The 144,179-nt window shown below is 42.0% G+C and overlaps 2 protein-coding genes across 3 annotated transcripts; one reads left to right on the top strand and one right to left on the bottom strand.

Moving 5' to 3' along the window:
- Nucleotides 1-44,250: 44,250 nt before the first annotated feature.
- On the bottom strand, nt 44,251-121,249 carry FBXO15 (F-box protein 15). 2 transcript variants are annotated; one of them, XM_008013782.3, is made up of 10 exons: nt 121,055-121,198; nt 113,619-113,729; nt 109,214-109,318; nt 103,902-104,144; nt 102,893-103,102; nt 99,377-99,503; nt 97,850-97,932; nt 96,723-96,865; nt 53,943-54,067; nt 44,251-44,614 (listed from the first exon to the last, which is right to left on the bottom strand). In XM_008013782.3, exons 1-10 carry the CDS (start codon nt 121,168-121,170, stop codon nt 44,345-44,347), a joined length of 1,533 nt encoding a protein of 510 aa, XP_008011973.2. In that variant the 5' UTR covers nt 121,171-121,198; the 3' UTR covers nt 44,251-44,344. The 2 variants fall into 2 exon arrangements, with proteins under 2 accessions (XP_008011973.2, XP_008011975.2); XM_008013784.3 differs by lacking the exon at nt 102,893-103,102 and having other exon boundaries at nt 121,055-121,249.
- Nucleotides 121,250-121,895: 646 nt separating this feature from the next.
- Nucleotides 121,896-131,581, top strand: TIMM21 (translocase of inner mitochondrial membrane 21). The gene is made up of 6 exons (XM_008013785.3): nt 121,896-122,486; nt 128,255-128,317; nt 128,416-128,513; nt 130,735-130,808; nt 130,892-130,997; nt 131,097-131,581. Exons 1-6 carry the CDS (start codon nt 122,186-122,188, stop codon nt 131,199-131,201), a joined length of 747 nt encoding a protein of 248 aa, XP_008011976.2. The 5' UTR covers nt 121,896-122,185; the 3' UTR covers nt 131,202-131,581.
- Nucleotides 131,582-144,179: the final 12,598 nt, after the last annotated feature.

Raw genomic sequence — 144,179 nt, 5'->3', positions numbered from 1 at the left:
GAAGGATATCTATGAAAAAACCAACAGCTAGTATCATACTTATTGCTGAAAGACATATTGCTTTGGCTCCTAAGTTTTAGAACAAGATCAGAAACTTCTATTGAACACTGAACTGAATGGTTTTAGTCAATGCAGTAAGATAAGTATAAAAAGAAAGAGAAGAAGGAGAAAGAAAGAGATGTGGAAGAAGAAGGAAGAGAGGAGAAGGAAAGGAAGAAGAGGAGGAGTGAAGAGGAAAAAGCCAAAGAAATGGTTAGGAAAAATAGGGTCATCCAATTTGGAAATAAAGAAGTAAAACTATCTATGATCTTGGACATAGAAAATCCCAAGGAAATTCTCTATTTCTCTCTCTCTCTCTTTCTCTCTCTTTCTCACACACACACACACACACACACACACACAATCAGAATAAATGAGTTTATCAAAGTCATGAAACCCAAAATCACTATACAAAAATAAATTACACTTATATATTTTTGTACTATAACTTTTTATAAAAATATAAAATGACAAAATTAGTGCATGATGAAACAGAATAGGTGTGTTTGAAAGTTTATTAAAGCTCGCCCATGGATCAAGGAATGTAGGGGTAATGGCTATAATTACTGCTTCAAATTTTCTTAGGTTTTTTGCCACTATCATTGTGCTTTCATTATTTTGGGCTTGTGTGATGTTAATCCCCCCCCCCCCAATAACCTATAAATTATCAATATAATCCCAACCAACATTCCAGAAGAAAATTTTTGAAGAATTTCTCAAACTCATATTAAAATACATAAAGAATAATAAAGGTCTGCAAATAGCTAAGTACACTTTTTAAAAGAAGAGTAAGCAGAGAGGACTCTCCCTATGTGATATTAAGACATACTACAGATTAGGGTAACAAAAGTAGTATTGTACTAGCACAGAGACAGAGACATATCCCCATGGGATAAAAGAGAGAGCTCACAGATTTGCCTGTAATTTTACAAGGAAAATAGAAAACAAACAGGTAATTAATGATAGGAAAACTTCACCTACTCTGCAAGGAGAAAAACAGGTGGATTTCTATTTTCCACCACATAAAAATTAAAGACCTATATGTAAAGTGTAAAACTAAAAAGCTAATAGAAGTAAATGCACTGGAATAACTTTATGATCTAGGTGGGGAGGAGAAAAACTTCTTTAAAAGTACAAAAACACAAACCATGAGGGAAAAGCTGGCAGATGAGAGAATGTAAAATACAATTCCTATGATATATAAAGAGCACCTACAAATCAACAAGGAAAAATAAACTTAATAGGAAAATGGGCAAAGGATAGAAATATACAATTCAAAGAAAGAGAAGCCCAAATGCCTGAGAAATATATGAACTGTTCATTGGTCTCATACAAGTAATCAAAAAAATATGGAATAGTGTATCATTTTACAACCACCAAAATGGTAAAATTTTAGACAGATAATATCATACACTATATAGGTGAGAAAGTAGAAAGGTAGAAACTCTGTGCACAACTGGTGAAATGGAAACTGTTATCACAGCTCTGAAATGCAAAGTGGTACAATTTTGTTAAAGAAAGTATGTGTGTGTGTATATATATATACACACACACACACACACACACACATACACACACACACTCCAGGATCCAGTAGTCTCACTCCTACCTATAATTCCCACAAAACACACACACACACACACACACACACACACACACCCCAACTCAAACAGATTTGTAAGACTCATGTACGAGCCTATCCATCTGTTTGGGTAGCAGGATGTCAAGGTATCCCAGTGTCTGTGGTAGGTCGTTACGGCAACAGCTCCCGATGAATCGCGCCTCCCTGTATGCACACCCATCTTCACGCACTCTCAGGCTGGCCACTTGAATTGCTTTTGCCAATGAGATATTAGCAAACATGATGTAGCAGAGGCTTGAAAGTTCTTGCATACTGGGGTTTGTAAAGGAACCAAGGCTACTTGCTAGACACTGGTGACACAGAGTCCAGAAGGTAGCCAGCACTTGCCTCCAGACACGGTACTGGGACCTGAGATGATCCAACCCCTGCCAAGCAACCAGATGGCCACAGGCATATGAGAGATCCGGGGCCAGGCTGGAAGAACTGCTCAGTTCTCAAACCGTAGTCCCACAGAATCATGAGCAAGTAAAGCATCATCTTCAGGCACAAACCTTTGAGGCATTTTGTGATGCAGCAAGAAATAATTGTGCTATCATTATGGGAAATGAATAAGAAACATGTGGAAAAATATAGACTGTGGATTATGATGCTCTGGTCAAATAAAAACCCAAACTAGGTATATATTTAGCAGTATGAATAGTCTACCAAAAAAAAAGTGAACAGAAAAAAAGAGTAAGAATGAGATTCATAAATTAACACCATTTTGGTGAATTGAAAACAGAAAAATTCACCATCTACTTTACAAGGATACACATCTGTTTAAGGGTAATCAACAAGAATGGGAACCTAGGGGAGGACAGCAGGAGTCAAGACAGGTGAGGAAGAGTAGAAATTCCACAATGTGGCATAATATAACATGACACGATGTAATCTCATTTCATAATAAAACATAACAAAGACAGGACCCTTGCAGGAGCCTATGACAAGTCCATTATGACCTGAAGAATCAGGTTAATCCCACTCTCTACAACTAATCAAAAATATATTTTTAAAGGGATTCTGAACTCAGATTCCTTTGCAAGCGTCTTTAAGTCCTCACTCTACTGTAAACCATAAATAAAATTATAAGTCCCCCAACCATCTGAATGGATCCCTCCCCTTGGCCAAGCGTACTCCAAAGTTAACCTGAAAAACTAAATCAGGCCATGATGGGAATGGGAAGGCAGACACACCTCATTTGTACCCCCCTTTCCTTTTAGAATTACTGATAGAACAGACTCTTTAAGTCTGATAATAAACATTTGAAATCTATTCTCTCTGAAGCCTTCTACCTAGAGGCTTCATCTGCATGATAAAACCTTGGTCTCCACAACTCCTTATCATAACCCAGACATTCCTTTCTATTGATAACTCTTTCAACCAATTGCTAGTTGGAAAAATGTTTAAATCCACCTATGATCTGGGACCCCCTGCTTTGAGTAGTCCTCCCTTTCTGGACTGAACTAACGTACACCTTACATGCCTTGATTGACATCTCATGTCTCCCTAAAATGTATAAAATCAAGCTGTACCCCAAACACCTTGGGCCCATGTCATCAGGACCTCCTGAGGCTGTATCACAGACACATCCTTAACTTTGGCAAAATAAATTTTCTAAATTGATTGAGACCTGTCTCAGATAGTTTTGGTTTATACTACTTTCAAGAAAGCAAAGTTGAACACAGTAGATGATGAAATATGGCCATGGTTGATGCAAGACAGATGACACAGAATTAAACACGATACTCAGAGAATTAACCTTGCTTCTTCATCTAAAGATTGGCAAATGAAACCACATACATATATTTGAAGTTAAAATAAATTCAGGCATGCATGTAGCATTTCCTTATGATTCCCCATTTAACTGATTCTTTTAATTAACTATCCAAATATTGGAGTACTTCAGGTACAGGGGCTTCTTCTGCATTTACTATTGCATAGCTCAGACTTTGAGAAGTGGATTGCATTGTGAATATCTTCCTTGTGTTATGCGAAGCCAATCTGACACTGAAGAAAATGGGTGTTCCTCCTCTCATTCATCTGGAGGTGGAGAAATGAAGTTGATCTTAGATTGGTATCAAGGAGGACCTGGCCTTTCTCTCTGGAAGACGAAGATTCTTATGAAGGGGAGAGGAGAAGTGAAGAAACTGATCTTCGAGAGCAGTGAACGATGTTCTTCCAGCATGGTGGAAAAGCAAGGCTTAGGGACGAACAGCTTGATCTTCCCCCTTAAGAAGGATCACGACAGATTCCAGGTTCACTGGGAGCTTCTAATGAACGTTACATTTTCTTTTTCAGAATCACAAGGGCCTTCCTTCACTCTCACACCTTCAATAAAATCAGTGAAACACTGAAGGCTGGAACTGGCTGAGTTTGCAGGAATCAAGACAGGAGCTGTGTATATATTGGAGCTGAAGTTGTCCAATCATGACATGGTCCAGGGAGGTACTTGCAGCAGAAACCCAGAACAAAGGGTTATAGCTGGAAACCAGACCAAATGGGTGAAACACACAAACTTGCCCCAGAGGCCACAGAAATAAATACTTAGAGAAAGGCCCGTGCCCTCATCATGGAGTGCAGCGTTCCTCCCATGCCAACTGGGGCTTGAGGGAAGGCCACGGGGTAGGCGGCATGCATCAGAGCCAGCCCTCCCCTCTGCCTGCCAGCCAGCTGACCACCCTACTCTGGGAACGGTTTCTCTTCCACTTGCCCATCAGAGTTCTGCCCCTGCCTCCATCCCTGCCATCAGCCAGGGATGGCCCCTCCCAGGGTATTACCTGAAAAGGGAGAGAATTTTGCCTTGTGTCTTGCTGAGGAGTCCCAAGGTTGTGATTTCAAAGAGGCCAGCAGTTCTATCCCCCAACACTTGGGAAGGTGGAGAAAACAAGCAGGGACAGGAAAAACAGAAAAGAAAACAGCTGAAAAGGCACCCCCTGCCCCAGCTCTTCTTCCTCTGATTCATGGCTGGCAGCCTGTGGTCCACTCCTGCTGGCCTTGCCAGGGTGGGGCTGTATCCCTCTTCTTTTGATTCCTAGGACATCTAGGGTCCTGCTGGTAAACTTCCTCTTGGTTTAGTTGGTTTTTCAGACATCTTCCTGAGGAAAGGAATATCCAAAAATGCTAGAGAGAGCTTGCTAACCCTCAACAAGGCACATTCGCTTCCTGGGGCTCCTGGAACAGAATATCACACCAGGGTGGCCTAAAACAGTGGTCCCCAAGCTTTTTGGCACCAGTTTTGTGGAAGACAATTTTTCCACGGATCAGTGTTGGTGATGATGGTTTGAGGATGATTCAAGCACATTAAATTTATTGTCTACTTTATTTCTATTATTATTATATTGTAATATGTAATGAAGTAATTATACAACTCGCCATAACGTAGAATCAGTGGGAGCCTTGAGCTTCTTTTCCTGCAACTAGACAGATCCATCTGGGGGTGATGGGAGACAGTGACTGATCATCAGGCCTTAGATTCTCATAAGGAGCTTGCAACCTAGATCCCTCCCATGCGCAGTTCACAGCAGGGTTTGCACTCCTATGAGAATCTAATGCTGCTGCTAATCTGACAGGAGGCTGAGCTCAGGTGGTGACGTGAGCCATGGGGATTGGCTGTAAATATAGATGAATCTTCACTCACTCATCTGCTGTCCACCTCCCGTTGTGCAACCCAGATCCTGACAGGCCATGAACTGGTACTGGTCTGTGGCCCAGGGGTTGGGGACCCCTGGCTGAAAACAATGCAAATATATCCTCTCCCAGTTCTGGAGATCAAAAGTCCAAGATTAAGGTGTCACAGGGCTGGTTCCTTCTAAAGGTCATGAGAAAAGGACCTGATCTGGACGCCCTCCTTGGCTTGGTGATGGCCATCTTCTCCCTGTGTCTTCCCTCCAGGACTGTCTGTCTCTGTGTCCAGAATTCCCTTTTTTGTAAGAACATGATCATGATTATGTAAACTTCCATTTTATAAGAACATTTACAGGATCATGTAAACTTCCATTAAACGACTTCATCTTTACTTGATCACTTCTGCAAAGGCCCTATGTCCAAATAAGGTCACATGCACAGGTGCTGGGGATTAGGACTTTGATGTCTCCTGGCTTCGTGTCCTCACATCTCTCACTGTGCAATGACCTCCCTGTTTCTGCAGTGACCTCCCTGTGTGTTTCTGCATGTCCTCACTTGTCCTTGCAGCCTGGGTGGCCTCTTCCACTCACTCCTCTGTCATAGGCTCTGCTTGCCTTCCCTGGAAAGACATTCTCCAACCTTGCCCTCACTCCCTGAAGAGTCCCCAACCCTCAGTGAGAAAGAAGGATGTCGTCACCCCTGCTCAGACTGGGTAAGGACTCTAAAGAAGTCCCACAGTGTTCTCATCGCTGCCCCCAAAACACAAATAGCTGTCACTTTTCAAAGAAGATGAGCCGCCTACCTCTGATTCTGCTTCCCCTCCTGGCTGAGCCATCCCTCTTTTCTGGTTCCTCTTGGCCCAGCATATTGCCCAAATGGCTTGGCATCCATCCAACAAGCAAGGCATGAAATAAACCCTCATAGCTAAAATGCACACAAAATCAGAAGCAAGGTTCTGTCTCAAAACTGAAGAAGGTCTCGGGGAGAAGCAGAGGTCGCGAGCTCTCTGAAGTGGCTGTGGTTCATAGGCACATGTCCTATCTCCACACTGGCCTCGCACCCACATGAGCAGGAAGGTTGGAGCCTTGCTGAGTGTGTGCTCTGGGCCATTAAACCTGGAGGATGTGAGCCCACCAGGAAGCAGGAAGAGCCATCAAGGCAGGCAGGTGCCAGGGAACACCCAGGGCCAACAGCTGCCTGTGAAGAGGAAAGGAGATGGCAGCACAGGAGAAGAACAGAAGGGTGAGGCATATGGTCCATCACACCAAGATTTAATCTGCAGAGGTAACTGCACTACACAGACAGATCAATGCCCTTGAAGGAAGGATTCTTACTTACAGCTCCCGAGGCAAGGGGCCACAGGATGCAGCACAGGGCCATGGGTGGAAGGAAGCACCAGGGCAGTCAGGAGGCAGCAGACGTGGAGGGACAGGATGGCCCCATGCCCACACTGTGTGGGCCACAGGAAGGAGTGGGTGTGGCAGGAGAGGCAAGTGTGAGCAAGTCTAGGATTGGACAGCTTGAGTTATTCAGCGGACTCTAGGGGCAGGTGATCCTCAGTTCAGTGTTTGGCCCTGGGGTGGTTCAGGGCAGGGGAAACGCTGGCTGCGGGTGTGAGAGGCAGATCAAGGAAGTGGACGGGGTACAGGCTTTGGGTTGTTGCTTTTCACATGAAAGGCGCACTCTCAGGGCAGTCATTTGCTGTCTCCAGGAACTCACTAGCCCTGGGAAGGGCTGTCTCACCGCAACAACCAAAGCTCCCAAGATGCTGAAGCATCATAAAATACAGAAAACAAAACACAAGATGAATACAGTGGGAAATGTGTCAAATATCCTCTCAGAATGTATTCATGTGATCAACTTCGTATCAGTGAGCCAAGATCATGCCATTGTACTCCAGCCTGGGCAATAAGAGAGAGACTTTGTCTCAAAAAAAAAAAAAAAAAAATTATCATTCCTAAAAATAACAGAAAAACAGTACTGCTCTGTGTATGTAATGGACTGATATGGTTAAATCTGTGTCCCCGCCCAAATCTCATGTCGAATTGTAATCCATAGTGTTGGAATTGGGACCTGGTGGGAGGTGACTGGATCATGGGGGCGGAGTTTTCATGATGGTTTAGCATCCTCCTCCCTTGGTACTGTATTGCCATAGAGTTCTCACAAGATCTGGTGTTTAAAAGTGTGTAGCACCTCCCCTCCCCCTTCCTCCTGCTCCTGGCCGTGTGAAGTGACAGCTTCCCATTTGCCTTCCGCCATGATTCTAAGTTTCCTGAGGCCTCCCCAGAAGCTGATGCCACTATGCTTCCTGTACAGCCTGCAGAACCATGAGCCAATGAAACCTCTTTTCTATATAAATTACCCAATCTCAAATATTTCTTTATAGTAGTGTGAAAATGGACTAACACACATACCCTCTTCATGAATAACAGATTGTTCTAAGAATCTAAATGTCACCATGTTACAACCCTGCTTAAAACTCTCATGTCCCCCCTAAAGCTGAACTTCTTAGGAACACACACAGGCCCTCCCATCCTGGCCCGGTGAAGATATTCAGCTCCAACCCCTGCCACTCAAGAAGACCACACTATTTGCCTGGGATCTCTATGCAATCGCATCAAATAAAACCCTTACATTACCCCGTAGCACACACCAGGCAGTCGGCTAAGCATTCACAGGAATTACTTGATTTAATCCTTCTAACACTATGCCCATTTTACGTGAAAGGAAGTCAAGGCCCAAGAGCTCAAGTCACTTGGCTCTGTCACGTACTTAGGAAGTGGGGGAGTTGGATTTGGAGCCAGCAGGTGCCTTTCGGAGCCATGGCTTGGGCATTCTCACTCTATAACCTCTCTGGACCTTAAGCCCCTTTGTCCTCCCTCGTGTCCTTCCCTGGCCCCCTCACTGTGATCCGCAGGGCCTCACTATCCCCTCAGCTGCGCTAAACTTTAGGCAGGCTTCCTCCTGACTGTAGAGCCTGATCTCCCTTTTCCTAGAGCACTTACTTTAGAAAACTTGCCATTGTGATTCCTTTATCTGCCCCTTTGAGATGTAAAGCTTCCTCCAGCCTCTAGCCAGTTTTATAGCCCAGGATTGTCTTCCTCAAGAACCTGGGGGCCATCACTTTGAAATATAACCATCAAGAAAGATACCTCCTTGATTATGGTGATCATTTCACAGTGCACACAGATATTAAGACACCAAAAAGTACACCTTAAAGATATACAATTTGTATTTGTCACTTATACCTCAATAAAGCTGTAGGAAAAGAAAGACAGAAAGATAGTATCCTTATTCCTCAGTCTCTATGGGAAGGTAGGAACCTTGAAAACAAAGGCCACTTAGCAAGCCTAGGTTTCCTAATCCCGTGACCAGCCTCTGCCCTGACATACTTAGAGCTTTCCACCCTTCAAACCACTCCTGCTTTTCATCTCAACAGAGCTGAGTTCTAGCGCTTGCTTACTCCCTTCCCTCTCTCTCTCCCTTTGCAATAGTCTTGGGTAAAGTCTTTCTTGCCATTTTTAACAGGCCTCTGGTGAAATTTTTCTTCTACAACTTTCCTTTTCCCACCACAGAACAGTCTCTGTGATGCCTCCTCACCCCGCCAGCAGGGGGCAGCAGACCTGCTCCACGTGGCTCTCGTGGAGGCCTTCCCACAGCAAGCGGAGACCACAGCAGGCAGAGAACGCTGCATGCAGAGGCCACAGCACACAGAGACCACTGCACACAGAAGCCACAGCATGCAGAGACCACTGCACATGGGGGCCACAGCACACACAGACCACAGCTCACAGTGACCACAGCACACAGAAGCCACAGCACACACAGACCACTGCACACAGAAGCCACAGCATGCAGAGACCACAGCACACAGAAGCCACAGCACACACAGACCACTGCACACGGGGGCCACAGCACACACAGACCACTGCACGTGGAGGCCACAGCACACACAGACCACTGCACGTGGAGGCCACAGCACACACAGACCACAGCTCACAGAGACCACAGCACACAGAAGCCACAGCATGCAGAGACCACAGCAGGCGGAGCCCACTGCATGTGGAGACTACAGCATGCAAAGACCACTGCCCATAGACCGCAACACATGGACCGCCCTCAGGACCACTTGCCCCATGGGTCTGCAAGCTCTTCCCAGACCAAAGCTTTCTCCTACTCTTCCTCTTTGAATTTTTCTTCCTCTTTTCTCAGCTTTCTGGCTCATATTCAGCAGAATGTATACCACACTGTGAAAGCCAGTAAAAATGCATTGAAATGATCACATAAATGAACTGGAAAAAGAAAACAAATATTTCAATAATAACTTATTTTAAATCAGAAGGAATGCAAACTATGAGGGGAGTATGTATTTTGTATGTATTATACTAGCAGTTTCAGATTTTAGGACGAGGTTAATTTCAGCTTTCCAAGGACATGATTCAACAGGATAGGAGGAGAAACAAAGCAAAAAGAAATAATGCCAACTCTTGCAGTAAATTCCAAGTCTCTGTACCTGATTCCCAGTTCTACTCCACTTTTTCCTTTTCAGCCATGCTGCTAAATAATACGCACGACATAATTCTCTGTAATACACTGCTCAGTAGAAACACAGAGAAATGATAACTGTATTAGCTGGACATTTATTATGGGCCAGGTACTACCTGTGTTATTTAACACAGCAATCTTATGAGACATGTTCTGTCATTACACAGATGACATTTCACAAATGACAAAAGTGAGACCCAGAGAACCAAATCACACATACAAGGTGACTCGATTAATGGGCAGCAAAGCGCAGAACAGAAACAAAGCTGCTCCAGTGGATAAAGCAATGCTCTAGCCATTGTCCTCGCGGCTCCACCCTGAAGGCCAACTACAAACAAATGCAAACTGAATTTGAAAGACTAGTAGTGATTTATCTCAAAAGAGACTAACAGACTAACACTCCTCAACTTTTTAAATTATCTGGTCTCTATCACATTTTTTTCTTTATTCTCTGCTATTAAATCACCACACCAAAATCTCAAAATAAAGTTATCTTAATAATAATAATAATAAAACTTTTCTAAAAACTTGGGGGGGATGTTTATATGGAGGCTAGACAACCTTTTCAACTTAATTATGCCTTTTCTCTCAAAACATTTAAATATTTCCTTCTCTTCTCTGAAGGCATCAATGTTTCCTATTAAACTCTCTCTCCCTAAACGTTTTCCAATCTATCCATCTGACAAAGAATCTACAAGGAACTTAAACAAATTTACAGGAAAAAAAAAACCCCACTAAAAAGTGGGCAAAGGACATAAATAGACAGACACTTCTCAAAAGAAGGCATACATGCAGCCGACAAACATATGAAAAAAAAGCTCAACGTCACTGATCATTAGAGAAATGCAAATCAAAACCACAATGAGATAGCATCTAATGCCAGTCAGAATAGTGATTATTAAAAAGTCAAGAAACAACAGATGCTGGCAAGGCTACAGAGAAATAGGAACACTTTTATGTTGTTGGTGGGAATGTAAATTAGTTCAACCATTGTGGACAACAGTGTGGCGATTCCTCAAAGACCTAGAACCAGAAAAACCATTTGACCCAGCAATCCCGTTACTGGGTATATATTCAAAGGAATATAAATCATTCTATTATAAAGATAGATGCACACGTCTATTCATTGCAGCACCATCCACAATAGCAAAGACAAGGAATCAACTCAAATGCCCATCAATCATAGACTGGATAAAGAAAATGTGGCACATGTACACCATGGAATATTATGCAGTCATAAAAAGGAACAAGATCATGTCCTCTGCAGGGAAATGAATGGAGCTGGAAGCCATTATCCTCAGCAAACTATCATAGAAACAGAAAATTAAACACCAAATGTTCTCACTTATAAGTGGGAGCTGAACAATGAAAACACTTGGACAGAGGGAGGGGAACAACATACACTGGGGCCTGTGGTGGTGGTGGAGGGAGAGCATCAGGATAAACAGCTAATGCTTGCAGGGATTAATGCCTAGGTGATCGGCCGATGGGTGCAACAAATCATGGCACACGTTTACCTGTGGAACAAACCTGTACGTCCTGCACGTGTATCCAGGAACTTAAAATCACATTAAACTAAATTTTAAAAACTCTCTCTCCCTCGTCCTCTCTTGCTTATATACACACACACACACAAAGAGCTATCCTTATGACTTCTCCCTATTTTCATTTTCTTGTCTCCTAAAAAGAAACAAGAAGCAGTTTAGCAAATTAAGACAGGCAAGCCACACTAAATGCCACAGTATAAATAGCCATCATAAAATATACTTTAAGAAATGTGCTAATTACAGCGCCCATCCAACCGAGGCTGTTGTATGACTCCGTGCATAAATCCTGTATCCACCTCTACATCCCTCAAGCCTGGGGGGCAGCACAGGAGTCTCCCTTTCCTCCTGCACCCTTAAGGCACAAGCTTGTCACTTCCATATCACACAATAGAAACCATATGTGGAAGTCCAGGGCATATGATAAAAACACAGTACCATCAAGTGTCATTCTAATATAACTGAAAAAAGCAAAGTCAAAACTTTAAAGTGTGCTCGTCCAATATTCTATCACAGAAACATGCCCACGACTTCTCTGGGTGTGACGCTCTTGGCCCAACCCTGGGCCACTGGCAGCTCCCAAGAAGTCTTAGTTCTCCACTTTACATTGCTTGTCTGGCTTCATGTCCATTCAGATTTCCAAAATTCCACCTGGAATGGGAAAGCAACGAAAGGAGCACCAGTGCCTCCCACATGCAGATGCATGGCCAGCTCCCTTCCTCCCATTCGCTCTGCAACAATCCACTGCCACGGGCAGGTGCTGTTTCCTGACGATGGATGGAGAACTCAGGATCTGAACTTAAAAATGTTACCCAGATCACATTCTAGTCATTGACACAGCCACGACTGGGATCTGGATTGTTCCAACTTCCAGGTGCTCATGCTTTCCACGTCATCTCCTATTTCAACAAGTTTATCAAGCAGTTTCTCTAAGTAACTCAGATTTTTAAAGTGACTTTATTTCAATATAGCCAACAGAGGTAGCCAAAGTGCAAAGGTGGGGGTGAAGACAATTTCTTGTGGGGCCGAAAGTTCCTAAATTAGTGCCTTTCAATCAGAGCGTTACCTGGCCAGAGCCTCCTCAGACCCAGCTGCCTGTTGGCCTCTCTGTGCTCTCTCCGGCCCCAGTAGAACTCCTGCCCTCTTCCTAATGCTGCCACCTTGCAGGTCCTGGCAACCAAAACCAAAGGATGGTGGCCCGTCCCCTATTTTCTATCACTGCAAAAAAAAAGTCATCAAAATTATAAGGCCAAACATTTTATTTACAGTGTTTCATTGTATCATCTCCAAAGCACTTGCCCACTGGAGATATCATTTCATTTATTCTTTCCAGCTTCTTTAGGGCTTTCTGATTCACACCAAGCAAATAATGGTTAGAACCAAAAGGACAAGTCAGAGAATGAAATGGGGACATAGGAGATAAAGCTATAAATAAAAAGCCTCAGAACTGTCCTTCACTATCCAAGACATCAATTTGCTTTTAAATATTAAGTAGCAATTATCTCCTTGACCTACAAAAAGTAGAAGTGTTAAGGAACTTGCCAAGCATAGCAAAGAAGACAGTGTGGTATGTTCAGAAATATAAGCCATTAACAAGTCACTCACTAAGCCAAGTTGGGCTATGGTGGCAAAACATTAATGAATTTTCATTCATTTGTTCATTATGTAAATTACATTTTCATTGGGTATTTGACGTGTGCCAGGCACTGTGCTTTATCAGTGCTCTAGGGAGGAACAAGAAGCCCAAATATTTCGTCTGTTTCCACTATTCAGAACAATCTTTCATCCAGCAGTTGAATAAGAGCTATTAGGTTAGATCTTTTTGAAAATTTTCATCTAAATTTCCATCTTTTTTTCTGAAAGGTAGCATAGTCCTATTTTCAAACCCCTTTATGAGAGCCCAAAGTTGATGCCAATGTCTTTGATATTCATTCCTAACAAGAGAGCAGCAGGAAGTGCACGGAGTAGCACTCAAAACCAAGCCCAGTTGATGTATCCATCGCCTAACTGGTTGTGCAAATGATACATAACAACAAATGGTCCCAGGCGGCTTGAGGACAATTGCCTTAGTTGGTAATATGGGACGGACAGACCTATGTGTCCTTCCAAAATTCTTATGTTAAAGTCTTCACCACCAGTGTGGCTGTATTCGGAGTAAGGAAGAAACTAAAGTTAAATGAGAACATGAGGATGGAGCCCTGATCTGATGGGACTAGTGTCCCTATAAAAAGAGACTCCAGAGTTCTCTCCTTCCCCTGCCATGTGGGGACACAGCAAGAAGGGCAGGTGCCCAAATCAACTGGAACCTGATCTTGGACCTCCAGCTTCCAGAACTGTGAGAAATAAATATCTGCTGTCGAAGCCACCTGATAAATGGTATTTTGGTGTCGTTGCCTGAGAAATTAAGACAGTGGTATTTTGTCATTCTTCCCATTTAAATCTGTAAGTTACCACAGAGCTTAGATTACACAGTCGCACGTTACTGGTGACTTTCTCACAGCAGAAATTACCCATTGTTTTGCATCAGTTCTAGTGTTACACAGAGTTAATTCTCTTCCAATCAAAGACTGGGTCACTCCTAGTGTAGTCTAATGGCTGTCAATCTAGCGTATAAAGAAAACAACATCAAGGAAAGTGATGGAAACATTTGCAATCACATCACTGTCTTGTTGGCCTGATACATTAATATTTTAAAACTCTGCAGATGCTTCCTAGATCCCACTTTTATATCTCAGGTTTAACTTGCATTGACAGTATCTTTTCCTCAGGCCTTCAAGTGTAGGGGATTGGCATGGAAGGGCTGAGTGAGAGAAGAGTTGGAAGGAGGTCAGAGGTTCACAACATCTATCCACTTTTTTTTTAATATGATGTTCTTGAGAATTGCTGATTAATCGTAGTAAATGAGTTTGTAGGTGTATGTAATTTATATATTGCATATTTGGGCTTATTTAACTATATCGGTTTCTAAAAATTTAAATAAATCTTAACTTTATATGCATATATAAGTATGATCATGAAATTACTATTCAACATGTCTATATGACCTAAGGAACACTGTATAGATATCAAAATTGAGCACAGTGAGATGATGGTACATACTGATGGTTTTCCTTTCTGTGTGAAATATTTCAAGCATACCATCGTTCTTCATTGCTTTTTCACGTTTGCCATATTGGTTTTATATCACTTTTTAAAGTATTCTCAGTCCCACTAACCCTCTCTCCCTCCCCTCCCAAACATAATCTCTCACTTGAATTGATGTTTATCATCTCCATTCATATTTTTAATGATTTTACTATAAATGCATGTTTTCATTAAACATATTGAGTGTTGGTTTTGAAGGTCCTAGAGTCTTACATAAATGATATCATACTGCAATGCTCTGTTTTTTAGATTTATCAATATTCATGCATGTGGCTCTGGCACATTCACTTTGCTGTATAATATTAAAATTTTATGAATATAGCACAATTTATTTATTCATTTTCCTGTTGAGAAATATATAGGATGTTTCCCATTTCTTGCTATCACAAACAATAATTTTATAAACATTTTTCATCTCTCCTTGTGTACATGTGCACAAGTTTCCATTGGCATGGACTTGGAAATGGAATTAGTAGATTGTAGATTATGCACATTTTGAACTTTATTAGAGAATGCAAAATTATTTTACAAAACGGTTATACCAGTTTGTACTCCCATCACAGGGCATGTGAGTTTTTATGCTCCACATCCCGACTAACCCTTGGAATTGTCAGATTTTCACATTTTTGCCAATTGAAGAATGTGAAAGGGTATCTCACTTGGGTGTTAATGTGAACTTCTCTGAGGACTAGTGATGTTGATTATTTTCATGTTGGTTCATCTCCTGTGACTTGTTTGTTCATATTCTTTATCATCTTCCTAGTGAGTTTCTGGTCTGCAGCTTACTGCTTTGAAGGACTGTGGGGTTTTTTAAGTTATTCTCAACACCAATCATTTATCAGTTATATGTTTTACAAATATCTCTCATTCTGTAGTTTGTTTATGTATGGAAATTTTTGTTTTAAATATAGACAACTTGATCTGCATTCTTCCCAGGGCTTGTGTTTTTTGTGTCTTTATTTAAATCCCTCCCTACACTGGGATTAGATATTCTCCAGCATTTTCGTCTCAAATTTGAAATTTTGCTTATATCTTTACCTGGAATGTATCTCGGCATATGGTGTAAAGTAAAAGTCTAATTTTATTATTTTTCATATGGATATCCAATCTATTAAATGGTCTATCATTTCCATCTAATTGATAATGCTATTTTGCTGTAAATTGTTTGCATTATGCATGACTTTGTTTATAAAGCAACGTTTACCCTCAAGCTACGTCTTGAAAGTATGCCCCTCCACACTGTTCTTCAGAATCGTCTTCTCCATTCTTAGTCCTGTAATTTTCCATGTTTTTTAATTCACTTATTAAATAAAAAAATTCTTTAGCAATTAGATTGCAGTGATATTGTATTTGTAGATTTAGTGGGAACAGACATTGCTAGAGCCTTTCCATCTATGAAAATGGTAACTCTCCATTTATTTACATTTTTGTTTGTGGTTTTTGAGAAAGTTGTAAATTTTTTCCACATAGGTTTTTATATGTCCTTTGTTGAACTTGTTCCCAAGTATCATGGAGTTTCAGTTAGGCTTTTTGGCAATTATAAATAACATATTATTTCGTTTAACTTTCTGATTGGTGGGTTTTTAACAGAATTAAATTGATTTTCATACATAGATATTTTATCTAGAGGTTCTACTGAACTTTCTTATTTTAAAATTTGTCAATAGGTTAGTTGGGGTGTCGATGTAGAAAATCACATCATTTGCAAATAATAGCTTAGTTACCACTAATTCTTATTCATTTTTTCTCTTTCCAAACCTCCTGCACTGTCCACGACCTCCATCCAAGCCATTTATATAAAGTTCACAAACAGAAGAAACTGAAACACTTAGGAATGCATACTAAGATTATGAAAGCATGAAGAGGCTGGGCGCGGTGGCTCATTCCTGTAATCCCAGCACTTTGGGAGGCCGAGGCGGTGGATCATGAGGTCAGGTGTTTGAGACCAGCCTGACCAACATGGTGAAACCCCATCTCTACTAAAAATACAAAAATTAGCCAGGCGTGGTGGCATGAACCTGTAATCCCAGCTACTCAGGAGGTTGAGGCAGGAGAATCACTTGAACCAAGGAGGCAGAGGTTGCAGTGAGCCGAGACTGTGCCACTGCACTCCAGCCTGGGCAACAGAGTAAGACTCCATCTCAAAAAAAAAAAAAAAAGAAAAGTATGAAGAAAAGTAAGCATGTAATATCCTGAAAGTCACGATAATGTTTATCTTTATGGAAATATTTTATCTCGGTATTGGAATAAAATGTTTGACAACATATTTAGAAAGGTCACTTCCCCCAATGGAAAGAACGTGGATTTAACTATTTTCACCAAATTCTAATATTCTGTGAGAGAGTGTAGGAATGCAATGTATTAGGAAAATTATTTGCTTTTTTAGCCAGGAGTCATCAATACCTTACTTTATACTTTCCATGCTGCTTAGCTGCATCTCAGTTTTTATTTTAAATAGTACTACCGCATGGTCTCAATTGGCCTTTATCTTGTATTTTAAATTGTACAGCAAACAAGTGAAAACTGTCATCCTCATAGGTCAGATTTAACTATCAATTTCTATTTTGACTGTTCATAAGACAGATTAGCTAACTAATCATCCCTTCTTCCCTGCTCCACATTGTCTGCAGAGGTGGTAGATTGGAAGGTAAATCTACAAATGACAAAAGATGGAACATCATATCTAAGATTCATTGATTAATAAAAGGTGGCTTATCCCACTGTTTCTTAGGTGAATTCCATCCCAATTGTACAGGTCTTTCAGAGATCTCAGCTCCGGCTGAGGAATTACACTAAAGCTACATCCCCAAAACTAAGCTATTAACTTCTCTGGACACAGGCAGCTATAAAATGTCCCACGGGCAGAGATGTGGGCACAATTTCTAGTATTCATTTGTCTCTAAAAATAACTTGCCTAATTACATAAACAAAGTACTGCTTTTCTAATGGATATTAGTGGTTTAATTATTTGAGTCAAGTCAGGAGAAGATGTGTAACTGCATTCACTGCCACAAACTTGCTTGGATTCCACATTTGTTGACTGTCTACTATGTGAAGGATGACATCAGTTCATTACTGCAATTTCTCTCCCTTGGCAAACTCTAATGAAGTATGAAGCTTCATCAATTCAACGTGTTCTCTTTGTGGGCTTTATTTAGCAGGCCAACTTGGTCAGCAAGATTCTCTTCTAAATGACATCCTAAAGGTCTTTCTGAAAGTGAACCTTAAAGTTAGAAGCAGGACAGATAACATCGTCAAGTCCCTCTCCAGTGTCCAGATGGTTACAATAAACACTGTAACCTCCATGCAGTCACAATGCTTGTAACTTTCTAAAATTGAACGTTTTCAGCTGCATCCCGCCTTGCTCATCCACACATCCACCGTCTTCCTTTAGACACATGCCAGGGGAGTTGCTGAGGAGGAGGGAAAGAACTACACTGCGGCATCCAGCACCATCTGCAGCTGCTTGTTATATATACGTTGGATTTCTGATCCCAGGATAGGCATCGCTGACTTCCTCTCATGTGGAGCCATTTCTCTAAGACTCCAACATGGCAAGTGAAAAAAAAAACAGAGTCAGGAACCCATTTTTAATTCATAGAAAGTGTCTATATCCTCGCCACAAGTTGCCTGGGAACTTTCATTTGGGCTCTGAAAATTTAGGTGTTATCTTCAAGTTAAATAGACACTGATGGTTGAAAACATGGAAATTACTATTGAATCACAGACAGATCTTATTATGGATCATAATAGAGTAAATATTGTACGGAGACAGGTAATAATTTATACCTGTTATGTACTCAGTAAATATTTGTAGAATTGAATGTAATAACTTGGGGAGGGGTGTGAATAAAAGCAGTTCTTTTTACTCGCTCCTAGCTGTAGTTTCTCCTTTGTTTTTCAGTATCGAACCCTGTCCTCCACCAGACTATCTAAGGACATGCATTAGCCCCACAAGGGATTCTCCTCTCATTACGATGTGATTTGTCATTCTGTACACTGCACCAATGGGAGAGTGAGCACACAATTATCTACCTCAGGGTGAAGTCCTGATGGCCTTGATTTAAGATTCAGAACGCTTATGGAATGTTTTTGCAGAAAATTAGCCCTGTTAATGTTTCTGGAGGAAAGAGAGGAGAGAGGGAGTGTGCAGACACAATATATCTTTGTGCATTAAGAGTGTTACTGTGTGTGTGTCATTGCAAGATACTAAATCCACACTCTATCACCCTGCAAGTTTTTATACAGGGCCGAGTGCCGCTGAGTTGCATTCTACTTGTACCACATCAGAAACTGTTACTTTCATCCCTCATTGATTTCTTTGGAGAATTCCATTTTGGGTTGTGGGACATGAAGATTGTCATCATATTAAGAAATGTAGAGTTGCTTGCTCAGAGAGTAATGTCGTTGTTCAGCATGGAATGCCAGGATAAACAGCAGTAACCTTTTGGTATTGAGCACCTGGAATGTCCCCCAGGCAGACAGCATATTCCCAAGTCCAAGGCAGGATGGTTCCCGTCCTGCCGTCAGTGCTGCTCCGTCTGACCCGCTAAGAGATCAACAGACCCCTTAGCTCGGTCAGAGTGCTGCCTCTGCCCACACTGAGATCACAGTTTCAACAGTCCCTGGGTTAGGTTGTGTGAGTCTTGAAGGCAGTGAGGATCTGGGCTGTCCCCCGCGTATACAGAGCAATGCCTTTTATACCCTAGGAACTTAATGAGAGTTTTGTACGTGGATGAATGAACGCATGAATGTAGACCTCTCAGACACATTTTCTGCTGTGTAGCTCCTTCTGCTAGCTGCAGTTTCTCAGGGAGATGGACGAACATCGCCTGGTTCATTCAGGGCAGATACAAACAGGGGAAAATCTTCCCACCCTGACCAAATATCTGTCATTACCCTGGAGTCTGTCATCTAGTCAGGACTTTCAAAGGGGGATATTAATCTATTTCAATGAGCACTTTCTGAGTAAGTCTTTTTTATGAGCAAAGGAACACGTTTTGGGGACACAATGGTGAATACAACCCCCCCCCATCCTGCAGCAGGGTATAAACCCTCTTCCCCAAGCCTCTGCCCCTCCTGGTTTAGGCTCTCTCAGGGCCATTTCTCACTGGACTCCCCACCATCCCCCGACCCCCATCCTCCTGACTATGCCCCACCCCACTCCTCTCATCCTATATGTGGATGAAGAGCTATTTCCTAAAGTGAGGACATCCTCTTGACCTTTCCTCTGCTATGGTTCCAGATCCTCTGGTGACTCCTGAGCTGTGAGACACTGATGGGAGACTCCAGGGTTCTCAGCACTGGGCCTGACGGCCAGCAGCACCATCCAGGGACATGCTAAAAATTCAGATTCTGATTTCCAGGCAAGATGGCCAAATAGGAACAGCTCGGGCCTGCAGCTTCCAGTGAGACTAATGCAGAAGGTGGGTGATTTCTGCATTTCCAACTGAGGTACCCGGTTCATCTCACTGGGACTGGTTAGACAGTGGGTGCAGCCCACAGAGGGTGAGCAAAAGCAGGGTGGGACGTCACCTCACTTTGGAAGTGCAAAGGGTCAGGGAACTCCCTCCCCTAGCCAAGGGAAGCCATGAGGGACTGTGCTGTGAAGGACAGTGCTATGTAGCCCAGATACTATGCTTTTCCCACAGTCCTCACAACCCACAAACCAGGAGATGCCCTCCGGTGCCTACACCACCAGGGCCTTAGCTTTCAAGCACAAAACTAGGCGGCCATTTAGGCAGACACTGACCTGGCTGCAGGAGTTTTTTTTTCGTACCCCAGTGGCACCTGGAACACCAGCAAGACAGAACCGTTCACTCCCCTGAAAAGGGGGCTGAAGCCAGGGAACCAAGTGGCCTTGCTCAGCGGATCCCACCTCCACGGAGCCCAACAAGCTAAGATCCACTGGCTTGAAATTCTCGTTGCCAGCACAGCAGTCTGAAGTCCACCTGGGACACTCTAGCTTGGTGGGGAAAGGGGGATCTGCCATTACTGAGGACTGAGTAGGTGGTTTTCCCCTCCTAGTGTAAACAAAGCTGGCTGGAAGTTCAGACTGGGTGGAGCCCACCGCAGGGCCGTAAAGCCACTGTAGCCAGACTGTCTCTCTAGATTCCTCCTCTCTGGGCAGGGCATCTCTGAAAGAAAGGCAGCAGCCCCACCTGGGGGGAAGCACCTGGGGAAAGGGGCGGCTGTGGGCACAGCTTCAGCAGACTTAAACGTTCCTGCCTGCCAGCTCTGAAGAGAGCAGCTGATCTCCCAGCACAGCACTCGAGCTCTGCTAAAGGACAGACTGCCTCCTCAAGTGTGTCCCTGACCCCCGTGCCTCCTGACGGAGAGACACCTCCCAGCAGGGGTCGACAGACACCTTATACAGGAGAGCTCCAGGTGGCATCTGGCGGGTGCCCCCCTAGGACTAAGTTTCCAGAGGAAGGAACAGGCAGCAATCTTTCCTGTCTGTTCTGCAGCCTCTGCTGGTGATACCCAGGCAAATAGGGTCTGAAGTGGACCTCCAGCAAACTTCAGCAGACCTGCAGAAGAGGGGACTAACTGTTAGAAGGAAAACTAACAAATAGAAAGGAATAGCATCAACATCAACAAAAAGAACAACCACGCAAAAACCCCTTCCGAAGGTCACCAACATCAAAAACCAAAGGTAGATAAATCCACGAAGATAAGGGAAAAACAGTGCAAAAAAGGCTGAAAATTCCAAAAACCAGAATGTCTCTTCTTCTCCAAAGGATCATAACTCTTCAGCAAGGGAACAAAACTGGACAGAGAATGAGTCTGACAAATTGACAGAAGTAGGTTTCAGAAGGTGGGTAATAACAAACTTCTCTGAGCTAAAGGAGCATGTTCTAATCCAATGTAAGGAAGCTAAGAACCTTGATATAGGGTTATAGGAACTGCTAATTAGAATAAGCAGTTTAGAGAAGAACATAAATGACCTAATGGAGCTGAAAAACACAGCACGAGAATTTCATGAAGCATACACAAATATCAAAGCTGAAACGATCAAGCAGAAGAAAGTACATCAGAGATCGAAGATCGACTTAATGAAATAAAGCATGAAGACAAGATTACAGAAAAGGAATGAAAAGGAATAAACAAAGCCTCCAAGAAATATGGGACTATGTAAAAAGACCAAACCTATGCTTGATTGGTGTACCTGAAAGTGACAGGGAGAATGGAACGAAGTTGGAAAACACACTTCAGGATATTATCCAGGAGAACTTACCCAACCTAGCAAGACAGGCCAACATTCAAAATTCAGAAAATACACCACAAAGATACTCCCTCAAGAAGAGCAACCCAAGACACATAATCATCAGATTCATCAAAGTTGAAATGAAACAAAAAATGTTAAGAACAGCCAGAGAGAAAGGTTGGGTTACCCACAAAGGAAAGCCCATCAGATTATAAGCCAGAAGAGAGAGGGGGCCAATATTCAACATTCTTAAAGAAAAGAATTTTCAACCCAGAATTTTATATCCAGCCAAACTAAGCTTCATAAGTGAAGGAATAAAAAAATCCTTTACAGAGAAGCAAATGCTAAGGGATGATTTTGTCACTACCAGGCCTGCCTTACAACAGCTCCTGAAGGAAGCACTAAATATGGAAAGGAAAAAATGGTACCAACCATTGCAAAAACATACTAAAATGTAAAGACCCATCGACACTATGAAGAAACTACATCAACTAATGGGCAAAATAACCAGCTAGCATCATAATGACAGGATCAAATTCATACATAACGATATTAACCTTAAATGTAAATAGGCTAAATGTCCCAATTAAAAGACACAGACTGGCAAATTGGATAAAGAGTCAATATCAATCGGTGTGCTGTATTCAGGAGACCCATCTCATGTGGAAAGACACACATAGGCTCAAAATAAAGGGATGGAGGAAGATTAACCAAGCAAATGGAAAGCAAACAAAGCAGGGATTGCAATCCTGTCTCTGATAAACCAGAGTTTCAACCAGCAAAGATTAAAAAAAAAGACAAAAGGCATTACATAATGGTAAAGGGATCAATGCAACAAGAAGAGCTAACTATCCTAAATACATATGTGCCAATACAGGGGCACTCGGATTCATAAAGCAAGTTCTTAGAGACCTAAAAAGAGATTTAGACTCCCACACAATAATAGTGGGAGACTTTAACACCCAAATGTCAATATTAGACGGAATGACAAGACAGAAAATTAACAAGGATATTCAGGACTTGAACTCAGCTCTGGATAGAGCAGACCATCTACAGAACTCTCCACCACAAAAGAACAGAATATACATTCTTCTCAGCACCACATCGCACTTATTCTAAATTAGACCACATAATTGGAAGTAAAACACTCCTCAGCAAGTGCAAAAGAATGGAAATCATAACAAACAGTCTCTCAGACCACAGTGCAATCAAATTAGAACTCAGGATTAAGAAACTCACTCAAAACCATACAACTACATGGAAACTGAACAACTTGCTCCTGAATGACTACTGGGAAAATAACAAAATTAAGGTAGAAATAAATAAGTTCTTTGAAGCCAATGAAAACAAAGACACAATGTACCAGAATCTCTGGGACACAGCTAAAGCCTTAGAGGGAAATGTATAGCACTAAATGCCCACAGGAGAAAGCAGAAAACATCTAAAATCGACACCCTAACATCACAATTAAAAGAACTAGAGAAGCAAGAGCAAACAAATTCAAAAGCTAGCAGAAGACAAGAAATAACTAAGATCAGAGCAGAACTGAAGGAGACAGAGACTTGAAAAACCACTCAAAAACATCAATGAATCCAGGAGCTGGTTTTTTGAAAAGATTAACAAAATAGATAGACTGCTAGCCAGATTAATAAAGAAGAAAACAGAGAAGAATAAAATAGACACAATAAAAAATGATAAAGGGGATATCACCCCTGATCCCACAGAAATACAAACTACCATCAGAGAATACTATAAACACGTCTGTACAAATAAACTAGAAAATCTAGAAGAAATTGATAAATTCCTGGACACATACACCCTCCCAAGACTAAACCAAGAGGAAGTAGAATCCCCAAATAGACCAATAACAAGTTCTGAAATGGAGGCAGTAATTAATAGCCTACCAACCAAAAAAGCCTAGCACCAGACGGATTCACAGTCGAATTCTACCAAAGGTACAAAGAGGAGCTGGTACCTTTCCTTCTGAAACTATTCCATACAATACAAAAAGAGGGACTCCTCACTAACTCATTTTATGACACCAGCATCATTCTGATACCAAAACCTAGCAGAGACACAAGAAGGTTGGTTCAACATATGCAAATCAATAAACATAATCCATCACATAAACAGAACCAATGACAAAAACTACATGATTATCTCGATAGACGCAGAAAAGGCTTTCAATAAAATTCAACATCCCTTCATGCTAAAATCACTCAATAAACTAGGTATTGATGGAATGTATCTCAAAATAATAAAAGCTATTTATGACAAACCCACAGCCAATATCATACTGAATAGGCAAAAGCTGGAAACATTCCCTTCAAAAACCGGCAAAAGGAAAGGATGCCCTCTCTCACCACACTCCTATTCAACATAGTATTGGAAGTTCTGGCCAGGGCAATCAGACAAAAGAAAGAAATAAAGGGTATTCAAGTAGGAAGAGGGGAAGTAAAATTATCTCTGTTTGCAGGTGACATGACTGTATATTTAGAAAACCTCATTGTCCCAACCCAAAAACTCCTTAAGCTGATAAGCAACTTCAGCAAAGTCTCAGGATACAAAATCAATGTGCAAAAGACACAAACATTCCTATACACCAATAATAGAAAGCCAAATCATGAGTAAACTCCCATTCACAATTGCTACAAAGAGAATAAAATACCTAGGAATACAACTTATGAGGGATGTGAAGGACCTCTTCAAGGAGAACTACAAACCACTGCTCAAGGAAATAAGAGAGGACACAAACAAATGGAAAAACATCCCATGCTCATAGACAGGAAGAATCAATATTGTGAAAATGGCCATACTGCCCAAAGTAATTTACAGTTTCAACGCTATTCCCATCAAGCTACCATTGACTTTCTTCACAGAATTGGAAAAAACTACTTTAAAGTTCATGTGGAACCAAAAAAGAGTCCGCACTGCCAACACAATCCTAAGCAAAAAGAACAAAGCTGGAGGCATCACACTAACCAACTTCAAACTATACTACAAGGCTACAGTAACCAAAATGCATGGTACTGGTACCAAAACAGATATATAGACCAATGAACAGAACAAAGGCCTCAGAAACAACACCACACACCTACAACCATCTGATCTTTGAGAAATCTGACAAAAACAAGCAATGGGGAAAGGATTCCCTATTTAATAAATGATGCTGGGAAAACTGGCTAGCCATATGCAGAAAACAAACTGGGCCCCTTCCTTACACATTATACAAAAATTAACTCAAGATGGATTAAAGATTTAAACCTAAGACCAAAACCCATAAAAACCCTAGAAGAAAACCTAGGCAGTACCATTCACGAGATAGGCATGGGCAAAGACTTCATAAAATACCAAAAGCAATGGCAACAAAAGCCAGAATTGACAAATGGGATGTAATTAAACTAAAGAGCTTCCGCATAGCAAAAGAAACTATCATCAGAGTGAATAGGCAACCCACAGAATGGGATAAAATGTTTGCAATCTATCAATCTGACAAAGGGCTAGTATCTAGAATCTACAAAGAACTTAAATTTACAAGAAAAAAAACAAACAACCCCATCAAAAAATGGGTGAAGAATATGAAGAGACACTTTTCAAAAGCAGACATTTATGCGGCCAACAAACAAATGAAAAAAAAGCTCATCATCACTGTTCATTAGAGAAATGCAAATCAAAACCACAATGAGATACCATCTCACACCAGTTAGAATGGCAATCATTAAAAAGTCAGGATACAACAGATGCTGGAGAGGATGTGGAGAAATAGGAACGCTTTTACACTGTTCGTGGGAGCGTAAATTAGTTCAGCCATTGTGGAAGACACTGTGGTGATTCCTCAAGATCTAGAACTAGAAATATCATTTGACCCAGTCATCCCATTACTGGGTATATACCCAAAGGTTTATAAATCATTCTACTATAAAGACACGTGCACACATATGTTTATTGCAGCACTATTCACAATAGCAAAGACTTGGAACCAACTCAAATGCCCATCAGTGATAGACTGGTTAAAGATAATGTGGCACATATATACCATGGAATACTATGCAGCCAAAAAAAGGACGAGTTCATGTCCTTTGCAGGGACATGGATGAAACTGGAAACCATCATTCTCAGCAAACTAACACAGGAACAGCAAACCAAACACTGCATGTTCTCACTCATAAGTGGGAGTTGAACAATGAGAATATATGGGCACAGGGAGGTGAACATCACACACTGCAGGGCCCCATGTGTGTGATGCTGGGGGTGGGGTGCTAGGGGAGGGATAGCATTAGGAGAAACACCTAATGTAGATGATGGGAGGACGGGTGCAGCAAACCACCATTGCACATGTATACCTATGCAACAAACCTGCATGTTCTGCACATGTATCCCAGAACTTAAAGTATAATTAAAAAAACATTTTTTTTAAATAAATTCGGATTCCATGGCCCCAACCCAGATGCTCTGAACCAGAAACTCTGGGGGTGGGGCCCAGCGAGTTGCATGTTAACTGACTCCAGGGACTCGCAGGGAGCTGGACTTGGGGGACCACTGCTCTAATCCACTGTCTCTCTCCTGACAACCTCCCAAGAGCTCCCTGGGTCGAGACGCATGGTCCTGAGCAACAAGGTCAGTTCTGGAGCACAGAGCAGGCTTACTGGAGGAGTGCATCTGAGTGGGGGGGACCCACAGCAGGTGACAGCGAGAGGCCACTGGGCATAGAGAGGAAGGAAGGACGCCAGAGGCGGGGGCTCAGCAAACAATGTAGAGCGCATGGTGTCAACCGGCCTTCTCCAGAGAAACAGATCCAACAGGAGAGGGACCCGAAGGAGTTGGCTCACATGTTTGTGGGGGTAGGAAGGCTACAATCCATCGGGCAGGCTGCCGAATGGAAACTCGGGCAGGAACGGATGCTGCAGTTTTGAGGCAGAATTCCTTCTCCTCCCGGAAACCTCCATCTGTGCCCTTGAGGCCCTCAAGTGACTGGACGCAGCCCAGATTACAGAGGGGCATCTCCTTTGCTGAGTCAGCTGACTGTGAATGTGACCACATCCACACAACGCCTTCGCAGCAGCAGCACCTACATTCATGTTCGATAACTTCACTGAGTACGATGGCTTGGCTAAGTGGACACATAAAGCTACCCATCGCACACAACAAAGAGATTTCCCTTATGCAGAAGTTCTCTGGGGACCAGCATTAGATAAAACAGTTCAACCTAAGATTGTGATTTCCAGGACACCCAAGTCCTTGGATACTGACTGTCAAGACCTCCACAAAGGCAGAAGTATGATGCTTCTTCATAAGGTCTCACCCCAGGAACACCTGGCTAGAAGCTCACATGAAATCATTCCATTTGGCTACCTGCCTTAGCTTGGGCTGCAGTAGAAAAAATCCAGGGGCTGGGTGGCTTAAACAACAGACATTTATTTCTCACACTACTGAAAGCTTGCCATGCCTGACCAAGGTGCCCACTGACTGTTTCTGATGAGAACTCTCTCCCTGGCTTGCAGACAGTCACCTTTTCTCTGTATCTTGACATGGCAGAGAGAGAGAGAGCACGCGAGAGCGAGAATCTCTCTGGTGTCTCTTCATATAAGGGCACTAATCCCATCAGGGGGCTCCAGTCCCACAATCTATTCACCTCCTAAAGGCCCCATCTCCAAATCACATCATGCTGTGGATTTGAGCTCCAACATATGAACCTGGGTTGGGGAAACACAGACATTCAGTCCACAGCAACACCTGCACTAGGAATTGAAGTCAGTATTTCTTGAGCAGCTAACTAGACACTAAATTAGGCACTGGGGATATTCAGTGAATGAGGCAGAATCTCTGACTTGAAGGTCATTTGTCTAATTATTAGCTAAATCTAAGTTTGATATTTATTAATATATTTTACTTTTGATTAATATGCCTAATAGTTTAATTAATTACATGAATCTCTCCCACCCCCAAAATAGTTGAAGAATTACATTGGGGGAAATTCCCTTTCCTGAAATTCCTGGAAAAATCTGAAAAATAAAACAAGTGCTCCTGCTACAAAGTTCAATTAGAAAGCGAAACTGTCTGAAGATACGATGCGACCATGTGGCAGTTGAGCGGTGTGTGTGCTCAGCTGCAGGATGTGGCTTGGGCATGGGATCTGCTGCCTCCCTCCCCAGGCTTGAGATCAAGTTCAGGGATACAAAACACCAGCTCTGAAATATCTGCTGTCCTACTTACCGGCTCAACTGTCTGCAGAGTCCCCTAAAAAAAGGAGAGGATGCAGGGTCCGACTTTTCCCAAAAGCCACATCCTGTCTGTTTCTGAGGCAGGCAGCACAAAAGAAAAGAGGTGCCAACCCCGGGCTCTGAATTTTAAGGCACCGTAATCCTGACTTTGAGTAAAATGAGTGTCAGCCAATGTCCTTCGCTCTGGGTAACAGGAATAGCCTCTTTTTTACTTCCTGGCCTTGCTGCTGGAAGCGCAGTCCCTGGACAGACCCACAGTCAGCATCTCCTGGGAGCTTCTTGGAACTGCAGAATCTCAGCCCAGCCTAGTCCAGCCCTGCTGAATCCACAGCTGTGCTGTAACAAGCTCAGCAGGTGACTGACTCCCACGCTCACCAAAGGTAAATACTAGCAGGTGGCTAAGATAAGGCTAGGATGGGAGAGGAGCAGGATCAGGTCCTTCTCAACACCCCCCTTTCTTTTTTAATCTCTTAATCAATCAAGCCTAAAGCAATCAGCCTAGAAGTGGTGGCTGGGCTGACAGAGGACCTCAGCAGATCGGGGCATCCTGATGCTCTCATGAGGTCTTCCACTAATATTTTCCATCACCCTTCATCTTCTTCCTGGGATCAGCTGAGCTGTTGCCTTCAAACATCTCTGAAGTCTATCAAAACATGGGCATTATTAAGTTAATCTAAGGTCTTGGTGTTTCATCGGCTAACAATCCTCTAACAGCCACTTCCACAGAGTTGTGCTGTTTTGGTTTCACCGCACATTCTGCACTTAGCCTCCTAGACCCAGACAGGGGTAAGAAATGAGCTCTCCACTCATCCTGGTGTTTGCACTGCACAGAAGAGGCCTCTCAACATACAGCAGATTCCACCTAAAGCCCACCCCTAAAATCAGTGTGGTCAGCCAGAATTCTGTGTTCCCGATGAGGATGGGGGAAGAGACAGAGAAAACGAGAGAGAAAAACAGAAACGGAGAGACAGGGACTAAAACAAAGACAGAGGCAAAAAGTGGGGGGCAGAGAGACAGAGACAGAATCAGAGAGACAGGGACAGAACAAGAGAGAAATAGAATATGGAGACAAACACAAAGACAGAGGTACCAGGTAGGAAATATGACAGGCACAGATGAGGTGAAATCTCATCTGAGCAATGAAAGCAAAGCCTCAGCCCCACCAGCCACACACCCTGCTGGCCCTTGTGTCCCAGCAGACGAGGATGCACTGCTAGGATGACCGCCAGTGGCCTCGTGACCTGCGGTGACTGCCCATTACTGTGTCTGGCGTGAGTCAGTGGCACGGCCACCTCCCCACTGGCTGCATCCACAATCTGTCTGCAGTCAGTGCCTTGGTTTCTCCATCACACCAGAGCAGAAGACACTGCTGACGCTGTGACCAATGGATGGCCTGTGGCTATGACAGACAGCGCCGACTACAGTGCAGTGGCTCTGGGTGGGAGAGGAGGGGGGCCTTCCTGAGGACGTGGCTCCTCCTTGGATCTTGATCATTCATCGCTTAGCTGTTAAACACTTAAATGTCCCTCCCTCGCTGTTTTATCCTGGGCTTCCCTTTGGCTCTAAGCTTTGGGGTTGAACCAAATCACAAGGGATCATCTGGGGACCCACTTAGTCACTCTGACCAGCCCCAGGATCCTTTGCTAAGCTGCGTTCAGGAGGCTGGGGAACAGGCTGGGACCGCCGGTGCCTGCAGTGTGCCATGCAGGAACCGAGGGTTTGCAGATCAGAGTGGGTGACGAGCGCAGGCTGCGGCCCAGATGAGGGTTTCTGCCACTGACCTGTGGGCAAGGCGCGATGCGCTCTTGATCCGGAGCCCAGGGAACATTCTCCCTCTGCTTCTCCCACCACAGCTCTCCCAAGGGGCCCTTTCACAGACGTCCTCCAAGGTACAGGGAACAACGCTTTGCACTCTGAGACCAACAGCCTCAGCTGACAGGTTCTCAGTACTGCAAAGACAGTGATTTCCTTCCCTCACCTCAACATCTGGTCAGCTGGCCTCCAGATGGACATGGGAGTCAGTTACTGGTGTAGGTGCTTGGCCCCATTATTCCTCTCACACCCCATGAGGTTCTTCTGCCATGCCAACTTCACTTACAAGCAAACTGGGACACAGAAAATTGAAGAAACCCACCTGACGTCACAGGGCCAAAGAAAGGCAGAGCCTGGCTTGGCCCAGACAGTCAGTGGCAGCCTTGACCTCTAAGCCAGAGTTTGAGACAGGAAGCCTCCCAGACCGTGAATATCTCCTGGACCAGGAACGTCCCTTGCAGCCCTAACCGAGAAGATGGAGCATTTGAATTTTGCACAAAAACATGTTTCCACTCTATTTTTACAGAGGCTGCTGTGTGGCCTATATAACATGAAGGGTACATATTTGAGGTCGTCTAAAAAGGAAAAACTTGAAGGTTTGAGGTGGTTCATGTGTGAAATCAATTAAGCTGGATGTGGTCATGTATTTATTTAGAAAAAGAAATTATAGCAAACTATATAAAATATATAGTATTTTAATATTTTTTCCCAAAATTGTGTTCCTGAAATGGTGGACATGAACCTTTCTGCCTACTGTATAGAATTCAGAAATGCGTCATCGCCTCTGGCAACATACACCAAGTATTTATGGCATCTATGAAAATGTCTAACTAAAGAGTGCCAGTAGCCAGGTGTGGAGGCACACGTGTATAATCCCAACACCATGGAAGACTGAGCCAAGAGCACTGCTTGAGCTCAGGAGTTCAAAACTATCCTGGGCAACATAGGGAGACTCCCATCTCTACAAAAATAGAAAAATTAGCTGCAGGTTTTTTCTTATGCTTGTCTCCGTACCTGTCTCCCTACCTCTCAGCGACTCAGGAAGCTGAGGTGGGAAGATCACTTGAGATGAGGAGGTTGAGGCTGCAGTGAGCCGTGATCGAACCACTGCACTGTGACAGAGCAAGACTGTCTCAAAAAAGAAAAAAAAAGAGTGCCAGTAGATAATGTATAGACTATGTAAGCAGCATGCATGGATTGAAAAAATAAAGAATCACACTGGGATTACTGACAAACACTGACAAACAACAAAGTTAAACTGTTATACCCATATCAAAAATATCTATGAGTAAAAGACTTTGTAACAAGAATATTAAAATATTTGGATTATGTAGGCAAAGAAGAGGAAAACACTGGGCCTTGGGAGAAAGCAGCCTGCCCATTTCACTTTTCCCTGGGCCCTCCTCAGCTCCAGGCCACCTTGCCTGGTGTCCTTTTGGCCTCTACCCAAAGCCCGACCCCAGCTCTTTCTTTTTCTCCAGTTCTGCTCCTCCTCTGCCTACCTCTCTCCCGGCCCTGTGATTTATCTCCTACCTTCTCCTTTCCACACACTTGTTGAGCACTTGCTGTACTTTGAGATCAACTGTTATACTCAATACTTAGTTTAAAAATTGGGTCTATTGAACACTGAAAAGGAAGCTGCATTTTCCCCACATGTTCTTCCCTTTTTTCTTATGCTTATCTCCCTACCTGGATAACCTCAGTTTTACAAAACAAAAATCAACCCGTATTTCAAGATGAGGTAGGAAGCACAATTTGACTCCAGAGGTGGAGTTTGGACACCAGACCAAATTGAGGACTAGCTAAAACAAGGAAGAGGCAGATACACCTCTCCTAAGACACGCCCACCAGTGTGGATGTCAGTTTACCATTGCCATGGTAACATGCAGACGCCACTGCCCCTTTCCATGGCAACAACCTGGTGACCCAAATGTTACCACCCTTTTTCTAGAAATGTCTGCACAATCTGCCCCTTAGTTTGCATGTAATTTAAAGTGGGTATAAACACGGCTACAGAAGGGCCTTTGAGCAGCTATTCTCAGCGCACCACCTGTGGGTAGCCCTGCTCTGCAGGTGCAGTCACGAAGCTGTAACTGCCACCTTAATAAAGCTGTTTTCTTCTACCACCAGCTTACCCTTAAATTCTTTCCTAGCGGAAGCCAGGAACCCTCCTGGGTTAGGCCCCAAGTTGGGGCTCACCTGCCCTGCATCAAAGGTCCATGGTGAATTTTTCATTCCCTCCTCAGACCTCATCTCCCCCTTCTTCCCTGCACAGAGCACAGAACTGGGACATGGCACACGTCATGGTCTGCTTCTCTGGTTGTCCATGTCCTTTCCTCTTGGAATCCAAAGTAGCCAGGGTGTTGCCTTGTGCTGAAGCAGCACAAAATAAATGCCTGCTGGCTTTCCTTCTGAGGGTCCCTTGTTATTGTTAGGGAAACAACAGTTTTTTTGCCTGCGTTTTAGAATGAGTGCCATGAAGCGTGAGCAAGAGCCTGCTACTTAAGTGTAAAGTATCAGCTGTGGCTCACAGAGAATGCGTACATCTAAAATCCGGAGCTCGTGCTGAAATCTGAAACAAAGGGCTCACATTCATGTGCTACACGATCCTCTCACCATTTTCATGGGGAGATTATTTAAAATAATTGAAGGCAATCCTAAGTATTCTGTCCGAGAAGCCATATTTAACTCCTGATACAGGAACAAGTTTCAAACCCATATTCACAACTAAGGGAACGATTTTCTCACATCCACAGATGGGGACAGGGGAGATTCTGCACACAGAGGTAATATTCACTGTTGCTATTAGGGTTTTCTTAAATCATAGTGATTAAAATGCATGGTTATACTTCCTAATTTAATAACACCCTTGAGGAATAAAAGCGATGGGAATATAAACCGTGAGACTATAGTGCATTATCTGCCTCCAGAATAAAACTTTCAACATTTTCCTAATGCCAGTGTGGCAGGTTTTCCGTTTTTGCCCCTCCGTGAAACAAAGTTTTACCATCTGGGGACTGGGGACTTTTTTATACAATATCGCTTTGAGAATCTCTTTTTACAACAGTTATAGATGTACCATAATTATCTCCTTGTAAAAGAGAAGAGCAAACGCCTACGATTTCAGGTCAGGCATCACACAGGTCTATTTCAGCTGTTCATGGAGCCCTTACTAAACAGATACATCAGCATAGTCATTTTACAGGGCTGCCACAGAAGCGCATTTCTCCGGCATGGCCACTCATTCCACTTAAGCAAAACCAATAAGAGGACAAATTCGCAATTTAGCTGCAAAACAGTGGCCAACGGAATCTTATTATGGAAAGAAAGTATCTTGTTCTGGGAAAATGGGTAGATGGGGTCTATAAATCTGTAAGCAAGCAGACAGTCACTTAGTATCTTATTCCAAGACAACAGCAATTCTTGCCCTAATAGTGCAAAGATCAGTGTGCACTGCACAAACACAAGAATTGGGGCCAATATAAGACTGCTGGGATGTAGGTTACATGTAAATAAAAGATTCAATCATTTTCATTGCTGGCTCCAGAGTCTAGTTACATCAGAGTTTAATAGTGGAATTAATGTAACCATGAACTAAATTTCTCATTTTAAAATATTTTACTATAGCAACATTAATAAAATTACAAATAAACTGTACTTAGAATCTCATGACTTCGACAAATCAAATTGCATTTGTCCACTATTACTTCTAGTCTGTTATTAAAATATCTAACTTTTGCTTAAAGAACGGTGCAGTTAAGAAGTACTTGATATTTTAAATCAATATAGAATGTTTAGAATGTTTTAACCTTACTATTTTAACCCTGAGGATGTTTAGGTTCTATTTATCAATAAAATATTTTTCTCAGAATTATAGCAAGACTAAATGCTATTAAAGCAACTTGATCGTTTGATTAATTACCAAGACTGCGTAAGTGAACTGTTTTCAGTTTTTCCTTCTCATTGGGACCAATTCTCATCCATGTAAATTTCACAATATAAATTTGATTCATTGATTTTTTTGAGCCCTATCAAATTGTCTGCCCCTGGGTATTTTCTGAAATGACCATTATTTCTTCCCAGGCTAATGTTCTTATGTGAAGTTTTAACTACTCTGAGTTTTATTTTAGATGTTATTTCCACCAAGTCTAGTTTGTTAAAATAATGCACCCAACAAACATCATTGTGGCTAAAATGGCAGAGTCAAATACCCTGCTCTCTTTATATATACATCATATAATAAAACTTTCCTTTTGTTTTTCACAGAGTTGATTGTAGATGACTAAGATGTCCCTTACAACCCTGAGAAGATAGAGCACTGTCTGCTTAGATGCAACATAGATTGTTCCTCCAGCTTTTTTAGTTGATGCTTTGAGGCCCATCTCCTCTTCCCCTTTCAAAACAACTGAGGTGAGGCCAGTCAGGGTTAGACCTCTACGAACCCCCAGTGGGGGGAAATAAGACCAATGAGTCATACTTTTCTGAAAGTTACTTATGGTCAGGTGTCGCTCCGGGCTGATTCAACTTGGAGAGGAATATTCCAGCAAGAGTTATCAAAAGAGAGAGTATGTTTCCTAAGAAAAGTGAGAGTCCTATTTCTAAAAAAGTAAAAGAATGGTTCCCAACTTGAGTGCCCGTCAGAGATGACGGAACGTGGAAATACTGCCCATATTGTCTTCCTGAAACTTCCTTACTTTGCTTTCCACATTTAGGGCTTGGTATAAGTAGGTCCACTTTTCTTTCTTCCAGATGGCTATATAATTGTCCCAGCATCATTATGAAAATGTCCATTCTTCCCCCACTGCTCTGAGATGCCACCTTTGCCATAAAACAGCTGTCCTTCGGTGTGCGTCTGTTTCTGAATTCTGTGTTCTACCCCATTTGTCTGTTTACTCTTTTCTTGCACCAAAGGGCACTCTAATTTCCTGTGGCGTTACAGAAAGCCTTCCCATGTGGTAGAGCAAGCCCTGCCACCTTCCACGTCTTCAAAGTGACTTGGTTATTCTCAGTTCTTTGTGTTAGTACATACCAGTTTCACTGATTTAAGACATAGTTCTTTCAAACAGCCTTATCCCTGTTAGACAGAATGAGCTTTACTGCATGTGTTTATTTATGCTCTGCTAAATACCTACGTGATGACCTTTTCTTGTGTGTCAAATGTTCATAATCCATCATCCACCGCCCAGCACCATGGGTGCACAGGTGGAGATATGGGACAACAGGCCGTGGGCTTTAGAATCAGCCCAATCCTAGCTTTGTCCAGTACCAGATATGTACCTCTGGGTATTTAACCTCTCTGCTCAGTTCCTCATTGTAAATGCCGCTTTTCATACCAACTGCCCATAGTGTTTTGGGAGGATTTTAAAAAATAAAGGTGAAGCTTGTTGCATAATGCCTGGCACACAATAAGGTTCCAACTTTTAAAAATGAAAGCTACTATTATTATTTCATGGTGAATTTTTCACTTTCTCCTTTACCAAGATTAAGTCAGTGAGAAATCACAGGTGTTTCATCTTGCATCTCTGGGCACTTTTCTGAACCAAACACCTAAAGATTCATGTATTTCTTATAGCCATTTCACTAACTCAATCATGTGACTGTATGTCAAGCGGTAAACACACATTTTCCTGACGAGCAACTCTCGGAGTTCATTTTTATCATCGCCAGGAGGCCAGAAGGTAAAGTGAGGGGGTTGGCACAGACCAGCTGTCCAGGCTGAGGCAGGAGAAAGAGGCTGATGACCTGTGTGCCCCACCCCATGTGACTCTAAAACCTGACAAATCCCCAGTGTTTACACATTTCTCAGGGCATGCACTCATCTCTGCACGTCATTTTCAGGAACAAACTGACCCCCACTACGTCCTGCGCAGCTGCAGTGATGGGTGTGTGAGCAAGCGTCCTGCATCCCTGCCGGGGCTTGCATGTTGTGCTGGTGGCAGGGGACCTGACATGGTCTGTGGCTGCACCTTTAACCCGCTTTGCCCGCAGCCCAGCCTTTTCTGCTAAGCTCTTCCCTGGGAGCCTGGTGGACCTCCATGGCTGCAGTGGGCAAAGGAGAGCCGCCATTCAGCTACTCTCGAACATGCCTTTCATTTCCCCACAGCAGCCCTCATTTCTTTGGGTGTCCTACGCACCCCCCTCCTTTCTTGCCTTGTGTTGAATTCCCAGAGCGGTGATTAGTGAGCCTGCCTCGCAGCCCCAGGGGCTTTTGCAGCTCAAGAGGTACCTGGCAGTGACCTGGCTCATATTCCCCATAGCTCACAGGCACCTGGGGTTATTCCTTGCAGCCACAGAAGACCACAATACTCCCTAGCCTGCAGGTAAATGTCATGATATTCCACGCACCAAAGGTTCACAGGTGCCTGAAACCATCCAATGTGTTAAAGGCACAACCTCTTTCCATTACAAGCATTGGGAAAATAGTTTCCATAGATTTTCCCATGAGAACATTTTGTTTCTGAAGAAGTTATGATCATTAGACTTAGGTGGATGTTAATGAAAGTAAGAGACAACTATGAAGTTACATATAAAAGTCAACTTTCCAAAGGATGGTCAGATGTCTGACCTAATCTTGAATCAGACAAGATTTTGCATCTGGAGTTTACTTGAAATAAAAAAAACATGTCCTTTTTTTCCCACACTAGTGGTAGGTATGCTTTCTTGTAACTCAAACTTATTTTCTTTGCCAACTGCATGATTAAGAGTTTGCACCTGTTACTTTTCTTGAATTGATTCAGCTCAACGAGCCCTGCCTCGTGATTTTTTCTTTGTAGTCAAGATACCCCAGCACAATAATTCCTCTTGCTTTGCAAACAAAAAGCTTTCTCTCTGACAAAGGAGTATGATTAGTAAATGCTTTCTTTTCATGTGTCTGACAACTGCATTTCAACACACACAGTATTAAGACGGTCAGTCCCCACAAAAAGCTAATATTACTGGGTATAATCTGTGAACGTTTATGACACACAGAACTTACATGATGTTAGCATATTTAATCCCTGAGAAATATCTCCCCTTCACCCACTATTGATTCCTAAAGACATTAAGTGGAGCAGAGCAAGGCAGCACCTGAAGCTGGTGGAATAAGTGATCCTTAAGGCCCAGGTGGAGTGATTGGGGTGTGTGGTAGAGGAGGCAGGGCTTAGAAGGAGTGGCTAGAAACTGGTTATTGTATTAGTTCATTTTCACATTGCTATAAAGAATTACGCGAGACTGGCTGGGTAATTTATGAAGAAAAGAGGTGTAATTAACTCACAGTTCTGCAGGTTTAACAGGAAGCATGACTGGGAGGCCTCCCAGAATATGAAGGGGAGGCAAGAACCTTCTTCACATCGTGGTCAGAGAGAGAAAGCGAGGGGGATTAAGTGCCACACGCTTTTAAACCATCCGATCTCGTGAGAACTCACTCACTATCACGAGAACAGCATGGGGGAAACTGGCCCCATGATCCAATCACCTCCCATCAGAACCTTCCCCAGACATATGGGGATTACAATTTGAAACGAGATTTGTGTGGGGACACAAATCCAAACCATATCAGTTTTTTTTTTTTAACGCTGTATCCATTTAATGCTTGACCTGATTTTGAGGATAGAGGCTGGTCAGTTCCCTTCCTGAGCAGTTAATTAAGTCCACACCCCAACCAATTCCCTTATCAGGCTCTCATCATCAGTGTCCACTGTGTGCCAGCCTTAATGGCTCTGGGGCCAGGTACCAGACAACTAGGATATGACCACAGAATTATTCAAATTAGCCAATCCACAGGGAGGCTGCGAGACCTAGCTAGCCTCCCTCCACACCCAGCTCACCACTAATAGGCTGCCCCTGCAATGCCAGCTTGCTGTCACCCTGTCCCCAGGGGCAACCCCCAAGTGGCCCTATCTGGCAGCCTTCCCTTATTTAGAGCTGTAAGTAACCAAGAGTTCTGCCCATCATCTATCCGAATGCCAGGATGTTGTGGGCATGAAAAAGAATCTTTAATCCTATAGGTCAGTGGTTGAGTGTGACATTTCTGAGCCTGAGGGGTGCGAGGGCTGCACAAACAGGAGTGGGTGCCCTGAGGCATGAGGGGTGGGGGCTCTGGCGTAGTGCGGAGGGTCTCCTTGTGCCTGAGTCTCTCATCACCATCTGTCAGAGCCCAGGAGAGGAAGCGAGGCATCTGCAGGAGAACGGTGATGGGAGATGGGATGGGATGCCCCGAGGAGGAAAGAGATTCAGGATGATGGGAGTCAGGTGGGCATGGGAGCGCCAAGCATCCAAAGGAGAAAACAAGAATGAGCTTGTGGTACTGTGTTGAAACTGAAGATATAGGGGTGAGTTCATGCTTTTCATTATCTGCGGATATATTAAGTTGGTGCAAAAGTAACTGCGGTTTTCTCCATTAAAAGTCATGTCAAAACCGCAATTACGTTTGCACCAACCTCATAGAAAGGCTATAAGCGAACGTGTAGCGTACGTATGGGGGGGAACACTTACCATTCCTGACGCTGTTCTTGGAGAGGAACTGAGGCAGTGACACCTCCGTAGAAATGAGCATGCCTGGCACCCAGATCTTTGTTTCCAAATACTCTCCACTAGAAGGAAGGCTGATTCCAGGGCTGTGGCAGGGAAAGTACAGGACGAGTCTGAACCACCTTATTCCAGAAAGGAAGCATCCAGAGAGTGGTGGGGGACATATCAGAGAACACAGAAGTCAGCTCACCAGGCCTTCTGCCAGCCAGACCTGAGAAAATTTGAGCACAGAAATAAATAATAATGGTAACTGATTACAACCCAATGAGAAAAAAAGAAAACCATGATTCCACACTGATAGAAACAAATATGTTAAAAGTTTGCTGATGAATAGGAGAGTTACCTAGTTTCAAAGTACCTCCCACAAAATAATGATCACAAAGGTGGGAAAAGGAACTTCAGAGAAGCTGCCAGACACCACCGTCATCCAGCGGCTGCAGGGAACAGTTTGGTAAGGGGACAAATTGAAATCCTACGGTCCTGATAGGACACAGTGAGAATACAGCACCACTTCTGCAATATTTCTGGCAAAGATGCTGTATTAGTCCGTTCTCATGCTGCTCTGAAGAAATACCTGAGACTGGGTAATTTATAAAGAAAAGAGGTTTAATTGACTCACAGTTCTGCATGACTGGGGAGGTCTCCAGAAACTTACATTCACGGTGGAAGGGGAAGCAAACATGTCGTTCTTCACATGGCAGCAGCAAGGAGAGTGCAGAACGAAGTCGGGGAGAAGCCCCTTATAAAACCATCAGATCTCATGAGAACGCACTATCATGAGAACAGCTGGAGGTAACTGACCCTATGGTTCAATTACCTCCCTCCAGGCCCCTCCCACGACACGTGGGGATTATGGAAACTACAATTCATTATGAGATTTGGGTGGAGACACAGCCAAACAATATCAAATACGTAACATCAGACAAGCTCATATTGAGGGACATTCTATTACATAACTGACCTGTAACATTCAAAAGTGTCAAGGTTGTAACAGTCAGGAAGCCTGGTGAGCCACTCCAGAATGAAGGGGAGGAGAGCCACGGGCCAACCAAACACAGCACCTGATCCTGAACTGGACCTTCTGCTATGAGGTCATTGTTGGGACAACTCGGGAAACGTGAATGGGGGCGTCTAAGTATGAGATCATCAGAATCAGTTGTGTTGATTTCCCGATTTGTAGTGGCTGTGATTATGTTATTAGGAGACTATTCTTGTTTGTAGCAAATATACATTAAAGTACTGAGAGGTGATGGTGCAACCTGTTAGCAATTTACTCGCAAATGATTCAGTCATTTAAAAAAGAAAAAGAGTTATTTGAACTGCACTTGTAACAGTTCTGTAAGTTTGAGAGTGCTTCAAAAGAAAAATACTAAACATAAATATCAAACTGAACCCCTTGATTTAAAAAATATATATATTGTCTTGTCATTTAGGAACCTGGAGAAAGACATTTTTAAGTGTATCCCAAAGTAGATTTACCTGTTGTTTTCGAATTGCTAATGTTTGGAAAGCTCTGACCACCTAAATACTACTAGGGTAAACTATTTTCCCCTAAGATCCTTTGCTCCGTGTCCTGGTCCACTTCCCTTTCTCACACCCTTAATCACAGAAGGCCAACAGCACATAAATGTTACTTCTGCTCAGATTCCCACCATGACCTCCCACCTGTTATCCCTGCCTTCACGTCCTCCTGCTCCAGTCCATCCTTTCCCATCTGTGTGGAAACCACATGTCCAACCAATGACAATTCACTTTGGCCAGATGGAGGTGGAGTACTTTAGAAACAAAATTTTTGTTTATATTCTGATTTATATCTTCCTATTGTTTGAATGTATTACCTCTGTATATGAAAACAAAGCAAAACATTTAAAAACTTCCTATCATGTAAAGAATCAAGTCCAACTCTATCTGGACATGCTGTTCCCTTCTCAGCACGGCCCAAGCTGTGTCAGGTTTACCTTCCCCGGGCTGTGACCACAGCAAGCCCCTCTCCATGTCCTTTACACGGGGGACACTTGCGCAACCCTGGGCTCTTGTGAAATGGGAGAACCCTGTGAAGAAACTGGCAGCCCTAAAGAACAGGCTTCCTAATACTCATATTTGGAGGTCCCAGTACCAAACGCAGTGCAGGGCCCAATTACTCCAGTGTAGCCATCAACTGACAAGTGGGTCCCCTCGGCAGACCTCCTGCTGCGTTTCTGAGGGCTTCAGTCTTAAATAAGAGCAGACAGCAGAGGCTCCAACAGGCAAGCCTGAGAGCAAGGCAAATAGACTGACAAAGACAGCCTGAATTCCACAAAACAAAGGGCACGGGAAGATGTGAAAACCTTTATTTTTTTATGTTAACTTTTTACTTTGAAACAATTTCAGGTTTATTTAACAGTTGCAAAAATATAACAAAGCTTTCCCATATGCCCTTCATTCAGACTTGCCAAATGTTGACGTCACATTTTGGTATCAAAGTCAGGAAATGAACATTGACATGCTATAATCTACAGGCTCTCTTGACATTTCACCTGTGGTTCCATTAGTGCCATCTTCTGATCCAGAGTCCCATCTGAGATCACGTGTTGCTTTCATCTGTCCCCTCCAGTCGAGGAGACATTGCCTTTTACCACCCCGATACTTTTAAAGGGGAATGTAGACTACAAGTGCAAATATAAGTGCAGAGTTTCCTTCAACCTGTATTTGTCTGATGTTTCCCCATGTATCATCCTTGTTACACATTTTTTATAAAATGCCACAAAATGATAAGGTGTCTTTCTCATGGCATGATCAGGAGGCAACATCTGCTCACTGCTGATGTCGCTAAGCACTGGTTAAGGTGCTGTCCTAGGCTCCTTCACTGTGAACTTCCTATTTTTTCCTTTGTAACTAATTTTATTTTGTGGCAAAATCTTTGAGACTATGTCAATATCTCCTTTCTCATCATACTTTTACCCACATATTTTAGTATCTACTGAAGATTCTTGCCTAAGACTATTATTACTACTATAGTTTTGCCAAATGGTTAAGATAAAAACTTTACTGAAAACTGAAATCAATAACCTAGAGATGTGTGCAGAACTTGGCAAACTACAGCCTGAAGGCCAAATTCAGCTGCTGTTTTTATAAATAAAGTCCTTTTGGAACACAACCATGCCCATTTGTGTCCCATCTATAGCTGACTTCACACTACAATGGCACAGTTGAGGAGTTGCAGCAGACACCATATGGCCCACAAAGCCTCAATTATTATCTGGTCCTGGGCAGAAAAAGTTTGCCAACACCTGCCTTAGAGAAAATATCACATTTTTAAAACAGATACAAATGCTTTAGAAGGAATTAGAAAACAGAGTTCTTACAAAGTAAAACCCTGATGATCAAAATAAAAAATAAAATACAAAAATGATGCAATATTCCATAAAGCAGAACAAAAGACTAAAAGACAGAAGATCGGATGGAAAAGATAAGGCATTTGAGAGAATCAATCCAGAAAGAATCACAGTTCATTAACAAAACTGAAAGAAGCAAAGAAAGTACTGTCAGAGTTTTTAAAAATCCAAGACTTAAGTACACAAGTTCACAGATTAAAATGACCCATAATGAACGTAAAAACCTATTCCAAGGCACATCATCTTGAGATTTTAAGATACCAGGAGAGAAGAGTAAATCCTAGAAGCTTCCAGCGACCAGAGAAAGAGAGAAGACCACATAGAGAGGAAGAAAAGGCAAAGTGGCATGAGACACAGCAACAATGATAACACCTGTCTTCAAAGTTCCCAGTGGAAACAGTTTTCTTCCTACAGTTTGGTACCCAATTAAACTATCCATCAGACATTTTTCAGAAATTCATAGATTCAAAATGTATCTTCCGGTCATCTTTCTTAGAAAGCCGCAGGAGAATGTGTACCACTGAAAAAAAGGATATGAACCAGGAAAGAGGAAGACAGGATTCCATAAAATGGAGGACGCATGCAGGGAACCCCAGAATGACAGCTGCCCAGCAAGGCTGGAGAACAGGCAGTTCACAGCAAAGAGATGGAACTCCAGGGCTGAAGTGTCCTGGGAGAAACAAAAAGTGGAATTCATAATCTGATATGTTTAAATATATTTAGAAATACAGAGGCAAATATGAGACAGATGTAAAAGCTGAATATTAATATCTCAGACATGTGTGAGTTACGTTGGGACAGGGGTATCTGCTGGCATCTTTCGGTTGTGTGTGGCATGCACACCTGTTTTGATGAGACTCTTAAAAGTACCAAGGCTTTAGGAGCACTGCCTCCTCCGCCTCACCCTTCCCCATTGCTGCCCAGTAAACCTCCCTTCCAGGGTGAACTCAGATGTCACCTGAGATTAAGGGACTCCCAGAATCATTGGAGTCCGAATTGCTCCCTGCTTCCTTCGTGCTCCCGTAGCTGCTGGTATATCCCTATAACAATTTCCATTGATTCGACAACTCATTATTGAGTGTCGATTATGGAGCACCTGGCATGCTCCTAGGTGCTGGGGATGAAGCAGTGAACCAGAGTCGTCATTGTCCCTTCTCACAGGACTAGCAGTCTGGCGGGGAAGGCAGGCGCTCACGTCCACAGAGCTCCACTCTGCCATCCCTGGAGGCCCTGGCTTCCCTCCTGCATCCAAACATCATTAAACAGGAGGTAGAGAACAGGGCTCCTTCCCTGGTTCTACTGTGTTTCCAGTACTGTCAGGACACCTAGTCCGTCACAATTTAACCCAGGGGGCTCAGGGGGCCTCCACGCATTTTCTCGTGGTTGTATTCCAACGCAGTTCTGTAAGCGGCACTCGGCATCCCTGGCCTCTCCTGACTCCTGGTCCTCATCTGGGCTCGGTGCTCAGGCCAGTGGCTCCTCCCTCCCCTGATGCTCACTTAGCTGGGGCAGACACTCCACATTCCCTCACTGGTGACACCATGAAATAACACAGCCCAGTGCTCACAACATCTGACCGCATTTCAGACTCCTCTCTTCCCCAGGACTTCGGCCCAAGGTCGTGGAGAATAGGAGTGCAGAGGACGGTGTCAGCAGCAGAAATCCTTTTTACTGTCACGTTTTTTGGGGCAAGAACATAATATCTGTTCCCCATCTTCACTTGATTTGCTGTGTTCAGGCTCTTTTTTCTACACTCTCACACGCTCACCATCATACACACACCTCCAGAGAGAAAGCGGCCGGGTCACTAAACAGGAGAAGAAGGAAACACAGAGAGGGACCATGTGCTCATGCACACCTGAGGAGAAGGAACATGGCAGGATGTCGAAAACCACCTTGGAGGGGAACTTTCAAGTGGGGGATAAAAATATAATCAAAGCAACCAACGCAATCTAAAACAAACGTAGAACCAAATGCCCTAAAATAACATAGGCTTAGATACTTATCACCCCCATTTGAATCCTGATCATCTGTCAATTTTCTTAAAATATTTCTGCAGAGGAAGTTTCGGTAACTCATCCGTCTCCATCCCCACTCACACAGAGCTGGTCTCCCCACTGGACTTGTACCGTGCCTTGCTCTTTTAAGCTATAACTTCCTTACGATCTCGGATACATCTTTCCTTGTGAATGAGGCCACTGGTCTATTTCACTTTATTAAATACCAGTATGGCTGCTGACTGTCATGAATGTAGCACTTTCTAATTCTAGTGAATACAACGAAGTTTATATTAATATTTACGTACATTTTCTCATTTGAGTTTCTTACCAATAAAGAAAAAGAAAAACTGTTATAAGAACATACCCCTACACACACACACACACACACACACACACACACACTCAGAGTGATCACATGATCATCTGCTTAAGTAGAAGTTCTTAGATTTTAATGCAGGGTGGAAGAGAAGTAAATACCTTTTTTTCTTTTTATATGAAGTTTCACTGTTATTTTTATTTTTAAAATTTAACTGAATCTTTCAAACATTAACTTAAAAATGACCCATAAATCGTAATTTCTAATGTGAGATGAAAGACATCACACAGCACTCTGCAGATTTGCTTTATTTTAACTTTCAACACGAAGACCAAAGCCAGTCAAAAATAAACAACTAGATAACAACAATAAATTGCCACCTACTGCTAATATTCAGTCCCAAACCAACGGTTGATTTTTGCGATACTAAGGTAAAGGACCAGGTTGACAATAAGGTATTCTTCGGTCTCTCTGATCCACACCAGCTCCACGTGCACTCTTCCTTCCGCATCGACGTAGTCCACGCTGTACGTCTGTCCCAAGAAGCTAGGGCCGTCGGCGGGTGTGGCAGGCGATCTCATGCACACCGGGGAACTGAAACACCAAAAGGGTTTCCCATGTTCATCTAAAAGAGTTACGTCCATCATGGAACAACTCTGCAAAATAAACACAGATTGACAAGGATAAAAAGGTCAATCAGACCTGATTTTCACAGAAAATCATGACTCTGTAAAACTGACTAGAAGTGCTGCGTGTGGCATCAAAATCCAGAATACTATCATTGGTTTTCCATGGCCTACTTCATAACCTAGACAATACTTGGGCTTGTGTCTCATCACTTAATATTCATTCTCAAATATACACAGGAGCACTCACAGGGCTCAGTTTAGGACTTACTTAGCACTGGGAGGTCAGAGAAATGTGTCACAGATATTGTCCCTGTCTTCATGGAATTTAAAGTACAGAGGCTACAGATGTGACACAGATCACACCAACAACCAGTCAGTGCTTCCGAGCGTGAGGCGGCACCACCCTGAAAAGCAGTGTGGCTGTGTTCCCGGGTCTTCACTGCCACCACGAGGCGGTCCCCTCCCCTTTTCTGAGAAACCTCCTGCTTCTCCGAGGCTCTGAACTTCAGCTCGGCACCCCTGCTCCATGCGCGTCTCCGACATGTGCCAGCCTCCTGTCTGCCCACTCTCATTTCCAGGACTCTGGTGCCAGTCCTGCTGCCTGCCTCTCCCTCTCACTCTCTCCCAAGTCTTCCACGTCTCACTGTCATCCCAAGTGATCCCAACATCCGTGGGGACCCTGGTGGAGCCTCCAGTATCCTGGACTCTCAACTCCTGAGCTGTTCAACTCCATGACCTCCTCCTCAACTTGACCTCAGTTACTCACTCCCACAGTCACACCGCCGACACATCACTTCCCAGAAGTGGTCCACTTCCACTGTCAACGCCTCAGGCACCCTGTCTTCTAACTGCCACCTTCGTCCTCCAGCTGACTCACTGGACGATTTCCACTACAACTGTACTTCAGATTCATCCAGTGTTTTCACCCTGCAAGCCACGACCTATTAATGCATCCTGAATTACACTTAGCAGGACACAACTGTTTGTCAAAATGAAATGAAACAAAATGAAAGAGAACAGAGTCAGCATGCATTGCACAGAGTAAGCATAAATGTCATTTCATGAACGCTGTTTTCACTGCACATGAATGTGTGGTTTGTATATGCCCATAACACAGTGGATATGTAAAAAGGCCTGAAGAGCACTGCCCATGGACCGAGCCCACCCGCCGGCCAGCGCTTCCTTCTCCCGCTTCTTCCTTTCCACTTTAGATTTCACTGGCCTTTGCTGGAATAACACACTTGCCAATGCACATACCTCCCTCGTGCCCCTTGCATCACAACTGAGGTCCAGGTCCAGCAAAACCCCAGCCCTGGAGGAGCCCAGTTATTTTCTATCTGTCTGGACCTGAGCACCAAGCACAGCGGGAGGGCTGCAGACAGAGCTGCTGGGTGCCCATGCAACCGCACCATCCTCAGCATGGCCTGAGGGTCCCACCCTGGCTCTCTGGGTGGCTCCCTCTCCGCCTCATGGAACAATGTCTCATCCCCTTCCTCAGCCCTCCGCATCCTGCTAGGAGGGTGCTCTCTGCAGAGGACCTTGGCCTTCACAGAGAGGGGAGTAGGATGTTTTCCTCAACTTCCCACTGCAGATCCACAGCCCAGCTCCTCTGCACCCACCTCTCCTCGCATGTGTTTCTCATCTGCTCCTCCCAGGTGTGGCCCAGTAACCTCCTGCTGCAGCACAGCCCATCTCGCAAAGGCACGACATCCCTCTCTCAAGTGACTACTTCTGTCCTCCCATCAGCTTTCAGCCTTCAACACATTCAAGTAACTCCCATCTTAGAGAGACAGAGAGAGAGAAACAGCCTCCCTGGGCTCCATAGACGCCTGTTCTTTGCTCGCTTCCCAGACAGCCCTCTCCAAAGAGCTGTCTCCGCTGGATTTGTCCATTAATACCCATTCACTCCTCAAACCACTCTGGCCGGGTATCCTTTCTCCATCATCTGACCGAACATCTCTTGATAAGGCCGCTAAATCTAGTGACCATCTGTCAGTCTGCCTCTCAGCAGTGCTTAGTTCTTCAAGAAAACATGAAGAGTAATTCCACCTCCCCAAACGCATCCAGATCCCACAAGCCCTGTAGCTCTCTACCCACTCCCACTGCTGAGGCTTCTACAGCTTGGTCCTAGGCCCTATTTTCACCCTATGGAATCTCTCCCCATAAGTGGAACTCATCTACATCCACATCCTAAGCTATCACCAACGTGCCTGTGATTCCCAAAAGTTTATCTCCAGCCGAACTTCTTTTCCAAGTTCAAGACCTAAATATTCAAGTGCATACTCAACTTCTGGATCTTTCAAGGGATCCTCAAGTCCAGCAGGACTACATCCAAACTCAGGACCCTCCCAGCAAAGCTCTCCTGGTGCTCCTCATCCCAGGGATTGGTGAAACCATCATCAGTCATCTGGCTGTGCACGCCTGAAATGTGGGCGTCACTCTAGGGGCCTCCCTCCTAGCCCTGATGCACCAACCCTCACCCAGTCCTGTTAGTTCTTACCTCTCTTTCCAACAGCTTTACTTCTGTCCATCTCCATTGCCACTGCCCTAATCCAAGTGCTATGGTCTGAATGTTTGTGCCCCTCAAATCCTGTGTCTTAAAATCTGATCACCAATGTGACTGTTTTTAGGAGGTGGGGCCTCTGGGAGGTGATTAGGTCACGGGAGCAGAGCTCTCATGAATAGGACTGAGGTCCTTATACAAGAGGCCCACAGAGCTGTCTCGCTCCTTCCCCCAGGTGAGGACACTGCTAGAAGGTGCCTCCAGGAACTAGGAAGCGGGCCCTCACCAGACACCCATTTGCTGATACTTTGACCTTGGTGCTTTCAGCCTCCACAACGGTAAGAAATAAGTTTCTAGTGCTAAAAGCCACCCAGCTGACGGTGGTTTGTGACCTCAGGCCAGGCCGACTAAGACACCAAGTGACTGCTCTTCCTTTAAGAAGGCAGCCATGCAGCTCATCCCCCACTCATTCTCCACATTCAGAAGACACAGCTTCACAAAACATGAGTCTGAGCGTGCCACCCACAGCTTAAAACCCTGAGACAGCTTTCCATGGCTCTCAAGAAAGAACCAAATGCCTGCCGGCTACCATTGAGGCCTGGCCTGGCCTCATCTGCCCATCCCACCTCATGGCACACAATGCCACCTCTTGCCATCTGTGCTCCAGCCACACTGACCCTCCACCCTTGAACACACCATGCCCCCCGCTGACAAAGAGCCACCCAGACTCCCCTGCTGAGAGCTCCTCTCCCCCTCTTCTCTTTGTCCATCTCAGCATTCCGTTCAAATACCAGTCCCTTGGGGAAGTTTCCCTGACACTCTCATCTCAACTGACCATGTACCCAATGGGCAGAAACACCAGTGTGTTGAATGCAGAACTTGATGCAGCTGCAGTGCTGAAACCGACTCAGCCCGGCCAGTGCAGGTAGAGATGGATGCTAAGCACCACGAGGGCAGGACTTAGGCCAGCTCAGCTCAGCATCGTGTCCCCGGCCACCTGCATATGCACACAGTCACTGAAGCTCAGCCACTACATGCCGAATGAACGAATGAGTGTGATAAAATGGGAGGGAGGCGGTAAGAGTAGTGATAGAGATGCTGGTTGTTATTAAACACTAAGGTAGGACAGCAGGAGCCCTAATGCATCAGGGGCAGCAAACACCAGGAAAGAAGAAATGGAAGAGACACTGACGAGGTAAGCAGAGCAGAATCTCACATCTGAATGGGGGAGTAACAGGAACGGAGGTTTTGTCTCCTAATCATTTGCTTATCCATTACAGAAGCAGATGATGTGAGGAAGAACAAACGTGCAAATTTTAGACATGTTGAATCCACAATGTCCATGAGGAACCCAAGCCACTAAATCCACCAAGTGAACAGATATAGCTAGGTGGGGGCTTGAGTCAGGGGAGGAGGCACAGTTGGAGATACTGATAATTATTACAATAATATTATGAATGAGCTATATTTTAATTGTGGTAAAATATACATAAAATTTACCACCTTCACCACTTGTCTTCTATATTTCAGTGGCTTACATACCTTCTCATTGTTGTATAACCATCACTACTATCTCATCTCCAGAAGTCTTCATTTTGTAGAACTAAAACTCTGTCCCCATTAAACCCTAACTCCCCACTTCCCCTCCTCTAGCCTCTGGCACCCACCATTCTACTTCCCGTCTCTATGAATTTGACAACTCTAGGAACCTCATATAAATGGAGTCATACAGTATTTGTCCTTTCGTGACCGGCTTATTTCCCTTAGCATCATGTCTTCAAAGTTCTTCCATACTGTAGCATGCGTCAGAATTTCCTTCCTTCCTAAGGCCAAATAATACTTGATTGCATGGATAGACTACAGTCTGTTCATCCACTTATCTGCAAATGGATACTTGGTTTTCTTCTACCTTTTGGCTACTGTAATTAATGCCTCTATCAATGAGGGTAGATGGTGTGAGCCATGTTTTTAACGTGTTGTATGTTCTAGAAAAATAGTAGTTTACATTCACTATTTTATTTAATTCTAAGGAAGCTAAGAAGTAACATCAAGGATAAAATCTTCTAACGTTTATCTTTTCAGGATGGCTCATTACATGCCATGACTTCTGCCCCATATTCGTGTTTTATTAATTGTAATATAAGTGCTACTCTTAGATATCAGCAAAAACTGAGCAACTATATACCACTACTTTCACAAGTTATAACTAATCAGATGTGGCCAAAAATGCTGACGATTCAGATCTCAGTATGATCAGGTCAAAGGGTCTCGACTCAATAAATGTATATCTTAGAGAAATTGAAGGAAAAAAAGACATTCCAAACATTGAAAAAATGAGATGGTTTAATAAGTGACTGGCATGAAGTGGCCGCTATCTGCGCAGGAGACCCAAGTGAAGCACCAGCCAGCCTGAAACATCCTAATCCCTGATGGGAGAGTGCATGTCAGAGCCTAAGGCCCCTCACATCAGATAAGCTACACAGTGAGACCACCCAGGAACCCCTCAGACACCTGACCTTGCTCCCTGATGCCTTTCCCGGGAGATCAGCTGCAGTGGTCCTGGAACAGCAGTGCCTAGCCCCACACAGCCTGTTCCACAGCACCCACTGCTTCCTGCATGACGGGGACCACCACACACAGAGCCTGGGCTGCGAGGAGAACACCAGAGTGGGGAGCAGGTGGGGAAGAAGAAAAAACAGTCCCTATGCTGCAGCCTCACTGAGGCTGAGAACGGGGGAGTCAAAGCCAATACTGAGGGCCAGCAGATGGCTCTGTCCTTGGCAGGCAGCGGGAGCCCTCCTGGAATGGGCATTACCACTGTGGCCGTTTTAGAGAGAAGGCTCTGAGGCCTAAGCACCTCTGAGATAACACAGCAGGTGGGACGGCACGGTGCATCCATCTTCTACACCCCACCACCCTGCACGACCTTAGCCACTGGGCTAGCAGTCACTTGACTGTGTTACTTACAACCTCACCAAACCCACCAGCATAGAGATGGTGGCTAGATCCCATGGGAGGAAGGAGGTGGAGCCCCGGGTCCCATCACCTGCAAGAAGGTTGAGGAGGAGAAACGCTGGCAGAAGTCAGGAAGGAGCGGCCAATGGGGCACAAGGGCTCCTTGGTGAGGAGGCAGCTCACAGCCCTAAGCTGTCAGTGGGTGTCTCAGTCTTTCTGCTCTCCCAATCCCTCTGCTGCCAGATCAAGAGCTGGGAGCCGATTCTCTTCTGAAGCCCTCCTAGTTCTCAAAGTCCAGCGTTCTCCAATTCCCTCCTAACCTAAAACATGGCCTAGCACACAATAGGCACATCAAACTCTTTAACATCATCCATAGATACACGAAAATCCAAATTCTTTCCTGAGGGTTTCAAGGCCCCTCCTGACTTGCCCCAGCAGCCTTTCCAATGCCCCCCAGTCACTCTCACTCCTGTCCCTGGGCCCACCCCAGGCAAGACAGCCAGCTAGGAAGAGGCCCGCCTCAGCACCAGCTGCAGTGGCACAATGGGTCTCGCACCCCTCCCCGGGTCAGCTGCCCCTCACCTCTAGAACCTCGCTCCTTATTTCCCATCCTGTCCGAAGCATCTCTTTCTCCACTGGGTTCCTTCTCTAGAATAAATCACTCCCAATCTTCTGGAGGAGGATGCATGTCAGAACCTCCCACGAGCCTTCCTCCCACTGGCCCTTTCCTCTTTCTCCTCACAGAGCTTGTTTTCAATCCTCTCCTAAATCAGTCCCTCGCACCCTGAAAGTCCAGGAGGCACACATCTGAGCAGTCGGCAGACCTCACCCTCCTTGCAGGAGGAAATCTCTCCTCACTGGCGCCCCCACGGACCAGTGAACTACGCCAGGCTCAAAACTCAGCATCTGGGGCTCACCTGCACCCCCATGGACCAGTGAACTACGCCAGGCTCAACACTCAGCGTCTGGGGAGAGTGCAGCACTTGCACATGTGGGACTGTCCTGTTCTTCCTGAGCTGTTCCGTTGTATCAGCACCAGCAGCCCTAATCACCCATGCAGCTGCAGTCCTTGTCAAGCAAAGTGGCCAGGGTGCCTTTCTCATGGGTCACGGCCACCCGCAACATGCTGAGCCACGATGTGCCCATAGCAGGCTGTACTGAACTCAACTGTTCTTACACAAAGCAGAACCATAGAACTCCACTGAAATATCTAGTCTAAATAAAAATTGATGCCAATCTCCATACGGATTTAGAAGTAACATTAAAATAACATCAAAGATGCCAACGAGTGAAAGAAAAACATAAAAGAAACATACGGGAAAAGCCTCACCAAAAGAAAATCCATCCGTCTGAAATTCTGATAGGCACTGGGAGGAGACAGAGCAGGAGAGTATTTCACTTTGATTACCTGACTTATACTGAAGACTGCAGCAAGGTTACCTAGAGAGGATAGCCTAGCTGTTCAACATGACTTTGTAAAACGGCATGGTAACCACTTGTAGAGCAAGTGTCCTGCATGGATTCAGTACTAACACATGGCCACTGAAAGCATCTTTAAAGTATATTTGATATCATAGCTTGACTTTTTTAAAAAAGAAATAAAAAACTGACCTACTTATAATGTGATTTTTAAAAAAATTTAAAGTTTAATAATTTACCACATAAACGTATGATCTGTTGAATTTTTGCTCCAGAAACTCAAGCTAAAGATACTTTCCACCTGAATTACCTCCACAGCACTAAGTGTTGGAGGTCACTCAACTCTGAGGTTGGAGGAAGGCGGAGATTCTCATGGGAACAGTAGGTCCCAAGGACATCAGATGTCCTTTCATGACCACACATCACTTCAAACAACACGACCCAACCAGGCAGCATCCTCCGTCATTATCGTTAATACGTTCTCAATTCTCTGTCCTTCCACCAGCATCATATTTGGGTGATGCACTTTCTCAGTAGCCTATGCTCTGACAGGCATCATAAACTATGTAGTAGAAGCTCCTCACCAGAGGTTGTGTCTATAATTTCCAGAAGGAGTAGGGTTTTTATTTTACATTTTTTTAAAAGTCATATGTACCTAAGAAACTTTCTAAGCTTGTCCATGCTTTAAAAAAAGTTTTTAACTCCTTCCAAGCAATTTCTTAAAATATATGTTACCATTTCACTATTCTTAGGGTGATCAGACTCCTGGAGAGAAATATCTGAGCTGCACAGCAAATACAAGGAATATGACATCACTGATCTGACTTTTTATTCTTTTGGGAATTCTGAGGACAGCTTAGTCTTAATACTGAACCCAAGAGCATAAAAGGCAAACAGAAAATAAACCACATCTTCCCTCCAGGCCCAAGGGAGAAGGTACAAGCCTTTGAGCTATTCGCTCTCTCTTCCCAAAGCCCATCTGAGAGGAGGAATTTATGGGGAAAACTGTCCAGGGACATTCAATCCATTCCCTACCTTAAAAACTCAAAATCATGCTTTCAGATCAAGCTGTTTTTCTAAAAACCTGTGCACCTGAGTCACACTGGTTTAGCAACCTACAGAATCACTGTTTGGAGCTCATGTAAAAGTCCAATTTTGAAGCTGTATCTTCAGCTTCTCTGAGAACTTCTATGAGAAATCTGTGAGTGCATCTGCTGCTAAGATGCTATTTAGGGTTAGTCCATTATGTAGCTTAGTCTGCCCTACATAAAGTCCCATTGGAGATTTTGTTTTTAATGATCAGAAGTGGGATAAAGCTTTCTTTGTATAATTACTACACTTCCCCTTTTTCTCCCAATGAGAACTAAACGACTGCTCTCATCTCGCTCTGGACTACCAGAAAACACAGAACAAATTTATTTTTAAAAATTATGCTGACCCTTTCAAAGACCGTCACATTCATATTCTGCCTTTCTTGATCCTCAAGGTCTATTTGATGTGAATATTTTATCTTAGTACCTATTTTTATTATAAGCTTTATCGAAATCTGAAGAAAGAAGGTAGGTCTGTTCTCTTAAAGGCATGAAACAATATGGTGTGTGATAAACATAATTTTTACCAAAATTTAAACATTTGCTATGAATAAATAGGATTTGTAAAATATCTCATTGTATCAAATATCAAGTGGCTCAAGGGACAGTGCTTCAGGATAACACCACTCTTGGTCCCGGTCGTCATCACGAACAGTTCTAACAAGATGCCCACGTGCAGTGCAGAATAAAGCCATGTTACAGGAAGGCCCCGCAGTCACAGATTGATCCCACTGGTCCCCGGGACCATGACAATCTTGTTCATCCCACAAAATAAAGACAGAGAGTGACAAGAACCAGGAGCAGCCATGGGCACAAGGACAGAAGAGCGCAAAACTGTGAGAACATCTTTCTCCTGTTCCTCCTCCTCCCTCCTTCCCTGCCACTTCCCAACCACTAAATCAACTCTCCCACCCATGTGGCTAATCTTTTATATAACAGTTCAAGGAAATCCCTATATCCTGTACTATGAATTTATAACTGCAAAAAGTTTTAAATTGGTACATGGATGATCAAGATGTTTTGAGTAGATGCTGCCTGCCTGGTCCAACCTTCAGTTCCACTCTCTTTCCACAAAACAGAGGTGCTTTGAGGGAGCAGGGGGCTGTAATCAACAGTGTTCTGAAACGCTGCTGCAGACTACCTGCCCCTCCAACTCTACCACACTCAGTGACACATGAAAGGTCCTCAATAAGCATCTCAAGAGTGAATCCACTGGTTGTCAATGGCTAACGGAATGTGCACCCACCTTCAGAAACTAGAACAATAAATCCAGAACTATAAAAGAAACATCATACGTATATGATTATACAATCTACACATATAAACAGACTTTTTATTATATAGAAATCAAGTTACTTGAAGAAAAGAAAACAGTTCTGTTTTTTACCTTTATACAGCCATCGAAAATATCAGTTTTCCATGAGAGGCCAACTTTTCCAATAAGAGGTAGGTGTTCTCTGTTATTTTTTAAATGTATAACAATGAGCTTCACATGTCCATTTTCAATATTTCCTGAAAAGACATAAGATTGTTTCAATCACTGTCTTCCAATGCAGGACAACAAGCCAAGCACGTTCAGTCAGTGACTTCATGAGGATACCTCACCCTGGTAAGCCCTGGCCTCACCGATGGGGACAACATGGGCACAGCAATCCCAGCCTCCGGCTTGAGGCCAGAGCGATGCATCTGTGTCCCAGAGACAGCAACATTAACAAGTATCCAGAAAGGTGATGTCAAAGGTGAGTCAGGGGAAGCCAGCTAAGGTGAGCCTGGATAGCCACCTGTCGCTGATGGAAAGGTGGTTGCTGAAGGAAGAAAGGGTTCTTCTGATGTGGGTAAGCCAACAGTGCTGGAAACCGGTATCTATAATTACAGAGCTCAAGAAAGCAGGTGGAGAAATGGCAAAGAAACAAGGGGGCTGGAAAGCAGCCGAACATGAAGAGGAGTGGAAGAAACTCACGTGAAATAAAAAACTCACAGGAAAACACCTCTGCACAGGCTTGTAACTGAGTGAGAGTCCGTGCACATGCCCACCTAGTTGGAGGCCAAACCCTGTGGCCCTCTGCTGCCAGCTCCAAGCCAGCTACGGCAGCCTGGCCACATGGAGGCGCCCTCGCACCCACGCAGCACACTAGCGGCACCACTCGGCTTCACACAGACACAAGCTTCCTGATTCTGTCTGAACACACCCTGAGAAGCGACCATCAGGCACAGCAACACAACTCATACCCGAGAGTTCTCCAGAGATGGAAGTCTGAACAAAGGGAAGGTGCAAGTCACCGGGCAAAGCAGACGGAAAAATCATGGAAAAGAGCAAGTGTTCTCCAGCCCTGGCCTGATTATTTCACGAGACAAAATAAAACCAAAGCCAAGCTGTCTTGGGAGCCAAAGCTCTGTTCTAGAAATGTTATACAGTGTTCTCCAACTTCAGTGTCACCAGAAGGTTATAGCCCACGCTTTGCCAGGGGCCTCTAAGTGAGAAACGACACAGAGGCAGGGTTTCCAGTCCCGCAAAGGGGAGCTCCTCGCCCAGATGCCACGCTGCTGGTTTCTCCTCGTCTTATTTCTGTTCCAAGGACAGAGGCAGCCCACATTTTCCTCTCTACTGCTGAGTAATTAGCAAGAACTGTGTAGCTTCCCTTCCACTCTCCCCAGGCATAGGAAGAAATGCCAAATGACACGGACCATTCCCAGGTAACAGCTCTGCCGTCACCTCATCACCTCGTCACCTCAGCAGGGCTTGACGGAAGCAGGGAGGAAGTGTATGAAAAGCGAGGCCTCAGTGGAGGCACAGTAATCACATTCTGAATGGACCAGATGTGACTCTGCTGTGTCCTGCACTACTGCAGCCATGTGCAAAATCAAGGGAGGCCTCCGACTGGTGCAGCAAAGGCAGGCAGCCGACGGTGCCTACAGAAAACCAGGAGCTCATCTTCCACACAGCTTGTCCCCAGGACACGGCAGAAAATGCACTCCAAAGTGTAGCAGGCAATAACGTCTCAATGGCAACTGTCTGAGCTAATAAACATCAAATCCCTGTAGGAAGCAGAGACTGTTATTTTGTTATTACCAGGTATTCTCCCACTTCAGAACAATTACAACACTGTGGTGTCTCCAAAGGTCAGAGCTCTTTCTGCCAACCCTCTGGAACCACTTAGAAGACAGAGAAAGGTTAAGCTCTTCCTACATTTAAACAATCTGCACATGGAACAGATGTGTGAAAGTGTGTGTATATAAAATAGGTGTGTTTTTGAGTACTTACTGTATACCAACCACAGAGTTAGACACTTAATAGCTTAGAAGAATACGTTAACACCTCAAATAATAATATTAATTGGGCATTATAATTTTCTGAATTCACAGGTGACAAAACTGATGCAGGGAGGTTAACAGTAACTTGCCCAAGGTCACCGGCAGAAACACGATCCAAACCCTGTTCTGTGTCCAGAGTCTATCTTACAATAGAGTAAGAAATATGTGAAACATATCACTAAGTAATTATCTACTAGCCAAGAATTTATAATGCAGATTCAGATTCTCATGTTTGTTTTCATATTACTCCCAAGAGAAATGCCTATTTAGAAATTAGCAAGCAGAATACACTGGGGAATCACTATGGCTTCCCAATACTTGAGGTAATGGCTCAGCCTGTGAGTACCACGCTCAGCCTCCGCTTCCAGCCCTCCTTATAAGCAGGTCACTGGTGATGCAGGCTCCTTCCATGAGACACGTGTTCCTGCAAACCTGGGGTCGGAAATGAGCATTGAGAGGAGGGACAGAATGGGAAGAGCCGTCTGCTGGCAGAGGCAGTGGCAGCGGCCTGCTCCTCATGCTGGCAGGGGCAGAGGTCCAGAGGCTGCTAGTGGTTACTATACTGGTGACAGTTTCACAAGACAAACCACAGAGCATGGCTTTGCATCTATAAACAGAGTGTGGCTCTCCTAGACCGACTATAAGCAAGTATATCCTTTATTAAATTCCCGTGCTCCTTAAGTCATTCAGAACAAATTCTGTTCTTGGAGACTCTAATCTTAACTTACCAATACACAAGACCATCTGCAAAATTCAGCAAAATACAATTTGAGGCTCACCATCCTTGGTTTCCAGTGACACTGTACCTGTAAGCATGGCCTTTAGACTCATAAAGACCCATTCCAAACCCTGCTCAGCCATTTACTAATTGTATAACCATGGTCAAGCTCCAAACTCAGTAAAATATGGATACAAATAGCACTTGATAAGGCTTTGTGAGGATGAATGGAACTGGTAATAAATATTAACATTATACAGTAGTTGATGATGTATGCCAAGCTAAGTGTGTTAAGTACCCTCTATGCTTTATCTCAATAATAATATTCTATCTAAAGACTGCCAAGTGCATTGTCAAGCAGAATGTGGAGATGTGCCACCTTTGCAGACTGGAAGATCCAATACAGTGAAGACGTCCAATTACCCAAACTTATCTATTATAGTTTCACACAATCACAAGCATAATCCCAACAGGTACTTGAGAAAATTGTTTACAAATAATTAATACTTACATAAATAATGATATTGGCAAGATGATTCTAAACTCCATATGAAAATGCTACGGACCTAAAATAGCCAAAACAATCTAGGAAAGGAAAAAATGTTGACTTTAAGACTTACTATAGAGCTACAGAAATCAAGACAGTGTGGGATTGTGTTTATAAAGACACACAGATTGGCTGGGCATGGTGGCTCACACCTGTAATCCCAGCACTTTGGGAGGCCGAGGTAGGCATATCACCTGAGGGCAGGAGTCTGAGACCCACCTGGCCAACATGGTGAAACACCATCCTACTAAAAATACAAAAATTAGCCAGGTGTGGTGGCAGGCATCTGTAATCCCGGCTACTCAGGAGGCTGAGGTGGGAGAACCGCTTGAACCCAGGAGGCAGAAGTTGCAGTGAGCCGAGATCACACCACTGCACTCCAGCCTGAGTGACGGAGCAAGACTCCGTCTCAAAACAACAACAAAAAAAGACACATAGATCAATAAAATGGAACAGATGGGTTCAGAAATAGACCCACACTTTTACAAGCAATTGATTTTTGACAAAGTCATCAAAATGATTTGATGAGCAAAGAAAGTCTTTTCACAAATGGTACAAAAACAACTGGACATCCACACTGGGAAAGAACATCAACTTATCTTCTAATTTACACAGAACCAGTTAAGGACAGATAACAAACCGAAATGCAAAAGCTGAAACCACAACAATGGTAGGAAAAACAAAGAAGAATATCTTTATAACCTGGGATAGAAAAAGTTTTAAAACAGGAAAAAACAACCAGGAAATTTAAAATTGATTAGATTTCATCAAATGAGAAACACTAATTTGTAACACTTACTTTCATAGTAAGTCATCAGATGTACAAACCAAGAAAACACATACTAACAAGTACTAATAAATATGCTATAATGAATTATCTGCTCTGATTTTTTTAGGTAATTACCACTTAGAAAGGAGTATACTGTTTCTAATACTTTACCTATTATAAATTCTTGGGGAGTATAACCTGAACTAGACACAGAAAAAAATTAATATCAAGAAACTTGTTAATATCAAGAAGGAACAAAAAGTCACCTATTTTTGGAATTACAACAATAAAAAGATGATAACATGATATATACAAAAATAACTGAAGAAAAACCCAAAAACATTAAAGAAGAATTTCATAATGAGATCACCTGCACATATCAGGTTCTGCTGCTAAAGAGCTGAACAATTTCATACCTCTAAGGCCCATAACTTATTTTCATACCCTTGACATTTTCTATTGTGTCTTACAGAGTAAGTACTGAACAGTTTTGGTTTTTTGTTTTTGTTTTTTGTTTTTTGAGACAGATTCTTGCTCCATTGTTCAGGCTGGAGTGCAATGGCACGATCTTGACTCACTGCAAGCTCCGCCTTCTGGGTTCACGCCATTCTCCTGCCTCAGTCTCCCAAGTAGCTGGGACTACAAGCGCCTGCCACCATGCCCCGCTAATTTTTTGTATTTTTAGTAAGATGGGGTTTCACCATGTCAGCCAGAATGGTCTCGATCTCCTGACCTCGTGATCCGCCCACCTCAGCCTCCCAAAGTGCTGGGATTACAGGCGTGAGCCACCGCGCCCAGCCAGCACTGAATAGTTTTTAACTGGTATTTTAGTAGAAAGTATATTACAGAAAGTCTATAGGATACAGAGCAAATCTAACAAAATATGGAAACACAATAAATAAGAATTTGTTCACAAAGGCAACACAAAAATAAATATTAATAAATGGAGAAAGATGCAGGATCTACATAAAAGCATTTCTCCAGGGTACTAGAGGGAAACGTAAAAACAAGCATATCTCAGACGTACTGCAGATTTGGTTCTTGACCACAGGAATAAAGCAAATATCACAAAAAAAGCTAGTCACATAAATTTTCTGGTTCCCCAGCGCATATAAAAGTTATGTTTATACTACACTCTTTTAACTGTGCAATAGCATTATGTCTAAAAAATAATATATATATTTTAATTTGAAAATACTTTATTGCTAAAAAATGCTAATGACCACCTGAGTCTTCAGCAAAGCATTATCTTTTTGCTGGTGGAAGGTCTTGCCTCAATGTTGATGACCGATGACTGATCAGGATGGTGGTTGCTGAATGCGGCTGTGGCATTTTTTTAAACTTTTATTTTGGTTCAGGAGTACATGTGGAGGTTTGTTATATAGGTAAACTGCATGTTTCAGGGGTTTTTACATATTATTTCATCACCCAGGTAATAAACGTAGTACTCGATAGGTAGTTTTTGGATCTTCACCTTCCTCCAACCCTCCACCCTCAAAGAGGACCTGGTGGTATCCGTTGTTCCCTTCTTTGTGTTCATATGTACTCCATGTTTAGCTTTCACTTATAAGTGAGAACATACAGTATTTTGTTTTCTGTTCATTAGTTCACTTAAGATAATGGCCTCTAGCTCCATCTATGTTGGTGTAAAGGACATGGCTGCATAATATTCCATGGTGTGCATGTACCACATTTTCTCCAGTCTACTACTGATGGGCATTTAAGTTGATTCTGTGTCTTTGCTGTTGTGAATAGTGATGTAGTGAACACATACATGCATGTGTCTTTATGGTAGAATAACTTATATTCCTTTGGGAACACACCCAATAATGGGATTCCTGGGTCAAATGGTAATTCTCTTTGCAATTCTCTGAGAAATTGTTAAACTGCTTTCCACAATGGCTGAACTAATTTACATTCATACCAGCAGTGTATAAGTGTTCCCTTTTCTCCACAACTTTGTGAGCCTGTGTCACTTTTTTGAATTTTTAATAATAGCCATTCTGACTGGTGTAAGGTGGTATCTCACTGTGGCTTTGATTTGCACTTCTCTAATGATTAGTGATGTTGAACATTTTATCATATGCTTGTTGGCAGCATGTATGTCTTCTTTTGAAAATTGTCTGTTCATGTCCTTTGCCCACTTTTTAATGTTTTTTTTTTTTTTTTTTTTTTGCTTGTAAGTTCCTTACAGATGCTGGATATTAGACCTTTGTCAAATGCAGAGTTTGCAAATGTTTTATCCCATTGAATAGGTTGTCTGTTTACTTAGCTGATAGTTTCTTTTGCTGTACAGAAGTTCTTTAAGTCCCATTTGTCAATTTTTGTTTTTGTTGCAATTATTTTTGGTGTCTTCATCATGAAATCTTTGCCAGTCCTATATCCAGAATGGTATTTATTAGGTTATCTTCCAGGGTTTTTATAGTTTTAGGTTTTACATTTAAGTCTTTAATACATCTTAAGTTGATTTTTATATGTGGTGTAAGGAATTGGTCCAGCTTCAATCATCTGCATATGGCTAGCCAGTTATCCCTCCATCATTTATTGAATAGGAAGTCCTTTCCCCATTGCTTTTGTCTCTTTGTTGAAGATCAGATGGTTGTAGGTGTGTGGTATTATTTCTGGGCTCTCTATTCTGTTTCACTGATCTATGTGTCTGTTTTTATGCAAGCACCATGCTGTTTCGGCTACTGTAGCCTTGTAATATAGTTTGAAGTCAGGAAATGTGATGCCTCCAGCTTTGTTCTTTTTGCTTAGGATTGCCTTGACTATTTGGGCTCTTTTTTTATTCCATACGAATTTTTAAATAGTTTTTTTCTAATTCTGTGGAGAATTTCACTGGTAGTTTGATAGGAATAACATTGAATCTATAAATTATTTTGGGCAGTCTGGCTATTTTAACAATGTTGATTCTTCCTATCCATCAGCATGGAATGTTTTTCCATTTGTGTCATCTTTAATTTCACTGAGGAGTGTTTTGTAATTCTCACAGAATTACAAAATAAATCTCACAGAGGTCTTTCACCTCCCTGGTCAGCTGTATTCCTATTCATAGGTATTTTATTCTTTTTCTTTTAAGTTCTGGGATACATGTGCAGGGTGTACGGGTTTGTTACATAGGTAAACATGCATTATGGTGGTTTGCTCCACCTATCAACCTATCACTTAGGTATTAAGCCCCACATGCCTTAGCTATTTATCCTGATGCTCTCTCTTTCCACACACACACCCCTCAACAGGCCCCAGTGTGTTTTGTTCCCTTAGGTATTTTATTCTTTTTGTGGCATTTGTGGATGGGAATGTGTTCTTGATTTGGCTGTCAGCATGGATGTTGTTGGTGTACAGAAATGCTACTGATTTTTGTACATTAATTTTGTATCCTGAAACTTTGGTGAAGTTGTTTATCAGATCAAGTTTTTGAGCAAAGACTATGGGGGCTTTTAGTCATGTAATCATTTCACCTGCCAACAGGGATAGTTTGACTTCCTATTTGGATGCCTTTATGTCTTTGTCTTGTCTGATTGCTCTAGACAGGACTTCCAGTACTATGTTGGAGTGGTGAGAGAGGGCATCCTTGTCTTGTTCCAGTTTTCAAGGGGAATGCTTCCAGTTTTTGCCCATTCAGTATAACGTTGGATTTGAAATAGATGGCTCTTATTATTTTTAAGTACGTTCCTTCAATGCCTAGTTTGTTGAAGGTTTTTATCATGAAGTGATGTTGAATTTTATCAAAAGCTTTTCCTGCATCTATTGAGATAATCATGTGGTTTTTGTTTTAGGCTTTATTTGTTATGAGTCACATTTATCGATTTGCATATGTTGAACCAACTGTGCATCCTGGGGATAAAACCTACTTGATCATGGTGGATTAGCTTTTTGATGTGCTGCTGTATTCAGTTTGCTAGTATTTTGTTGAGGATTTTGGCATCTATGTTCATCAAGGATATTGGCCTGAAGTTTTCTTTTTAATTGTGTCTCTGCCAGGTTTTGGTATCAGGATGATGCTGGCCTCACAGAATGACTTAGGGAGGAGTCCCTCCACCTCAATTTTTTGGAATAGTTTCCCTAGGAATAGTACCAGCTCTTCTTTATACAGCTGGTAGAATTTGGCTGTGAGTCCTTCTGGTCTGGGGCTTTCTTTTGGTTGGCAGGCTTTTTATTATTGATTCAATTTTTGAACTCACTACTGATCTGTTCAGGGAGTCGATTTCTTCCTGGTTCAGTCTTGGGAGGGAGTATGTGTCCAAGAATTTATCCATTTCTTCTATATTTTCTAGCTTTATGTGCATAGAGTTGTTCATAATAGTCTCAGGGTTTTTGTATTCCTCTCGGGTCAGTGGTAATGTCCCCTTTGTCATTTCTGATTGTATTTATTTGTATCTTCTCTATTTTTTATAACTCTAGCTAGCAGTCTATCTTAATTTTTTCAAAAAAACCTCCTGAATTCATTAATATTTAGTACAATTTTTCACATCTCAATTTCCTTTAGTTCAGCTCTGATTTTGGTTATTTCTTGTCTTCTGCTAACTTTGGGGTTGATTTACTCTTGGTTTTCTAGTTCCTCTAGTTGTGGTGTTGTATTGTTAATCTGAGATCTTTCTAACTTTTTGATGTGTGTGTTTAGTGCTATAAACTTCCTTTGTAACGCTGCCTTAGCTTTGTTACAGAGATTTTGATATATCGTATCTTTGTTCCCATTAGTTTCAAATAATTTCTTTATTTCTGCCTCAATCATTTCCCAAAAAGTCACTCAGGAAGTTGTTGTTCAATTTCCATGTAATTGTATGGTTTTGAGTTATAGTTTCTTAATATTGATTTCTAGTTTTATTGTGCTGGGGTCCAAGAGCATGGTTGGTATGATTTTGGTTTCCTTTATTTTCATTTGCTGAGGATTGTTTTATGTCTGGTTGTGTGGTTGATTTTGGAGTATGTGCCATGCACAGATGAGAAGAACATATATTCTGCTGTTTGGGGGTGAAGTGTTCTGTACATGGCTATTAGGTCCATTTGGTCAAGTGTCAAGTTCAGGTCCTGAATATCTTTGTTAGTTTTCTGCCTTGATAATCTAATACTGTTAGTGGGGTACTGAAGTCTCCCACCATTATTGTTTTGGTTATATAAGTCTCTTCATAGGTCTCTAAGAACTTGCTGTATGTATTTGGGTGCTCCTGTGTTGGGTGCATCCATATTTAGGACCGTTAGGCCTTCTTGTTGAATTGAGCCCTTTATCATTATGTAATGTCCTTCTTTCTCTATTTTGATTTTTGTTGGTTTAAAGTCTGTTTTGTCTGAAATTGGAATAGTAATCCCTGCTTTTTTCTCTTTTCTGTTTGCTTGGTAGATTTTTGTCATTCTACATCCCTTGAATCTATGGGTGTCACTGCATGTGAGATGGGTGCCCTGAAGACAGAAAACCATTGGGTCTTGCTTCTCTAAACCCACTTGCCACTCTGTGCCTTTTAATTGGGCCATTTAGCCTGATTATATTCAAGATTTGTGTTGATGTGTCTAGATTTGTTGCTGTCATGTTGTTAGCAGTTACTATGTAGATTTGTTTGTGTAGTTGCTTTATGGTGTCACTGGTCTATGCACTTAGTGTGTTTTTGTAGTGGACAGTAATAGTCTTTCATGTTTACAACTACCTTGAGGACCTCTTGTAAGGCAGGTCTCGTGGCATCAAAATCTCTTAGCATTTGCTTGTCTGAAAAGGATCTTTCTCTTTCACTTATGAAGCTTCATTTGACTGGATATCAAATTCCTAGTTGAAAATTATTTTCTTTAAGAATGCTGACTAAAGGCCCCCATTCTTTTCTGGCTTGTAGGGTTTCTGCTGAAAGGTCCACTGTTAGTTTGATGAAGTTCCCTTTGTAGGTAACATGCACCTTCCCTCTAGCTGCCTTTAATGTTTTTTCTTTCATTTTGACCTTGGAGAATCTGATGACTATGTGTCTTGGGGATGGTCTTCTTGTGCAGTGTTTCACAAGGGTTCTCTGCACTTCCTGAATTTGAATGTTGGCCTCTCTAGAGAGGTTGAGGGAATTTTCACAGACTTTATCATAAAATATATTTTTCAAGTTGTTTGCTTTCTGTTCATGTCTTTCAGGGATGCTGATGCATCACAGATTTGGTCTCTTTGATCCCATACTTCTAGGAGATTTTTTTCATTCTTCTTCATTGTTTTTTCTTTATTTTTGTCTGACTGAGTTCTTCTGTAGAGCTGGTCTTTAAGCTCAGATTCTTTCCTCAAACTTGATTGATTCTGTTATTACTTGTGATTGTATTCTGAAATTCTTGAAGTGAGTTTTTCGGCTGCACCAGCTCAGTTTAGTTCTTTCTTAAATGACCATTTCATTTTCCATCTTCTGTATCATTTTATTGTAGTTCTTAGATTTCTTGGATTGGGTTTTGACATTCTTCTGAATGATTTTTGTTCTTATCCATATTCTGAATAATATTTCTGTCACTTTAGTCATTTCATCCTGGTTAAGAACCATTGTGGGGGAACTAGTGTGGTCGTTTGGAGGTAAGAAGACACTCTGGCTTCCTGAGTTGCCAGAGTTCTTGCACGGGTTCCTTCTCATCTGTGTGGGCTGATATTTCTTCAATCTTTGAAGTTGCTGTCCTTTGGATAGGTGTATGTTTTTGCTTTTATCTTTGATGTCCCTGGGGGTTTGATTGTGACATAAGGTAGACTGAGTTGACTGGTTTCATTTCTGGTAGATTTTGTGGGGGACAACGCTCAGCTCAGCACCCCTAGGCTGCATGTTTTAACTCTGGAAGACTGATATCAGGACCCCAGCTTTGTTCTTTGACTCCCCCTGAGGATGGAAACCTGCTGTGCGAGAGGAGCCAGTGTTCCCAGAATGCTGGCCACAACACTCTAATGGGTGGTGCCAGATAAAGCATCATGTGGAGGCAGCAGGATCCATGCTTGTTTGCATGGGCGAGCAGCAGCAGCACAGCAGGGTGCATGCTTATCACCTGAGACACAGGGCTGGTGGGCCCAGAGAAGGGGGTGGTGGGGCAGAGAAGGGGGCAGGCTGCTGGGGTTCATACACACATTCACACCCACAGCTGTGTTGGCACAGGGGCAGGGTGCTGGCAGGCGCAGAGCTGGTGACCTCCATGCATGTGTTCATACCAGCAGAAGTGGCAACACAGGGTGGGGGCAGGCCTGCTGTTGTCCATGCACATGTTTGTGCCAGCAATGCACATGGACAACAGGTGGGGGGTGTGCTCATGCCAGCAGCAATAGCATGGTGGAGTGCACATACACCCACATGCTGGAAAGAAAGGTAAGGCAAGGTTCACTCACACACGTGTGCCGGCAAAGCAATGAGGGGGTGGCCGCAGACAAGTGCATGCTAGCAAAGTGGCATAGGGTAGTCTGCAATGAGGAATGAATGCATGTGGGCTGGTGCGTGTCAGCGAGGGCCACTCTGCTGGAGCTCTCTGATGGTCAGGTGTGGTCTACCAGTGCAGGAGTTATGATGTGGGTCCAAGCCATGGTTGGGTTTCCAAGGCAGCACTGCAAGCAGGCACAGCCAAGCTGGTGCCCTGGGAGAGGCCAGCAGACAGAAGGGTGCTCAGGTGAGACTGGCCTCAATTCATGGGCAAGATCACCCTGCTCCATTCAGGTCCAGCAGTTCCCCTAAGGCTAGAGTCTCCTAGAGAAGTTTGGCAAGCCTTGGGGAGTAGGTGTCCCTGGCCATGCTCCCCTGCAGATGTTCTCACACCAAACCTTCTCAGCCCCACACAGTCTAGTGTCCTGCTCCTATCATCCCTCTAAGCAGCTCTCCCTGCCAGACCAAGTGTCTGTGGGAGTCATGAGGTCTCCTGCTGCCAGGATTCCAGAGGCCCATGGAAAGAGTAGGTCGCTCCTCGTCTGCTCAACTCACCCCTTCCCCAGGAGTTGCTGGGGGCCAGGAACAACATGTCATGGTGTGCAGTAGCCCCATGCAGGCTCCCCAGCTCCCTTCCCCTGCAGCCCAGCATGTGTATCCTCCCTCCATCCACTCTCATTGCCTTCCTTCCAAAGATCTGCTCAGAGTGCACCAGTCTTCCCTGTCTTCCCCACGTCCCAGTCCCTCGGTGGCAGATGTTCCTTCTGGCTACATCTAGTCAGCCTAGCTGCAGTAATTTCTTAAGAGAACAATAAGGTTTGCAGTATCAATTGACTCTTCCTTTCATGAAACATTTATCTGTAGTATGTGAAGCTGTTTTATAGCATTTTACCCATAGTAGAACTTCTTTCAAAATTAGAATCAAGCCTCTGAAACTTTGACATTGCTTTATCAACTAAGTTTATGGAATATTCTAAACTTTTGTTGTCATTTCAACAATGTTCACAGCATCTTCACCCAGAGTAGATTCCATCTCAAGAAAACACTTTCCCTGCTCATCTGTAAGAAGCAACTCCTCATCCACTCAAGTTTTATCATAAGATTAAAGCAATTTAGTCACAGCAGGCCCCACTTCTAACTGTAGTTCTCTTGCTATTTCCACCACATCTGCAGTTTCTTCTTCAAGTGAAGTCTTGAACCTCTCAAAGTCATTCATGAGGGTTAGAATCAACTTCTTCCAAACTCCTGTTAATGTTGATATTTTGACCTCCTCCCTTGAATCATGTGTGTTCTTAATGGCATCTAGAATAGCGAATCCTTTCTGAAAGGTTTTCAATTGACTTTGCCTAGATCCATCAAATGAATCACCATCTATGGAAACTATAGACTTATAAAACTATAGACTTGTAAAAAGACTTATAAGACAATAGACTTACAAAATGTATCGCTTAAATAAGACTTAATGGATGAAATTACCCTTTATCTATGGATTACAGAATGGATGTTGCATTAGCAGGCATGAAAACAACATTAATCTTTTTGTATATCTCCATCAGAGCTCTTGCATGACTAGATGTATTCTCAATGAGCAGTAATACCTTGAAAGAAATTGATATAGTCTAGATATGTACCTCTGCTAAAATCTTAAGTTGAAATGTAATCTCCAATGTTGGAGGTAGGGCCTGGTGGGAGCTGATTGTATCAGGGGGCAGATTTCTCATGAATACTTTAGTGCTACCCTCTTGATACTATTCTCATGATAGTGAGTGAATTCTTGCAAAATCTGGTTTTGTTTAAAAGTATGTGGCCTCTCCCCTCCTTTCTTTTGCTCCAGCTTTTGTCATGTGATGTGCCTACTCCCCACTTCACCTTCCACCATGACTGTAAGCTTCCTGAGGCCTCCTTAAAAGCTGATGCCACTCTATATCCTCTACAGCCTACAGAACCTCGAGCCAATAAAATCTCTTTTCTTTATAAATTACCTAATCCTGAGTATTTCTTTATAGCAATGTGAGAACAGACTAATACAGGAATCTTGCTTTCTGAGAAGTGGGTCTCAATAGTGGACTTGAAATTCAGTAAACCACGCTATACACAGATATGCTATCATCTAGGCTGTGTTGTCCCATTTATACAGCAGAGACAAAGTAGATTTAGCAGCCTTCTTAAGATCCCTAGGATTTCAGAGTGGTAAAAGAGGATTGGCTTGCACTTAAAGTAAACAGCTGCATTAGCCACGAACAAGAAAGTCAACCTGTCCTTTGAGCCAGGCAGTGACTTCTCTTCTCCAGCTATGAAAGTCCTCGATAGCAGCTCCTTCCCATAGAAGACTGTCTCATCTAAATTGAGAATCCATTGTTTAGTGGCGCCACCTTCATCAATGTTCTTAACTCGATCTTCCAGAGAACTTGCTGCAACTTCCCCTCAGCACTTGCTGCCGTACCTGGCACTTTTATGCTACGGATATTTCTTGTTTTCTTAAACCTCATAATCCAACCTCTGCTAGCTTCAAACTTTTCTTCTGTAGCTTCCTACCTTTTATCAGCATTCACAGAATAAAAGGGAATTAGGTCCTTGCTCTGGATTAGGTGTTGGCTTAAGGGAATACTGTGGCCAGCTGGATCTTCCACCCAGACAACAACAGAAACTTTCTTCATATCAGCCATAAGGCTGTTTTGATTTATCATTTGTATGTTCACTGGAGTGGCACTTTAATTTCCTTCAAGACTTTTCCTTTGTATTAATGACTTGGTTGTTTGGTGCAAGAGGCCTTTCAATCTCTCTTGGATTTTAACATGCCTTCCTCACTAAACTTAATCATTTCTAGCTTTTGATGTAAAGTGAGAGACATGCAACTCTTCCTTTCACTTGAATGGTTAGAGGCCACTGTAGGATTATTAACTGGCCTGATTTCAACATTCTTGTTTCTCAGGGAATAGAAGGGCCTGAGGAGAGGGAGAGGGATGGGTGAACATCCCTGGCCAGTGGAGCAGTCAGAACACATACAACAGTTATATATCAGGTTTGCCATCTTACATGGGCACTGTCTGAGGTGCCCCAAAACAGTTGCAATAGTAACATCAAAGATCTCTGATCACAAATCACCAGAACAGATATAATAATAATAATGAAAAAGTTTAAAATACTGGGAATTACCAAGATGTGACACAGAAATTTGAAGTGAATACATGCTATTGGAAAACCGGCACCAATAGACGTGCTCCATGCAGAGGTGCCACAAACTTTCAAGTTGTAAAAACTACAATATCTTAGACTTCCAGATCCAACATGGTAGCATACAAGCAAGCTGGATTCACTTCCCTCAACAGAAAACCAAAACAAATGCACAATGCTAAGATTATCACCAGAAATATTCCAGAACTCAAATACGAGAATGAGGCAGTTCCTGAGGTCACAGAGAAGTGAAAGACCCTGAGCAGATGGTAACAGAATTGGATTTCACATCTCTGACACCCCTCCCCCATTCTACCCATAACCAAGGGTGTAGAAAATTTCCCTGCAACTCATGGTATCCACAATGGAAACATGAGATTAAGGTGGACAACCAGCTTCCCCACCATCTTGGGTTCCCTGGCAGGAGACCTGTCCCTACTTTAACCCATGGGAAGTACTGCGAGTGCCTGAAGAGAGTAATATCCTTGAGGACAGGTAAAGTCAAAGTGGGGAGGTGAGACTATCATCCCCAGCCCTGAAATGCAGCTCAGTAACTCAGCCAAAGGAGATGCCAAATCACTGTGGCTATTCAGTAGCACCACACCACAGGATGGATGTTCCACTGACTCCTGGGCACAAACCCCCAGCCAACCTTCTCATACTGCCAGGATATACTCTTTGGGGCCTCCTGCATCTGAGACAAGCAGTACTCCAATTAGTTCCTACAGCCAAGGTGAAAATGGGCTTAAGGCACCACCTAGAGCCAAAAAGGAGCCAGCAACTTGGCAGTAAAGAATCACTAAGCAAATATATCCCATTAAAAAAAAAAAAAACAACAACAAAAGAAACCAGTCAGAGAAGACTGGAATAAAAAACTAATCATTCAATGGAAAGATACAGCCATACATCCACAAGAAAGAAGAGCAAACAGGGAACCATAATCTCCCAAAGTTTAAAAAAAAAACAAAAACAAAAACAAACCAGTAACTGACCCCAACAAGATGGCAATATGTGAGCTTTCTGACCAAGAATTCAAAATAGCAGTTTTAAGGAAACTCGGTGATCTCCAAGATAACACAGAAAAGCAATTCAGAAAAATAAACATGTCGATAAACTGAGAAAAGCCACAGACCCTCTGAAGGAAGCAGATTACTCCCGCAGGACACAGGACACACTCCAAATACTGTGAGCATCCAAGCTATGGAAGTAGGAAAGGGGAATCACCCACCCCAAAAACACACCCTCACTGTAGAACCTGAAGGTCTAGATCACGGGAGAAGATTCATGGTCCTTACCTGGAGCTGAGTCAATTTAGAGAGTCGAGTGAAATACGGGGGCAGAGGAAGCAGCGGGAAAAGCCCTGCGGGCTCTCTGGGTCCACAAGGAAGTCATTTCTGTCTTGCCTAGGAAGGATCCTTGGGGAGGGCTGCCAGAGGAACTGGGAAAAGACCAAAAGGAAAAGGCAACCTCCAGCTAAACTTTGTAACAACTCCAACTGAACGCAATGTCTCCTGGCCAGAATCTGGGGGAGGGTGTGAATCCAGTGTGCAGACTCCACAGGTCGGGAGGCACGAAAGCCCTCCTTGCTTTCACAGTTGAGAGGCAGGTAGACTGGGGCAAGTTCTCAGCCCTGCACAGCCATTGCCTGGAAACAGACTTGGTGCTATTAGAGGGGTGGGGGGGCGTGGTGTAAGTGAGACCAGCCTTTTAGGTTGCATGGGAGTTGGGTGAGGCCTGTGACTATTGGCTTTGCCCCACTTCCCTGACAACCTGCATGACACAGCAGAGGCAGCCATAATCTTCCTGGGAACATAGCTCCATTGATGTGGGAACCACATCTCCATCCCCCACAGCAGCCACAGCAAGACCCACCCAAGGAGAGTCTGAGCTCAGACATGCCTAGCCCTGTCTCCACCTGATGGTCCTTCCCTACCCACCCTGGTAGGTGAAGACAAAGGGCATATACTCTTGGGAGTTCTAGGGCCCCACCTACCACCTGATCCTCCCTATGCTACCACAGCTGATGCTCTCTTAAAAACACAACCTCCCGGCAGGAGGCCAACCAGCACAAAAATAGTGCAATACACAAAATTACAACTAAGAACCCTTGCAGAGTCCACTTCACTCCCTTGCCACCTCCACTGGAACAGGAGCTGGTATCCACAGCTGAGAGACCTGCAGACAGTTCACATCACAGAACTCTGTGCAGACAGCCCCCCTGTCCCGCGAGTAGCAGCCCAGAGCAGGTAGGCCTGCTGGGTGGCTAGATCCAGAAGAGAGATAACAATCACTACAGCTTGGCCCTCAGGAAGCCACATCCCTAGGAAAATTGGGAGAGTACAACAAACACCCCACGGGACAAAAGACCTGAAGAGCAGCCTTGAACCCTAGACCTTCCTTCTAACGTAGCCTACCCAAATGAGAAAGAACCAGAAAAACAATCCTGGAAATATGACAAAACAAGGCTAATATCCCCCAAAAAATCACACTAGCTCACCAGCAATAAATCCAAACCAAGATGAAATCCTTGATTTGCCTGAAACAGAATGCAAAAGGTCAGTTATTAAGCTAATCAAGGAGGCACCAGAGAAAGGTAAAGCCCAATTTAAGGAAACCAAAAAAAAGATACAAGAAATGAGGAGAGAAATCTTCAGTGAAATTGAGAGCATAAATAAAAAACAATCAAAACTTCAGGAAGTAATGAGTGCACTTAGAGAAATGCAAAATGCTCAGGAAAGCCTCAGCAATAGAATTGAACATGGCAGAAGAAAGAACTTCAGAGCTCGAAGACAAGGTTTTTGAATTAACCCAATCTAACAAAGACACAGAAAAAAGAATAAGAAAAAATGAACAAAGCCTCCAAGAAGTTTGAAGTTATGTTAAATGAACAAACCTAAGAATAATTGGCATTTCTGGGGAAGAAGAGAAATCTAAAAGTTTGGAAAACATATTTGGGGGAATAATCGGGAAACTTCATGGGCCTTGCTAGAGACCTAGACATCCAAATATAAGAAGCTCAAAGAACACCTGGGAAACTCATTGCAAAAAGATCATCATCTAGGCACATTGTCATCAGGTTATCTAAAGTTAAGAAAAAGCAGGCCAGGCATGGTGGCTCACACTTGTAATCCCAGCACTTTGGGAGGCCGAGGCAGGCAGATCAATTGAGGCCAGGAGTTCAAGACTAGCTTGGCCAACATAGCAGAACCCCATCTATACTAAAAATACAAAAATTAGCTGGGTGTGGTGGCACATGCCTTTAGTCCCAGCTATTCAGGACGCTGAGGCAGGAGAATCACTTGAACCCAGGAGGTGAAGGTTGCACAAGATTACGCCACTGCACTCCAGTATGGGCAAAGAGCGAGACTTCATCTCAAAGAAAAAAAAAACAAAAGTTAAGACAAAGGAAAGAATCTTAAGAGCTGTGAGGCAAAAGCACCAGGAAACCTATAAAAACCTATCAGATTAACAGCAGATTTCTCAGCAGAAACCCTACAAGCTAGAAGGGACTGGGGCCCTGTGTCAAGCCTCCTTAAACAAAACAACTATCAGCCAAAAATTTTGTATCCAGCAAAACTAAGCTTCATAAATGAAAGAAAGATACAGTCTTCTTCAGATAAACAAATGCTGAGAGAGTTTGCTACTATCAAGCCAGCACTACAAGAACTGCCAAAAGGAGTGCTATATCTTGAAACAAATCCTGGAAACATATCAAAACAAAACCTCTAAAAGCATAAATCTCACAGGACCTATAAAACAAAAATACAATTTTAAAAAAAGGTATACAAGCAACAAATAGCACAATGAATGGAATAGTACCTTAAGTCCCAATACTAACATTGAATGTGGCCTAAATGCTCCATTTAAAAGATACAGAATGGCAGAATGGATAATTCACCAACCAACTATTTGCTGCTTTCAAGAAACTCACCTAACACATTAAGGACTCACATAAACTTAAGGTAAAGGGGTGGGAAAATATATTCCATGCAAATGGACACCAACAGTGAGCAAGAGTAGCTATTCTTATATCATACAAAACAAACTTTACAGCAACAGCAGTTTAAAAAGACACGGGGGGACATTATGTAATGATAAAAGGCTTCGTCCAACAGGAAAATATCACAGCCCTAAATATATATGCACCTAACACTGGAGCTCCCAAATTTATAAAACAATTACTACTAGATGTAAGAAATGAGATACACAGCAATACAGTAACAGTGGGAAACTTCAATACTCCACTGACAGCTCTAGACAGGTCATCAAGACAGAAAGTCAACAAAGAAACAATGGATTTAAACTATACCCTGGAACAAATGGACATAACAGATATTTACAGAACATTCTACCCAACAACCACAGAATATACATTCTATTCATCAGTGCATGGAACTTTCTCCAAGATAGGCCACATGATAGGCCACAAAACAAGTCTCAATGAATTTAAGAAAACTGCAATTATATGAAGTACTCTCTCAGACTACAGTGGAATAAAACTGGAAATCAACTCCAAAAGGAACCTTCAAAACCACACAAATACATGGAAATTAAATAACCTGCTCCTGAGTGAGCACTGGGTCAACAATAAAATCAAGATGGAAATATAAAAATTATTTGAGCTGAATGACAAAATGAGACAACCTATCAAACCTCTAGGACACAGCAAAAGCGGTGGTAAGAAGAAAGTTCACAGCCCTAAATCCCTACATCAAAAAGTCTGAAAAAGCACAAATAGACAATCTAAGGTCATACCTCAAGGAACTAGAGAAACAAGAACAAACCAAACCCAAACCCAGCAGAATAAAGGAAATAACCAAGATCAGAACAGAACTAAATGAAATTACACACACACACACAAAATACAAAAGAACAAAATGGTGGTTCTTTGAAAAAATAAATAAAATTGATAGACCATTAGCAAGATTAATCAAGAAGAGAAGAGAGAAAATCCAAATAAGCACAATTAGAAATGAAATTGGAGATATTACAACTGACACCACAGAAATAGAAAAGATCATTCAAGGCTACTATGAACACCTTTATGCACATAAACTAGAAAACCTAGGGGAGATGCATAAATTCCTGGAAATATACAACCCTGCTAGCTTAAAAAAGGAAGAATTAGAGACCCTGAACAGACCAATAACAAGCAGTGAGATGGAAATGGTAACATAAAAATTACCACCAACAAAAAAGTCCAGGGCCAGATGGATTCACAGCTGAATTCTACCAGACATTCAAAGAATTGGTACCAATCCTATTGACACGATTCCACAAGATAGAGAAAGAAAGAATCCTCCCCACACCATTCTATGAAGCCAGTATCACCCTCATACTAAAACCAGCATAGGACATAACCAAAAAAGAAAACTAAAGGCCAATATCCCTGATGAATACAAATGCAAAAATCCTTAACAAAATACTAACTGAATCCAACAACATATCAAAAAGATAATCCACCACAATCAAGTGGGTTTCATACCAGGGATGCAAGGATGGTTTTACATAATGCAAGTCAATAAATGTGATACACCACATAAACAGAATTACAAACAAAAATCACATGATCATCTCAATAGATGCTGTAAAAGCATTTGACAAGATGTAGCATTGCTTTATGATTAGAGGTCTCAGCAAAATCAGCATACAAGGGATATACCTCAACGCAATAAAAATCTACAAGGAAAACGACAAAACACTGCTGAAAGAAATCATATATGACACAAACAAGTGAAAACACATCCCATGCTCATGGATGGGTAGAATCAATATTGTGAAAATGACCATATTGCCAAAAGCAATCTACAAATTCAATACAATTCCCATCAAAATACCACCATAATTCTTCACATAAATAGAAAAAACAATCCTAAAATTCATATGGAAACAAAAAAGAGCCCACATAGCCAAAGTAAGACTAAGTAAAAAGAACAAATCTGGTGACAACACATTAACCTGATTTCAAACTATACTATAAGGCCATAGTCAGCAAAACAGCATGGTACTGGTATAAAAATAGACACATCGACCAATGGAACAGAATAGAGAATCCAGAAACAAACCCAAATACTTATAGCCAATCGATCTTGAACAAAGCAAACAAAAACATACAGTGGGGAAAGGACACCTTATTCAACAAATGTGCTGGGATAATTGGCAAGTCATATAGGAGAATGAAACTGGATCATCATCTCCTGCCTTATACAAAAATCAACTCAAGATGAATCAGACTTAAACCTAAGGCCTGAAACTATAAAAATTCTAGAAGATAACATTGGAAAAACCCTTCTAGATATTGGTTTAGGCAAGGATTTCATGACCAAGAACCCAAAAGGAAATGCAAAACACAAAGATAAATAGCTGGGACTTAATTAAACTAAAGAGCTTTTTCATGGCAAAAGAACAGTTAGTAAACCCACAAACTACAGAGTGGGAGAAAATCTTCACCATCTATACATTTGACAAAGGACTAACATCCAGAATCTACAAAAAAATCAAACAAATTAGCAAGAAAAAAAATCCCATCAAAAAGTTGGCTAAGAATATGAATAGACAATTCTCAAAAGAAGATATACAAATGGCCAACAAACACAAAAAAATGCTCAGCATCACTAATGATCAGGGTAGTGCAAATCAAAACCACAATGCGATAACACCTTACTCCTGCAAGAATGGCCATAACCAAAAAATCAAAACATAACAGATGTTGGCATGGATGTGGCACAAAGGAAACATTTCTATACTGCTGAAGGGAATGTAAACTAGTACAACCACTATGGAAAGTAGTGTGGAGATTCCTTAAAGAACTGAAAGTAGAACTACCATTTGATCCAGCAATTCCACTACTGAGTATCTACCCAGAGGAAAATAAGTCATTATACAAAAAAGATACTTGTTCATGCATTTTTACAGCAGCACAGTTCACAGCTGCAAAAATGTGGAACTCGTCCAAATGCCCATCAATCAACAAATGGATAAAGAAACTGTAGTGTATATGTAAACAATGGAATACTACTCAGCATAAAAAGGGATGAATTAATGGCATGTGCAGCAACCTGGATGGGATTGGAGACTATTATTATAAGTGACGTAACTCACGAATGGAAAATCAAACATCGTATTTTTCACTCATAAGTGGGAACTAAGTTATGAGGATGCAAAGGTGTAATGACACAATGAACTTCGGGGACTCAAGGGGAAAGGGTGGGAAGGCGATGAGGGATAAAAGACTACAAATTGGGTTCATTGTATACTGCTCAGGAGATGGGTGCACCAAAATTTCACAAATCACCACTAAATAACTTATGTAACCAGATACCACCTATTCCCCAAAAAACCTGTGGAAATACAAAAAAATCTAAAGAAAAGCAATTCAGAAATTTATCAGAGAAATTTAGCAAACAGATTGAAATAACTGTAAAAAGTCAAACAGAAATCTTGGAACTAATGAATACATTTGCTGAACTGAAAGATTCATAGGAGGCTCTCAAAAACAGAATGGATCAAGCAAAGGAAAGTATCAGTGAGGTAGAAGGCAGGCTATTTGAAAATACCTATTCAGAGAAAAAAAGAAAAAAGAATGAAAAAGGAATGAAGACTGACTACAAGATATAGAAAATTATCTCAAAAGGCCAAATCTAATAATTATTGGTGTTCGATTCAAAGTTGAGCAAGAACAAGTAGTAGAAAACTTACTCAAATAAAAACAGAAAACTTTCCAAAACTTGAGAAAGACATATCCAGCACAAGAATACTAGACAACACCAAACAGATTTGATTCAAATAAGACTACTCCAGGACATATAATAATCAAATACTCAAAGGCCAAGCACAAAGACAGGATCCTAAAAGCAGCAAGAGAAAAGAAGCAAATAACATAAAAGAGCACAAATTCATCTGGCAATAGATTTCTCAATAGAAACCATATGGGCCAGGAGGGAGTGAAATGACACTTTCAAAGTGCTGGAAGAAAAAGAAAACTGCCATCCAAGAATACTGTATCGGGAAAATCTGTCTTTCAAATATGAAGGAGAGATAAAGTATCTCCCAGACAAACAAAAGCTGAAAGAATTCACCAACACCAGACCTATCTTACAAGAAATGCTAAAAGAAGTTATTCAGTCTGGAAGAAATAAATACTAATATGTGAAAGAAAAAAAAAAACATTGGGAGATAGAAAACCTACTGGTAAAATTAAGCACACAAACTCAGAATATTCTAACACTGTAACTGTGGTATGCAATCCATTCATAACTCTACTATGAAGCCCAAAAGACAAATCTATCAGCAATAATAGCTACAGCAACGTGTTAGGAGATAGGTAACATAAAAACATGTAAACTGAGACAACTAAAGGTCAAAACATAAGGTGGGGAGTGGTAATTAAAGTATGTAATTTTTTTCTCATTTCTTTATTTGTGTCTATTCTTTAGTTTGTGTTCTAGGTTTTCATCTCTTTAAAATAACTCGTTATATCTATAAGATGTTTTTATAAGCCTCATGGTACAAGAATGAAAAACCCTATTAATAGATTAAAAATAAAAAGCAACAAATTAAAATATTCTACCAGATAATATAACAATAAAAAAGACAGGAAGAAAAGGATAGAAGGGTTACAAATCAACCAGAAAACAAGCAACAAAGTGGCAGTAGTAGATGTTTCCTTATCAGTAACAACACTGAATGTAAATTGACTCAACTCTCCAATTAAAAGGCAGAGTGGCTGAATGGATAAAGAAACAGAACCTAACTATATGCTGCCTACAGGAGACCCACTTCACCTATGAAGACACACATCCACTGAAATAAAAGGGTTAAAAAAAGATATTCCATACAATTGCAAACCAAAAAAGAAAAAGTGTAGCTGTACTTCTACCAGGTAAAATAAACTACAAATCAAGATAAAATAGACTGTAATAATGGAGAAAGAAGGTCACTAAATAATGATAAAGGGGTCAATCTGGCAAAAGGATATAACAATTATAAATACCTGTGCAACCAACAGCAGAGCTTCCAATTATATAAATCAAATATTAATAGATCTAAGGAAAGGGACAGGATATAATACAATAATAGTAGGGTGCTTTAACATGTCTGCACCAAACCATGTCTACTGCAGCACTATTCACAATAACCAAAATATGGAATTAATCTAAGTGTAAATCTATGGATGAATGAATAAAGAAAATGTGAAATATATACAAAATGAAATATTATTCAGCCACTAAGAAGAATGAAATCCTGCCATCTGCATCAACACAGATGAAACTGGAGGTAATTATATTAAGTAAAATCATCTAAGAACAGGAAAACAAATATTGCATGTTCTCACTTTTATGTGGGAGCTTAAAATGTGTATCTCATGAAGACAGAGAGTAGATTAGTCATTACTGGAGGCAAGGAAGGACAGAGATGAGGAGAAGTTAATGAGTACAAATACATAGTTTGAGAGAAGAGATAAAACCTAGTGTTAGATAGGCCAGTAGAGTGACTACAGTTTATGATTGTCTACTATATATTTCAAAATAGTTAGAATTAAAGAATTCAAATGTTTCTAACATAAAAACCCTTAAAATGGTGAACATCACAAGTATATTATTTGATCTACAAAAGTTATATAAATGTATTATCACATGTATCCTGAAAATATGTACATCTATTAGGCATCAATTTTAAAAACTTATTTCCCAAAAGACTTTTTTTTTGTTTTGAGACAGAGTCTCACCCTGTCACCCAGGTTGGAGTGCAGTGGTGTGATCGTGGCTCACTGCAACCTCTGCCTCCTGGGTTCAAGTGATTCTCCTGCCTCAGCCTCCTGAGTAGCTGGGATTACAGGCACATGCCACCATACCCAGTTCATTTTTTTTTTTTTTGTATTTTTAGGAGAGGTGGGGTTTCACCATGTTGGTCAGTCTCAAACTCTTGACCTCATGATCTGCCCACCTCAGCCTCCCAAAGTGCTGGGACTACAGGCATGAGCCACTGTGCCTGGCCCTCAAAACATTTTTTTAAATGCAGTATGTATGAGCATAATAAAACAAAACACAAAAAAGCAAGGTATGTCTGTAGTTGGAGGGATAGATGAAAATTCCAAATAAAAATATATCAATCCACTCCAAATTAACATACAGATTTAATATGAATCTGCTCAAAATACAAAGAAGATATTTTAAAATCTGGCCAGGTGAATATTAAAAACATCTAAAAGCATAAATGGATAAAAATAATCAAGAAATCTCTGACAAAGTTCATTAGTAAAAAATTTTATAATGGGGTAGGGAACATATTTTCACAACAAAATGAACAAGGAAAGCTTGAAGTCTCTTCTTGCCCGGTAGAGATAAAAGAAGGTGTACTTATTCTTAACAGACAAGAATAATCCTAACAGGTAAGGGTACAGGAATCTGTAGGCTATGTGTAATTTTTATGTTAATCAAAAGGAAGCATAGGTTGAAAAAGGAGAAATACTCAATCTAAAGAAAATATAGTTGAGTATTTGCCTTTTATTCAAGAGCAAAACTTAACCATATCTACAAAAATTTGAAAGATGCAACATTAATTATTGACATGCAATTAAAAACCTCTGAGATTCAAACCAATATGTACAAAATTAGAAAGCAAAAGACAAAATGGGAAAAGATTTTCAACAAATGTAATGCATATGAATCTTATAAACATTTAAAACAATGGAACCAATTGAATATGAATAATGAATATTCAATTAGAAAAGAAATATGATAATGAACAACAATAACAGTACCAAGCACATTTGAAGCATTCTTTAGTACCTCATAAGGGAGATACTAAAGTTTTCCTTATTTTGTGAGCAAGGACACTGTGGTAATTGATTAAGGTTACACACATAGTAAGAGGTGGTACTAAAGTCAGATCCTAAGAAGATGCCCCTTAAACAGCCTGCAATATGGTTGCTATAAAAACCATAAACCTCTGTGATAGTCAATTTTCAAAATAGTCAACCTAACATTCAGGCAACACAAATTTAAAACAATCAGATGTCCTTTTCACCTCTCAAATCAATAGATATTTTTCAAAATAATGGTCATGATAACAGTGCTATAATCATGAAAAGTGGATACTAAATGTACAGCATTAGGAGAATGGGTCAATAAATCATAAAAAAGCCAAACAATGGAATATTATACAATTTTTCAAAATCAAGTTTTCAAGAACTATTTAGTGGCATTTGAAAAACACTCACAATGTAATTTAAAAGGAAAAAGAACGTAATATTGTTCACATAATGTTCTCTAAGGATATAAAGAGAGCTATATATTTGAAAATGAACCAAAACATAAACAATAGTTGTCCTTGAATGATTTTTATTTGCTTCTTTATAAATTCTATATATTCTGAATTTTCAAATCTCATAATCAAAAAGATAATTGTTTTTTGTTTTATTTTACTTTTAATTGACAATAATTAAATATATTTATGGGGTACACAGTGATATTCTGTTAAAAAAAAAAAAACAACAACAAGAAATTCTATCATTTATAATAATATGGATGAATCCAGAAGACATTATGTTCAGTGAAATAACCAAAGAACAGAGAAACAAATACTGCATGATCCCACTTATATGTGGAATTTCAAAAGCTGAAGTCAAAGAAGATATTAGTTTTTTTTTAATTATTATACTTTAAGTTCTAGGGTACATGTGCACAACGTGCAGGTTTGTTACATATGTATACATGTGCCATGTTGGTGTGCTGCACCCATTAACTCATCATTTACATTAGGTATATCTCCTAATGCTACCCCTCCCCCCTCCCCCCCCCCCCACCCCATGACAGGCCCCAGTGTGTGATGCTCCCCTTCCTGTGTCCAAGTGTTCTCATCATTCAATTCCCACCTATGAGTGAGAACATGCTGTATTTGGTTTTTTTGTCCTTGCAATAGTTTGCTGAGAATGATGTTTTCCAGCTTCATCCATGTCCCTACAAAGGACATGAACTCATCCTTTTTTATGGCTGCATAGTATTCCATGGTGTATATGTGCCACATTTTCTTAGTATTTTAATAGCAACTCAGATAAAAAGTAAAATGTGACTGGTTTCCAGTTCATTTTTAAAAACGTTGGAAGTCACCACTCCATCCTAACAACAAGTAAAAATCAAGTCTTGTTAGATCTGTAAGAAAAGTAAAGTTATAGGGCAAACCACTGTCCCAAAATTGGAGAGAGAGACAGGAGAATACAGAGAGTCATAGCTCTATTGAGCCAAAACCTCCATAGGAACCAGTACCAAAAAAAAGGGAAACTTGAGCTGTAAATGATAAGCTGCTAGAGACTCAGTGTGGGCAAGTCTGAGAGTTAAAAACTTAAGGGGAACCCAGTCAAGGGGTGTGGGCACACTTATGTGAGTTTTACCCCTAGGAGCTTCACCTGGTTCTCACAGTGAGTATCAGAAAAATATTCCTCCACTCCCCTGGAAAAAGAAGGGGAAAGGAAACACCGAAATATACCAGAGCATTCTATGCTACTTAACAAGGCTTTTCCTCAGGAGAAACTAACTAGAGAATAACCTACTAGGGGAGTTATCGAGCCTAACCGACCTGAAGGAAGAGAAACACTAAACCGCAGCCCCCTCCCTCCAGCCATTCTGGAGGTTGTAAAGTGGGGGACTGGAGCAGTGCCTGTGAAGTTCGCAATCTGGGGTCACAGGCTCACTCAAAGACTGAGATCTAACCAAAGGACTAGAAAATGCTTACCACACACACACACCTTACCACCACATTACTGTTTTTTGTGGTTCCTTTTACCCAGGACATCATGTCCAGCTATCAAGAAAAAATTACAAGGCATACTAAAAAGCAAAACATACAGTATGAAGAGACAGAGCAAGCGACAGAACCAGACTCAGCTGTGGCAGGGATGTTGGAATTATCAGACTGGGAGTTTAAATCAACGAAGATTAACACACTAAGGACTGTAAGGGATAAAAAAATTTTTTTTAAAAAGACAGCATGCAAGAATAGGTAAACAATGTAAACAGAAAAGTAGAAACTCTAAGAACCAAAATAAATGCCAGAGATTAAAAGCCCAGTAACAGAGATGAAGAATACCTTTGTTGGGCTTATTAGTAGGCTAGAACTGAGTAAATAATTTCTGAACTTAAGGATACTTTGATATAAACCTCGAAAACTGAAAAGCAAAGAGAAAAAAAAAAAAAAGAAAAAAAAACCAGAACAGAATATCCAACAACTACAAGAAAACCACAAAAGGTGTAATTTACATGCAATGAAAATACCATAATGAGAAGAAAGAGAAGGAAACAGAAGAAATACTTGAAACAATAATGACTGAAGATGTCCCCAAGTTAAGGTCAGACATCAAACCATAGATACAGGAAGCTCAGAGAACACCAAGCAGGATAAATGCTCCCCAAAACTACACCTAGGTGTATAATCTTCAAACTACAGAAAATCAAAAATTTTAAGATCCTGAAAGAAACTAGAGGAAAAGAACACATTACCTATAGAGGAGCAAAGATAAGAATTACATCTGACTTTTCCTCAGAAACCAGGCAAGCAAGAAGAGAATAGAGTAAAACATTTGAAGTATTAAGTGTTGAGAGAAAAAATCCACCAAGGTAGAATTCTCTACCCTGCAAAATTATCTATCAAAAGTGCAAAGGAAATAAAGACTTTCTTAGAAAAACAAATGTTGGCCAGGAGTGGTGGCTCACGCCTGTAATCCCAGCACTTTGGGAGGCTGAGGCGGGCAGATCATGAGGTCAGGAGATCAAGACCATCCTGGCTAACATGGTGAAACTCTGTCTCTACCAAAAATACAAAAAATTAGCTGGGCATGGTGGCAGGCGCCTGTAGTCCCAGCTACTCAGGAGGCTGAGGCAGGAGAATGGCGGGAACCCGGGAGGCAGAGCGTACAGTGAGCCAAGATTGCGCCACTACACTCCAGCCTGGGCAACAGAGCGAGACTCCGTCTCAAAAAAAAAAAGAAAAGAAAAACAAATGTTAAAGGAATTTGTTGCCTCTAGACCTGCCTTGTAAAAGAAAAGGAAAATGATAATCTGACAAAGAGCCAATATCCAGAATCTACAAAGAACTTAAACAAATTTACAAGAAAAAAACAACCCCATCAAAAAGTGGGTGAAGGATATGAACAGACACTTCTCAAAAGAAGACATTTATGCAGCCAACAGACACATGAAAAAATGCTCATCATCAGTGGTCATCAGAGAAATGCAAATCAAAACCACAATGAGATACCATCTCATGCCAGTTAGAATGGGTGATCATTAAAAAGGCAGGAAACAACAAATGCTTGAGAAGATACGGAGAAATAGAAATGCTTTTTACACTGTTGGTGGGAGTGTAAATTAGTGCAATCATTGTGGAAGACAATGCGGTGATTCCTCAAGGATCTAGAACAAGAAATACCACTTGACCCAGTGATCCCATAACCGGGTATATACCCAAAGGATTATAAATCATGCTGCTATAAAGACACATGCACACATGTTTATTGTGGCACTATTCATAATAGTGAAGACCTGGAACCAACCCAAATGTCCAGTGATAGACTGGATTAAGAAAATGTGGCACATATACACCATGGAATACTATGCAGCCATAAAAAAGGATGAATTCATGTCCTTTGCAGGGACACAGATAAAGCTGGAAAACATCATTCTCAGCAAACTATCACAAGGACAGAAAACCAAACACCACATGTTCTCACTCATAGGTGGGAGGTGAACAATGAGAACACATGGACACAGGGCAGGGAACATCACACACCGGGGTCTGTTTGGGGATGGGGGGCTGGGGGAGGGATAGCATTAGGACAAATACCTAATGTAGATGACAAGTTGATGGGTGCAGCAAACCAACATGGCACAGGTATACCTATGTAACAAACCTGCATGTTGTGCACATGTACCCTAGAACTTGAAGTATAATAATTTAAAAAAAAACAAGGAAAACGATAAAGGTCAGAAACTTGGATCTACATAAAGAAATAAAGAGCACTGAAGGAATAAGCAAAAAAATAAAAGCTTTCACTTCCTTATTCATAATTGACCTAACAAATAACAGTTTGCCCAAAACAATAATAGTAATAATATATTCAAATACATATACATATGTGTGCATATATATATGTATGCTTATGTATAAGCAAAAGGAGAAACAGCAATGATACAAAGATTGGGAGGGAGGAATTTGGATTATTTTGTTATTGTAAGGTATTTGCAATACCTGTGAAGTGGCAGAGTGTTATGTGAAAGTGAAACTGGATTTGTGGTAAATGTGGTAAATTGTAGAGCAACCACTATAAAAGTTTAAAAACAAGTATAACTGATATGCTAAAAAGAAGACAAAATGGAATCATATAAAATGCTCAATTAAAACTACAAAATGCAGAAAAAGCATAGAATACATAAATAGGAATAAAGAACAAAAGTAACAAATAGAAAACAATAACAAATACAGTATATACCTCTCCAACTGTATTGATAATAACTTTAAACACCAGTGGTCTAAATATACCAATTAAGAGACAGAGATTCTCAGAGTTGGTAGAAAAAAACAAGACCTAATTATATATGGCCAATAAGAAACTCACTTTAAATGTAAAGATACCTACAAATTAAGTGGAAAGAAAAAAATAAACCATGCTAACACCAATCAAAAGAAGACGTAAGTAGCTACATGTCAGACACAGCATACTTTAGAACAAGGAAACTTACCAGGGATAAAGAGGGGCCATCTGATACTGATAAAGAGATCAATTTTCCAAAATGCTATAACAATTCTTAATATGTATGTGATTAGCAACAGAACATCAAAATATCTGCGGCAAAAACTAATGGAACAGCAAAGAGAAATAAACTAACCCACTATTATAGTTGGAGACATCAACACCTATCAGAAATTGACAGATCCAGCAGGCAGAAAATCAGTAAGGACATAAGTGAACTCAACAATGTCATAAATTAACTGGGTATAATGGATATTTATAGACTACATCATACAATAAGAGCAGAATGCACATTCTTCTCAAGCTCACGTGGAACATTTACAAAGATAGACCACATTATGGGCCATAAAATCATAAAACACACCTTGGCCAGGCGCAGGGGCTCACACCTGTAATCCCAGCACTTGGGAGGCTGAGGCAGGTGGATCACCTGAGGCTCTGTCTCAGAAAAACAAAAAAACAAAACATAAAACTCACCTTAACAAATTTACAAGACCGGAAATCATACAATGTCTGCAAACTGATACAATTAAACTAGGTATCAATAACAGAAAGTTAGCTGGAAAATTCCAAAGTACTTGGAGACTGAATAACATATTTCTAAATAACACATGAGTCAAAAAAGAAATTCCAAGAAAAAGTTAAAAATGTTCTGAAGTAAATGAGAATGAAAACACAACTTAACAAATTTTGTGGGAGGCAGTAAAAGCGGTGCTTAAATGGAAATTTACGGCATTAAATTCATGTATTAGATAAGAAGAAAGATCTAAAATCAACAATCTAAGCTTTCACATCTTAAGAAACTAGAAAAATATGAGCAAATTATATCCAGACTAATAAGAAAAAAAAGAATAAAAATTAAAGGAAGAATCAGTAAAATTAAAAACAGAAGATCAATGCAGAAAAATCTATGAAACCGAAAGCTGGTTTTTTGGAAATAAGAATAAAAGCAATAAGCATCTAGCAAGGTAAACTAAGAAAAAAAGAGAGAATACAAATTGTTAATATCAGAAATGAAAAACGGGAACATCAGTGTAGCTCCCATGGATATTAGAAAGATAATAGGAGAATACTATGAACAAAGCAATGCCCACACATTTGATATCTAGATGAAATGGACCAATTCCTTGAAAGACACCATCTGCCAAAATTCACACAAGAAGAAATCGATAATCTAAACAGGTCTATAGCTATTAAAGAAATTGAATCAATAATTAATAACCTTGTAAAACAGAAAGCACCAGGCCCAAATGAGTTCACTGGTAAATTCTACCAAATATTTAAGGAAGAAATTATATCAATTCTCTAAAATCTCTTTCAAACGATAGAAGCAAAGGGAATACTTGCTAACTCATTCTATAAGGCCAGCTTTGCTCTAATTTCAAAACCAAAAACATTGCAAGAGAAGAAAACTACAGACAAGTAACTCTCATGAATAAAGATGCAACAATCCTCAACAAAATATCAGCAAGTCAAATTCAACAATGTAGAAAAATAATTATATATTATGATCAAGTAGAATTTCTCCAAGGTCAACATAGCTGGTTCAACATTGAAAATCAATTAACGTAATCCATCAGGCTTAAGAGGAAAAATCATATGATCATAATACCTACAGAAACAGCATTCAACAAAATCCAGGAAAAAACAGGAATACAGGGGAACTTTCTCAACTTAATAAAGAATAGCTACATAAACCCTGTAGTTAACATTGTGCTTTATGGTGAGAAACTTGAAACTTTCTCATTAAGATCAGGAACACAGCAAGGATGACTCCTCTCATCAGTGCTTTTCCACATCATACTGGAAGTCCTAGCTAATGCAATAAGACAAGAAAAGGAAATAGAAGGTATCAAGATTGGGAAGGAAGAAATAAAACTTTGTTCAGAGATGACATGACCATCTCAGTAGAAAATCCAAAAGAATCTAAAAGAATGGCCAAAATCCAGGACACTGACAACACCAAATGCTGGTAAGAATGTGGAGCAATAGTAACTTTCATTTATGGCTGATAGCAATTTAAAATACTACAATCACTCTGGAAGACAGTTTGGCCATTTCTTACAAAACACACTCGTACCACATGATCCAGCAATCACACTCCTTGGTATTTACTGAAAGGAGTTAAAAACTTGTGTCCATAAAAACCTGCACATGGATGCTTATACCAGCTTTACGCATAATTGCTAAAAGTTGGAAGCAACCAAGATGTCTTTCAGTAGATGAATAAACTGCGGTACATCCAGACAATGTGATATTATCCAGCACTAAAAAGAAATGAACTATCAAGCCATGAAAAGACATGGAGAAAACTTAAATGCATATTACTAACTGAAAGAAGCTGGTCTGAAAAGGTTAATACTGTAAGATTCCAATCATACGATATTCTAAAAAAGGAAAAAAGATGGAGACAGCAAAAAGGCTAGTGGTTGCTAGGAATTAGGGAGGAGGGAAGGATGAATAGGTGAAGCTCAGAGGATTTTTAGGGTAGTGAAACTGCTCTGTATACTACCATAATAGTGAAAACGGACTATTAATATTTGTTCAAACTCATTAAATGTATAACACTAAGAGTAAACCCTGCCATAAACTACAGTAGGACCTTGGGTGATTATGATATGTCAACATTGTCCACTCTAGTGTGTGATATTAATCATGAGAGAGGTTATGGTTTTGTGGGGCAGAAGCTATATGGGAAATGTCTGTACCTTCCTTCTAGTTTTGCTGTGAACCTAAAACTGCTCTAAAAAGTACAGTCTATTTTTAGAAAAACTCAAATGACAGAAGCAGCATACTTTGTTATTTAAGATTTACCTCCCTTAGATTCTTCAGTATTCCTCTTCCTCTCAATACTGATAAAAATACTACAATATACTGCACCATGCAAAACCTTTTTCCTTCAGTTTCTGAAAATTGGTAATAATTAGCCTGATACAAAAATCAAATAAATACACATTTCTTCATACTTTGCATTGCTGATCAGGCCCATTTGGCAAGCTCTGTTTACACTTCAAAGACACAACTGGACTATTTCCTGTCTTCTCTTTCACGGCGTGGCACCATCACCTTATCAAAGTGCTCATGGACAGCTATGCTGAAAAGAGTTCACACAGCAGGCCTCACACTGTCAATTCTTAGGAAGACCTGCTTGCAAGCCTGGCCCTTGGATGTGGTCTAAGCATTTGGATTTCAGAAGTGTTCTCACCCACCATTCCCTAACCAGTAGGGGTGGTTCCCGTACCTAAACAATGTGTACAATGTGGTTAATGCTGAACATCCTCTTTGCTTCTGAGAGTCTGGAATTCTGCCAGTGCCAGGCAGAGACTGCCAATGTCACAAGCCCCCAGTAAAAACCCTGGGTGCTGAGTCTCTAACGAGCTCTCATTAGAGCTGTCTAATGATAGACAACATTTCACACGTCTGGTCACAACCCATTCTTGGAGGAATTAAGAGCACTTTGTGTTGACCCCATGGGGAAGGATTCTGAGCTTGCACTGGTTTCCTGCAGACTTCACCCCATGCCCTTTCTATCTTTGCTGACTTTGTTCTATCCTTTCACTGTCATAAATCTTAGCCGATAATGAAACTATATTCTGAGTCCTGGGAGTCCTCCTAGTGAAGCACTGAAATTAGGGAGCCAATGTCACCTATTTACACTTCCAAAAGAACAGAAAACAAAAGTTATACAGAAAAACCCACAGGCACTGTTAAAAGTTCACCTTAACTTTTCATTCACAAATTACTCTTTCAGTATTTCCTTCACTATTTATGCACATTCCTTCTTTCCCCTCCTAAATCCAATTCAGATAGCAAAATATTTCTTCATCTAAACTTCCTTTTAGCTTAATTTTAGTGGCAATACACAAAGAAGCAGGTAACAATATGTGCAAGTCTGGGGATCATACATTTTTCTTTGAAAAGAAATTAGATGGATCCTTTTTAAAATTTTCAGTATAGCCATGACTTGACAAAGTGGCAGAACACATAAAAATACAAAGAAAGGACACTTCCCAGTTCCTTGGGGGAGGAGTATGACAAAGTTCCAAGGAGAAGCAGTCACATAAACCTATAAGGAAAAAAGAAAGGACACGAATCCTTTTTATTCACTATCGGGTAGTGCAGACAGGTCAAAAAGCCTTTCCCTAGACACAGCTTCTTACTGAGGGAAAATAATGCCTAGAAGCATGAGCAATATTTTATGGAATTAGAGGACCTAGGGTCCTCCTAACCATGCCAAAATAGAACATCCTCAGATCTGAAAGGACAACAGAGGAAGAAAACTAGAGCAAGACTTAGTGTCCACTGGCCTGGGAGCTGAGCCCGCTGGAGACATGTCAGAACTCAAAGCTAAGAGATATAAGCTATTGCCTCAAAATGGATGACTGCAGCGCTGGCTGAGCTGGGAGATGTTGCTGGTCAGCCAATGAGGTGACGCTTATTTCTGAGCATTTACCACTGAGTCAGTTTGGAAATACTCTTCCCACTCTGTGACTTGAGAACCTAATCCCAGGCACCAAGAGTTAACGGGGTTCTTCTGGTTTGTTTTTAGTAACAGACATTGAAAAAAACTCAAAGGACCTTGTACCAAAGTTCATGGGACAGAGTTAAGAAAATAGAACAAAGGGATATTTTGTTCAGAGAAAATATCGTGACCAAGAGGTAGACGACATTAAACTGCCAGAACTCACTCTGAATACTTAATTGGGATTGTTCTGTCTGAAAACAAACACAAATCCTTTGATTATTTGCATTCCCTACATATACAATTCTAGAAATCCTTTTAGCCAGTATAAGGCAAATTATTCTACACAGTGCATTCTATACTTTCTAAAGAAATACATATGTATCTTTTAAAGGATGAAGATAAACACTGATATGTAGCTATATCATAATGCATAATGTATAATCAAAATAGATACTCATTGCTTTTTTATGAGTCTAATATTTATTAAAATGTGAATAAAGGATTTATGTATACAAAAATAATTTGACAGAAAAATCTGGAACTGCAAATGATGTGAAAGACATTTTGCTCCACTCCCCCGGGAATCTATTTCTTTAGTGATACTGCACTTTCTTGGTTACTGTAGTTTCAGAGTGGTTAACATCTGCTAAGCCAGCCCCCTCTCAATTCATTTGCAAAACTTAAGACCTGGATGGTGATCACACAGGTGTTTTCTTTACAATAATGTCTTATGCATCTCTCTGTGTGTCTTTTCACAATACAAAGATGTTTAATTGCCAAAACAAAAAAAGGAAAAGCAAGGGAACAATTAACAGTCAGAATGGTGGTTCCCTCTGGCAGGAAAAGAAGCAGATGAGAGCAGGTTGGGGACATGCAGGTGGCTTCCAAGTTTGTGTTACTGGCCTATTTCTAAACTGTGGTGGCCATATGGTTTTTTATTGTACTGTTTTTCTGTAGCCTGTATACATAGAAAAGATTATACTTTCTCATAATTAAAAATTTAAAACAAAATTTCTCAGCCATTTAATACGCATATGTGCATTTCCAAAGTGATTTTAGACTCTACTTTGCAAGTTTGATAATAAATTTCCATTGGGGTTTTAATAGGATTGCAATGACTTGGTGGACTACATTGGAGCATCCATAAAATCCCTTATTCAAAACCAGAATCCTGGAAATGTCCATACAGAATGACCAAATTCTGGCTCTATTCATAAATTATGTCATAGTTGAAGTTTTATCCTTTCCACTACCACATGACCCTACTATCCGGGCCTGGACCCCTCCCCAGTAACCTGTCTGGACACTGCAACTGGTCACTTCATCCCCACCCCACCTCCTCCTGGTGTGCCCTTCCTCAGAACCTTCCAGGAATCCCTCATGCCACCCCTCCCTGCTCATGTCTGTGCCTGGATTCCCAAGCCTCTCTCTGTCCCTAACCCTATCAGGCAGGGATCACGTGGAGGCGGGGCTTCCCTCTGTGTGGCCCATCTCCTGCATTCAGTAACTGTTTGTTAATGGATGAACCCCAAACGACCCAGCCTCATCCCTTTACTTCCCGCAGCTCCCTACAGTCTGCCTGGTTAGTGTCAAGCCAGGCTTCTCAGGTCTCACGGAGGATGAACAGAGCAGAGAGCCACCCACATTCCAGAGACGTGATGATAGAACATTTTATCCTTGATAGGGAGAAAGTATTTTTTTTAAATGGGGGCAAAGTGCTTTATCCCCAAATGCAATGACATAGCTGAAATTTACTAAATATACCACATGGTACCACAAGAGAGTTTCTCAAAAACTACAGAGGACATTCTATTTGTATAATACTTTTTAAAATGTTAGAGACACTCTGATGACAACAGCGCCCTCTGCTGACTTCTAGTAGTGCAACCATGGGAAGTGGAAATAAATATTTGAGGCCGCCTTGGAAATCCTACTTTGTCATCTTTTTATTGGGGGGAAATCATAAAAGGCTAATTATTCCTATCTCAGTTTCCCATTCTCCTTCATTTAACTTAACCTCTTATGCGTTATAACAATCATATAACCATCAAGGGGTTTATTAACACAAAATTGGCTAAAATATTACTCCAGCAAGTCAGTAGCCTACCTTGACCACACCTACAATGCCAAAACTTTGGAAATACACTGACAGTCACACACACACAAGAAGATATACTCTAAAAGTACATCATTTAAAAGGCAAAAATATACAGGAAGTATATTGCAGGAAGCAGGATGTACCCAGCTCTGGAGTCGCACAGACCTGAGTGCAGACTGTGCCACCTGCTAGCTTTACAGAACAGAGACCTGACTCACTACCAGCTTCTGACTCCTCATCAATAACATGGGGAGGTAAGAGTACCCACGGCTCAGGCTTGCTATGAAGAGGAAGTGAAATACTTTACATGAAACATTTAGCAGAAATCTATAATGAGTGCTCATAAATGTTCCCTATTACTATCATATTCATCATTATTATGGGCATATTTTAGGTATAAGGAATGCAATATAAAAATTAATCAATGTTATGCTGTATTTGTATGCAATAATGAATGGCGGGTCCTCTTCTCTGCAGTTCTAGATATTCCCCTGAGACAGACCTAGCACCTAACCAGCCTAACTCCTCAATAATAGAGTGATGGGATAATTCTACATGTATATGGATTCTAACATACAACTTCTACATATATATTTCTTTTTTTTTGAGACAGGGTCTTGCTCTGTTGCCCAGGCTGGAGTGTAGGGGCACAATCATGTCTCACTGCACCCTGGAACTCTCGATCCTCCCACCCTCAACCTCTCAAGTAGCTGAGACTACAGGTGCATGTAATCACACCCAGCTAATTTTTGTATTTTTTTGTAGAGACAGGGTTTCACCATGATGCCCAGGCTGGTCTGGAACTTCTGGGCTCAAGTGATCTGCCTGCCTCAGCCTCTCAAATTGCTAGGATTACAAACATGAGCCACCACACCACACCACATAAAGGTAGGCCAGGGTGTGGTGGCTCATGCTTGTAATCCTAGCACTTTGAGATTCATAATGTTAATAATGCTAATATTCCCCTTGATGATTTCATGACCTGTGTGCGTGTATGTAGTGTATGTGTATATATGTCTGTTTATATATACATACGTATGTATGTGTATATATGTGTGTATGTGTATATATATGTATATACACACAAGTCATATAAACATCAAGGGGTCTATTAACATTATACACACACACAGAGAAAAGGAGAGAGAGAGAGAAAGAGAAAGAAAAAATGATTTTTAATGGCAAATAATGTTGTAATTTGGTAAATTCTGTATAAAGACTGAGTTCTCTATATTTGTACAATGTAAAATTATTTCAAAATAAACATTTTAAAAATTGAAAGTAATATAACTAGTATCTTGGAAGCAATTTTTATAGAATAGTTGGTATACTGCAAAAGCTATGTCTTATATACCATCTCAGATGAGAAACAGCACAAGTTCCTGATATTTGCCTTGTAATGAGAGGATGATACAGACACTAAGTACCTAAACACAAATTTCATTTTTATTTGTCTAGCCAAGTAACCTACCATAGGTACAAAGGTAGAAAGTATTCTGCCAGACCTTGAATTTGTGAGGCTTTTTCTTTCCAGAGAGAAGTACACAGTCACGTACTTTAGAAGGGGAATTCTGATGCCCTTCCTCTGGGTTGTAAAAGAAAAGGAATTAAGGCAGTGGAGGAAGACCAGCAGTGGCAGCTCTGGAACCACACAGCAGCCTAGGAACTAGGCCCCACCAGCCTCCTGGGGCCTCCCCAGACCCTGAGAGGCAGGATGAGGCAGGGCTTCTCTCTCCTGGTGGAGAGGCTCAGGCCCTCGCTGACCTTGCTTTGGTCCTACAAGGAGGGCCAGCTTGTAGCTCTGCTCTGCAGCATCCTGAAGCTGCATCTTTTCCTCTAGAGGCAACAGAGAACTGCAAGAGCTTTGACCAAAAAGATCCTGGCCAATGCAGCTGTGAATCCTTTAGCTAAAGAAACAGAAAGAGCTTTAAGGTAATAGGCCCAGAAGACTCTATCTAAGAGCCCCTCAACTGTGTGGCCATTCTCTTTGTGATATTTATGTGTATGCCTACTATGTGCCATGATAGTCCTGAACAAAATAAACCAAAATACTGCCTTGTTCAAGTTACTTCTCTTAAGCATACAAACTACCTAAATAAGTAAACTCTGTGTGTTGGATAGTGCTATGGAGAAAAATTGAGCTGGGCAGGTGAGAAATGGGGAGAGTGAGGGCTTCTAGGTGTAGCAAAGTGGGTAAAGCCTCACTGAGAAGCAGTCAGTGAATCAGGCTCAGAGAAACACGACCCCGGGGACCCATGCTGAGATCCAGGGCAGTAACGCTGCAGGCGAGAGGGGCACACCAAGAGTCTGAGGCCACAGCCGGCCTGACATAGTCAAGGAACAGAGAGGAACTCACTAAAGCTGCAGCAGAGCTAGAGTGGTGAGGACAGAAAGGGATAAGGCCAGAGAGGCAACAGCGGCAGTGTGGGCTGAGGCGGGGGAGGCAAAGTGGGGACACACAGGGCTCCGTAATGGTTCACAAGGTTTAAAGGGGAAGGAGAGCTCTGAGGAGCAGCTGTGGCTGGGACCAGCCAGCCATCTCACCTCATCGCTGTGGAAATCGCATCTTGTTCCCCCATTTCCCAGGACAGCTGCTCACACTGGTGGCACAGGTTAGGCTAGACGCCCAATTCAACACTCTATGAGGGCTGCAGCCATGGAGAGCAGAGACTCAGTTCTCAGCTAATACTGGCATATAAGGCACAGCGTTTGTACCCTTGGCATGCATTGGGGCACACTGGCGGCACCCTCAACAGTGTACACAGTGTGTACTTAGTCAAAGGGATATCATAGTCTCCAATGTTCATGAATATAACAGAGCTTCAAAATACACATGGCAAAAACTGATAAAACAGCAAACAATCCACTATCAGAGTTGGAGATTTCAACACCCCTCTCTTAGTAATTGATAGGCAAAAAAAAAAAAAAATCAACTCTCTCAACCGATCTGACCTGATTAATATGGTAGAACACGCTACTCGACAATAGCAGAACACATTCTTCTCAAGTACACACAGAACATAGACCAAAAGAGATCATATTCTGGAACATACAACAGATTTCAGTCACTTTTTAAAAATTCAATCAATACAAAGCATACTTCCTGACCACAATCGAATTAAATTAGAACTCAGTAACAGAAAGATCTCCAGAAAATCCCCAAATATTTGGAAACTAGATTACACGCTTCTATCTAACCCATAGATCAAAGAAGAAATAAAAGGCAAATTAGAAAATATTTTAAAGTGAATAAAAATGAAATAAAACATATCAGAATTTGTGGGATGCCACTAAAGCAGTACTTAGGTGGAAGTTCATAGCATCAAACATCTTAATATAATAAGAAAGTTCCCAAATCAATAATTTCCACTTCTCCCTCAAGAAACGAAAAACAGAGCAAATTAAAACATAAGCAGAAAACAAGTAGAAAGAATAAAAATCAACATGCAATTCAATGAAATACAAAACAGAATACAGGAAAAAAGTCAATAAAACCAAAAGTTAGGTCTCTGAGAAGATCAATAAAATTGATAAACTTCCAATCACACTGATTAGGAAAAAAAGAAAGAATACACGAATTACCAATATCAGGAATCACATCATGTCACTACAGATTCCATAGACATGAAAAAGATAATAAGGGACTATTATGAAGAACTTTATGCCAACAAAATCAGCAACTTAGATAAAATGGACAAATGCCTTAAAAGACAAAAAAATACCAAAGCTCACTCAAGAAGAAATGAATAACCTAAATAGCTCTATCTCTTTGAAAGAAAAGGAAACTGTAGTTAAACATCTTTTCATAAAGAAAGGTCCAGGCTTTGATGACTTCATAGATGAATTCTACCAAACAAGGAAGAAATACTACCAATTATATGCAAAAATCCTCCAAAAAATCCAAGAGGAAAGAATACTTCCTAACTCATTTTATGAGACCAAAACCTCACAAAGAAATTACGAAACAACTGGAAGATAAAACAAAAGAGAAGTAACAAGAATTAAATACTTCATAAATATCTTAACAAGAAATGTACAAAACTAATATGAAGAAAATTCTGAAACACTCCTAAAAGACATAAAAGTATTTTTAAACAAACTGAAAGACGTTCCACATTCTTGGATGGAACAATTCAACAACAAAGATGTTAATACACCTCAGGTTAATATATGGAATTGAACAATTCTGATAAAAATGCCAACAAACACAAGAAAACCTAGAAATATTCCTGAGCCAAAAAGCAAGGAAGACTCAAAGGCAAACGGGTTATCAGACACAGAAGCAGCCTGAAGCAGACCCCACCCAAAAAGCTGGGGACAATTTTAACTTCAAAAAGAAATGTCTATAACTGACTATAAATTGTTGAATAAGTAAATATCCCAGAGTCCAAAGTGACACTAAACAAGGGTGGGGCCGAAGAGGAAAGAAGAGCTCAGATTTTTCCACCACAGGAGATGACTACTGCAGCAAGGAAACCATGTTCCACAGAGTTAAAGAAACTAATGACTCACAGAAATGCTTGAGTTCGCAAGATGGCAGATAAGGAAAAAAAGCGACTTACTGAAATACTAAAACTCCCTCCACTTGTAAGACAAAACTAGCTGAAATCCGTCGGAACCAATATGGCCAACTGGAGTTTTCACAGAAGGAGCTTTCTGACATCACAGCCTGAATTCCCACCACGTTTCATATTAACTCCTCCTGAATTTGCAAGTGGCCCATGAGGGCATGAAGAGATAACTGTGCCATGCCTGAGGACCTTCTGGACCGCCCCTTTCCTTCCACCAATCACCTACTAATCCCAGAATCCACCCCCCAAACCTTTTCTAAAACAATTCCTGCATTAAAGCCAGCATGAGGAGACAGGTTTCAGCTGGACTCCTGTCTCCTTGTTAGTGGACCAGCCATAAAAAGCTTTTCTTTTCTCAAAAACCGGGTGTCACAGCATTGGGTTCTAGCACATCGGGCAGCAAGCCCCTTTTGCTCTTAACATCAATTTCTTCATCTGAAAATTGGCAGTTAAAAGGAAAGAATTAAGCATTTGCTCTGCCTTTTTAGAAGTTCACCCAGGTGATAAGAGAAAGTTATTTACAAAAGCTCAGTTGATAAATATAGAAATAGTGATATAATTAGAAAATCAACATTTTTAAACAAAGTATTTGATTTAGGCAAAGATCATTAATGGGTGTTAAGTCCACTAGATGAAAGACTTCGGAGGAGCAGGGTATTTGGAAAAGAATATTTTTAATAATGAAGATATCTAGTGGTCACCATCTTAAGGAGATGATAAAACCCGGCATTACTAATAATGGGACAACCTGACATTACATACCTCTCAATATAATGCAAAATGAAGTATATAACTTCCCTTTTAAAATGTTTTTACCAGAAATGTTAAACTTGAATCTAATCAAGTTCTTACATGAAACTCCAAGTTTACAGGCTACAGATGAATGAAACCAAAAGGAAATAATCAGACAAGTCAGAATAGGGCATTCTGACTTTTTTCCTGCTTGGCCTAAGCCCCCTCCTTTTCTCTGTCTGCCCAGCCTCTGTCCTGGCTTCGGTAGGCTTGGCAAACACTGATGCAGTATGTAGAGGAGAAAGGCTGGTTTCTCCTTACTCTCATCCTGGAGTGGCACGGGCCCTGCTGGCAAATTTACCACATTCCTTTGAGAAAGAAGGGAAGAAGTCTGGGGAAAGCAGACTGCATGGAAAAATAATAAGGACGCGTCGGTAGAGAAGATGAGTAGGGGCTGCCCCCATGAGGTGGCATTGAGAGTGATGGTGGTGAAGGAGACAGAGCCAGGGCTGAAGAGACTTGGTCCAGTGAGGACTTTCACAAGCCCTGGGATGACACACGGGTCTGGGAGGATACTGGTGCCAAAAAATTATAAAGTGACCAGTGAGGGCAATTCTTAACTCAGACATAAAAATTGGTTCCCTCATCTCAACCTTTAATTTCATAATGAAATAAAAACTCAATTAATGTCACCTTTCTTGGTGAAGAGATTGCGAAATGTACCACACAGGTAGAAAACCCCACCGCTGTGCAGATCAACATGGAGCTGGTAGCCGTGCAGTCCATACTCGGGGCTATCATCCAAAAACGGGCTATGTGGAGGCAGTTCATAGGGGCTGAAAAGCAAAACAAAAGAAACATGCAAATTTGTCAGTGCCAGGGAAAAAATTCTTGGTTTGAAAATACTTTTTAAAAAATTACCATCCATATGAAAGCACTACCTCCTACAAATGAAACACCATAGGATTCCCTATAATCTTCAATACTGGAAACTTAAAAGACTGCTCAATGTTCCTTTTACCAACTTCTGTAAAAACAGGCAATGATGTGAGTTCTGTAGGCAGCCACAGCCCAGCACGGGTGCACGTGTTTCTGCAGCTGATCCCAGGATGGCCACTCTACAAAGGCCACTCTGCCCCCATGTTGTTCTCACTGTCCAGTGGACAGAAGCGCTCAGCAGGAAAAGGCACTGAACACCGATCTGCAGGACAGACAGACATCCAGGCAGACCCAAAGCCAACACAAAGTTTTATTCAACAAGAAAAACATGACTACATAAGGGGACAAATTCAAAAATATTCAGGAGCTTCTCAGGTAATCAAAAAAAGCAACAATGAGTAAGGAAGAGTCTAAGTCCACAGGAAAAGGGTGAGAGCTGTAGTGAAATGGGGAGCCTGTACCCCACCTAAAGACACAGTTCACTGAAAGACACACACTGTCCACACTAGACAGAATCATCCGCAGGCCAGGTTCAGCCCAAGGGCCATGAGTCTACGTGCCTTACAAGATGTGAAAATTCACTTAAGAGCAAGAACTTGAAGGAGAGTAGTGGCATCTTAAAGTAATGAAGCTGTCCTACCCATATAAATAACATCCTACTAGGTATAAATTCCTTAACCCAGAATAAATACAGCAAATATGTACTTGTGAATAATCCAATTATGTTAGCAACAGCCAAATAATTATGCCTGTTGGTTTGTGTTTACTGATTAAAAACAGAATATCTCTGCAGCTATTCTCAGGATGCTAAGATGGCATCAACTTCTAATACTTTATATTTACTGTACAAAAATTCAACACACCCACATATAAATACATACATAGTGGCCGAGCCTAATGTGCTTCTCTCCACGAGGTGATGAAAATGAAGATTTGCCATAACAAAAGCCAGTTCTTCCTCCTTCTGAAAAGTTAATTAAGAAGAATATATATTTCAACCAAAATGTTCAAATTTTTCACAAGGTCATTGTGAAGATCACAGCACATTCATCTTGCAGATAGATGCAGTTTCTTCCAACCATAAGATCACCACAGTGCTAATGCATTATTACTGCTAATATGTTATTACTATCTAATAAGACTTACATTTCATATCGACAGCAGGACCACAATTCACCCAAATATGCAGAGCACACAGGACCAAAAGAACTCACAGCCCAGAGCTTGCAAAATATCAAAAGATATATATGACAGTTGTGAAACTACACAGTTAGTTCCAGGCTGTTTCAAACTCTTTTCAAAGACCTTCACAGATACTATATTAATTTCACAAATACTGAACTTCACTGACACAATGTTCCTCTTGCAAGTAACTGCCTGATTTGGCCAACGTGGTGGGAATGATTAGATTCAACTTCTTCACTTGTCCATCAGGTTGAATAGCAGAAAATGCGACTATTTGGGGACTGACCTCCATTTCTCCCCAGATTCACAGCTGACACTGATGGGCGTAGGTGACCCCAAATGGTAACTCTGAAGCTGCCACTCTCCAGTAGCCAGGCAGAGGACCATCGAAGCCACCAGAGTGCTCACAACTCTGCACCGACACAGCTGAATGCAAGCGAGTCACAGAATGCAGAGCAGGCAAGCTGCAGTCTCACCCACAAGCCACCTTCACACAGAAAGGGGAGAAGGGAAAGAAAAACTGACAGCCACAGTCGGCTGAGGAAAGGAAAAGGGACTAGAGGATGGTGTTGTCTGAAGCTGGGGTCTTAATTCCATCTAGTCATTGTAAACTAATGCATAATGCCAACGCAGAATCAGATTTGTGAACTACTATCTTAAAATATCAGCCAGACCCGGGGAAACAAGAAATCTTATGCAGAGAAAGGATAACATCTTAGACACTTGACCCTGAAGAGCAGATTTCACTCAATGCTGCACCTACAGGATCAGAAACGTGCTTGGGAGACGAGCGTGCTGAACACACAGTAAGGGGAGACATTGTCAAAGAAAGAGCATGAAAGGAAGAGAAGGAACACGGACTGATTGGAAGTGGGAAAGTCACATGACATTAAAGGAGTAACACGAAGGAAAACATGAAGGCAGGAAGAGGTTGTTGTCTATGACAGCTGAACAGCAGAACAACAGATAGCACAGTTGTCTACGATAGCAGAACAGCAGAACAACAGATAGCACAGTTGTCTATGATAACCAGAATAGCAGAACAGCCTTGGTGGACCAGAGGGCCAGGTTAGTTTGGAAAAATGAGGTTGGTGAGATGTAAAATGGATTGCAGTTAGTGAAAAGACTTAAAGCATTTTACATTTGATGTCACACACAATGGTAAGTAAACGTGGTATTGTGATGGGGAAACGACACAATACATACAGGGACTCAAGTCTTACCTTCCACACTCCCACCAGGAGGCCAGGGTGCAGGCAGAAGATCCGAATGAGTCTGTCACAGCCAATCATGGTAGATACGGTCAAATGACTCAGATTGTACTTTGCAATTAAAGAATGCCATCGGAGTCTTTGAACGTTATGCCAAGGAAAGGAGAGAGAGAAGTGAGCTTTCCTGTCTATAGTGTTGCCAGTTCTCTTTAGCGTATCACAAATGTGTTTGAAGAGCATGTTAATGATGTGCTCAAACTAAGTGGCACGTTGGCAGGGTGGGGACGCAAATGAATAAAAGGCAAAATGGATACATTCAGATTTCCAACCCAAATAGGTTTTTCTTCCCCTCCATCTTGCTCTTACTGTCAACTCAATGACCCAGCCAGGAGGAAGCTGAAGTATCAGGAAAGTGGCGAAGTGGTAGAACTGTCTCCTGTTCTATTTCCTCAAAACCCAGCACAATACAATCTAAAGCAGACTCTCACTGTGTATTCCTAGTCAAGTGAGTGAAACGACACAGAAGCAAAGATACGCTATTTCAAGTGACATAAGAACGGGTGGTCTCAGGAGGTGGCTGGAAAGCAGATGGGCCTTTTGCAGTTATTATCAAGGATAACTCAGAGATGGTGAAAGTTGACACATCAGAAATAAACTGAAACTAAATCACCAGTGTTTTCATAAAGGAGACACTAATACAGCATTAAACTGAAATCCCTAAGGAGCTGGGGTCACATCTCATTCAACAGGTGGTGCCCAGCACCTCAGGCACAGTCAGCAGGCAATAGGTATTCAAAGGTACATTAAATAAGTGAGTTAAAAAGGACACCAGCTGCAGTCCTGTTTCAAAGTGGAAGGGACTGTGAGGCATCAAAACCAGATCTGCAGCTACCACATGACCCTAGTCCCATGTTCAACTTTTCAAAATAACTTCTTGTGCAGAGAACCACAACTGGGTAAGGAGAGACGGTCGGTGAGCGTGTGTGATGTAGAAATTAGAATAAACCCAGCATATGCAGAATACACTTGGAGGAGGATAAACGCAGGGTCAGGAACCTCACCATGAAGTCAGAGAAACCTGACGTAAAACCTTAGCTTCAACCTACAGTGACTTTGTGACTATCACAGGCTGGTTCTTCGCGTATGAAATCACCAGCCTGCTCAGTGGGGACGAGAGCACAGGGCATGGGGCAGGTGCTCAATAAATAGCAGTCCCTGTTAGTATCATTAATGTGGATAGAGTCAGTTGGGTGGAGATGTGAGAAACTTTCTTCTCTGAAAATCTGGCTGTAGAGGTACTTATTAAATAGACTCTGAGAATGTGCTGAGTCCTCATGTGCTTGGCCTCACAGCCACAGACACAGAAACTAAGGCTGACGTTTCCCCAACAGTTGTCACAAATTTAGGGTGGGACAGCACAAGCTGCAGAGCAGAAAATGCTGGCAAGGAAGAAAATTGAGAGTCTGACTAGAAAGGTATAAATTACAGGGGAATCCAAATTACATCAATAAGGCTTTCACTGTTGTTGAAAAACTTCTCACAGAGGAAACAAGACAGACCCAAATAAAAACCACAGAGTCTCTTCTGGGCTGTCACACAGACGCATACAAGGATTTATATTCCTGCATGATGAAAGCTTCAGTTACAAACTTGCAATAAAAGTGCCGATCAAAACAAATTCCTAAAAAACACTTTTAGTTTTGTTTATCGCGGTTTATCAAAGGCTGGCTGAAGTCCATTGAAGTCCCATGGAAATAAATTACATCAAATGAATTTTCCCAACGAACTCTAGCATTTGGCAGTATGTAGTATCTCTTACTTCTGACCTTGATGACCATTTCAGAGAAATACTGTCTTTAACTGAGCTTTAGAACTCAACGTTAGCCATTTAACTTAATTCTTCAGGATCATTTGAATTAGCGTTAGCCATTTTGTCCTAATATCTGTAAATAACATTTCATGATATGCCATGTAACATACTGTTTAGCAAAACTAGTACAGTTTGTGGACTTACTCTCCAAATGTAATTTTGAAATGCATAAAGCCTAATTGCCACATTAGAAAAAGCTGACTTCCTTCATGATACCACAAGAAATTTCAAAGATTTATCCAAATAAAAGTACAATTTTTTAAAGAAGTAACTGTTTCCAAAGTATCCTCCGTAATATATTCAGGAAAAATAATTCATGTTTTCTCATAATACCAAGAATATTTTTAGAGTACAATAAAACCTGGATTTGCCAGCACCAAGAGGTCTGAATAGTCTTACATTCAGAGCATGGAAAGAGAGCTCAGTAATCACTAAAACAATGCTCAAAGAGCAGGCGCCATGAAGAGGAGCCAAAAACAGGGGCCCCAGTTACAGAGCTGCAAAAAAAAAAAAAAAAGAAAGAAAGAAAGAAAGAAAGAAAGAAAGAAAGAAAGAAAGAAAGAAAGAAAGAAAGAAAGAAAGAAAGAAAGAAAGAAAAAAAAAAAAAACTGTCTGTATCCAAGGAAACCACGAAAGAACCCTGTCCCTCCATGGAGACGGCAGGCACTGATGTCAGATATCACAGCATCCTCCATAGCAAGGACAGACAGGAGAGAAACCAGTGGGTGCAACTGCAGCATGCAAGGATGGTAAGAAAATGACATGGTAAATACTCCTGAAAAGTCAAAGAATACTGAGACAGTGAAGGAATTGGGAGGGCAGGAAACCAATGTGGAAGAAGGCAGGTATTACCTTTATATTTGCAATATATCTTATATAAAGCTATGCTAGCTTGCTGCAGAGATGAGGATGCTATGCATGCCATAATCCAGCTTTCAGGAGGAAGCAATCAATGATGAAAAAGAGAGCCTGAGAGAGCTGCTCAAAGGCAGATGCCAGCCTCATAGTGAATATGGACTCAGTGCAAAGCCACCTGACAACAGAATAGTAAAGGGCTCACTAAGCATTACCCGTGTGCTGCACACTTAGCTGATCTACACATTCTACAGTGATATCTTTTGATCAGTCTTATTCACTGCAGTCATATATGCTAAATACTATGCCAGTATAATGATCATCTTATTTCAGAGAGGAGAGAATGGAGACATACAAAGAGTAAGTTACTTGCACAAGATCATATATCTAGTAAGTTCAACAGAAGGCAGACAAAATAACTGATCATTATGACTTGGTTTCCTCATATTTAGACTACGATTAGTATTCCATTTACTAAAGAAGAAAGATACCACATATCTTTCTGTTAAGATGGTTAAAATGAAAAACCTCAAAGGTTAGCAGCCATCAATCATCCAGGAAATGTTGTTAACTAGAATATCATTCTCTACCATTAAAGACAACCAAGATATGAGGAACTTAAATTTAGACCTAATCAGAAATGTGATAAAATGCATTATTTTCCTCTTCTACAGTAATGCAGAATGTACATTTAATATGTGATAAAATTAAAAAACACTGCTCTTATTTTTTAATTACAAAATGCCAAGTAATATTTACACATAAGATGCTCTCACTCAACAGTTCTGCTGATTGGTACTTACCTATGTTTGGTGGGAGTTTTATACCAGTCCATAAAAACTGGTGTCACACCACATAAATCTAAGGTTGACAATGACGCTAGGCACGGCCAGTTTTTGCCATACCATATAACAGTAACTGATGTGTCATTTACGGAAAGATCAGCATGCTCCATGATATATTCTTTTCCACTTTTTTCTTTCAGTATAATTGCCCAACCTAAACCAAACATTCTGGAGAAAGAACAAAAACTAACAATGTTTGCCTCATTGGAAAAAAAAAATGCTAAAGGCAATTTCACATATCTTCTCTAAAGCATCTAGTTCCTCAAAATCCAAAGTCAAAATTCTCAGAACATGCCCAGTTCAATTTTCATTTCAACAACAGTACTCTCTTCAGACTTTTTCTCCTCACCTAACACCCACTGAACATCCATGATCTTCCAGGTACTGGCAATATATAAATAAGACAAAGATTCTGCCCGGAAAAGAGACCTTGAACATTCTCACTGTACTACAGCAGACAAGTCGGTTACTTCTGCTTTTCATTAACACTTCAGGCTACTTGCTAGTTATCCCTCTGTCTCCGCAGGAAATTGGTTCTAGGACCCCCGTGATACCAAAATCTGTGGACGTTCAAATCCCTTATATAAATGGCATAGTATCTGCATATAACCTACGCACCTCCTCCCGTATTCTTTAAATCATCTTGAGATTACTGATAATACCTAATACAATGTAAATGCTGTGCAAACTGTTGTTACTATGTATAATGTACTGGTTTTATTTGTATTTTATACTGGTATTATTGTTTCAGGTTCCCCCCGCCCCCACCAATACTTATGATCTGCAATTGGTTGAACTGGCAGATGGAGAAGGCTAGGTGGAATAGGAAAATGCTACACATTTTACAGATGCACAAAACACACAAAAATACTAGAGATGGCCCCACACAATCTAAATTGCACATGTGTTCTATGTACACGGTACTTTGAGCTGATGCCATCATTCTCTTTTGGAACACACTGCGTACCTGAGGGCCTCCTTGGTCTTAACTGGAAGGCCTGTGTAAGGGTTGACAGGTTTGAGAATGTCAGCTAGTGCGGCTTTTACAGATGCTATTTGTTTTGTGATATATTCTTTCTTCCAATAACCAGCTTCTTTATCCTGAACTGACAGAAAGCTCACAGACACAGCTATCTTCTCTACTGAATTAACTCTCCAATTTGATCTTGTAGGTGAGAAAGCGGTTGAGTAGATTCTGATCCAAATAAAACTGGAGGGAAAAGAGGAAATATGTTAACTAAGAGACACTGTCACCTACCTTAGTCATAATATATCAAATTAGAGATGCATAATATTCTCAAATAATCCAATTCCATGAATAAGTCAAGCTGAATATTTACAGTTGAACGTTCATCTGTTAAAGTGAGTTGCAGTTTCAGATTCAGTGTTTTAAATTCAACACCACCAAAAACCACTGCCCTCTTATTATCAGTAACGGAATAGGAAATCTATTATTTTAAAAGTAATAGAAAGTATATGTAATATGATTCCTGTTTTTAAATATATACATGCTTTTTAAAAGATCAGAAAGGATGTATGTTCACACACCAAGAAATTTCAATAGGCAACAATGGAATTGTACATTCTTTTTGCTATTTTTTAACTTTCAACAAGGAATAGGCTTTCACAAAGAGGAAAAAAAAGTGAAGATTTTTAATGGTAACAACAAAAGTTAACATTAAGTTTTTTCAACACTTACTATGTGTCAAGCATTGTTTAACCACTTTATGTATTATACATTACTCATTTATTCCTCACAAAGAAACCAGGAGGTACTGGTATTCCTGTTCCCACTGCATAGATGATGTAACTGAGGCTCAGATGCAAGGTGAGCTGGCCCAGGTATGTGCACTCAAGTGTATAGTGAAGCTGGGATCTGAACCATAGCTCGCACTGTTATCACCTGGGTTTCACTGCCTCTTCAATTACAAAGAAATGGGTCAAAGAAACTGAATAAGCTCACCAAATTCAGAGAGTCAATAAGCCTCAATGTGGGAATTCAAACTCAGCTCTGACTCAAAGTCTGTTCCTTCCACTCATCTCTACTAAGAGGCCGGGAGAAGCCCCACGAGTGGTGGTAGTGAGCTGGCCTGAGGGCTCCTCCTTCTCAGCCAGTACTCTCCACCACCACTAGGAAAGAGAAGGAAGACATGGGGAAAACTGAGTCAGGGATTAAAATCAATTCCTTACCTGAAAGGCAAACTTTGCATTTTAAACATTAATGATCTGCTCATTTATGTCTCCACATTACTACTCAGAGCAGCATGGGATGAAGCAGTCAATGACCTGGAGGCTGCAGGGAGAAAGCGATTCTCCCACAGAGTGGTGGTCCTGAACTGCAGCAGGACCCCTGGGGATAAGCCTGGGTGCTCTGGGGAGGCAGAACTATTTCCTTAACTGCAGCAGAAAAGGACCATTTCTCAAAAACATGACTTCAGAACGCCACCTCCTTGACTCAGACATTACATGGACTTCCCAACAAATGCAAGCTCACACATAGTCAGACCCTGGTTGAATTCTCTTCCTAGTGTGGGTTTCTCAAGTCATTTCTCTCTCTGAAAAATCCGAAAAATCACTTCATGCCCAGCTTTTATATTAAAGTATGTTTTCAATTCAGAAATTTCTAGACTTTCCTATGTAAGCGGATAGATGCAATGTGATGATGAGTTGAGTATATTTAAGTAAAGCTGAAACTGTTTCACCAAAATCCTTTGAATAGACACTTTTAAAACTTCCTTTGCATAAAAGCTTGCTTGTGTTTTCTTCACATTTATTTTACTCAGCATTTCACTCTATGTAAGTATTCCTTTAGCAGGACCTTTATGGAGCCTTGAATCCTCACATCAGCACTATCTAAACAACCCCTGATACTATTTTTACATGTGTTAGCACTCACCAACTGCAAAAACAAACACTGTTGCAGAGATGGGAATCACAGCATAAACTCCACATGAAGTTAGTAACAATAACCACACCTAACATTCCTATGATGAACTATGTTCACACACATGATCATATATTACTTACTGTAAATGAACCTAAGTAAAAACATTTTATATTGCAGATGGTTCCCCTTGATTTTTTATAATACACAAATGTTAAGGTTCAGATGCCTTTCACAGTCTCAAAAACTCAAACATATTTACTTCTTGATCCCCAAATGCTCCATCCTGTTAGAAGGCCTAGTCAGATTCGAGGACAAGAGCATATTTATCCAATATAACTACCAACAGGCTCAGGGAAACTCAATCAAGTTGTTTAGAAAATGGGGCCAATTTAATGTTCAGATAAATAGTGTTTGCCAGAGTACATGGTAAATAAAACCCCCTTGTGATAAACCAGATGCCACCTCATCCACACATCCTTGTTATTCCCATGCAGAGACCAGCGCTCATGCAGAAGAGGGTAGCCCCCCGGGATGTGGCACTGGGGAGCCCCCTGCCCTTCAAGCATGTCTGCCCACAAGTCATCAGAGTGTAACTTGCTACACTATGTGTGCTTGCCCTCTCTTCAGAAGCAACGCTTGGAACACACTGTAAACTTTTCAAAAACATATATTGATTACTTGTTCAATTATCACACATCCTTTTCTGTAGTCTGACTTCATGATCAGACATTGACTTTAAGAGTCAGACTATGCCTCTTTAGGTCCTTTAGCAGGACCTAAAAAGTGCAACTCAACTAAGCACAATTAAATATGTCCTTTGAAAAAGAAAAGAAATGTGAGTGCAATTTCATCAGAAGCTCATATTTCCAAACGGCAACTTCCAAGAAAGTGAGGAGGACACACGAGTAATCCTAAAAGTATGCAAAAAACATCACTACAGCTGTGCTCCAAATCTGATTCCAGGCCTGGTTTCTTCACTATGCAGGTGAAGTGAAGAGCAGAGACAGTAAAGAAACTAAGAAATATACAATTTATTAACTTATCTGAAGAGTCTGAATTCTACCGTTAAATAAAGTGGGAACCCCCCAGAATGCTACAGTTTTAGACATTTGGTTGACTCCTTCCTTGAAAAATGCCTTGCTGTGCTTTCTTTTAGTGACCACCTTCATCTCTTATTAGATCATTGTCTTAGTCTCTTTGTGTTGCTACAAAGGAATACTTGAGGCTGGGTAATCTGTAAAGCAAAGAGGTTTATTTGGCTCATAGTTCTGCAGGCTGTACAAAGAGCACGACACCAGTATCTGCCTCTGGTGAAGCCTCAGGAAGCTTCTACACATGGCAGAAAACCAAGGCAAGCCAACTGTGCAGAGATCACATGGCAGAGAGAGAGAGAAATAGAGTGAGTGAGCAAGAGAGAAGGAAGGGAGGTCTGCCAGGCTCTTTTAAACAACCAGCTCTAGAGCAAGAACTACAAGGAAGGCACCAAGCCATTCAGGAGGGATCTGCTCCCATGACCCAAACGGCTCCCATTAGGCCCCAATTCCAACACTGGGGATCAAATTTCCACATGAGGCTTGGTAAAACAAACAAATCTCAACTATGTAAACTACAACAATCATTAAGAAAGGGAAATGTATAAATTGCTCTAATTCATTGTGTAACTACTGTGAAGAACATTATTAGTTCATTCATTGATATGTGTGTGTGTGTGTGTGTGTGTGCGCGCACGCGCACGTATTGACATAGACAGACGTACATTCTTCCATACAGGAAACATCTCTTTAAATTAAAAGAAAAATCACCTTTCCAACTAGGGAACAGTGTATGTCCTCTTCAGAGTACGACAGTGGTTGAGGACAGCTTTAATGAGATCTGAGGGCTTATTCTGAGTTCCTCACTTAAGTGGCATACACCTAACATCAAAGATGGACTAGATTAGTCATTTCAGAACTTGACTATTCATTAGTATGACCTGGAGAATTTTTTATTTATTTATTTATTTATTTATTTTGAGACGGAGTCTCGCTCTGTTGCTCAGGCTGGAATGCAGCGGCACGATCTCGGCTCACTGCAAGCTCCGCCTCCCGGGTTCACGCCATTCTCTTGCCTCAGCCTCCCAAGTCCTGAGTAGCTGGGACTACAGGCGCCCACCACCATGCCCGGCTAATTTTTTGTATTTTTAGTAGAGATGAGGTTTCACCATGTTAGCCAGGATGGTCTCTATCTCCTGACCTTGTGATCCACTCGCCTCGGCCTCCCAAAGTGCTGGGATTATAGGCATGAGCCACCGCACCCAACCAGAGAATTTTTTAAATACAGATTTCAAAGCACTAAATTATAATCTCTAGAAATGCAGACTAGGGATGGAAATTTTTTAAACTTTCCCAGGTGGTTCATATGTAGTCTTCTCTGGATGGCATTTGAGAACCACTGCACCAAATGACATTCTTGTCCACCATGTTCCAGGGTTAACTAATATGACAGCCCTCCTTCTGCCATTCTCCATCTCCTTACCTAGTAAACAAAACCACCAGTTAAAACCTGCATTCCCTCTCATCTTGCTGATTTCCCCAACTGACATGTAGGTTCTATGTAGGAACAATATTTGTCTGATCTTTTGATGCTGAATGAGAGAGGGGCCTAAAAAGCCAAGACGTTCTGTTGTAGGCCACGAAATCCTCGCTGAAAGGAAGACTTCACCATCTCTCCCTCCAAGATATAATTCTGAGATGCAGGCTAAGATTACAGTGACAAACAGAAGCAGAGGCTTCTCCCCTTCCTTCCTAGATCTGCCCCCTGCAAGCCCAGATGACCACAGGTGAATCCCTCACTTTTGACTCCCTGCTTCCAAGGGTACAGCCTCCAGGAGAGGACAGTCTTGGCCGCTCTCTGTCCACTTTGCTCTCCCCACAGAGTAAGTTAACTTGATTGGCATGTTTGGGAGGAGAAGCTAAGTACACCTAACTTAGCCTCTTCCTTCTCTTTCTTTAGAATCTGCTTGGCCATCAGCAGAAAGCACTCATTCTGCTCTACAAACGAAGCACCAGGATCAAAGCCAGCAGGTCCCTCCAGTGCTGCCTGAGACTCTGTGATTTGGTCTGATTCTGTGGGGAATACAGCCAGGACCTCCTGACAACAGACCTGAAGCTGCATTCTCTAACAGCTACAGCAATAACAAGTTTGATTTTTTTGTTCCATGCAAAGTATATTCATTTTAAGCATATAAATGCAAATATTTGAAAATTTCATAGTTAAAGCATTCGACATTTCCACTTGTGCAAAAATACTCCTGAATTCTCTTAAATTCTTAAAAATGGTTAAAAAGTTACTAATCTTCCTGACTTCCATCAAACTGTCATCAAAACATAACAGAGACTTGGATTTCTGCTTACTTGTCATTGGCTAGATGATAAAAGCGCCTGCTCACACATCCAGCACACAGCAGGCTCACAGCATCCAAGTAGGAAAATATTTTCAGCAAGATTTCTGAAGGCATTCTGCAAAAACAGAAAAAGGAAAAACAAATCACCAGAGTGGACCAGGGCTTAATCTACAGATTACCCAGAAAACAACTGGCTGCTCATCTCTAAATAGAAGGCCATAGACAGACTCCTCCTGTACAAAAGGCAAACTGTACCCTCATCTTCAATTATTTTCTTTATTGAAATTTTCTGGTTATTCTAATTCTCATGACATAAACCATAAATAGAGTCAAGGGTTGGAAGAGCTAACTTCCCCGCATTTTAATCATGTTCATACACCGTGAATCAACAGGCAGAATTTCAGTGTCCCCCCTGAAACTATGTATTTTTTTATTATTATTTTTGTAGAGATAGGGTCTTGCTCTGTTACTCAGGCTAGAACGCAGTGGCATGATCAGGACTCACTGCAGTCCTGAATTCCTGGGCTCCAGCCATTCTCCCATCTCAGCCTCCCCAGCAGCTGGGACTACAGGCACATGCTGCCACGACTGGCTAATTTTTTGTATTTTTTGTGTGGTTTCACCATGTTACCACCAAACCTGGACTAAACTACGTATGTTTCTTTAGTGAGATAAAGAGAATCAGAGAACATATTCGTAGGTATTAATAAGAATCCCTTTCCCCAGAAAAGTTAAGTATAATGGGAAATACCAGCTTATTCCGACCTCGCCCACACCAATCCCAGGCGTCGCCTTCTGAGCACCCTTGGGCTTTTGACTGCTTCCTCTGGGGCTTCAAGGAGACACCAAGGGCCATAAATTTTTTCTGAAGTGTCTGTTTTATTTGTATGCCTAAATATGATATTGAGATGTAGTCTCTATACTCCACCTATTTCTATGACCTCAAAATTCTATAAAACACAGTAATAATCTGAAAGTGACTAGAAAGTATCACTAGTGTCAAGAAGTCAGGAGTGTGCCTCTATGAATCTTCAGCAAAAGGGCAGGTGACGAGAGCAAGAGAGCTACCACAGATTGTATCAAGGGTTGGTGGCGGGCAGTTCTAGGGATAAAGGAGTAAGGGGAGAAATCTTTTGTCCAATTTAAAAGGGCTTGCCCATACTGTCTACTTGTGATTGTTATGATTTTAAATTTGTTTCTTTTTCAAGAAAATCAGGTTACAGGTTATCAGTCCCATAATCCTGATAGTACTGAGAAGGAAAAAAGCAGATTCTCAGAAAAAAGACAGTTAACGCCATGCCTGTTGGATATGTATCACCATGTAAATGTCCCCACTGCTCAAAGCCCCAGCTACAGTTAACCAGAGACGTTCTGAGAGTTTAAACAAAAAGCTTTGCTTAAGCATTAATTAGATCACTCCCCCAAATCAAATCCCTCCCATTCAGAGTCAATAAATTAGATACTTTCAATGAGAAAAAGTCTCTAATGCTAGAGACAGCACAGTTGCAAGAAAACATTTTTGTGACCATTTGGATTATTCATTGCATATAATTTTCATATTTTGATTTAACTACTTCCCAAAACTTCCTATCTATTATTTTTTAAATCAGTACAATTAAAAAAAAAAAAAAAAAAAAAAAAAAAACCAGAGCTGGGCTTAACGACATTTCAGAAAAGTATCCAGCAACTACCAGAATTATTTAACTGGAATAAAATCCCACTCAAGACAGGCATTCAGCAGGTTTTCACCTTCCTCCCCACTGGACTAACCTAATGAAAAGGGGGTTTCTCTGTGTCCTAGCAAAAGGAGAAAATCTCTACTTCATAGTTAAGACAGTGGAGATAGAATACCTTCTTAATCATTGTTCAAACAATTTCTTCTAACCTAGTACAATCAACGTTTATAACCATATTGGATTACTTTCTGTTGGATTCTAGTTATTTCACTTTGTATGGCGTAAGAAGAGAGGATGATAGGGAGATAAGGGAAAGGGGAGGTGAGAGGCAGGGCCGTTCAAAATGTAGAACAAAGAAACTGCTTTGCACCAACGAGCTTCCCTGAGAATGTTAATTTGTGCATGTTCATTTTCAGTACTGTGGGAATTCAAATGTGAACACGTCCTTGTCCCTGCTTCACATTGTGGATCTATCCCAATATTCCTGTTTTCCTCACTGTCTTCCCCATTCCGATGGAGAATGCTCACTTCCCTGCATCCAAGCACCTGTGCTCTAGGTCCTCACGGTTTCTGCACAAGGACCTCAGTCTCCAGTTCCTGCCTCCCTCTTCCACACTATTGATATGAGCCTCTGAATCACCCCAAATCTCTCATCCTAAACCACACTCTTCCTTTGCTTCTCCCCACCCCGATCTCTCTGGAGCCACCACCTAATTTCTAGGCTCCCTCGCACTGCCAAGCTCTGGGAAAGAACAAAAGAAAACAAAACAGTTGCCTACACCTGTTGCCTCCACCTCCATGCCCCCTTTTTTGCTTTTTACATTTCAGTGTGGAATAGAACACACACAAATATGAAAATGAGTGGCCAGCCCCTTCCCTTGCATTCACCTGCAACAGCTCTGAGGGGCCACCATGCCCTGCTGCCTCCTCCCCCTGTCTTCCCAGGCCGCAGGCCACTGACTGCTCTTGTGTTTCAGGCTGTCTCCTCCTCTGCTTCACACACAGCCTCTCCTCAATTTCTTGGACCTCAGGGCTCTTCCCTGGCCTGCTTGGTTGGTTCTCACTGCCCCGGGTCTTCCAAGCTTGCTCCTGAGTCACCTTTGCCTTCCCTTCCCCACCCTTTCCCTAAGCACCTCACCCAGCTCCATGACTGCTAACCCCACCAGGCCTCATCCTGAGCCAGACTGACACATCCATAATCGATCTGGCATCCTCCTTTGAACGCATCCCAGACATCTCAGCTGTAACCAGTCCAAAGTCACCATCACGGCCCTCTCTTCTGCCCCGACCCCACCTCTCTTCCATCTCAGCTAACAGCACTTCAATCTGTGCTACTGCTTCAGCCAACAGCTTCGGATTCCTACTTGTCTGTTTCCCCCTCACACCTACATCTAATTCATAAACGAACCATGTCAGCTATGCCTCCAAATATATCTGCCACTTGCCTGTGTCTCTGCATTCTAGAGAAGAGAGGTAAATAAGTAAACAAGATAATCTGGGAAATTACATGACATCCACCCTCTTCCCCAGAGCCTGGTAGCCAAGCCTGATGGGCTCCCCCACTCCCACACTGCTCCTGTAGCAGCTGGAGCCCCCACCACACCTCTGGTCTCCCCTCACTGGCAAGCTCCTCTCGTAGCTCTCGAATCTCAATGTTCAGTTCTCATCTTAAATGCACCTCCTCAAATAAGTCTTTCCTCACCACGCCACCCCATTATTCTGGATTTGGGGATCCATTTGTTTTCTCGACAACAGGTATCCCAACTCACTGTATTTTAAATCTGCCTCCCCAACTAACCATCAGCTTCGTGAGAACATGTGAGGGGCTCACCATTTGTGTCCCAGTACTAAGAACGGTATCTGCTACAGAGCAGGTCCTCAAATATTTAATGGATGGACTAACCAAATGAATATTTGCTCCGTTTCTCATATCAGATGACTGTAAAACAGCCTATTCCCAGAGCTAGGGTTTTAAGCTGAAATTAATGACCTGAATTAAAAATCCTTTTTGCTTTTTCTTTTTTAAAACACACTGAAATTTGTATACAGATACACACATTGTTAGCTGAGCTAGCTATGATACAGTGTTAAAAGCCCAGAACTTGAAATCAGGCAACTTATGTCTGAATCACACAGTTCTGCAATATGCAGACTACGTGGGCCAGGCTTCCTGCAGTGGAAAATGTCTCTGTGATCGTCTCAAGCTTTCGGGCTCCCCACGATGCTTAGCATATAATTGGTGTTCCACAAATGTTACTACAGTACAAATCTATGGACTTCTGAGCATCAATTACACATAATAATTTTTTAAAGCTTCTGTGGATCTTGGTGCTGAGGGTCACAGTACAGAATCTTGCCATGGCAAATGGGCTCCCAGATATTGAAAGCTGAGAAATGAACAGAGCTCTTGAGCTTTCAGGAAAACACACTTTAATCTTCTTTCTCCTTTTTCAAGGGTCTTTATCAACTCAAAAGTGAATATTTTTGAAGAACATTTTAATAAAAGGGAAATTCAATTTACTTGTCACTTCTTGAAGTTTCGTTTCATAAAGTTCATCTCATAAGGATAGTGGTGACAGGCCCATGACTCATGAAACGCTCCATGCTGTACTGTCTTCCCACACAATCCTATTCTTAGCAAGCTCAAAATAGCAACTTGGTATATACAGCATCATAACTTTCTCTAATAACCCCATGCCTAGAGGCCCCCAAAAGAGATAGTCTACTTCTGCTACTTACCCATCCAGGAACCCAGAACAGCAGGAGAAAGAGCTCTCCCAGTGCCGTCCACCTCTGGCATGGCACCTCAGGGCAGCAGAGCCTGCAGAAAACTTGACCCCTGGCCCCCTTCTGAAAGTAAATGTGGGAAATTCAAATTATGTAATTATCAAAGGAGGTGAATTATCTATTCCCTTCTACAGAATTCCAAAGGATTCATAAACTCCAAAGATTACTCATTGAAAAACTCCATTTCTGCAAAGAAAAAGAGAAATGGAGGAAGGAAAGATGGTAAGTAAGGAAGAAAGGGAGGGAGAAGGAAAGAAGAGACAGTGAAACCTTTAGTGTCCTGGTAAGGAAACCTGAAGACCATACTTACTCTGATGTGCTTTCACCCTGAGGTTTAGAAATATATGCTCTTATTATAGGCTTTCAACATATCAAAGAGGTGCTATCAGATACATTTAATGGAAACAAAAAGGATAAAGTTAGTGTATTGATTGGCCAATTTGGATATAAGAGAAACCATTAAAGGGTTTTTTTTAAAAAAAAAAAAAACTTGAAATTAGTGAACTAGAACTGTCAACATAACCTACAACTTTTCTGATCTTTGAGGGTTCCAACTCTAGTTTTTGCAGTCATAGACAAACTACCAAATACTCATCCACAGACTTTTACATTTTAACCTCACTGGCCATCTTTTTATTTTAGTGGTACAGAAAACAGTAGTACATCTTAGAATCAATGGTTTTATAGATTCAATGAAATAGCATATAATATTTTTATGCAGCGAGTCTTTTTCAGAGGTTCCTAAAATAAATTTTATTAAGATCAGTCCTCAAAACCAGTAGTACTCAACAGCACCTTGAGGGAATCCGAAACACCAGAAAATCATGCAGCTCACAGCCTCCATGTCTAGGCAACAGCACACCTGGAGAGTCACGAGCAGTTACACTATTTCTCTAGGAAAGGTTTGGAAGCTTCTGCTTTAAGCAACGTACAACACACAGGTATTGGTTATTGACGCACCTCCTTCTAGGTGTGCTATTTGAGAAGTGGCTAAATCCTAGAGGGTACATTACATATACGCTCAGTTCACCAACACCATTGCTTCGAATACGTATTTTGTGCAGTGACCACCCTCAGTTTTTCATACCAGGTGAATTCCCCAGATATATTTGAAAGAACATTCATAGAGGAGGGCAACAATTGGGAGCAAAACAGAGGTGTCCTAAGAACTTGAAAGAAAGCTGAAGTATGAAATCCACACACAACTGGTCTTAACAGAGGATGACCCTCAACTCTAAGCACAACCTATTAGATGACACAAGTGGTGAAAAAGGAGCCCTTGCCCAGGCCTCAGCTGGTCAGGTGATAGTGCAGCCTGGAGCCTACCGCGAGACAGCATCACGATATGCATATGCCAGCAGGCACTCAGAGCACCCCCTGGCACCTGCCTGCCCTGCACGATTCCCCACATGCTTCCGAGCAGCCACAGAGTAAATTCCTCTTCCCTTTGTAGATCTTTCTTTCTAGAAAAAAGCACAGTAGCTGGTACAGGGTAGGCCCTCCACGAATACTAGTGATCAGCTGCCCCACTGGCATCTCAACAAAGAAGAAGTTGCATAAGGTAAACTTTTCCAGATCCTGGAAGAGTAAAAATGCCCCGAGGAAAAAAATGCTGGCTCCACACGCCCTTCCATTCCAGCTCCAGTAAAAGGTGCTTAATGTACTTTTGGTCTTATACGACTTTCTAGCCAATTGTTTTCAATCTGTGCTCTGCAGGGCAGGAAGACAGGGAGAAATGACAGGAAGAAATGCTAATTTGGAAATTTCTGCAATACCCTCTCTTCCTTTAATCAGATAATTCTGCCTGTGTTATGTATTTTTGTACTTCTGTCAGAAATTTTGTTTTAACACAGATTTCCACAGAAGAAAAGCTTAGGCTCCATTAATGTGGTCCTAAAATAGTAATCAGAAGTAAAATATCATTTTCTAATTGCATTCGTTTCCTAAGACTGCCTTCACAAACTGGGTGACTCAGAACAACAGAAATGTATTGTTTCATGTCTTAGTAGCCAGATGTCCAAAACTCACATTGTCAACAGGACTGCACTCCCTCTGAAGGCTCTAGGGAGGATCATTCCTTTTTCTGGTGGTTGCCAGAAATCCCTGGTATCCCTTAGTTTGTGTCAGCATAACTCCAATCTCTGCCTCCATCTTCACAGAGCAATCTTCCCTCTGGGCATATCTGTCTCTGTGCCTCTTCTTATAAGGACATCATTCATATTGCACTTAGGACTCTCCCTCATCCAGTATGACCTCATCTTTACTAATTACACCTGCAGAGACCCTATATCCAAATAAAGTCACATCCTAGGGTTCCAGGTGGACACAGATCACTTTTAGAAGGTATAATACACTTTGTTTACTGTCACTAGTCAACACAGTAAACAAAATTTGTAACACATTCTAAAATTATTTAAAAGCATGACTTATTTTTAAATGGTTATTATTCTTATAAAGTCTATATTGACTTATGCTACATATTCAAGGATAAAATATCTACAATTGACAAAGGATTCTAACACTTAAGCTTTGAATAAAGGGAATTTCTATCATTCCTCCATCAAATAATAACAATTCCTATCAGGAGCTCCAAACCTGAAACCCTTAACCCCATGGGAGCGTGGGGCTTGGCTGTACTAGAGTCTGAGTCCACACATACCCTAAGCATCATATGAATAATGATATGTATATACTTCAAACATAAATATTCTTGTAGTTCATCAAATATAAATTTATTTAAGATATTAAATAAATATATTTCTTACCGAATCAGTAACAGCTTGTTGTCATTATGTATTTTCTCAATAAGATGCCAGAAAAATAAAAACTGTTACCCTAGGCCTTTCCAAGAGAACCAAAGAAAAGTAAATCCATCTGATGGATCAATTTTAATCTAGCAATTGGCAAAAACCAAATAAATGACGATGATTCATGCTGGCTATGTTACAAAGAAACAGGCATCCTCACTTACTACCGGTAAGACAAGACACAGTGGTACAAACGTTATGGAAAGCCAAATCTGATATTGGAAACCGGGATCCTTAAAAAACACATACGCTCTTTTAAGCCAGGAATTCCACTTCTAGAAATGTGCACAGATAGTTCACTCAAGAATGTCCATCTCAGAGTTGTCTGCACTGGGGGAAAAAAAAAAAAAACTCAGAACAGTATAGGGATTGGTTAAATTGCATGGCCTCCACAGAGTTAACAACCTTTAGTCAATTAAAATATAGATTTTCAACTCAGGTTAAGTGTTTGAATTAGAAATAGGTCCCTGATGTCCTCCAGGTGTCTATATGGCTTGCTCTCTCACTTTCTTCAGCCATTGACGACAATGTCACCATCTCACTGAGACCTTCCTTGGCTATTCTATTTAAAATGCAATCCAGTCCCCACCCCACCCTCTGTCACACACACATGCACTTTGTGCCCTTTCTCTGTTTTTCTCCTTAGCACACATCACCATCCATCACTATACATTTTACCTGTCTGTCTTGCTTACTATCGCTGGAACAACATGGGCAGGTATACTGCATGGGTTTGGTCACTGCTGATTGTTCAGCACCCACAATACGCCTGGCATGCAAGCAGCATTCATAAATATCGGCTGAATCACTAACAGTATAACTAACTGAGAAAGCAGGTTATATCAGTAGATACTATTATGTTGGTGCAAAAGTAATTGTGGCTTTTGCCATTACTTTCAGTAGCAAAAACCACAATTGCTTTTGCACCAACCTAATATATAAACTTATTTTTGTATTTCTCTAAGAGGAAACGAAAATATATGCATACAAAGAAAAGAGGTCTAGAGAGACCAAGGTTTACCATTTAATAGATCTGATTCATAGGATTACAAATGTTGTTGGTGAAGGTCTTTTTAAACGGGGAAGATTTAGGGGGCATAACTCCGTGTATTTTCTAATTTTTCTTAGCATATTGAATCCGTAATAAGTTGGGGGATGGGGGTGTTGTTTTAATTTCAAACCGAAGAGTCACATGCACAAGAAGGCCAGGGAATCACAGTTGGACAGCACAATCCTTGAGACTGCAGCAGTGGTTCTCAAAGGCATTCCTAGCAACAGTACCCCTGCAAAGGAATTGAAACCAGGCCCCCTGAAATCTGGGGGTACAGTCTGCAGCAAACTCAAAACTTCTTAGAAGTCTCCCAATTGATCTTAAAAATTAAAGCAAATATTGCATTCTACCAAATAATTTATCTGTCTTTGTCCTATCATAAAAATATATTATTTACCAGCTAAATTATTTAACATTTTCCCAAAGCCTTCGTGTTGATTTTGCAGACAAAGAAGATGCTCTACGTATCCCCTACCCATTACAACTACTCATTTGAAAAGCACAGTGCCAGGGTGCTTAGATGTTTCAAGAATACATACTGGCTTAATCCACCACCAAGTTCTTACTGAAAATCTTAACTTTTCAGTAAAGTGTGTCCCAAATTTATGAAAGATTACTGTGAAAACGTCAATGAAATAAAGTCATCTGTTTTGTAAATATATATGCATATAAAATATATGTAAATAAAATTATCTTAGTAACTTCCTTAAAATCATGCTGTAACTCTCCCCATTCAAAGATAGTTTAAAATAATGATTAAGCAAATAAATCCTGTTTGGTACTAGTTAATTTTTTTAAGTACCAAATCCTTTTCCCTAATCTGAAACCCTAATTCAGTAACGAATGGATATGCCTCTATCTTTGACTAAAACATTGAACAGGGCTTAGTTAGGTCAATTCTACAAATACTTCTTAGTCATACACTCTGCACAAGGTAACATATAAGTGCTTTAAGACACTTCATCCTTTATTTAATTGGAATATGAACGCTATTTCATAACACACGTTTTCACATTGTTAAAACGTCAAAGCTTATTTCTTGCTGTTTTGTTTTTTCACAATTAAAATGGATCTCATTGAGTCCCTCATTTCAATTTAGAAGACTAAAGCTCTAACAAGGCAACTAAAGGGACGTAAGGTCACCAGCTAGAAGCAAAGACAGTCTCTGAGACCCCCATCTCCTTAATGTCCTGTCAGAGCTCTCTTTACCATGTCTTATATAAGATCATACATCTCATCAATGTACCTTTTAACACTATTGAAAACACATTTCTATTTCTCCATAAAATAAACCAACTGCACTTTTTTTTTTTTTAGGACAGAGTCTCACTCTGTCACCCAGGCTGGAGAGCAGTAGCACGATCTTGGCTCACTGCAAGCTCCTTCTCCCAGGTTCCCGCCATTCTCCTGCCTCAGCCTCCTGAGTAGCTGCGACTACAGGCGCCGCCACCACGCCCGGCTAATTTTTTTTATATTTTTAGTAGAGACGGGATTTCACCGTGTTAGCCAGGATGGTCTCGATCTCCTGACCTTGTGATCCGCCCGCCTCAGCCTCCCAAAATGCTGGGATTAAAGGCGTGAGCCACCGCGCCCGGCCCCAATTGCACACTTTTAAGGGCCACAGAATTAACAAATCAGCAAGTTCCATTTATGTTTCTATACAGATCTGTATGTCTATCAGGTTAAGTGCAGACATACACTGATACATTTAGCAAGATAAATTTAGTTTGAAAACACTTTCTTTCAAGTGATAGCTTTGAATAAGTCCAATATTTTAAAAACCTAAAGACTGTGCTTCATTTTAAATATCTGGCACATCAAACAAATTACACCAGGTACAAATTAAGCCAACTTAATATGCTTTCTGCTACACTTCTTACAGTTTGTGATAGTTATACTTATTCACATTTTGTGTTAAAAAGGGAACACTAATTCCTTAACAACATCTAATTTTCCACAGCAAGACATTAAAATAACCACCTGCTTTGACCATAGTCAATCGTTCTATTTTTAGCAGCGGACTTTTCTTTACCAAAAATAATGCATACATTTCCAAATCAGCTTGAAATGCAGGTTCCCATTCCAGGCATGATGACAGGCCCTCTAATTATATCAATCCAGGAAATTCACTCAACTTACAAAGGATGAGATTCATCATATAAAAATCATTCTGCTTCCCCCAATAGAGCACTATGTAAAGACTAATTTTAGTAACAGCAGCAAATTTATTGAAAGTTCAAATTTCCTATTTAAATTCCTGCTTTTTCTCCTACATAAAACAATTTTTGCAGGCACCGTGACCATTCTATTTGTGACAAGGCTTGTGGTATGTCTAGCATTATAGGTATTCAATTAAGAACTATTATCATAGCACTAAGCAACAGGGATGGGCTTCTGAAAACAGTTAAGTGGAAGTAATGGAGACCTAGTGAGGACATAGTTCTGGAGATTTAGGGGGAAAAAAACAAGTAGTTCAACTAGTATGTAATAGACTCCCTTTGTATGCTTAAAACATACACCACTGATTTATTAGAAGGCAAAACATATATAACTTTCCATATTTATAAATCAAGGAGTCTTACAAGCAGAAAGATAATCCTCAAGAATGTAAACCATTCTTAGCATTATCCTTCCATCTGTAAACTAACTGCAGAGATGAGTCCACAGCTAGGGAACAGCTCACGATATAATGAGAGGGATTTCATAAGGTACCACTATGCATGCTGACACTTCTGATGCACTGGATCATTTTACTTCTTCACGCTGAAGATGCTTCTGGAAAGCAGATGCAGCCTCCTGCTCCTTTCCTAAGTCTTCAAAATTGCCTTCTCTCTCACTGTAGGAGAGGACTACACTTCAGTTCCAGGAAACCCCAAGAGAAATGGAGAGACGAGCCTCTAGGGAGCAGAATAAGAATACTACAGGCTCCTGCATGTAGACAGGAAGACAGACAGAATGGGACTAGGAGCTGAGCAAGACCTGGTGATGTAGATGGCAACTTGGCCTTGATGTTGGAGGTGCACAAAGTGCTGACCCCCCACCCGCCAGACCAACCTGCCTGCCAGAGGTATCTGCTTGGGGGATGAGGGTGTAAATTTATAAGGTTTTGATAAGCAGACTCTACTTCCCTAAGTTGTAAGGTCATGAAAAATACGAAGTGAGATTCTTGGTTACAGAAGAGCGAAAATACGAAGGCAGGGGCGGAGCACACGTGAATCTATGGCACGCATCCCGGAGAAGCAACCTCTTGGACCTGCACCTGTCCTGGCAAGTGAGCGTATCCCCGGCCACAGGCGCCGCGAGAAAGAATATTTCCCTGAGAGGCTACTCTACTTGTGTCACAACGTAGGGAACCCCACATTGCAGGGTAGAAAGGATTTCCTCCAGTCGTTCTTCCAGACCCCTCTCACGTTGAAGAGGGCCGCGGGCCTTGTGCCAAGCTGGACGAATAAAATACACGGTGAACAGAGTGGGGCCGCGCAGTGAGGGGCTTCCCGCCAGCGGACCCCACCCGCAGGCACTACAGTCACCTGAACCCAAAGGTCCTGGCGCGCCCCCGGTCCGCGCCACCGCCCCTGCTGGGCCCGCGCAGCGTCTGGAGGCCGAGCCAGTGCTGCTGCAAGATCCGACCGCGTCCAGTCGCCATGGAGACGAGTTCACCACAAGACCGCTCAAGAGCTGAAAAGAGGAGGACACGCACCGCTACCACGCCCGCGCGTCGCCACACCCTCTTACGCCCATGCGCAAATTCACAAAAGTACCGCTGGCCTGGCGCGTGCGCAGACGGCACCGCGCCAGACACCTGCCCGGAAAGCGGGCTTCTAGAAACTTCCGGGTCCTACAAACTTCCTTCCCCACCCCTACATTCTGCCACCAAGGGCGCTAAGCAAGTCCTCGGCTTAACCATTTAGGAAACCGGTGCCTGCTTTGCAGCGGCCTCGTTCATCTCCACTTGCTGGCTCTTTATTGTCCGGCTTTTCTGAAAACACAGTGAAATGCAAAAACGAAATCATTTGCCCACGCGGAATGGAAAAGACCACAGTCAGAGGGAGTACTTCCCACTGTGCACAGTCCACTCTAGAAGGATAAGGAAAACACGTAGTGTGTAACTGCTAATTTGGCTTTTGCAAGTCCCGCTTGAATTACGTAGGGTCTGTGGTACCAATTACCCCCCGCCTTCCCGCCTCGCCAAGGACGCGCAGCGTCTGCGCAGGCGCTGAGCACGGAAGCGCCCGGGGGCGCGGGAACGGCCTGCGCCGTGCTCTGGCCGCCTTGAATTGTGGGAGATGTAGTCTCTTGTGCGCGCCCCATTGCCGCATCCCAGTTAAGAGCGAGGTCTTCAAACTACTATTCCCAGGAAGACGGGGGGTTTCCCAGGTGACTTTGCGAAGACATGGCGGGGACACTGTGAATGTCAGCCGAGAAGGTAATCAGAGCGTGTTGATTCAAAGAGAAAGGAGACAGAAGGGAAGGTAGACATCAGGTTCTCCCTGGAGATTTTTCGTTTTCATTTACGCTGCTGAAGCCAACGTTTTTGCCTAACACGCCATGTAATGTAAACGTATAGGTTTCAGTACGTGTCCGGCCAGATGTGTAGTGAACCCAAAAACTTTCCTAATTGTAGTTAGCATTGTCCCTAAGCGGAACGATTTTCTGTGAACATGATTTGTACTTTTCTACGAGCCATACAGTATACGGAGAAGCTGCACAGGTCCTCGGCAAAGCGATTGCTTTTGCCCCACATTGTGCTTAACAAAGCGTGCTTGAAGACTGAGCCCAGTTTGAGATGGGGGCTTCAATATCAAAAGAAAACAGTGCGACCTAGATGTATTCTTGGAGTCACCCAGAAAACCATCTGGACGCAGGGACCGAGCCCCCAGAAAGCAAAGGAGGGTAGCAGCAAACAAGTGTCTGTGCACAGGAGTCAAAGAGAGGGAACCGCCGTCCCAACATCACAAAAAGGTAAAAAGGAGTACTTTAATGGTTGGTCTTTCAACAGACGTGACAAGAGCTGCCAATGCTCTTTTACACCAAGTTCACTACTAAAGGTGAAAAACCAATTCACATGAATTTTTAAAAGCCGTTTAAACGTAATTTAGAACTAGAACATATAGACCTACAGTTTTCTTCAGATTGGAACTCAGATTTGAAAGTTGATCTTGAATTTGATATAACTTTTTCTCGTTATGTTTGGGAAATTTTTCTCAAGTTGTATTGGCTCTGTTACATATAATAAAGAGTAATTGGATAGCATAAAAAGAGATTATTGATTATTGACTTATAATCAATAGGGAAAACTTTCGTATGTTACCTGCAATAATAGAAAAACATATAAACTGGGGCGGATGGAATGTAATTTGTCAGGGAAAGTAAGAGATGTGTTCACAGATATTTTAAGATTTTTTTTTTAATTTCTTCATTTCGCATGTGATTTGTAGGAAAAAAAGGACAAAGCAATTTAGACCCCATGATTATACCACACAAAGATGACTATTTTTTACATTTTGCACTTTCATACACATACCTTTTAATAATTTTTAACCCAAAAAATTGAATCATATTCTACCAATTGTTTTGTAACCTGCTGAATATGCCAAAAACCTAGTTTTTCATTTGTAATAGTTCAGCACGAAGGAACAATCCGTATGCAGAGGTGAAAGGCATAGAAGTGGCAAACAGCATGTGTGTCAGGTAATCTGGCTCAGGCAACAGTGCTGCTGCTTGCACTGCCTGCCAGGCCTGCTTAGGGACCCCTTCCCTGATCTGCACCCCATTCAGAGGTGACAGTCCTTGTTGCTGAATGAATGGATGGGAGCAACATTCCCAAATATGGAATATGCTGTGTCCAGAATTCAAAGAAGCATTGTGGTAGGAGGTATAGGGTACAATTGTCTTTTACTTGGGAGGGCATGTCCTGGCACGCCCCAGTGTAGCCCCACGAGGTTGGCTCATGTGTTGGTGAGCCTCTGCATCTTTGTTGGACCCACCTCTCACACTTGCAGCTTGTCTGACCAAGCCTTCTAACACACTTGCCACTTGTTACTTCTGGGCTCTAACATGATGGCATAAACATAGTAGACAAATGTGATATTCTGCTGAATGTCCAGAACAGCATTATTCAAATAAAACTTTCTGCAGTCATAGAAATGTCCTATATCTGTGCTGTCCATTTGGGTAGTTCCTGGCCACTTGTAGCAATTTTGAGCACTTGAAATGTTGCTAAATTATGTTACTGAAGAACTGAATTGACTTAATTTTAATTAATTTAAAATTGAACTGAAATATTCATGAGTGGCGAGTAGCTACTGTATTAGACAGCCCAGGTCCAGAAAGTTTCACTCCCTTAAGACTGTAACGACAGAGGGTGAGAGAATTAGCAAATCCTGGTCAGGATCATAAACATACACTGTTATTATCTGTTTCATGTTACTACAGACTACTACTGCTGCTGCTTCTGAATAGAAGGCATTCTTCAAATCAATGGTCAATACCATGAGATTGTGTTAATGCACTCCCCTGTAAAGTTACCATGTGTGGTATTGCATGTGTACCCCGGCTGCCACTTGGTTGAGTTTGCAGTTAACCACTGTCATTCTCCAGCGCCTATTTGTGTTTTGTAAAAGAAGGCTGGTAAATTACAAGGGACTGTGATAGGGACCACCATGCCTGTATCTAAGGTCTCTAAGAATAGCACTCTTTCTGCCATTCCCCATGGATGTGATATCGTTTTTAATTTATTATCTTGGTCACTGGGGCAGTTTCAGAGGCTTCCATTTGACTTTTCCCACTCTGATAGCTCTTAACCCACTTCCAAAGGAACTAAAGTGGGAGTTATTGTTGCCAATTACTCAGTCCATCCCCTTGATTTATACATTTGGAAATCAAGGAAATTATTACCAGATAAGTCCCTGGACCCAGCTGTGAGCTTCTTACATGCTGTCGGGGGTGGTGGGGAGTGGTCAGGGGGTCATCATGACTCTTTGGGTCCTTGGATATCACTGTCAGCACAGACTATGTCCAAGTTGATAACTATAGGTCCTTTTGGTGAAGGACCGGGGTAGTCAGTCACATACGCTTTCCTTCAGTAAATGGATTCCAGGTCTGAAAACTGGTTCAGGTCCAGAAACCGGGGCAACGTTGAGAGCTTTGCATTAGAGCAACTGCCTTCAGCCTCAGGAGTCATCTGAGGTTAATTTCTCATGACTGTGTAATTCAGAAGTAGCCTTGTCCGCTGCCCTTGAGTCTTCCCCTTGAGAACACTGTTCTAGTCATCAGCTCTGTTGCCCTCTGTAAGTCAGACACTCCCGACTGCCACTCCAGCCTTGCCGTTAGTTATGATGGTGGCACCCACCTTGACTTCTGTTTAACACCCCAACCTGGTCTCTGCTTCAGAATTCTTTCATCTCCATTTCTGTCAGGGCATCCTGCTCTATAAAGATGTAACTGTGGCTTCCTTGTGGTTTTGGTATACAGTGTCCTCCTGTCGCTCCTAAGAACATCGTCAGCTGGTGGGTTTTCGGGCTTTATATCTTATATCTGTGGTAGCATCCCCATTCTTGGAGGCTGTTGAGCCTTTCCTCTAGTTTGCCATGGCTGTTCTGTCACTTTTACTTAATGTGGACCATCACTGTCTCGAAGTTTGCAGGAGCAAACCTAGCCAGCTGCATATCAGTTCCCAGGGTGCTTGCCTGTTTGCGAAATTCATCACAGGAGTGTGCCCCATGCTGATCAACTCTCAGCCGCTTTTGTGTTCTGTGCCTTGACACACCACCCTTAAGCAGTGGGGTCTCTGTTCTCCTGGCTGCTGCCGGGGTGGCCTCCAGCTCCTTCCACGTATTGTTCCTTCTCATCCTTCTCATGCCCGGTTGTGTTGTAACTTGGCCAGGAGGGGAGGTGGAGAGACCTCCTGAGAGCAGCACGTATCTTGCTAGGCAGAAGCCCCCACCCACCCCTCACCCAGTTTCCAAGATGGAGGAAGTGTCAACCAGACAATGAGCAGCTTCTTCAGGGCTAGAGGGGTCAGGAGAATCTGGGAATTCAAGATTTTTTTACAACATTGACCTCAAGGGCCCCCTACCCAGCTTTAGGTTCCCTTTCCTCCCAAATCAGGACCCTGGCCTTGGTGTAGGAGGTCTCATGTGCTTGAAATGCCAAACTCCCTGAAGCTCTTATGCCCCAGACCTGACCCCCGCATTTTCTGCCCTCTGGGTGTAATTTGAGTCTTGTTCTGCCGGGAGGAGGCTCCTGCCCTTGGCACTCACCTTCACTGATGATTAGTTACACACATCATCTCACCGTCCCTCTCCCAGATTATCCATGGCCCCAGCCACAGCCATCTGATATAAGTCCTTAAAATTGCTGATTGCCCCTAAACTCCCAGAATAACACACCAGCCAGTACCTTCCCTTCCACCAGTGTTCCATCCCAGGTCCCCATTGGTGAGAGCTGCATCAGCTGCCCTACAGCCATATGACAGGTGCTGTCAGTAGCCCCCTACCACCAGGGACAGGGTCCTCATTGCCAGCCAGTGGCCAGCGAGCCAGCTCCAAAATCCAAATTGAGAGCTGCTTACCACTCCCAGTAGCACCCGTTGTAGGTTGACTTCCCAGGGAAGTGGGATTTACATAAGGAGGTTTATCAGGGAGTGCTCTCAGAATACATCTTGGGGGTGAGGGAAGCAAGACTGGGGAGAGGGAGAAGCTGAAGTGCATTTGCAGTTGGGGCCTTAGCTGCTGCTCTGGGGACCTCTGGAGCTGAGCTGGCCAGTCACTGTCCTTCTACCTAATGTGGGGGCTGAGTCTTACGCTTCTGCATCAACCAGGCGTTGAGTATGGGCTGGTCCAGGGATGTGCTGTGACCTAAGTGAGGAAGCTGTCTTATGGAATGCCCAGAGAGGAGCTCAGCTGACAACTGTCAGCTTCCAGTGCTCCCTGCAGCTGGGAGCACCCATACCACAGCACCCACTACAGGAGGGGTAGAGAATTGCAGAAGCAAATAAATGGCGTGAGGGTTTTTTGCATGAAACTGTTAGGTCTGATAGGGTTGAGAAAGTTAGACAGTGAGCAGCTTCTGTTGGAGACACCTATAAAGTAACAAACAGAAATTTTTTAAATGTGTAGAATATGGAGAATGTTTAGCACAGGGCTTTATATATAACACATATACAGGAGCTGTTGTTTATCCAAGTAAGTGGAAAAGACCTGTCAGATACCCTAAGCAAGGCAGGAGTGAATTTTTGGAACGGACAGTCAAAAATCCAAGGTGTTAGGGCCAGTGACCTGGTTTGGGTAACAAGGACAAATAAGGATACTTATGAGAACTAATTAGTTGTTATTGTGTTCTCAACCTGGGACTTGGCACATAACTGGCAGGTAATATTTATTGAAATTCCACACTGAGAGTGGAATGAGTTGTGAGCCCCAACTCCGGAACCTCGGAAGGGAAATTGGATTTGTGACAGCTGTTTGAGTCAGTCCCATGAATTACACAGACTTTGGCAGATGAGGTCTTTTTATTATTTGAATACTGTCTTCTAAGTTGGGAACCTTGCTGAAAACTTGAAGGATCGTGATACGCTAAAGACTACTTTTAAACAAGCGTTGTATTAGCTAAAGACTTATTTTAAACAATTTTGTTTTATAAACGTAATAGAAGCTTTTTATATAGAATAGAAAATAGCAGCAACCTCTGTTAAAATTTTCTTCTAAAAGTTTTTTTCTTAAAAATGTTTTAAAGATTTATGTTTCTGGAGTCTGAATTGCTAATGTGGTGAATAAATTAGTCTATAAACATAATGCCAGGAGGTGACTCACTTTCTCAGCATCGGTGAAAAGCGTAGTCATAATTGTAATGTTAAGGTAGTGTAAGTGTAATGTTATAGCTCTTTGCATATATATGAAGATACACATAGTAGATATACAGTAGCTGTTGGTAAGTGAAAAAATAGAAAGACTCATCTGATATGCTAAGCAAGGCAGGAATGAAATGTTGGGAGGGACAATCGGGAATCTAGGGTGTTGGGACTAATGACCTGATTTGGGTAATAGGGACAAATAAAGGTATTTGTATATGTATTTCTGTATAATACAAATACATTTATTTATAGCTATACATACGTATATATGCTGTCCCCTGACACTGTCTTGATTGAGTTTCTCTAGCTCTCAGAGCATCTGTTTAACCCATATGCACGTATTTTATTAGTGTGGGAAAACAAAAGTCTGGTCTGTGCATATTCTTCATTTTCTAAGTTTAATTCATAAATCTTTCTGGCCAACCAAATTCCTGTTCCGAACACAATTCTGTTTTCATGCACCAGTCAGTGTGGGATGGGACTGGCATTCAAGCTAGTTACTGACTGTTAAGAGTTGACACCCATTTTGGTCCATTCAGTCCCTTACCCGTTCGGTTGACAGAAGCCAACACTCTTCCTGATCTGGGAGTGGCAAACCTTGGTTCAGTGTTGCTTAACCTATGGCAGTTGTGAACTGGATCACTTGTTAAAAGGATTTCTTCATCCTGAATTAAAACATAGATTCCCAAGCCCTGCTCTGAGAATTCTGCTGAGGCGCCAACACACAGGGAGTTTTCAGAACAGCTGCCCCCGAACACATGCAGACCCCTTGCTTTGATCTGGAGGCTGCCTTTCTCTCACAAGAAGCAAAAAGCAGCATACAAGCATGCCTGCCCCCAGCCGGCACATGTAACCCATTGGTGTTTTCTCTTTACAGTGAAAGAAGCCGGAAGAGATTTTACCTATTTAATAGTGGTGCTTTTTGGAATCAGCATTACAGGTTGCAAAAAACAGCAAGTATAAGCCCTTGAATGTCTTTTCAGCTGGCCTTTTTCTGTTGTCCTTGCTTTGCTTCATCTTTGTTTTCTGTGATTTCAGGTGGCTTGTTTTACACGATTTTCAAAGAACTTTTTTCTTCATCCAGTCCTAGCAAGATATATGGGAGAGCCTTAGAAAAATGCAGATCACATCCCGAGGTTAGTTCTCAAGATTGAGTTACATGAACTCTGATGAGTTGGGAGGAGGAAGTGGGCAGAATTCAAGAACCAGTTCTCATGCTAGTGAAATTCACATAATAATACATAATGGTTGACTTATCATTACATTATTAGGTCTTTGTTCTTTGAGAGAACCCAAAACTCAGTGTACAGATGTTTTCATGCTAATTGTATGAGAGGGTCATTTTGCTGGTTGTTCATAGATACTAAATTCTTAGAATACACCAAAATACCAAACTCATGGTAAGTTTCTAGTCTTTTTAAAGCCTGATGCATGACCTCATGGTCGTGTGGCCTGGGAAGTGCCAGGTTTCTTACTCCCTGATGGAAAGCGTCAGCACTGAAAATATTACTCAGTGAAATCCAACTTCATTCACATTGAAAGATAACAGCCGGTAACTGTCTGCCATTATCATCATAAATATTAGGGGTGTTCTTCATACAGACCAAGAAGTAACGTCCTAGCTCGCATTTGCAGCCCCTGAAGAGGAGAAAGATTTGAATCCACAGCGTGCTCAGTATAGAGCCCAGTGCTGATCTGCCCTGGGGCCCTGGCTCTGAGTGTTCCACCAGTTTTTCTAATCGTGTCAGGGTGGAAACCTCAGAAGCTAACGATCTCTGGCGTCTTTCCTTTTAAATCCACTGATTTCTCTTCATTGAACTCTGGACAGTCAGTGGTAACCATGGAAAAAGAGGCGGGGAGGGTAAAGTATCTCAGAGGTGAAACCAGGAAATTAGGAAGGTTCCCATGATAGTTATTGGGAGTCCAAATTATATCTGACAAGAAACATTCTTTACAGACTCCGGAAGTACCTATGGGTGTAACCTTATTAAATGTTAGGACGCGTCTCTGGAAAGAGATGAAGAGTTGCTGTTTTATTCACAAACTCAGCCTTTCATAGATTTTTCAGCATTTTGAACAAACAAAATATACAATAGTGAGATATTATTAAAGTCATAACTTAATTTGCTGCCTGAAAAAGCTCTACAAATAATAATGAAACTTTAACAATTTTGTCACCATTTTTAAGGGGTACCCTTCTCTTTGCTGGGTACCGTGTCTGCTTGAAAAACAGAAAATCTTGATGGGTGTTGATATTTATATGTTTAATAGATTAAAGTAAATTGTTCTATCTGTTTGTGCTATACAATTCTGAAATATCATCTTACGTATTACTTCTTTTTATCCTGGAAAATGTGATACTGAAGATACTCCACAAACAGACAAAATAAGATAAATTTCATAGAGTTGAGAGTCAAATTTTTTTAGTTTAATATCAAATTTATATTTTTGGGGGGGTTCCACAGTATTTGCATTTTGAATTCAATAAAAACTACATTTCTACTTCATGGATTTTCTCATTAGAAATAATGGATTCACACCTGTAGTTCTGATTTATTTTAAATGTCATTATTATCTGTTTTCTTTTTCCTCACTGTGTTTAGTGACTTCAAAATTGTTTTATCTCATAGTTTTAGTATTAGATGCTATTAATTAATTAAATTTCATTAAAAATGTTCATATATTTTATCTTCAAACCATAAGGGGTTAGTAAAGAAACATCTAAACTCTTTGTTGTTATGTTTGTTTTCTATAAGGGGAGCAGGAACTGCGTCATTTCAACCTACATTGTTCTGAAACTACAAGTCACACCATAAAGCTACCTATTTTAATCTGTGTGCATGAAATATTTGTTTCAGTCATTTAGGGGATGATTTTTGTATAATAACCCTTTTTTCAGTTTTCTTATTGGAGTGGTCATTTTTTGTTTGGTTTTTTGTTTTTTGTTTTTGTTTTTTTTGAGACAGAGTCTTACTGTCACCCAGGCTGGAGTGCGGTGGCACGATCTTGGCTCACTGCAACCTCTGCCCACTGGGTTTGAGTGATTCTCCTGCCTCAGCCTCCTGAGTAGCTGGGACTATAGATGCGCACCACCACACCTGGCTGATTTTTGTATTTTTTAGTAGAGACGGGGTTTCACCTAGTTGACCACGCTAGTCTTGAACTCCCGACCTTGTGATCCACCTGCCTCGGCCTCCCAAAGTGCTGGGATTACAGGTGTGAGCCAGGAGTGGTCATTTTTGTAAAGGTCCTATGCTTACTGATTTTTTTTTCCTAAAATCATTTGGGTTGTTAGAAATTATTTCTTTAGTAAGCTTAAAAAATAACACAAAATAAAGCACTGTCCTTGTTCTGCAGGTAATTGCTGTCTTTGGTGAGCCTGTTAAAGGCTATGGCGAGGTGACAAGGCGGGGTCGCCGGCAGCACGTCAGGTACCGTGGCTTGAATTCAGAGGAAGCTCTGGGGAAATTTTTAAATGAAAGGAACTTAGACTGATCTTTCGTTTTCTCGACAGTTTCACTGAATATGTAAAAGATAAGCTGAAACACACGCGTGTGAAATTCTACATTGAGGGCTCTGAGCCAGGGAAGCGAGGAACGGTGTATGCAGAAGTAAAAGAGGTGTGGGAATTGTGGGTCGTGGGGTCAGAAGTTCTGAGCGCGGTGTTATTTAAGTTCTGGAAAGGAAAATAATACCTGGAAACACTACATTTTTTTCAGAACCGAGAAAGTGGTGAATATGATTTTCGATATATATTTGTAGAAATTGAATCTTATCCTAGAAGAACTATTACCGTTGAAGATAATCGATCCCAAGATGATTAAAATAAGCAAGCAAGCAGGTTTCTGATGGATGTTGAATGGCGTGGACTCACTACTCTGTTCTTCACAGCTGTCTTCCAGAATGTGTTCAAAAGACAGGAAGGAGTGTATGGTTTATAAAGTGAATCTAATACAGTATTTGTTGCATTTAAACAAACTAGACATTTTCTTATGGAAAAATTATGAAATACAGCATATTTTATGTTCTCCTATTGACTCAATCATGACAGTATTTCTGCTTTAACACCATCTTTCATGATTAGATGTTTGTTATTGAAAATTTTACGCCATGTAAATAAAGGAAATAGATTTTAGTATTGTATTCATTTTGTATTATAGAACTGTATCATGTCTGCAGAATAAAATTAACAAATATGTCATTAGCAGCTGCCTTCCACATACTTTGGAATCTGACTTGAGATAAACGTGAAAATGGTTGAGGACCATAGGGAACCAGATGGTAAATACATTCTTCAAAATTGTGTGAGTTTTAGGAATCTGTCTCATATTTCCCCCTTTGTGAATTAAGGGCATTGTACATAGCAGGGGAAGTACACACTCCCAAGTCGGGTAGACCTGGGCACCCATCCCACCTTTTCTAACAGGGTGTGGGCCTGCGCAGGCACCTTAGCCTCATCAGGCGTCCCCGTTGTGTGGGTTGTTAGGATGGCAGTGTGATGAGAGGTACAAGCCTGGACCATAGAAGGCAGCCATGAAGTGCTCTCATCCCATTTAGAACTTGCTTGCACTGATACTTCTGACTGCCAAAAGAGCATGGGAGTGAATGACAGACATACTCAAATATGTGTGTGAGGCCCCCTTTAAAAAAAAAGGTGGGGGGATTCTATTTTATTTGAAGTATTTGCTGGAGACTTGGCAAAAAGTGACCTTCACTTACAAGATCCCAATTCCATATCTGTATAAGTCCTATGTGCATTGGGAGGGGTCTAGAACCATGTTTATCTGCGGTGGCTTCATTGTGAGGTATCCCCTCTGATGTGTTTGTTCCATCTCCCTTAGAACTGTCTGTAGAGGAATTTCTGATGTGTTCTTGAAATTTTGGGATATTCAGGATAGAGAGACCTCCAGGCAATCTATCTTGCCTGTTTACTTTATCTCCCTGCTTAATTTAGTTAGTTTCTTGGTTTGACTGCTTGTTTTAGATGATTTTAATTATAAAAATTTCCAACATTTGAGGAGTATAGAAAATATCATAGCAGACCCTCTTGTCTCCCTGATGTAACACACTTTGACTGGATGAGTCCTTAACTTAGACTTTCTCTCCTAATCATTTTTTCCTTCGCTATAGAATGTTCAGTTTCAGTATTCACTGAAATGTCAACATTTAACAGGCTGAGAAGTTCCACTTGCTATCCTAAACTCAAAAAAGCAGCCCCGCTCTTCAAAGGACCTGCTCAAACTGTAGCTTGCTGAAGAAGCCCAGCATCTGAGGTCAGGTGGGGATTTAGCCACCCTCCATGGCCCTGTCATTTGGCTTAAGACCGTTTGCTTTTTCTATATTCATTTTTATGCACCTCCCATTTTACGATATGCTCATGCCCCTTTAAGATCTGAGCTTTTGGCCAGACACAGTGACTCACGCCTGTAATCCCAGCACTTTGGGAGGCCAAGACAGGTGGATCACTGGAGGTCAGGAGTTCAAGACCAGCCTGGCCAACATGGTGAAACCCTGTCTACTAAAAATACAAAAAAAAATTAGCCGGACATGTTGACGCACTCCTGTAATCTCATCTACTTGGGAGACTGAGACAGGAGAATCGCTTGAACCCAGAAAGCAGAGGTTGCAGTGAGCTGAGATCATGCCACTGTACTCCAGCCTGAGTGACAGAGCAAGACTTCATCTCAAAAAAAAAAGAAAAAATTCAACTTTTATAATTAGAAATAAAACTAAATTACTTTTTCAAAAGGAAAAATTTTGGTATCTGTAAGAGATTCTTCCATATAGCCACAGGAGAATGTGATGTGTAACTCTCTAGATCTCTGTTTTCGTTACCTCTGATGTACCCTACTAAATGTTACAATTTCCCTTTTTTGAAGACCCTCTTTAATCCACTTTGACTGTGGTGTCTATGTCCATGGGCTTACTCCCACTTTTGCTCTGAATTCTAGGGCACATATCTGACTCTGCCTGGTGTCCCCCTTCTGTCATATTTGTGAATTTGCAAATGCTGTGGTCATTTTCCTCCAAGGCCTCTGTCACTCCTCCGCACCTGATCAGTGAACTCTTTTCACAACTAACTCTAGAGCAGACTCTCTGGTCACTGTTTGCTCTTCCTCCTTAATGAAGAAGGCAAGAGTTTATCAGAAGTTCTGCTTTTAGCCCAGTGAGATTTCCAGCCTGACTGCCTTGCAAGCTGCCTTCATAACTATTGTTGATCGATGCTAGTAATACTTTATCCATTTCCATTTGGTAAGCCACTACAATATTACTTCTGTTTCTCTTACTCTCATCCAGAGACAGTTCCCCAATTCCTAATTCATAGATTTCCACTCAGGGTTACACTTACTAGTGATTTTATATAGTACCACTCATGTGTTCCATCTGTTAGATTTCATGCAGCATATTGTTTGAGGGTATGCTGTATGTCAGACGAGTCGTCCAGTGCCACCGAAATGCTTGGGGGTGGGGTGTCAAATGCAGGGGCCAGGTGTATCATGGGACAGGGTTAAGGTTTTGATCCTGTAGGCCTGAAGAGCATCATAGGAATCTGAGTGGGCATAAGCTGTCGTGTCTGTATTGAGAAGCAGTAGTTGCGCGCAGGATGGCTTGCATTTGGCAGAGGCCAGGTAAAGGTTACCGTAGTCGTTGAGATGAGAGAGGATAAAGCTAGAGAGGAGTTGGTACTTTTGAGAAATGTGTGGGGCTGGGTGAAGGACAGGACTTTGTGACCAAGTGCATGTGGGAAGTCACACGGGGGAGGAGTCAAGAATAACTCAGGCCTCTGACTGTTAAAATCCAGTCACAGAGGGGGAGGAGTTGAGAATAACTCGGGCCTTTGACTATGTTAAAATCCAGAGTCACATGGGGAGGAGTCGAGAATAACTCAGGCCTCTGATCGACTCTTAAAATCCAGGACAGGAATGGGTCATGAGCAGAAAACAGTCACTTCTACATTGAGCTCAAGGTGCATCAGTCAGCCAGGTGAAGGCCTAGACGCAACAGGCTTCTCAAGTCTGGCGCTCAGGATGCTGTCTGAACTGGAGGAGATTAGGAGTGGCCTGCAGAGAGGAAGTAGCTGGAGCCGAGGGGGCAATGGCATTGCCCGGGGAGAGCATGCTGGCCAGTTGAGGCAGGCTTGCCGCGTGTTGGGGCGGGCTTGCCGCGTGTTGTGGTCATCTGGCCAGCACCATCTTGCAATCCCCTCTTACCCTGTAATGGTTAGCAGATTCTGAGGAAAGGATTTTATTTTTTGTTTTGAGTTGTAAATTGGTTTGATTTATATTTTTGTTAAAGATGAAAGAAATGGGGAATGTGCTAGAGGAAGGGAGGCCATGGAGGAGAGGTTGGAAACCCATGGAAGATCAAAGAGAATAGTGGAGTAAGGTCTTGGCAGGTTCAACTCAGAGCAGAGCTGACCGGAGGCAGGAGAGCAGCTCAGGCAGAGGAGTTTGTGGAAAGATGACGCATTGGCAGCCGAGCCCAGCTGGTCAGCCTCTGTGTGTCGTCAGCTGAGTGGCAAGGCAGGGTGGCGTTGGGACTTAAAGAGAAAGATGAAAGCTTGGAGGAAGCCCTGAAGGAGAAGGGAGGAAACTGACTAGGGAACAGTGGCCAGCGTGAGATACCACAGAAAGCGGGTGATGATGCTGGTCTGCATAGCTGTGCCATCCGCTCACGCAGGGCTCGCAGGTGTAGGAATGGGTGAGGCAGGTCGCTGGACTGATCTGTGGTGAGCCTGCTGGGCTACTCTGAGCTGACCTGTTTCTTTGAAGAATGCACACCTTATGGAAGCTCGAGGCAGAGATACTTCCCCAACCAGGTATCTGCACTTCCTAGAAAGCGCCAGTAATCAGCGCAGCAAGGCATTCATGCATCGATAGACAATTGAGGCAGTGGAACAAACGGAACAAAATAGAGACCCCAAAACAGGCTTACGCACTTGTGGAAACTAGTTATGTGTCAGAGGTTACATTACAGTGCAATGGAAAGGGTTCAGTGTTCAACAAATAGTGCTGAGACAATCATGTATCCATGTGGGAGAAAATGAAAGTCAGTCTCTACCCCATACCACACAAGAGTCCATTCCAGGAAAATTAAAACCTTTACGTTTGCAAAACCAGACAGGAGAATATCCTTATGACATTTTGGAAAAGATTTCTTAAATAAGACACAAAATTAGAAACCATAAAGAAAAAGTTTGATTTTTAAAATCAAGAACTTTATCAGAAAAAAAAAAAAATAGGCCACGAAAGAGAAACTTTAAAGAGCACAAAGCCAAGAAAACATCACTTTCAGACACACAAAGGAGCCCCCAAAAAAGGAGGAAAAAGCTGCCCTAACGGGCAAAAGACCATTTCAGTAAAGAGGAAAACGTGAAGCTAATACACTTCCAAAAATACTTTCAATCTCACTAAAATCAAGAAAATGCAGAATGGGTTACTAGTTTTCATCTGCCAGATTGGTAAGAAACTTTTAATCAATAAAACAGTGGATGGAGCAGAGGGAACTCTCATCTCCTGCTGGTAGGACGTGTATTTGTGGAACCACCTGGCTGGCCAACGTGGCATTATTCAGAAAAGTTGAAGCTGCAGATTCTCCATGACGCAGAATTTCCTCCCCTGGGTGTTCACCATAGAAGAACTCTTGCCCGTGGCCCTGGAGCCAAGTATAACATATGTAAGAACAAAAACTGGCAAGTTTTGACAAAAGATTGGTGGAAAAAAATTGTGATACCCAATTTCGGTTGCCATGGGACCGGGCAAGTTGAGGCGAGAGTTCTGACTTAACGTGAGTTTCACAGATGTGGAAAGCAGGAACTGCCTTTGCTTCGACAAGCAAGGGAAAAGGAGCTAATAGCTGCATTTGCCAGCACCAATGAATCTAGCCAACACTTCGAGCAAAACAGGTAGATTGCAAAATTAAATAGATATTTTGACAGAATTTATATAGAGTTCAGAAATACGGAGCTAAATAAATACTCTTTGGAGATACATACGTATGTGTCAAAACTCTGTAAAGAAATGCAAGGGAAAGGTAAGCTGAGGCTTCCGGAGAATGTTTGTTTCTGGTGAGGAGGTAGAAGGATGACAGTGAGTTTCCCAGGGGTTCATCTTGGACAAATTCTTACACGGTTTGGTGGGTTGCTGGGTGTTCATTCTGTTACTATATACCTTTCACTACAGGGGTGTGAGTTACCCAGAAGGTCACAAAACTTAAGTTTTGGGGCCCCTCATTTTCACAGACTCCCAAGCCCAGTACTTAATTTCAGGTTTATAATTATTTCCTTTCTTATGGAAGACTCCAAAACCTGTCTAACCCTTGGACCCTGAAAACTTGGATCTACACCTGCATACAAGTTATACCTTATACACACCAAGTATTTCATAAATGTTAGCATGGGTACATTACACTGCTTGCCATCCCAGGCTTGTGATCCAAACCTGAGTGTATCCTTCAGCCTGCTCGCAGCCTTAGGTTTTATTAGCCTCATTACATGAAATTCTTAAGTCTTCCCAAAGTCCATGCATTAATATACAGATCTGTGAAAATCCTGCTTTCTGTTCTTTTTCCCTACTATAGCATCGTTACGTTTGTTTCTTTCACTCACGTTTTTCTTTCTATATCCTAAATTGTTTCTAACCTCACAATTTTGGCGACACACTTTTTCCTTCATTCTCCTTAAATTGGTTTTTAGTCCACTTGCTACTCCCATTCCCCCGCCCTGTCTTTGTCTGCTGCTCACAGCTGCTGTCGGCTAGGAAATTAGAGTCATCTCCGAAATCACCATCTGCCCCAAATCGCTCCCGCGTGTCTGTCCTCCTCGCTGCCCAGGAGCTGATTGTGCCCTGATGCTCAGTGATCGCCAGTGGTCCTGAGAAAGCTGAATCCGGTTCACAAAGGCCTGATTGAGAAGTCAGGCTCCACTGTTCTGCCGGTCCTCCCACCACGGTCCAGCTTCTGGACAGGCGCCCCTCCCTGGGTTCCCTCCTCTATACCCTTACTTTCAGAGGTTCTAGTGATGGGTTGTTTGAAGACTGTTGTGTCTGTTTTGGTAGTAGATATTCCCAGCTACTTGGAATTTTCTTAATGTTTAACATTGGGCCACCTGAATATTCCTTTCTTACCAGAGCGGTGATGGAAGTGGTGTTTTTATGGGTAAGGTTTCTCCGTCCCTCAGTTGCATTTTCAAAAGTCTTCTACAGGATTCCATAAACTTCCACATAAAAATTAGGTCCTTGAGGCATGTTTTGGTAGCCCATAATTATTGACAGTACATTTACGGAGCACAAAAGATAGCCAGCCCCATCGCCCACAGTCCTCCGGCCATCTATGCGGGAAAGCCCTGCTCACCAGACCTTACCTGCTGTCATCACAGCCCTGGGGGGCTGACCAGGCAGCCCAGTTTTACTGATGGGAAGCCTGGGACTCCAGGGGTTCTTGAAAACATCCCAAGCACTAACTGGAAACGAGTTCTCACGCATGCATTCAGCCTGCTGCTTTTAGTGCCACCTGACCTGGAACAAGAGCGAGGGCTTCCTGCTTGCTAGACACTTCATTCCAGGGGTCTGGAACGGACCTTTCCTGATACCATTTTAGTTCAGCCCCTACAGCACCTCCCATCCTCTGGTATCATAGATAGAACATACAATTTGCTAATGAAATGGAGTGGTTACAGACTGTAGGAGAACCGCAAGGAAATGGACACTTGCTGTCCTTCCTGCCCAGATGTGCAGTACCCATCATGGAGGTGGGGAACACTTGGCCTGTCACATAAGAAAAGCTGATGACAAGCCCTCTGTAGCATATTCATAAAGGCCTGGGCTGAACTGTGCTCCCTCCCACTGAACCCCGCATGGCTGAGGCCTTGGCTCAGCGATTTCAAGGTTGAAAAGCACAGGCCAAGTCAACACCAGGGGCTGAATCCACAGGCTGCCTTTATTGTGATGATTCCAAGGCAGAACTACCCTGTTTAGAAACATAAAATGGCAAGTCATGACCATAATCATTGCCGTCTCAGCTTTACTTTGATGAAGACTCTCCTTCAACCAAAACTTTAGCTGAATTCCTCTGAGTCCTGCGATTGACTAGCCTCAAGCCTAGGCTTCCCTCTGTCCTTGTAGAATCCGCTGTGAGCAGGAATCCTGCCAAGTCAGCTTAGCAAAAATCCCCCACCGTTGGTATCTGAGCACCCTGGCCTGCCTTCCCGAACAGTCATAATTTCAGCCGGAACCCCCTTATCCGTGCTGTCTCGTAGTAATTTTCCATCCACTGACCCCCATCCTGTCCTTGGCCATAAATCCCCACTTCTTGTTAGAGCGGAGTCCAATCTCTCCCCAACTGCAAGACCCCATTGAAGTGGTCCCTGTTCCTATCACCACGGCCCCCTTTGAACAATGTCTTCCTTAAAGTCATGAATAATTTTTTCTTTAACAACCTGTATTGAAATCCTTTGCAAACGTCTTCTGAGAACATACGCGCGTTTCCAAGATGGTTCTTATATACAACAATGGTGGGAGGAGAGGCCATACCTTATTTCTGGGAGAGTCCCAACATGGTTTTAATCCTGAAAAAAGACAAAAATCAAAAGATTCTTTCCGTAGATGATGGCTAATTTTATACGTTAACCTGACTGAGCTAAGGCGTGCTCAGAGAGCTGGTAAAGCAATATTTCTGGGTGTGTGTGTGTGAGGGCGTTTCCAGAAGAGGTTGGCATTTGAATCAATGGACTGTAAAGAAGACCCACCCTCACCATTGTGCAGTCCTTTGACGGCTGGAATAGAGCACAAAGGCAGGGGGAGAAGTTGCGCTCTGCTGGAGCTGGGACGTTCATCTCCTCCTGCTCCCAGACATGAGTGCTGCCAGTTCCTGGGACATCAGACTCAGACTGGGCTCCTCCGCTTCTCAGGGCTTCAGAGTGGAACTGAAACCAACACCACCGGCTTTCCTGCTTGCAGGTGACCGAGCCTGGGATGCATAGCCTCCATAACTGTCTGAGCCAATTCCCATGCCGAGCCTCTTTCTTTACAGCTCTATATATCCTATTAGTTCTGTTTCTCTGGAGAACCCTAAGGCACCATATAATAAATAAATATATAAATAAATAAATGAATTCCAAATTCTCAGAAAACTAAGGCTTGGTAATCATAAATATAGCCCTTGGAATACTTAGTTCTATTTGTGTCTGTGCTGTTTCTTGGAAAGGTACTGGTTGCAGATATGACAGCGTGGGGCCGTATCCATAACTGACCATCATCCAGGTGAACTCTGCCTCATGTGACTGACTCTTGGCTGTCGCAGTTTCTGTTGCCATGTTTTTGTGGTAACACCCAAATCTGCATCTCCAGCCTCGAGCTTTCTGAGCATTGCCTGCTGCAGCTGGGCAGGTTCAGTCTCCATGTGACAAGTCCTGCCGTCACCTCAGCTTCCACACACCCAGCCCTGCACTCACCATCCCCCTACAACCAGCTCCAGCTCCCCCAGGTTCTTACTGATTTCCATAGCCCGCAATCACCATTGCCATCCACTCCTTCCCTCCCCAGGCTTAAGATCCTAGATTGTTCTTTAAACCCTCTGTATTTTTAAACATGTATTGCCAGTTAGTCTTTGACTCCTATGATTCTTTCAAAATTTCTGTAATTTCCATCCGTTCCTCTGCCATAATGCTAGTCTAAGTACACTAAATATGCCTCCATTTATGAGACAAAACAGAAAGTGTCCTTTCATCCTCCTGCCCCCTCTACAGAAGGTGGCCTTCTCTTCCTAGGAATCAGATATCAGATCAGGCGCAAAGATTTCTGTGACCTGGTTCGAGACCGTAGTGCCTCCCACTGATTGGATGGGAGCCTCGTCTTCAGAGATCCAGCACGCAGGGATCCTCCATGTTCAGTGTTAGCATCCTCAATCTTGTCCCTTCCAGACCTCAGAAAAATCCAGGCCCTTTTCTGCCCTTGAAAGTGAGGGGTGGAGCTGCAGGCCTGACAGATCTGGAGGAGCCGAGGCGGGCAGCCAGCCTCTGCCTGCCGGAGGCGAGTACGGGCCCAAGGCCAGACAGAGGTCGCTGGCCCTGAAAGAGCAGAGCAGAGGCCGGAAGGGGTGGCTGCTACCATTGCCCTCGCCCTGGCTGTGGTTAGGAGGGGTGAGCAGCTGCTGGGGCGCAGGGGATGCTGACAGAGAGACGGACAGAAAGGAACTGACAAGGTGAGCCTGCGGCACGAGGAGCAGCTCCTCTCTTTCCGCCACTGCCTAGAGAAGTGCGAGTGTTGCCGTGAGATCAGGGTGCCAAGCTAGACCCAAAGCAGAAAGAGGCAGTGCTCGCCTCGGCTCAAGCTATGAGATCAATGAGCTTAAGGATAAACTCACAGGCAGCGGGGCTGGAGGCCGCCCGAGCCCCTGCAATTCATCCCTGTTACAGCAAGGTTGCCTTTCCACTCTCCCCACCCAGGCTCTTTTGAAAGATTGTTTTCTTTTTCATCTTACTAGAAACTGCGCAAAAGAACCATGAGCCAAGTGGAATAGTTGTCTTCGCACTTACAACTTATTTCTCCATCAGTGATAATTAATAGAGTATAAGCGCATTTTAAACAAATCTCGTAATTTGTTATCAAATTAACAAGTACTGATTGAGCACGGACCTGGAGAACACAGCACTCAGTGCTGCACAAGGAAGCAGCTGGCACTCTTCCGTTGAAGCCCTACGGTTAAAACGAACTTGCTAGTTAAACATGAGGTAAGGAGTTTCTCGCGGTTTTAGGTAATTATTTAACAAACTCCCATGTAACCCTCACAACATGCCAGTCATTGTTCTAAGTACCACACAAATATCAGCCGGTTTCACATTCCTGACAACTCCGAGCTACTGCCAGCAGTCCAGCTTTACCTATGAAGTCACTGATGCACAGGCTGGTCACAGAGCCAGGAAACGGGGAAGCTGGATTGCGTCTAAGCAGAATGTCACCGTCGCTGTGCAGTGGCACCCGGATGCTTTGTTTCCTGGAATGCCTTTTGTTCAGCATGTGACTAGGGAGAGTGAATGGTAATGACTCTCCCTAATGTGAGATGAGGAAGAAGAGCAAAGCAGGCTGAAAGCTGAGGGACAGTGACGCCGAGGGCCAAGGAGAAGAAGAGGAGCCTGCACAGGAGAGGAGGGACAGGTGGATGACAGGGATGGACAGGCGAGATGCACAGATCGTAGACGGCTGGACGGATGGACAGGCCAGAAAGGAAGTAAGGACAGAACCACAGAAAGAAGCGATGGGAAAGCTAAGGGTAGCAGAGGCTGACGCCCCCTGTTACAGACTGAACTATGTCTCCCTCTGGCCTCCAAAACCCCTGTGATGAAGCCTCCCAACTCCAGCACCTCTGAATGTAGCCGAATTTGAGGATAGGGCTTTTAAAGGGGTGATTAAGTTAAAATGAGGCCTTTCGGGGGTGGAGGGACCCCATCCAATCTGATTTGTCCTTCTAATGAAAGGAAATCTGTGCACACAGAGACACCAGGGAGGTGTTCGCAGAGGAAAGAGCATGTGAGGACACTGCAAGAAGGTGGACGTCTGCAAGCCGAGGAGAGATCTCAGGAGAAACCCACCATGCTGATACCTTGATCTTGGACTTTCAGCCTCCAGGACTGTGGGAAAATAAACGTCTGTTGTTTAAGCCCCCGGAGCCTGTGGTATTCTGTTACGGCAGCGAGCTTTAAGAAGTTGTGAGTGATTATAACAACACGACTTCCAGCCGTGCGTTGTAAGGAACCCTGTGGCGTCGCATCCTGCCTTGCCCTGTGACTGTCAGTCTTGTTCATATTTGCCAGCCACATGGTGTAAGCGGTGTCTCTTCGTGGTCTTGACTGCCATTCACTAATCATTAATGAACATTTTTATATGGCTTATGTGTTCCTTCTTCTGGACAAATGCCTGTTCATGTCTTTTGCATGTGCTTTTATTGGTATTTTTCCATTTTCTTTTTTGTTTGTGTGTTTTTTTGGTTTTTTGAGACCATGTCTCACTCTGTTGCCCAGGCTGGAGTGCAGTGGCATGATCTGGGCTCACTGCAACCTCCTCCTCCCAGGCTCCAGCGATTCTCCTGCCTCCGCCTCCCGAGTAGCTGGGATTACAGGCGCCCACTACCACTCCCTGATAATTTTTGTACTTTTAGTAGAGACGGGTTTCACCATGTTAGCCAGGCTGGTCTCAAACGCCTGACCTCAAGTGATCCACCCACCTCGGCCTCCCAAAGTGTTGGAATTACAGGTATAAGCCACCGTGCCTGGCCTCTATTTTCTTATTAACTTGTAAGAGGGTTTTTGTGTATTTGATAGTAATATTCCATTGGTTGTGTGCATAAAAGACTATCTCCAAGTTTTAAACTTGCTATTTTGCTTTATATGTGGTATCTTTGGATGATCAAATGTTTTTAACAATAGTAAAGTCAAGATCAAGAGTATCTTTTCTTTTAAAGTAAAAAGTAATGTGTCTTATGTAGGTACTCTTTCTCCAGTTTTTGTGTAAGAAATCTAAACCAAGATTGAAAGGATATTCATCTCCATTGTCTATTAACCATTTTAAGTTTTGTTTTTGATGTTAAGTCCTTAATTCATCTGGAGCTGATTATTTTTCTTTTAAGAGTATGAAGTAGTGATCCAACTTTATTTTTTCCATATGAATGGCCATGCATTCCACGTGCATTTACTGAACTGACATCTGTGTCTGTCATACACTGAAATCCTGTATGTGTATAAGTCTACTTTTGGGCTCTCATTCTATTGGTTAATTTTTGCTCATACCAATACTGCACTAATCTATTTACTACATAGCTTCATAGTAGATACTGATACCTAGTAAAAGAAATCTACTCTCCCTACTCTTCTTGTTCAGAAATACTCTAGCTAATGTTAGCTCTTTACTTAACATAATATTTAGCATTATTTTCATCAACATCCATGGAAAGCCCTTTTGGGATTTTCTATGGTCTCTCCATTTAATTTATTTAAAAATTTGGGAGGTAATATGTCTGTAGGAATGATAATCAAATTTTCTAAAAAATATCTATCATATAACAAATGGGAGGACAAGTAAAACTTCACCCTCACCCTTCACACTGGAATCTATTTAAAAGGATCACGATGGTGCCACAGTGCAGGACTATGAGGGCTGAGAGTCCCATATTTGTGTCTACTTTGAATGAATGTTCTGGTTCAAATGCTTGGTTGCTCCTTCCATTTGGAGCTCATCAGATCAACCCTGCTTAGACACCCACCCTCGGCCCCCGACCCTCAGATGAGATATTGTCCTGGGTCAGCCCCTGTTTTAGGCCCTTCTTGTGTTGCTATAAACAACACATACTGGGACCTATCACGGAGGGTGGGAGGAGGGAGAGGATCAGGAAAAATAACTAATGGGTACTAGCTTAATCCCTGGGTGATGAAATCATCTGTAAAACAAACCCCCATGACACAAGTTTACCTGTGTAACAAACCCGCACAGGTACCCTGAACTGAAAATAAAAATCGAAAAAAAGAAGAGAAATACCTAAGACTGGGTAATTTATAAAGAAAAGGAGTTTAATTGGCTCATGGTTCTGCAGGCTTTATAGGAAGCACGGTGCCAGCATCTGCTCGGCTTCTGGGAAGGCCTCAGGGAGCTTTCACTCATGGTGGAAGGTGTGGGGGGAGCCATTGTATCACATGACGGGAGCAGGAACAAGAGGAGGATGGGAGGTGCCACGCACTTAAACAACCGAACTCACTATCACAAGGACAGCACCAAGCCATGTGGTATCCACCCCCATGACCCAAACACCTCCCACCA

Source organism: Chlorocebus sabaeus, chromosome 18 (assembly GCF_047675955.1).
Source record: "Chlorocebus sabaeus isolate Y175 chromosome 18, mChlSab1.0.hap1, whole genome shotgun sequence".
In the NCBI taxonomy this organism is placed as follows: domain Eukaryota; kingdom Metazoa; phylum Chordata; class Mammalia; order Primates; family Cercopithecidae; genus Chlorocebus; species Chlorocebus sabaeus.
Note: the sequence above shows the minus strand (reverse complement) of the source record. Positions and strands in the feature narration are given on the sequence as shown.

Excerpts from the sequence above, each read along its gene's own strand:
- TIMM21 (XM_008013785.3), top strand. The coding sequence starts at position 122,186 with ATGATTTGTACTTTTCTACGAGCCATACAGTATACGGAGAAGCTGCAC. Across the intron at positions 122,487-128,254 it reads CGTCCCAACATCACAAAAAG|TGAAAGAAGCCGGAAGAGAT; the intron begins GTAAAAAGGAGT and ends TTCTCTTTACAG. Across the intron at positions 128,318-128,415 it reads TTTTGGAATCAGCATTACAG|GTGGCTTGTTTTACACGATT; the intron begins GTTGCAAAAAAC and ends CTGTGATTTCAG.
- FBXO15 (XM_008013782.3), bottom strand. The coding sequence starts at position 121,170 with ATGGCGACTGGACGCGGTCGGATCTTGCAGCAGCACTGGCTCGGCCTC. Across the intron at positions 96,866-97,849 it reads ACATTAGGCTCGGCCACTAT|CCCCTATGAACTGCCTCCAC; the intron begins GTATGTATTTAT and ends TTTGCTTTTCAG. Across the intron at positions 44,615-53,942 it reads TTTTCGATGGCTGTATAAAG|AGTTGTTCCATGATGGACGT; the intron begins GTAAAAAACAGA and ends TTTATTTTGCAG.